The sequence below is a fragment of the Poecile atricapillus genome, chromosome 22, assembly GCF_030490865.1.
Source record: "Poecile atricapillus isolate bPoeAtr1 chromosome 22, bPoeAtr1.hap1, whole genome shotgun sequence".
In the NCBI taxonomy this organism is placed as follows: Eukaryota; Metazoa; Chordata; class Aves; order Passeriformes; family Paridae; genus Poecile; species Poecile atricapillus.
In genome coordinates, this window is record NC_081270.1 from 1,959,337 (window position 1) to 2,075,527 (window position 116,191).

A 116,191-nucleotide genomic window follows, 5' to 3' on the forward strand; every position below is an offset into this window, starting at 1 on the left:
AATTCACTGAAGATTTTTTCAATTTTGAAATCACAGATGGAAGAGAATCCTACAAACCAAAGGGGCTCCCCAACAACGCTTTGACTCCTCAACCCAAAACCCCACCACAACCCAGGAAGGGAAAAATCCCCAAATTTACCAAATTAAAAACTCAACAGAAGAATTTACTGAAGATTTTCCAAATTTAGAACCACAGATGGGAGAAGAACTCTACAAACCAAAGCAATAAAGTGCAGGGGCTCCCCAACAACGCTTCGACTCCTCAACCCAAAATCCCACATCAACCCAACAAGGGCAAAACCCCCAAATTTCCTGAATTAAAAACTCAGTGGAAAACTTTACTGAAGATTTTCCAAATTTAGAACCACAGATGGAGGAGAACTCTACAAACCAAAGGGGCTCCCCAAAAATGCTTTGACCTCTCAGTGAGAAGTAAAACCTGCTTAACCCAAATTCCCACCACAACCCAAAAAGGACAAAACCCCCAAATTTCCTGAATTAAAAACTCAATGGAATAAGAATTTACGGAAGATTTTCCAAATTTAGAACCACAGATGGAGGAAAACTCTACAAACCCAAGTGGGTCACAACAACGCTTTGACTCCTCAACCCAAATCCCACCTCAACCCAGGAAGGGAAAAACCCAAAAATTTCCTAAATGTGAAACTCAATGGAATAAGAATTTAGGGAAGATTTTCCAAATTTAGAGCCACAGATGGAAGAGAACCCTACAAACCAAAGGGGCTCCCCAGCAACACTTTGACTCCTCAACCCAAAACCCCACCACAACCCAAGAAGGGCAAAACCCCCAAATTTCCTGAATTAAAAACTCAATGGAATAAGAATTTACTGCAGATTTTTCAATTTTAAAACCACAGATGGCGAAGAACTCTATAAACCAAAGCAATAAAATACAGGGGCTCCCCAACAGTGCTTCAAGTCCTCAACCCAAATCCCCAGCTCAACCTGGGAAGGGCTAAGCTCCCAAATTTCCTGAATTGAAAACTCAGTGGAAAACTTTACTGAAAATATTTCAAATTTAGAACCACAGATGGAGGAGAATTCTACAAAACAAAGGGGCTCCCCAAAAATGCTTTGACCTCTCAGTGAGAAGTAAAACCTGCTTAACCCAAATCCCCACCTCAACCCAGGAAGGGAAAAAACCCAAATTTTCCGAATTCAAAACTCAATGGAATAAGAATTTATGGAAGATTTTTCAATTTTGAAATCACAGATGGAAGAGAACCCTACAAACCAAAGTGGGTCACAACTATGCTTCATCTCCTCAACCCAAATCCCACCTCAACCCAGGAAGGGCAAAATCCCCAAATTTACCAAATTAAAAACTCAATGGAATAAGAATTTACTGCAGATTTTTCAATTTTGAAACCACAGATGGAGAAGAACTCTACAAACCAAAGCAACAAAATGCAGTGGCTCCCCAACAGCGCTTCGACTCCTCAACCCAAATCCCCAGCTCAACCCGGCAAGGCCGAAAGCCCCAAACGTTGCCCCCGCCGAGTCCCGCCGAGCCCAGACCCCCCTGGAATTTGGTCCTGGGGACGCCCTCACTCCTGGGCTATGCTCCTCAGCACGTACTTGACTGTGTAGGCGAAGGCGGCGAAGCCCACGATGACAAACAAGTTCGCCAGGGCTCCCCCCAAGAGTCCGTGGTTCCTGTGGGGCTGCTGCAGCGCCGCGCCGCGCCCGGGGCCCGCCGGCTGCCCGGCCAGCAGCGCGTGCCCGTGGTGGCCCAGGTGCGCGTCCCCGTCCGGCACCACGTCCGGCAGCGGCAGCGAGGGAGGCCGGGAGCTCAGCTCCTCCTGGGCTTTCTGCTTCTGCTTCATCTCCTGCAGAGGGGACGAGAAAACTCGCTGCCAAGGTGGTTTGGGGTGGTTTGGGGGTTTTTGGGTGGAGTTCCTGTATTGGAAAGTGGAGTTTGGGGTTCTTGGGTTGAGTTCCTGTATTGGAAAGCGGAGTTTGGGGTTCTTGGGTTGAGTTCCTGTATTAGAAAGTGGAGTTTGGGGTTTTTGGGTGCAGTTCCTGTATTGGAAAGTGGAGTTTGGGGTTCTTGGGTTGAGTTCCTGTATTGGAAAGTGGAGTTTGGGGTTTTGGGTTGAGTTCCTGTATTAGAAAGTGGAGTTTGGGGTTTTTGGGTGCAGTTCCTGTACGGGAAAGCAGAGTCTGGGGATTTGGGGTTGAGTTCCTACACAGGAAAGTGGAGTTTGGGTGTTTCAGGGGTTTTTGGTTGACTTCCTGTGTGGGAAAATGGATTTTGGGGTGATTTGGGGTTTTTTTGGTTGAGTTCCTGCATGGGAAAGTGAAAACTGAATGGGAAAGTGAATTTGTGGTGATTTGGGGGCTTTTTGTTTGAGTTCCTCCATAGGAAAGTGGAGTTTGCGGTGATTTGGGGGCTTTTTTTTTGGTTGAGTTCCTGCAGAAGGGAGGAGAAAATTTGATGGGAAAATGGAGTTTGTGGTAATCTGTTTTTTTGTTTGTTTGTTTGATTTCCTGCATGGGAAAGTGAATTTGTGATGATTTGGGGCTTTTGTTTGCAGAGCCAAAGAGAAAACAGAATGGAAGAGAAAACGGGGTGATTTGGGTGCTTTTCCTGCATGGGGGAACAGAAAATTCAATGGAATTTGTGGTGATTTGGGGCCTTTAATTTGATTTCCTGGAAAAGGGGAGGAGAAAATTCAGTGGGAAGGTGAATTTGTGGTGATTTGGGTTTTTTTGTTTGATTTCCTACTGAAGGAAAGAGAAAATTCAGTGGAAAAATAGAAGTTGGGACAATCTGGGGGCTTTTATTTCCTGAAAAGGGGAAGAGGATGGAACGGTGAGAAGGGAAAATGGGTCCTAAATCAGAATTCCTTCAGGAACAGGAATTAAAGCTGAAATCCCACACAGCTTATGGAGAAGGAAAAAACTGGAAAAAGTCTTTTTTTCCCCACTCTCCTGCAGTCTCTATTCTGTGTGAAAGAATTAAAACCTTTGAAAAGGTTTCCAAAATGAACAATCACCTCCAGACTGGGAAAATCCTGACCAGGAGAGGCTGAAGAAGCCCATAAAAGGGGATTTTTGGTAGGAATAATAAACAATGAATATTTCCTTACCTCCACCACTTCAGGGAAGAGCTCACAGAAGACTTTATCTTTTAAATTAAATGCTAAGCTCTGTGCAGCCAGCTGCCTTTTCTGGGGAGAAAAAACACATTTCTCAGCAATTTCAGGAAAATTCAATTCATCTCTTCCAATTCCACACCTGATTTCCCACCAGAACAGTGCAAACCTCGCACCAAGGGGTTTTAACACATCAAACATCAAATCTGTGAGCATTAGTCACTAAAATTGAGGTTTATAGGCAAAAATTCTGTTCATGTTTGATCCTGTGGGATCAAGGACAAGGAAAAAGGGCTGGAAAAAGGATCCAAATCCCAACCAGGCTTTATCCCTGAGATCTCCCAGATTCTCAAAGCTTCCCAAGTGCTTTGTAACACCTCAATCATCAAACTTGTGAGTATTTTTCACTAAAACTGAGATTTATAGGCAAAAATTCTGTTAGTTTCTGATTCTGTGGGATCAGGGTTCTGGGGTAAAGGCTGGGAACCCCAACCAGGCTTTATCCCTGAGATCTCCCAAATTCCCAAAGCTTCCCGAATTCCCAAAGCTTCCCAAGTGGTTTGCAGCTCTTAAAATCGAGCGGTTTTCACTAAAATTGATGTTTATAGACACAAACTGTTAATTTTTGATCCTGTGGGATCAAGGACAAGGAAAAATGGACGGAAAAAGAATCCAAACCCCAACCAGGCTTTATCCCTGAGATCTCACAGATTCCCAACACTTCCCAAATTCCCAAAGCTTCCCAAATCGTCTGTAACACTTCACACATCAAATCTGTGAGAATTATTCACTGAAATTGAGACAAATTGTTAATTTTTGATCCTGTGGGATCAAGATCAAAGAAAAATGGCTGGGAAAAGGATCCAAACCCCAACCAGGCTTTATCCCTGAGCTCTCCCAGATTCCCAAAGCTTCCCAAATACTCTGTAACACCTCACACATCAAATTTGTGAGTGTTATTGACTAAAAGGGATGGGTTTAGATGGAATTTCTGGAAAGTTTTGATCCTGTGGGATCATGTACAAGGAAGGATTCAAATCCCAACCAGGCTTTATCCCCAAGTTTTCCTATATTCCCAACACTTCCCAAATTCCCAAAGCTTCCCAAATGGTAACACCTCACACATTGCATTTGTGAGTGTTATTTACTACAGCTGATATTTGTTGATCCTGTGGGATCAAGGACAAGGAAAAAGGGCTGGAAAAAGGATCCAAATCCCAACCAGGCTTTATCCCTGAGATCTCCCAAATTCCCAAAGCTTCCCAAGTGCTTTGTAACACCTCAAACATCAAATTTGTGAGTATTTTTCATTAAAATTGAGGTTTATAGACACAAACTGTTAATTTTTGATCCTGTGAGATCAAGATCAAGGAAAAATGGCTGGAAATAGGATCCAAATCCCAACCAGGCTTCATCCCTGAGCTCTCCCAGATTCCCAAGGGAACGGCCGTGGCTCTGGAACTCACGGTGAACTCGGAGGTCTCGATGCTGCCCAGGGTGGGCCCCTTCTCCACCATGAAGCTGAGCAGCCCTGTCAGGATGGTGGACACCGACCAGGCCGGGTTCCAGGTGTCCGGGTGGAAATCCGTGATGGACAGACACAACCTTCCAAAAAAACACAGCCCAGGAACAGGGATTTGGGATGGGACAGAGCTGCAGCGGGAACGGCTGGAATGTTGGGAAGGAGTCCTCACCTGGTGTTGCACTTGAACCTTCCATTGGGGGTGATCATATAAATACTGGGAGGTTTGAAAGGGAATTCTCGAGGGAATATTAATTTTCCGTGGTAATATCCACCTGCAGCACAGAGAGAGCAGCTGGGCTGGGCAGCAGGTCCTGAGTGCCCCAAAAGGGCTGAAACTAATTCTACTGCATAAATAATTCCCACTCCAGATCCCCTGCTTTATTCCTTCTCCTCAACTTCCCAAAAGGGCTGAAACCAATTCTACTGCATAAATAATTCCCACCCCAGATCCCCTCCTTTATTCCTTCTCCTCAACTTCCCAAAAGGGCTGAAACCAATTCTACTGCATAAACAATTCTCACCCCAGACCCCCTGCTTTATTCCTTCTCCTCAACTTCCCAAAAGGGCTGAAACCAATTCTACTGCATAAATAATTCCCACCCCAGATCCCCTCCTTTATTCCTTCTCCTCAACTTCTCAAAAATGGGTGAAACCAATTCTACTGCATAAATAATTCCCACCCCAGATCCCCTGCTTTATTCCTTATCCTCAACTTCTCAAAAATGGGTGAAACCAATTCTACTGCATAAATAATTCCCACCCCAGATCCCCTCCTTTATTCCTTCTCCTCAAATTCTCAAAAAAGGGTGAAATAAATTGTATTGCATAAATAATTCCCATCCCAATTCCAATCCTCATCCCAAATTCTCCTGCTTTATTACTTCTCAACTTCCCCCAAGAAATGGGTGAAATCAATTCTATTTCATAAATAATTCCCACCCCAATTTCCACCCCAATTCCAATTCCCATCCCAAATTTCAATTCCCACCCCAATTCCTCTTTTTTCCTTCTCCCAACTTCCCAAAAAAAGTGAAATAAATTGTATTGCATAAATAATTTCCATCCCAATTCCAATCCCCAATTCCAATCCCCACCTCAATTCCTCTGCTTTATTCCTTCTCCTCAACATCCCCAAAATGGGTGAAATCAATTCTATTGCATAAATAATTCCCATCCCAATTCCAATCCCCAATTCCCCTGCTTTATTCCTTCTCCTAAACTTCCCCATAATAATGGGTGAAATAAATTCTATTTCATAAATAATTCCCACCCCAACTCCTCTGCTTTATTTCTTCTAAACTACAAAAAAATGGGTTAAACAAATTCTATTTAATAAATAATTCCTATCCCAGATCTCCATCCCAATTCCCCTGCTTTATTCCTTCTCCTAAACTACCCCAAAAAGGGGTGAAGTAAATTTTAATCTCAGCTCACTGAGGACATTTCTGTTGTAAAAACGTGAATTTTTGAAATTATTTGTCAGAAATTGGAGAACGTTTGCTGTAAACCATTCTGAAATTTACTATGATTTGCCTTCAGTTTAATCTGAATTTTAATTGATTAAAGCCCTTGATAAAAACGATTGACAGCAGCATCCCTATTTCTTCATCTCTCTCCCAGTTTTTGGAGGGTTTAGTGGGAGGTTTCAGTGGGATTATTTTGGCATTTCCCAGCCCCTGGAATTCCTGAATTTCCACGCAAACCCCACAGGCAGGGATTTACCTTCATAGGGGGTCAGCTCTGGCCCTCGCACCACGTAGTGCCTGGAAAAAGGGGAACGGAACACTGGGAAACCACAAATATCTCAAAAATCAGCACCAGCCTCAGCCTCAGCTCCCTCCCCCTGCCTGGAGCCAGGAGAGACCGGACAGCCTGGGAAAGTGTGCCCTGTCCAGGGGGAAACAACCCAGCCCCATTCCCGGGGGGAAACACAACCCAGCCCCATTCCTGGGAGGAAACACAACCCAGCCCCATTCCTGGGGGGAAACACAACCCAGCCCCATTCCTGGGAGGAAACACAACCCAGCCCCATTCCTGGGGGGAAACACAACCCAGCCCCATTCCTGGGGGGAAACACAACCCAGCCCCATTCCCGGGGGGAAACACAACCCAGCCCCATTCCCGGGGGGAAACACAACCCAGCCCCATTCCCAGCCCCAGTTCTCACCCCAATACCAATTCCCACCCTGATTCCCATCCCCATTCCCAACCCAAATTCCATCCAGATTCCCATCCCAATCCTCATCTCCAACACCCATCCACATTCCCTCCTCAACTCCCATCCCAATTCTCCATCCCCAATTTCCCAACTCCAACCCTGATTCCCATCCCAATTCCAATTCCCATCCCCACTCCAGTCCTGAATTCCCATCCCAATTTCCTATCCCAAACTCCCCATTTCCAACTCTCCCCATCCCCAATCCCAGTTCCCCATACCCCCTCCAATCCCCATCCCCAATCCCAGTTCTCCATCCCCAGTCCCCATCCCAGTTCCCATCCCAGTTCCCCAATCCCCATCCCAGTTCCCCAATCCCCATTCCCCATCCCCAATCCCCGTTCCCCATCCCCAATCCCCGTTCCCCATCCCCAGTTCCCCAATCCCCAGTTCCCCAATCCCAATTCCCCAGTTCCCAGCCTCTCCCTCCGCACCATTCCAGGATGTTGGAGGGGAGGGGCTCTGCACAGATGTAAGGCACGGGATCCTTTTTGATCCTCAGGTAATCCTGCTTCAGCCTCTGCGTCGCCGTTGTCGGGGCTCTCTTATTGCTGGCGTTGCTCATCTAATTAACAGCAATTCGTTAATTAGTTAATGCAAACAATCAGCCACACCAAACCTTTCTCCAGGGTCACTATTCTTATATTATAATCATATTAAATTTATAAATACAATACTACACATAACATATATATAATATAACTAATAATAATAACCCTAGAGATAATAAAATATATCTTTTATATCCCTAAAACTAATAATATATACAATATCTGTTATATATTATATATCCCTATATATATTTAATATAATATTGTAATATCATACATAAATTATAAATATACAGTAATGTATATAATACATAAAAAGTCATGCAAATTATATATAAATATATAGTACAAAACGTTACTCATTATAAAATCCACTTTATAGGTTGTATTTGAGACGATAATGATTTGGGTTTTTAAGCAGCAGGAATCATGGAAAATCTTCATAATATAATCTAATTAACAACAATTAATTAATGCAATTAATCAACCACAGAGCTCCATAGACACTTTCTCCAGGTTTCTATAAAATCCACTTTAGGGGTTGTATTTGAGACTGAAATTCAATGATTTGGGTTTTTAAGGAGAAGGAAATCATCATAATAAAAACCCAAGGAACGTCTGAGCTGGGGGATGTTCGGGATCCCTTCCACCTTGGGATATTTTATTCCATTCCTTTCTATCCTAAAGCTTTTCTTGAGTGAATAAATATAGATTTAGTCTGTTTTAAATTCAATTCATCTGCTGTTTTTCTTGTTTTTACACTCCCAGTGCTCCGAAATAAAGAAGAAACAGGAACCTGACTTGGGAGCGAAATATTTGGAATTTCAGGTTATTCTCTTTGAAATACTCTTTTGAAAGATCTATTTTGAAAGATCTGTTCTTTTGGAATAAAACCTCATCCAAAAGGAGCCAGATCACGGAGGAAGGAGGAAATTCCCTGCTGAAATTCCAGGACGAAGGAAGAACTCACCTACACAACACACAGCAATTAACAGCTGCCAATTAATTACCTTTCCCTCCATGGGTTTAGGGAATTCTTTGATTTTACACAAGGAAATTCGAGCAGAAGTAAATAAAAATATAAAGCAATGTCTCTGATACAATACTAAAATAATAAGAAAATACTTAAAATATAATAAATAAAATAAAATTTAAAAATGAAAATAAAATTAAATAAATAAAATTCTATTAAATTCCTGTAGCTCTCTCTATTCCTCTATTGCAAATAGGTAAAACTTACTTTAAAATTAATTAAGTTTAACAATTTAATAAACAGTTAATTCAAAAGAAACAATTTAACCCGTGAGTAGCACTTATATGTGGTCAAATATTCAACCTCAGAATAAATTTGTTCAACTTGAATTTTGCCAGGATTGCTCTAAATTATTGATTTTAACCCACAACATTTTAATTTTGAAGTCAGTCTTGAAATCATAACATTAAGGTGGTTTTTTTTCTCTTTAAAAAAATACCAGCTTTGACTTTAAAATAAAAAGTTTTTATTTTAACTCAATTCTTTGTTCTGGTGTCTATTCCACAGCCAGCCTCACCACGGGCAGCACAAAAACCGGCAATATTTGAAATATTGGGATTTTTACACACCTGAAAGAAAGAAAATAAAGGAATACAAGCGAAAATCCCGAATTCCCACCTGGATAAGAACACGAGGGAGAAGTGAGGGAGAACAGGAGGACAGAGAGGGAGGGGATGGAGAGAGTGAAAGGGAGAGGGAAAAGGAAAAAATAAGGAAAAAAGGGGGGGATGGGGGAAAAGGGGGGTAAAAAGAGGGGGAAGGGGAGAAAAAGGAGGGAAAAAAGGGAGAATAACAGGGGGAAAAGGAGAGGAAGAGGAGAGAATGGGAAAAAGGAGGGAAAAGAGGAGAAAAAAGGAGGGAAAAAAGGGGGGAAATGGGGAATAGGGGAGAGGGGAAAAAAGGGAGAATAACGCATAAAAAAGGCGGGGGGAGAGGGAAAGGGGGGAAAAGGGGGGAAAAGAGAGGAAAAGGAGGGGGAAAAGGAGGAAGGGGGAAAAAGGGGAAATGGAGAAAAGGGGCAAAAGGGGTAGGGGAAGGGAAGGACTGAAAGGGAGAGGAGGAAAAGAGGAAACGGAGAGGAGGAAGGGAAAAGTGGAAAGAGGAAGGGAGAGGTTGAAAGAGAGAGGAGAAGAGGAGAAAAAAGGGGAAAAGTGGGAAGAAAAGGGGGGAAACGGGACAGACAAGCCGGGAAGGTCTGAAAGGCAAAGGGAAAGAGGGAAAAGGAAGAGAGGGAATGAAAAGGAGGGGGGGGAAGAGGAACCAGAGAGGGAGGGAAGAAGGGAAAGGGGAAGGCAGGCGCTGAAAGAGAAAGGGAAAGGTGGGAAAGAGAGGGGAGGAAGGAGAGGGAGAACAGCAGAGACGGGAAGACACGAAGGCAGCCGCTCTGAAGGAGCTCACCTCTCCGCAGCCGCCAGGCCCCGGGCGGCCCCTCCTGGCCGCGGCCGCGGGAGGGAGGCAGGCGGGGAGCGGCGGCCGGGCCGCGATGGCGGCGGAGCGGGCGGGGCGGGCGGCGGCGGCCGCGGCTCCCTCACGGCTCCCTCACGGCTCCTGCCAAGATGGCGGCGCGGGGCGGCGCTTCCGGGAAGGAGCGGCGGCGCTTCCGGGGTCCGCGAGGCTTCCGCTTCCGGGGCCGCTCCCGCCGCGGCGGGAGCGCTGAGGGGAGCCCGGACCGGGGGGAGCGCCGAGGGGAGCCTGGGTCGGGCCGGCGGGAGCGCCGAGGGGAGCCCGGGCCGGGGGGAGCGCCGAGGGGAGCCTGGGCCGGGCCGGCGGGAGCGCCGAGGGGAGCCCGGGCCGGGCCGGCGGGAACGCTGAGGGGAGGCATTGCCGGGCCGGCGGGAACGCTGAGGGGAGCCCGGGCCGGGCCGGGCCGGCGGGAACGCTGAGGGGAGGCATTGCCGGGCCGGCGGGAACGCTGAGGGGAGGCATTGCCGGGCCGGCGGGAACGCTGAGGGGAGGCATTGCCGGGCCGGCGGGAACACTGAGGGGAGCCCGGGCCGCGCTGGCGGCGCGCGCCTTTCGCGACAGAAGGCGATAAAAATCCGGGATGGCGGCACATCCCGAGCGGGAAGGGAGCGCAGGATGGTCCGGTCCTGGCCAGGATACGCCAACCGTGAGAAATAGGGGTCGCTATTTAAAAAGACTTGAACAACGTTTAATAAGGGCTAAAAGGGACAATATCCAGCGCTGGGGTGCTTGGCAGTTTGGCAAAAGCACGCCGTTAGCTTAAAATTATATTTTAAATATATTTTTACAATACAGGGTAATTTTTAATAATTTTTAATATTCTTATTAATTTAAGTAGTTATTATTTTTGTATATTTTCTACAGTAGTATATTTCTTTGTACAGTAAAAAGGTACATTTTTACACTTAGGGTTAAATGCATATTTATGAGAGTTATACATACTCTCATACTCTCATATCCTTGTGAGCAGACATGTTCTAGGAACGTTTTTGCCTGGTTTTAACCTTTGACTTGTCTGCATGCCATCCTGTAAATTAAATCAATTTATTTATTTCTTTTCTAGGCTCTATTCTGTTGTTCTGACATTCCTGATAACCGGAGAGTCAGTAAAAAATTTTTCTCTTGGTATCCTGATTCTTGTCACTGTTATCACAGATGAAACATAGCTGTTTCACACTCATTATCTCATTAATGAGTTAATTAAATAGCCCACTAATTATCTGAGTTAGTTGCACAAATAAAAGCATTTTAACATTACATAATTTTAATAGTATGCTAAGAATGTTATAGATTATGGATTAGATAAAAGATTATTCTGTTTAGTACACCACTTTACACGGTGCATACATAAACTGACAGATTATACTATACCAAAAAGCACTTAAAAGGAATTACAGATTTCACCACATCAACATCTCTGTGGTCAATAATAACTCACAAAAGCCAATGCGTAAATTTCAAAGCCGATACAATATTATAATTTCTAACACCAGCAATCCCAGCCTGGGCACAGGAGCCGTGTCCCAACATTCCGGAGCTTTGGCTGGGACAGATCCCGAGGGGGAAGGGACCCACAAACACCAGCAGAGTCCAGCTCAGCGCTGGATTTCTCAGAGATCATGGTGTTGTCTTGTTTTCCTTTCCTGGGTGGTTTTCTGCTGTAAATGTGAATATTTTCTTCAGGTTCCCATAGAACAGAAGATGGAAGGAGGCTGTGGATGGAGTGACAGGAGATGGCATGAAGATTTAGGTGGATATTGGGAAGAAATCCTTCCCTGCGAGGATGGTGAGGCCCTGGTGCAGATTTCCAAAACAATAACCCGAGAGAGATCCCTGAGCAAAAGAGCACAGAGGTTTCGAGTGATTGCATCCTGCCTTCCTGAATTCCCTGCCAGTTCCAGGTGCATGGGGGATGCATCTTCCACGTCTGAACTGGCAATGGCATTTCCCATCTAAAATAATCCCATTTCCTTGAATTTTTGTTAGGAATTTTTCAGGAAATGCTTCTGAGTCAGTGCTGTTTTAATCTTTGCCCAAAATGCAATTTACAAGTGTTTTCTTTCCCTTATTTTTGGCTTTTTGTCCTCCCAAGGGGAGGAAAACTGGGGAAAAATGCCAGGCATAATGGAGAAAACCAGGGAATCTGCCCAGATCTTCCCAGAAAATCATTCTTCATGGAATCAGTTGGAATTCCACATCGAGTTTTTGTGGCAAAACATTCTGAATTGTTTAAAACAGAACAATAATTAGAATATAAGAAGAGTAATGAGACAAGTTCATATTCCCATCATTCCTGCTGGGATTTCCTTCCTTTCCTCCTGGATGAGTGGCAGAGCACTCAAATTAATGGGTTAAATTCAGCAATTAACAAGCATTGTGGAATCCCTGATAATTTTGCTGGAGTCTGAGCGTTTTTCCTTGGGATTCCTCTCCTGGGTGAGGTCAGGTGTGACCATGTTGATGATGGACAGGGAGGGAGGAAATTCCAGACTCAGGAATTGGAAAACTCCATCCTCTTCCTGATTTATCCCAAAGATCCAGCTCCCATCCTGCTTTTCCCAAAAATAATTGGGATAATTGGAGACAGCAGTGGGTGACATCACCTGCTGGCAAAGCCACCTGCTGGGACATTCCAGCACTTTCCCTGCTCTCACCACCCTCTCCAGTGGGATTTGATTTTTCAAACCCCACTCCCTGGGAATAAATCATTAATTTATTGCTCTGCAGGACTGTTGATCGTCATTAATTTATTTCCCCTTCCAAAGCCATCCCAATGCTCGGGGTTCCTTTATTCCCAAACTTCCTTTAAAGCCAAGGAACCTCTGCCTGGATCTTCCCAGAAAATCATTTTTTGTGGAATCAGTTGGGATTCTGTAGTGAGTTTTTTGTGGCAAAATGTTCTGAATTGTTTAAAACGGAATAGTAGTAATAATAATAATAGACTATAAGAAGAATTTAGAAGATCCATGCTGAGCTGATAAAGAGGAAGACCGGGAAAAAAAATGCTGGGATAATGGTGAAGACCAGGAAAAAATGCCAAGGTAATGAGGAAAATCAGGAGAAAGTGCCAGGGATCATGAGGAAGATCAGGAAAAAATGCCAGAGATAAGGGAGAAAATCAGGAAAAAAATGCCAGGGATGATGAAGAAAGCCTGGAAAAAATGTCAGGGATAGTGGAGAAAACCCATGGATAATGGAGGAAAAAACACCAGGGATAATGAGGAAAACCAGGAAAAAATACCAGGGGTAATGAAGAGAATCAGGAAAATGGAGGACAATGGAGAAACCCAGGATATTTTTACTGTTCAATATTCATACAGAAAGCACTGGGGGTTTGAGTGAGTCCTTGTGTGAGGAGTGAATCCACCTCTCCAAAAAACTCAGAATTTCAGGAAAAACAGCAGGAAAAGGCTTCAGACCTTCCCTTCCTGGAGGCAAATCAAATGGATCACACGGGAAATTCAAGTTACAAGTTTTGCTGATCTCCAGATCTGTGACAGAGCAGCCCGGGAGTGAAAATAATCTCCAGATCTGATGTGCTGGAGTGAGAGGAAAGTCCTCAGCATTGAGCAACGGGCATGCAAGGAGCTCCTGGAAAAGCTGGAAGCCAGAATATTTGGGATTTGATACCCCTTAAAAGGCTCAGAATAATCCAGCAGCAGGCAGGGCCTCTCCAATTTCCAGCTGAGATCGAGGAATATTCCATAAAAACCCCCAATTTTTAACGAGGGTGGAATGACTCCAAGCTGTGCTGCTGCAATTACGGAGTGCTGACGAAGCCATCCCAGGGCAGGTGACCTCAGCGGTGCTCTGGACAAACACCAATTAACAATTTAATTAACAATCAACCCCGTGTCATCGGGGCTGCCTCGCAGGTGAAGCAAAAAGATTTGTCCAGGGTTAGAAGAGAAAAGTTTCAAGAGTTTGCAGCTTCCCAGGTGGGTTTTTAGGGAAGTGGAGTTGGGAATTTTGGGATTTATCGCCGTCAGTTTTGTGCTTCTGGTGGGTGGGGAAATTAAATTTTTTCTTCTGAGTTTGTTGTTTGTTTTGTCTGGGAGATTTTGGGTCTTTTTTTTTTTCCTTTAAATGTGCTGGGAAACGGTCCAGATCCTCTTGGCCAACAGGATGGGAATGGGGACAAATATTGGGAAGGATTTGTAGAGTTCTGCCTTTGAGTGAGAAAACACAGAATCGCCCACTGCTTTGGCTCAAAGGCACCTTAAAGCCCATCCAGCTCCAACCCCAGCACCTTCCCGTATCCCAGGCCGCTCCACCCTGGCCTTGGACACTTCCAGGGATGAGATTTTTTGGGAATTCTCTGCCAGGGCCTTCCAGGCAAGAATTCCATCCCGATATCCCATCTCTGAAGCCATTGCCTTTGTCCTGGCACTCCCAATTCCTGATGAAGCATCCCTGAGGTCACAAACCCTTCCCGATCCATCTCTTTTGGGCTTTGTTTGGGGATTTCTGCTGGCGCTGATCGGACAGGTCCGACCAGGAATATTTGTGCTGTTCCTGTGCCCTCCTCACTCTGGGTTACTCATGGAGGAAATGGGGCCTGGAAGTCACGTGGCAGCATTTTTACTCTTTGACTGATGAGTAAAGATTGTTTTGGGGCACAGAAAAAAAAATTTAAAAGCAGGGGTTTAACAGCAAAATTTAAGGGTTACAGGTTAAATCCGGTGCTTAATGTATGGAAATAATATTAATAAACACCCCAGAGCAAACAGAGCCTGAGCACAGGGCGGGATTTGGGCTCTCCCAAATCATTCCTGCAGGTTTGAATGAATCCAGAATATTTCACCTCAGCCATTGCATTGGCCTGGTGTTTTGGGATTGCCTTCAGCAGCATTTAAAGGCTTCCAAACGATCTCTTTTTTCCAAGCCCCAATGCTTCCCCTGTATCCAGACTATTCCCTGCATCCAGAGGAAGATTCCTGAGTTCTTTAAAGCTTGCACAGGTCTTCGTTTGCAGTTCCCAACTCCTCCACGGACAGAGCTGCTGTGGGAGGAGGTGGGGAAACCCTCCAGATGGAAAACATGGAATTGCAGCTGGATTTATCCCAACAAAAAGCCCCCGTCGGGTTGGGAGAGGAACGCCAGCTGACACAGGCATTACGTAATCACCAGTTTTAATTAGGATTTGCTAATGACTGTTTTGCCCTTGCGCAGTCGGTTCCCGGTTTCTTCATCCCCTCCTTCCCTCAGTGCCACACTGGAGCACCTCTTCCTCTTGTTGACATCTGCTCCAGTTCCCAGCTGAAGTTCCTGGATCGATTAACCCCTGGGAATTGCTGCCAAGCCTTGGGAAACAGTTCTGGGGACCGTTCCAGGAGCCGGGAGTGCTTCCCCCCTCTTTTTCCAGGAGTTGGAGCCGCTGCTTGGGGAATTTTTTCTTCATCCAGGATAGAGCGATGGTGCCTGGCATTCCAGGACCTTGCATGTCCGCGGAGCAAGAAGGTTTTGGTGTTCTCCAACCCCTGCCAGCCCTGATTGCCTCGGAATTCTGACAGATCCCGCTAGATCTGATCGGAGGTTGGAGCTGGATTAGGATAAAAACCCATCCAGCAGCCAGGATCTCACCCTGTGAATATTTGGGATTTGAGGGGGTGAAAGATCTGGAGTGGGGACACGGTGCTGACGAAGAGCCGTGAGTAAAGAAACAAGAAGAGGAAGAGAATAAAAAAAACCCAAAAAACCAGGAATTGTTATTCCAGAGGGATGCCAGGAGCAGCTGCAGCCACCTTCCTCAGCCAGGTGAGTGAGTGGAAAGGAATGCTTGCTCATCCTGGGAACCAGCAGGATTTTGGTGCTGAGGCTGGATTTTAACCTTCTGCAGCCAGGGCAGGGCTGACGTGGAGCCTGTTCATTCCAGAGGGGTAATTAAGGAATACTTCCATGGCTGGTGATTAGCAGATTATTCATGTGCTCATTGCCGGGCTCAGGAGGATTTGCTAGGGAGCTTCATTTTGGAAAACTGGGGATAAAAGTGTGCCACGGAACCCGGCACGGGTTAAGAGGTGTTCACCTCCACCTGGAGCAGGTTTGGCAGCATTGGGACATCGGGGCCACCCCAGTTCTGCAGGCACAGATCCCTGGGAGGAATTCCAGAGAAATCCCCCAGGCAGGGCTCAAAGTATCACGCTAAAAGCAATTCAGGGATTCCCAGAGGGAATTTTGGTGTGCAGAGCTCCACTGACATTCCAGGAGAGGAGGAAAACATCCAGAAAATGCAGGAATTCAGCAGCACTTTTAGGCAGGATCACAGGGAGGCCCTGAAGAAACATCTGGAAGCTCTCCAGGGCAGGCACTGAACAACTGAATTCTGAACAATTCCTGAACAAACTGGATTTCTGCTTCCCGAGGTTTGGGAGAGCAAGGACTGGGAAAAGCAGAGGAGGCAGAGAGGGAACACTGGGAGGTTCCTGGAGTTGCCCACAGGAGTTTGGAGTGGGAGTTTGGATGGACTGGCTGAGCCAGTGGCCATGAAGAAAGCAGGGAGAGGGAGAACTCATTCTCCCTGAATCAGAACTCATTCCCGAGAGGAAAACCGGGCTGATGTGTGAGGAGAGAAAATGTGGGAAGAGGGTTTGGCAGAGGCATTCCAGGGGAAGAAACTCCATTTTAGGAAGGGGCGATGTGAGTAAAGCCAGCTCTGCTAAACTCGAGATTAAGGCGGCTGTAAAGCCTCCCCAGGGCAGGATTTCTCCTCCTCCACATCCCCGCCTCTGCTGGAGCAAGGGCATGCCCAGGGCTGGCTTTCTGCATTCCCAATCCAAAGGAAAAAGTGGGAATATCTGGAAAACACAGCAATGGAAAGTCAGGAAACAGCAAAGGATAATTTGAGACAAACGCAGTCAAGGGAGAAAGTTCATCCCAAGGAGAGCTGGTCACTGGACAGCAAATTCCAGCAGAGCCTCAGTGTGGGGAGGCCCAGGGAAAGCTGGAATTGGAATTTTTCTGGAGTCCCTTAAGGAAAATCTGCAGGAATGAGAGGCTGGAATGAACTCAGGTGGGATTTTCACACCCCTGTCCTGCCAGACCCTCCTCTATTGTTCTTCTGGGAATTTTCAATTGGGCAAAGTATTTTAATCTTTGAGTTCTAGAGGATGAGCTGAGCCTCTCCTTTCACTCAAACCTCTCCAAAACATTTTTCAGGTGTAAGGAAATATTCAAGAACAAAAAAAAACACTGTTTGACAGAAGATTTCTGTGATTTCATGAGTCCATCCCACCAGGAATGTGAATTCACTGAGTCACTTTTAGGTGAGGAAACTAAAATCTCCTTTAGTGTCTGCAGGAGAATCCATGGGACTCTCCTGCTACTCTGGCTGGCTCATATTGGCATCTTGTTATAATTTGGCATTTATTTCTGTTTCAGTAGTTTATCAGCTAGCTGAGAACCATTTTATCATCCATAAATAAATATTCTAATATAATAATAATCAAGGGCAGAGTTTGCACAGTTCATATGTGAAAATTTCCAAGCAAAATGGCAAAATTCCTTCATTTTCTTTATCTCTGCTGCCTTCATCAATTAAATAGGATGTGATTCCATGAAAATCAACAAATTAAAAAGACCCAGTGGGAAAAGGAACCTTCTGGACATGTCTGGAGTTTCTGCTCCTCAGGACACACAAAACATTTTCTCCTTCTCTCCCTTACAAGCCCTAATCAACATTTCTTACTCAGAATTTCTAATTACAGCCCTGCAACCCCACAGGACTTTCTCAGGGCTCTTATCTCCACAATCTCTGCGTTTTGAAAAGAGAAAAACACCACATTTTTAAGCAGTGAAGGAGTTTCCCTCCCCACCTTCTCTCCCAGTTCAGGATCCATAAAAATGAGCCAACCAAACTGGGATCTTTCTTGAGTGATGCTGATCCAGTTTTTTCCCTCTTTCCCAGTAGGGAAAAAAGAAATCCTGGAGGAAACTGCAGGGATTTTTTTTCTGAGGTGCTGCCATTGTGAGGCAACAGGAGCTGAATCGTTCCTGCTCCTTGTGCAATAATTCCATTGTCAGGGATTGATTGTTGCATTTTCCATTGCACAATGCGGGATGGAGAGAGAAGGAAGGGTGGGGGACAGAGAGACACGAACAGAATGAGTTTCACAGTGCTGGGAGGTTTTTAATGAGATTTTAGCTAATTAACTCTTCACATGGCTCTGCTGCAGCTCTTTGTTCAATTGGGTTTCTTTTTGAATTAAAAATTAAAATGATTAAAATTGTAAAAATTTTTGAATTAAAATTTTTAATTAAAAGTTTCTAAAATAATAGTTTGTTTTGTTTTTTTTATTTAGACCAGGTTCCAGGTATGTTTTGTGAAACTTTCTTTTAATATTAAGGAGGTGTAAAACAGCATCCTAGGATTTGAATCTTTTAATCTTTCAAATAATGATTTAAAAATTTAAGAGGAACATTCTACATGTTTTGGGGTTTCTAGAACAAAATTCAGCATGAATCAAGTAAGTAGGATTGAAATCAGTCGAAATCAGGGAAGTTTATTTCTCTTCACCTTGTCCTTTCTCCCCTCTTTCTGAATCAAATTTCACAAGAAATTCCCATTGTTTCTTTGCAAATGCTGATATTTCACAGCTTCCAGTGGGAGAGAAAATCCAATTTGGAAAGGCAGGCTCTGATTTGGGGCTCTAAACTTCATCTGGAACCCAAATATTCCTATTTTCACACAAAACAACTTCCTGCAGAGCTGTTTTCCACGTGGGAAAGGATCAAAAATAATAATGGAAAGTCTCCAAGGTGCCTTGAATCCATTTCTCCATCACTTCTGCCACTCTTTAACTGAACCACTTCCCCAAAACCGGATTTAAACAGGGTTGATTTGGTTCTGTTTTCATCTCAGCACCTGAATCCTGGATGGGGATTGGGATGAGATGGGATGGGATTGGGATGGGATGGGATGGGATGAGCGCTAATCTTGGAGAATGAGGAGGAAATCCCCACTGATCCGTTGAGATTCCACCAAGGAATGCAATTCCTCAAGCACACTTTGATGGCTTCGCTTCCCTGGGATCCTGCCAGGCTCTGGAAAACAAGGAATGAAGGCAGAAAGATCCTCCCTAGATGGGAAAATCCAGAGTGGGAAGAACATCCTGGAGTCCATGGTTATTTCCCTAGAAACTATGACTTCGATCATGAGGGAAGAAAATCAAGGTGAACATGCCAGCAGCACTTAAACCCAGCTCAAGCTCCACATTAACCCGTTTGGCCAGTTTATTCACTTCCTATTATTCCCTGGATCATGCTTTGAATAATTTCCATGAGCTCTCCCTCAAGTCCTGCCCATTTTGATGTCATCAATTCCCTCCATAAAGGCTGGACAGCTCCCAAGAGCTCTGCACTCCCAAATCCCACAGCTTTGGGCCAGGACTTGACTTCTGCTCAGGATTAAGCTCAGGGCTGGGTTTAGTGGCTTTTCTACACGCTCAGAGATCGGAGTTTCTGCCAAGGTACGGTGGGGGAGGGGCTTTAATTTGGTTGGAATCTGATTTCTTAATGTTTTATTTTGTATTTATAGCTGGAAATGTTGGGTTGTGCTGTTTCCCAGATTGTTTCTGAATTATTTTCCTTTATTAATTTTTTTTCATTCTATTAATTTGAATAATGCAGATATAAAGGAGATGAATTCACCATAAACTTAAAATCCCACTCAGAACACCTGAAAACTGAATTGTCTCTGAAAACCAGACCTTATCTGGGGGTTTTTGAGTCAAAATTAGAGATTAAACTGTGTTTGATTCATTCTTTTTGCATTCACTTTGTGTAATTATTCCTTTTTTTTCCACATTTCCTCATGAGCCAGGAGTAGATTATTTTAGCATTGACTTTGGGTAATTATTCCTTTTATTTCCACATTTTCTCATGGATAAAGACTCAGAGCTTTAATTTCATTATCACAAAACCTCTCCCAACAATTGTTTAGTTGCTTCTGCTCTCCTCAATTTCAAACTCTATCCCTGTATCCCCAATTTTTTTGTTATTTGGAGCTAAGGTTGTTCCAAAGTTTGGACTCACTAAACTCCTTTTAATGACATAATGAGAAGGGTGATTCACATGCTGCTGTCATGTTGGAAATTCTCACCTTACTCCGTGTCATGTTCTGGACGTGGAAATGTGCCAACATCACTCCAGTGTCCCAAACTGCCATCAGAGCCAGTTGTCCATGCTCAGAAAGGCTGGAATTATCCCTGGAATAGCTTTAATTACCGGGAGATAAAAAAATCTGGATTTTATTTTTATTTATACCGCTCTTTTGAGTGATTTTTGATTTCTGTGCTGCCTTTTCACTGATGTAAAAAGATTTAAATTCATATTAATGTGGCAATCACTGTTAATAACATTAATTAATGTTCTGGTGGTCTTCAGAGACACCTGAGAGCAGTTTTATTTTATTTCCAGTGGTTTCTACAGTTTTAGAATTCAATTTCTATAATTCAATTCTTTATTCACACTCTAATTTGGCTCATCCCCTCTTGAGGTGTATTTCTCCATTTCCATCCCAAAATTCCTGTCTGAACCTCCTCTATTTCATCTTGGAGAAGAGTTCCAAGAGAAATTTCATCCTGTTTATTCTGCAGAGTGAGATCCTACAGCAAAATTTAAAACCAGGTTCTAATTCAACCGCTTCCAAGTTGAACTTTTCCTAATTCTTTGCCATAAGGATGAAGCTGTAGGGGTGGTTTTGAGCCACTCCTGTTCTAGGCCCGTAGAACAAGAATAAATAATAAATAATAATAACATTGAAAGCAGAATATCCCACTAGAAATCTTCCCCTAATCATGGATTCCAAATCTGTGTGGATCCACAATGGCTTGACACTTCAGGAATAAACCCTGCTCCTTGGAGTTCTTGGAAAGAAGAAAATTCCTGACTTTTTCTGGTCTCAAACTTCCCAGAATTAGTCCCAAATCCACACTGGCAGAGAAATCCTGTGGAAGTGTGGGAAAACAACTCCCAATTCCTCAGCAGCAGCAGCATTTGAGTTGTTTGCTCCTTCCTGGATCCAGATTCCAGGGATCTTCCTGGATTCAGGTTCTCTGCACTTTCCTGGCAGGTTTTCCTAATTACAAACTGATCCGGGACCTCCTTGGAAAAGCCTGTTTGGAAAAGACTCTTTGGAAAGAGCCCATTTGGAAAAGCCCGTTTGGAAAAGCCTGTTTGGAAAAGCTTGTTTGAAAAAGCCTGTTTGGAAAAGGCCTCTTTGGAAAGAGCCCATTTGGAAAAGCTTGTTTGGAAAAGGCCTCTTTGGAAAAGGTTTCTTTGGAAGAAGCCTGTTTGAAAAAGCCCATTTGGAAGAAGGCTCTTTGGAAGAAGCCTTTTTGGAAAAAGCCTCTTTGGAAAAGGCATTTTTGGAAAAGGCCCATTTGGGAAATGCCTGTTTGGAAAAGGCTCATTTGGGAAAAGCCTCTTTGGAAGATGCCACTTGGGAAAAAGCCTCTGGAAAAGATATTTTTGGAAAAGGCTTCTTTGGGGAAAAAAACTACTTGAAGAAGTCCTATTTGAGAAAGGCCCATTTGGAAAAGATGTCTTTGGAAAAGCCTGTTTGGAAAAGGGAAAAGCCTGTTTGGAAAAGGCCTGTTTGGGAAAGGTCTCTTTGGAAAGGCCACTTGGAAAAGCCCTTCCCTCAGATTAACTAGCTTTTCCCATTTGTTCCCATGGCCAGGGGGACACTTAGAGGATGGAGCCGCCACGAGGAGAAGCGCGGCAGGAAGGGCTGATTGAGTTCTACGGCTCCTTCAGGGAGATGTTCGAGTTCTTCTGCAAGAACACCACGATCCACGGCACCATCCGCCTGGTGTGCTCCAGCAGCAACCGCATGAAGACGGCGTTCTGGACGCTGCTGCTGCTGGCCAGCTTCGGGATGCTCTACTGGCAGTTCGGCCTCATGTTCCGCCAGTTCTGGGCCTACCCCGTGGTGCTCACCATGTCCATGCACTCCGAGCCCAAAATGTTCCCGGCCGTCACCGTCTGCAACCTGCATCCCTACAGGTGAGCTGGACCACCTGCGGCACACCTGGATGGAGCCAGGGAGTTGGGAACGGTCAGGGATGGATCTCAAAGGGTTGGGAATGGTCAGGGATGGATCTCAGAGGGTTGGGAATTGTCAGGGATGGATCTCAGAGGGTTGGGAATGGTCAGGGATGGATCTCAGAGGGTTGGGAATGGTCAGGGATGGATCCCCAAGGGTTGGGAACGGTCAGGGATGGATCTCAGAGGGTTGGGAATGGTCAGGGATGGATCTCAGAGGGTTGGGAATGGTCAGGGATGGATCTCAGAGGGTTGGGAATGGTCAGGGATGGATCTCAAAGGGTTGGGAATGGTCAGGGATGGATCTCAAAGGGTTGGGAATGGTCAGGAATGGATCTCAGAGGGTTGGGAATGGTCAGGGATGGATCTCAAAGGGTTGGGAAGGGTCAGGGATGCATCCCAAGAGTTTGGGAAGGGTTGGGGATTCATCCCCCAGGAAGGACAAGGGGCTTCAGCCATCCCCAGCTTCTTTCCAGCACACCTGGGTGATCCTAGAGGTTTGAGAAGGGTCAGGGATGCATCCCATAGGATATTAATTATTTCTATTAATATTAATTAACTGTAATAATAATATATATATATAATATATATATAACTAGAATGCTTAAATAATAACAAATATTCATTAATTATAAAGATTAAGTCTAATAAAAAGAAATTTTAAATATGTTAATTAAATAATTAAGTTAATTAAATTCTTTATTATGGATTCTAATGTTGTTATTATAAAATTATTTTTTATAAATATAAATTAAATATAAAAATAATTTATTAGATCAAATTCATATTTGATTAATTAATTAAATTAATAGTATTAATTTAAGAATAATAATAAGCATAATTTCTGCTTATATAATTATATAATTAATATAGTTATTTTAATAATAATTAAGTAGCAGACTTTCTCAAAATTAATTATTATTTGTTAATTATTATAATAATAAATTAATATTATTCAAGTGAGGCGTGCTGAGCTGCAGAATTTTGGGATATTCTCCCACAGCCACCAAGGAATAACCTTTCCACAGCTCCTGTGAAGGCACAAGGTGCTTAGAAATGTGGATTCCATTGAATTAATTAATTTAATTAGTGGATTTTATTTATGGAATTTCATTTCACGAATCCATGTGAATTCTGTGCCTGGCAGGTTTGAGCTGGTCAGCGAGCACCTGGAGCAGCTGGACCAGATGGCAGCAGAATCCATCACCTTTTTGTACGGCATCAACGCCTCGGCCTGGCTATTCCGTGTCAACGCCAGCAAAATCCATGGGAACAACAGGAAAATCCACGGGAACAACGAGAAAACCCGCAACAAAGATGGAAAAATCCATGAGAACGACAGGAAAATCCATGAGAACGACAGGAAAATCCGCATCAAAGACAGGAAAATCCGCGTCAATGCTAGGAAAATCCGCAGGAGCGACAGGAAAATCCAGGAGAGCGACAGAAAAATCCAGGAGAGCGACAGGAAAATCCAGGACAGTGACAGGAAAATCCAGGAGAGTGACAGGAAAATCCATGCCCAGACCTTGGCCAAGCTCAACAGCTCCGGCTTCAAACTCAGCCACAACTTCTCCCTGCTGAGGGTGTCTGACCTCAGGGCAGGCAGGAAACATTCCAGCGTGGGATTCCGGCTGGTGAGTGGGATTTCACTGGGATTCGGGCAGGGACAGGAGCTCTGGGTGTTCCCCCAGGTAACCTGGATGGCCATGGGGATTCACCCCAAAAAACTTGGGGTTAAGGATTCACCCCAGAATTCCTGGGAGAGCTCAAGGTGGTGTCCAGTTCCAACCAAGAGTTCATCAGGTCGGGAATTTTCTTCTTTCCAAGAACTCCAAGGAGCAGGGTTTATTCCTGAAGTGTCAAGCCATTGTGGATCCACACAGATTTGGAATCCATGATTAGGGGAAGATTTCTAGTGGGATATTCTGCTTTCAATGTTATTATTATTTATTATTTATTCTTGTTCTACGGGCCTAGAACAGGAGTGGCTCAAAACCACCCCTACAGCTTCATCCTTATGGCAAAGAATTAGGAAAAGTTCAACTTGGAAGCGGTTGAATTAGAACCTGGTTTTCATTTTTGCTGTAGGATCTCACTCTGCAGAATAAACAGGATGAAATTTCTCTTGGAACTCTTCTCCAAGATGAAATAGAGGAGGTTCAGACAGGAATTTTGGGATGGAAATGGAGAAATACACCTCAAGAGGGGATGAGCCAAATTAGAGTGTGAATAAAGAATTGAATTCTAAAAACTGAGTTATAAAATTGTGGTCCTGAGGGAAATTTATGAGCAGGACAAAAATCTGAGTCTGTGCTGAGGAAGCAGCTCTGTCCCACATCCCAAATTCGAGCTGGTATTCCCAGCTGGGGCTCAGTTTTCTCCTGGAAGTGTGTCTGGAAACTCCAGCTGAGGCTGCTCAGGGCCTTCCAAGGTATATTAAAAAAAACCAAAAAACCAACAAAAAAGAGTGAAAAAAGAGATTTGCTGATTCCAGAGCTGGGAAATGAGAGATTGGGGGATGGTTCAGGGCAGTTCCTCCATCCCTGCCTCATTCCATCCATCCCTGTCCTAGGGATTGGTGTGGCCGGAAAGAGCAGCACTTTTGGGATGATTATTGAACCCCTGCTCTTTCCTGGAGTCCTTCAGCAATTTTGGGGTGATTATTTTCATCCTGCCCTTTCCTGGAGTCTCTCACCAGCATTTTTGGGGTGGTTTTTGATCCTTGCCCTGTCCCAGAGTCCTTCAGCAATTTTGGGGTGATTTTTGTCCCTCATCCCTGTTCTGGACCAGCCAAACCTTCTCCAGAACCCTGAGTATGAACAGAGAACAGAGAAATTCTCTCTGGGCTCTGCTCCTGGAGAAAATCCCCACCTTTGTCATCCCAAGCTCCTGTTCCCTCCTCCTGCTGAGGATGAAGCAGCTCCAAGCAGAAAATCCCAGAAATACTCAAAAAATTTCCCCTCTGAGGGAAAACAACAGTTCCCCTCATTCCCGTATCCACTTTTTTCCTGCCATCCTGAGTTTTTCCCCTCTCTTCCAGTGCAATTCCACAGGTGGGAATTGTTTCTACAAGACCTTTTCCTCGGGCATGGATGCCATCCTGGAGTGGTACAGGTTCCACTACATGAACATCATGTCCCAGCTGCCTGCCATCATCAACATTTCCCAGCACGAGGAGCCCATCGAGGACGTGGTTTACTCCTGCCAGTACAACGGGGAGCCCTGCAGGCCCAGGTGGGTGGAAATTGGGATTGCCAGGAAATTCACAGCTCATTCCTATTTTCCCAAACTCATCCAGCATTGAATGTCAACCTCAAAATCAAAACTCAGTCAAATCTCTCTTGATTTCCCAGTGAAACTCCATCAAATCTCTCTTCATTTTCCAGTGATTACATTCACTTCCAGTTTTTGGGAGCTGCCACACTTTCAACAGCTCATTCCCATTTTTCCAAACACATCCAGCTTTGAATGAAGGCTTTGTCAACCTCAAAATCAAAACTCTGTCTAATCTCTCTTGATATTTCCAGTAAAGCCATCAAATCTCTCTTGATTTTCTTGATTACGTTCACTTCCAGTTTCTGGGAGCTGCTATACTTCCAACAGCTCATTCCCATTTTCCCAAACTCCTCCCACTTTAAATTACACTTTGACCCGCTCATTCCCATTTTCCCAAACTCATCCAGCATTGAATTCAAGTGTTGTCAACTTCAAAATCAAAACTCCATCAAATCTCTCTTGATTTTCTGGATTTTGTTCACTTCCAGCACCCAGTTTTGGGAGCTGCCACACTTCCAACAGCTCATTCCCATTTTCCCAAGCACAGCCAGCTTTGAGTTAAAGTTTTGCCAAACTCAAAATCAAAATTCCATCAAATCTCTCTTGATTTCCCAGTGATTACGATCACTTCCACCACCCAGTTTTTGGGAGCTGCTACACTTTGAACAGCAAGGGGACAGATCCCTTCTGGACAGCCACCAAACCAGGAATTCCTTATGGTGAGTGAGCTGCCAAAATGGGGGAAAAGAGTTAAAACTAAGGTAATTAATTAAATTTGTCTTCAGTGCAGGATTTAGTGACAAATTTAGGCCTCTCTTTTGCTCTGGTGGCACAAATTGTTGGCTTGTGTGCCAGCCATGCCAGCCACAGCTGGGCCTCAAAAAGCAGAATATTCTTTTTTTGTTTTGAGCAGAAAATTCATATAGTCTTTAATGCAGAATATTTGGCTTTCTTGGATTTTTTTATAGGGTTATTATTATTATTTATTATTTACTATTCTTTATGGGACTGTTGAGGGTTTGGAATAGCTGCCTTTGTCACCAGGGGTCTAGGGAAAAAAAATGGATTTTCTAGGATCCAAAATGAGGGATCCCAGAATCCAAATCTGGGTTTATTGGATTTTATTTATAGAGTTATTATATTATTATGATATTATTATATTTTATTATTGTTATATTATATTTATCATGGGACTGTTGAGGGTTTGGAGCAGCTGCCGTTGTCACCAGGGCTCCAAGGAATACAAACGGCTCTTGAGGGATCCAAAATGAGGGATCCCAGAATCCAAACCTGGGATCCAAGCCCAAAGCTGAGGGATTTGCCCAATGCTGAGAATTCCAGAAGTTCTCCTTGCAGCCAAATCCCCTCTGTGTGCTCGGCAGGGCTGTCCCTCATCCTGCGGGCCGAGCAGAAGGAGCACATCCCACTGCTCTCCACAGCCGCCGGCGTCAAGGTGATGATCCACAGCCACAACCAGACCCCGTTCCTGGAGCACGAGGGCTTCCACATCCGCCCGGGCATCGCCACCACCATCGGCATCCAGCAGGTGGGAATGGCCCCTCTGGGACACAGAGCCTGCCTGGGGCCAGCTCCAGTCATCCCAAACATGGCCTGGAATGGCCCCTCTGGGACACAGAGCCTGCCTGGGTGACTCCAGTCATCCCAAACATGGCCTGGAATGGCCCCTCTGGGACACAGAGCCTGCCTGGGTGACTCCAGTCATCCCAAACATGGCCTGGAATGGACCCTCTGGGACACAGATCCTGCCTGGGGCCAGCTCCAGTCATCCCAAATGTGGTCTTTTGGAGTCCAGCAGGTCTGGGCACCACCCCAAGGCCTGGGATGTCCCCTCTGCAGGCTCAGGGTTCTCTCCTTCCTCTCTTCTTCCTGTCCTTGTGCTCAAGTCCAACTCCAATCATCCCAAACGTGGCCTGGGAATGTCACCCCCGGTGGCTCAGGGACCCCCAGCAGGCTCAGGGTCCTCTCCTTCCTCTCCTCGCTGGGCTCAGGTCCAACTAAAATGATCCCAGATGTTCTTTCAGCTCTCAAAACATTGGAGATTCCCACTGATTCCCACTTTGGAGGCTTTTGCTCCTCTTAGATCCCACCCCAGCTCTTCCCAAGGAGATGAACTGGGATGAGAACAAACATCCAGGAGGGATTTATGTCCTCTCCTCACTGGGCTCAGGTCCAAATCAAATCATCCCAAATGTGGCAATCCAGATATATAAATACATATATGTGTAATATATAGCACATAAAATATTATACGTGTGTATATATGTATAGGTATATAATCAAAATATTATATATAATATTATGTATTATATAATATATAATAATTTATAGATATAAATATGTTTATATGTTATAAATATAACTATAAAATATATACTATTATGTTTATTTTTAATATTTAAATATAATAATAGATAATTCTATAAAATAGATAAAATATTATATATAACATAGATAAATATAGAAAATACAGAAATTAGATAAAATAGAAAATACTAATGTATATAATATATTGCATGTTAAGCATATATACAACATTAATTTATATTGTTTCCCTGATATTTATTGCCAAGGTCCAGCCCTGCAGTGAGGCCCAGAGGGTGATGGCTGGCTCTAATTAACGCTGCTAATCACTGAGGGCTCTAATTAACCCTGCTAATCACTCGGGGCTCCAATTAACCCTGCCAATTAATCACTCGTGGCTCCTTTCTGTGCCCACAGGACGAGGTGAATCGCCTGGGTGGCAATTACGGCAAGTGCACCACCAACGGCGCCGGCGTGGCCGTGGAGCTGCTCTACAACAGCTCCTACACCCTGCAGGTACTGCTGAGCCCAGCTTAGCCAAACCCAGCTAAGCTAAACCTGCCTCAGCCAGGACTCCTACACCCTGCTGGTACTGCTGAGCCCAGCTTAGCCAAACCCAGCTAAGCTAAACCTGCCTCAGCCAGGACTCCTACACCCTGCTGGTACTGCTGAGCCCGGCTTAGCCAAACCCATCTTAGCCAAACCCACCTGAACCAGGACTCCTACACGCTGCAGGTACGGCTGAGCCAGGCTTAGCCAAACCCAGCATAGCTAAGCCTGGCTCAGCCAGGCTGCATCAGGAGCCAGCAGCTTGTTCCTTCCTCTCCTGGACGTTTCAGGCCCGAGGAGCTCCTCGGCGGGAACTGGGGACTGGGAGGAGCCGTGGCAGCCGCAGGCCCCGGGGAGCTCCGGGCGCTTCGGCCCCTGATCCTGGCAGGAATTGCTCCTGGCTCTGCCTGTGGGCTGATCCCCGAGGTGTCACTGAGCAGCATCCACCAAGCATTCCTGAAACACCCTTCCCAATGGGAACATTCCAATGGGAACATTCCAATGGAAACATCCCCATAACAACCATTCTAATGGGAACATTCCCATAACAACCATTCCAATGGAAACATTCCCATAACAACCATTCCAATGGAAACATTCCCATAGCAACCATTCCAATGGAAACATTCCAATGGAAACATTCCCATAACAACCATTCCAATGGAAACATTCCAATACAACAATTCCAACAGAAGCATTCCAGTAACAACCACTCTAATGGAAATATTCCAAAGGAAGCATTCCAATAACAAAAATTCCTGTGGAAACATTCCAACAGCAAAAATTCCAATAACAAGAATTCCAATAAGAAATATTCCAGTAGAAACATTCTAATAGGAAAAATTGCAACAGAAACAATCCAGTGCCAACCATCCCAGTAAGAAACATTCCAGTCGAAATATTCCATTATTTTGCCTTTTTCCTCTCCAAGCTGCATTCCCACAGAACCGGAATTTGTTTTGGTTTATCCTGATGCGTTTGTTTCCCGTTTTCCCGCCAGGCCTGCCTGCACTCCTGCTTCCAGCGCTGGATGCTCCGCGAGTGCGGCTGCGGCTATTCCCGGTACCCGCTGCCCGCCGGGAGAGCGCGGCACTGCGACTACGGCGCGCACCCGGCCTGGGGTAAGGGCTGCTCCAGCATCCCGCGAGTCCCGAGGCTGGGAAATCCAGGAATTCCTGAGGCCCGGGAATCTCAGCAGTTCTGGAGTCTTGGAAAATCCCCACAATTCCTGAGGCCCAGGAAAATCCTGGGAAATTCCTGAATCCCAGGAACAGGGGGCACATTCCTGTATTTCTGGAAAATCCTGGGAAATTCCTGAACCCCTGAAAAATCCCTTGTCCTGAATCCCTAGAAAATCCCTGAAAAAGGAACACATTCCTGAATCCCTCCCTGGATTCCTTGGATCACTCCCATGCTCTGCTGAGGCTCTTCCCTCTCGTGGATCCATGGAATTCCAGAATATCCTGTGTTTAAGGGATTGTGGATCCATGGAATTCCAGAATATCCTGAGTTTAAGGGATCGTGGATCCATGGAATTCCAGAATATCCTGAGTTTAAGGGATCGTGGATCCAGCTCCTGGCCCTTCCCAGGCATCCCAAAAATCCCACCCTGTCCCTCAGAGCGTTTTCCAAACATTCCTTGAATCCCTGAATTCCAGCTGCATCCCAGGCACTTTTTTGTGGATATCAAGTTGAGCTGGAAAATCCTTTTTAAGGAACTGGGGTCTGACTCCTTCATCTCCTCAACACCTGGAAGAAATTTATGGCTGAAATTCATAAATCTGGGATGGAATTCCCAGAGAATTTGTGGCCGCCCCATCCTTGGAAGGGTCGCGGGCACTCTGGGATCATGGGAATGTGGATCGGGATAAATGGGAATATCCCCACCCGTGGATGGGGTGGGAATTGATCTTTAAGATCCCTTCCAGCTCCAAATCCTGGGATTTGAGGATTGAATTCCGGTCCTTTTCCTGGAACTCGGCGGGTCGCGCTCGGGCCGTGCCTCTGGAATTCTTGTGAAGGCAGAGGGAATTCCTCAGCCCGTTCCCCTTTCCCAGGGCACTGCTTCTACCAACTGTACCGCCGGCTCCGGAGCCACCGCCTGGATTGCTTCCAGCAGTGCCCCAAGCCCTGCAGGTCAGTCCAACTGTGCCAGAACAGCCGGGAATGCAGGGAATTCCGTGGGAAATCCATGGATCTGATGGAATTGGGGGGTTCTTGCACCCCAGTGTGACCAAGCTGGGAGCTTTCGATTCAAATGGAATTGAAATTGAATTTCTGTAAAGGGAACTAAAAAGGAAATGAAAATTCAACCACAATCATTTCTATTTCTGTTTAAATGAAATTCAAATTCAAACTTTTTTTCCATTTCTTTAAATTAAAATTCAACCAGAATTTATTTCTAGTTCTGTTTACATGAAATTAAAATCCAAAAAATTTTTTTTTCTAAAATTAAATAATAAATTGAAATTATTAAATAATTAATTAAATAAATTAAAATTCAATCAAAAATTATTTCTATTTCTGTTAAATTACAAATCAAACAAAAATTATTCCTATTTGTTTAAATGCAATTAAAATCCAACCAATTTTTTTTCTAAAATTAAATTATAAATTAAAACTATTAAATAATAAATTTAATAAATTAAAATTCAACCAAACCTTTTTTCCGTTTCTTTAAATTAAAATTCAACCAAAATTTATTTCTACTGCTGTTTAAATAAAATTAAAATCCAACCAAATTTTTTAAATTAAATAATAAATTAAAATTATTAAATAATAAATTTAATATATTAACATTCAACCAAGAATTATTCCTAGTTCTATTTAAGTTAAATTAAAATTCAACCAAACCTTTTTTCTATTTGTTTAAATTAAAATTCAATCAAAATTTATTTCTATTTCTGTTTAAATGAAATTAAAATCCAACCAAAATTTTTTTTCTAAAATTAAATAATAAATTGAAACTATTAAATAATAAATTTAATAAAAATTAAACCAAAAATTATTTCTATTTCTATTTAAGTTAAATTAAAATTTGACCAAAAATTATTCCTATTTCTATTAAATTAGAATTCAATCAAAAATTATTCCTGTTTCTGTTTAAATGAAATTAAAATCCAACCAAATTTTTTCCTAAAATTAAATAATAAATTGAAATTATTAAATAATAAATCTAATAAATTAAAATTCAACCAAAAATTATTCCTATTTCTGTTTAAACTAAATTAAAATTCAATTTAAACTAAAAAGATGGGAGCAGTAAATAAAATATAATACAATAAATAAAAATTAAATTAAATTAAATTAATTAAATTAGAACTTTATCTGTGAAAGCAGAAATTGTTTCAATCACCCTGGAATATTTGATTAGGGCCCAGCCCAAATTGTTTGTGTTACTTTTCCACCTGAATTCTTTCAGTTTCACCTTTTTTTTGTACTGCAGGATGGGTTCAAAATGAAAATTTTAAAGCAAAACCAATAAATGTTCTCATTTTGGATGCATTCCAAAGTTCCCAGGATTTTGAAACCTGGGAATTCTGATTTTCCTCCTGACCTGAGCAGTTTCCAGGCCACCTCGGGGCTGATTTTGTGAGCTGAATCAGGAAGCTTTTCCCAGGGTTCTGAAGAGCTGCCCTGGGAATTTTCAGGATTTCTGGGACGTTCTCCGTGGGAAGCTCCTCATGCTCAGAATTCCTGTTTTTTCTCTCCTCAGGGAATCCCTGTACAAGGTCTCAGCTGGCACAGCCAAGTGGCCCTCGGCAAAATCCCAGGTACCGCACAAAACCCCGGAATCCACCCCAAAGCAAAGCTGGGAATGCTCCTGGGCTGAGCTCCAAGGATACAATCCCAGGATCTTTGGGAAAGCCTTGGAAAGGATCGAGTTTTCCTTAAAAAGCCTCTTTGTTCTCTTAAACCTCATCTCTTTCACTCTGCCATGGCTCGGGACAATTCCCAGCGCCCAGGTTGCTCCCGGAGCTTCAATCCTGTTCCAGTTCCCTGTTCCCACCCAAAATTCCTTAAAAATTCCCTCAGCGCCTCAATTCCCAGCTCCAAACTGGAACTCAATCCCATCCCAGTTCCTTCAATCCCATTCCAATTCCTTCAATCCCATCCCAGTTCCTTCAATCCCATCCCAGTTCCTTCAATCCCATTCCAATTCCTTCAATCCCATCCCAGTTCCTTCAATCCCATCCCAGTTCCTTCAATCCCATCCCAGTTCCTTCAATCCCATCCCAGTTCCTTCAATCCCATTCCAATTCCTTCAATCCCATTCCAATTCCTTCAATCCCATTCAATTTCCTTCAATCCCATTCCAATTCCTTCAATCCCATTCCAGTTCTTTCAATCCCATTCCAGTTCCTTCAATCCCATTTCAGCTCCTTCAATCCCGTTCCAGTTCCCTGTTCCCACCCACAATTCCCTATAAATCCCCTCAGTGCCTCAATTCCCAGCTCCAAACTGGAATTCAATCCTGTTCCAATATTCCGAACATTCCAATAAGGAATATTCCAATAAGGAATATTACAATAGAAACATTCCAACAATGAATATTCCAAACACAGGACTGGGTTCTGCAGGCTCTGAGGCACCAGAACGGATACAACTCCAGCAGCAGCAGGTAAATCCAGGGCTCAATCCCGATCCAGCAGGATGTGGGGTTGGGAAGGGGAAAATATGCAGGATAATCAAAAAAAACCCCATAAACTCCCAATAAACCCCCCCAGAAATTCCCAATAAACCTCCCAAAAACTCCCAATAAAACCCCCAGGAATCCTCAATAAACCCCCAATAAACTCCCAATAAACCCCTAATAAATTCCAAAAAAAACCCCGATTTTTCCTCACTGTAAAATTTGGAGTTTTTTCCAAGCTCTGATTGAAAAACCTCCAGGAAAAACTTGGTGGCAGTGGAGAAAACTCTTTTTTCCCAGAGATCAGCACCAGAACCCTGCCAGGGAATGTCCCCAGTGCCAGCTGGGAATGCCCCATTCCCCCTGGGAATGCCCCATTCCTGCTGGGAATGTCCTGTTCCAGCTGGGAATGCCCCATTCCAGCCAGGAATGCCCCGTTCCCCCTGGGAATGCCCCATTCCCACTGGGAATGCCCCGTTCCCCCTGGGAATGCCCCATTCCAGCCAGGAATGCCCATTCCAGCTGGGAATGCCCCGTTCCCACTGGGAATGCCCCGTTCCCCCTGGGAATGCCCCGTTCCAGCTGGGAATGCCCATTCCAGCTGGGAATGCCCCATTCCCACTGGGAAAGCCCCATTCCAACCTGGGAATGCCCCGTTCCAGCCAGGAATGCCCCGTTCCAGCTGGGAATGCCCCGTTCCCACTGGGAATGCCCCGTTCCCCCTGGGAATGCCCCGTTCCAGCTGGGAATGCCCATTCCAGCTGGGAATGCCCCATTCCCACTGGGAAAGCCCCATTCCAACCTGGGAATGCCCCGTTCCAGCCAGGAATGCCCTGTTCCAGCTGGGAATGCCCCGTTCCAGCAGGAATGCCCCATTCCCCCTGGGAATGCCCCATTCCAGCCAGGAATGCCCCATTCCAGCAGGAATGCCCCATTCCCCCTGGGAATGCCCCATTCCAGCCAGGAATGCCCATTCCAGCTGGGAATGCCCCGTTCCCCTTGGGAATGCCCCGTTCCAGCTGGGAATGCCCCGTTCCCCCTGGGAATGCCCCATTCCAGTCAGGAATGCCCGTTCCCACTGGGAATGCCCCGTTCCCACTGGGAATGCCCCATTCTGGCCGGGAATGCCCCGTTCCCCCTGGGAATGCCCCATTCCGGCCAGGAATGCCCATTCCAGCAGGAATGCCCCGTTCCCACTGGGAATGCCCCGTTCCCACTGGGAATGCCCCATTCCGGCCAGGAATGCCCATTCCAGCTGGGAATGCCCCGTTCGCACTGGGAATGCCCCGTTCCCCCTGGGAATGCCCCGTTCCAGCCAGGAATGCCCCGTTCCAGCTGGGAATGCCCCGTTCGCACTGGGAATGCCCCGTTCCCCCTGGGAATGCCCCATTCCAGCCAGGAATGCCCCATTCCAGCAGGAATGCCCCGTTCCCACTGGGAATGCCCCATTCCGGCCAGGAATGCCCATTCCAGCAGGAATTCCTGCTGTTCCACAGGAAGGAGCTCGCCAAGGTCTCCATCTTCTACCGGCAGCTGCGCTCCCAGGCCCTGCACGAGGCCCCGCTGCTCTCGGTATGTCCCAACCTTTCCCATCAACTTCCAACGGAATTCCTGAATTTTAGGAGGGATTCACGCCTGGAAATTAATCATTTGCCCTTATTTTTATATATCTAGAAATATCTATTTATCAATATGATAATATTAGTTATTAATTAATATATTGTATTTTAATTCTTAATGTATGTGATATAAAATATATATTTATGAATACAACAGTATTAATTTAAAATTACTTATTAGGTTTTTTATGTTTATATTACATATAAGCATCTATATTTATTTCTATTATAATATTAATTATTATTATAATTTCAGTTTTATTTGGTGATATATAAATATAGATTTATGAATACGATAGTATTCATTAAAATATTAATTATTTTTTCTATGTTTATTTTCTATGACATATAAATATATATCTTCATATGATAATATTAATGATAAATTTTCATTTTTAATTATTAATTATTTTCATTTTTATTTTGTGATATAAAAATCTGTGTTTATTAGTATGATACTATTAATTATTAATTTATTAGGCTGGCTGCAGGGAGGGATTTTTCTGGAAAAACTCTTGGGAATTTCACCTTTTCCCCAACCCCATGGATTCTCTCTGGGTGACAACGGCAGAATTCCCATTCCCAGAGCTCTGCTGTCCTAATCACCACAGCCCTGGAATTTTTCCTCTTGGAATTCCACTCCCAGCTCTGTCCCTGCCTCCATTCCAGGCTGCAGGGCTGGCTGCAGGGAGGGATTTTTCTGGAAAAACCCTTGGGAATTTCACCTTTTCCCCAACCCTACAGGGTTGATGAGAGCAGAATTCCCATTCCCAGAGCTCTGCCGATAAAAGCATGGAATTTTTTCCAGGAAAACCTGCTGCTGTCCAGCATGGGGAGCCAGTGGAGCCTGTGGTTCGGCTCCTCGGTGCTGTCGGTGCTCGAGGTGCTGGAGCTGCTCGCCGATGCTCTGGTCCTGGCCCTGCTCTGCTGTTTCCGCCGGCTCCGCGCCACGGGGCGGCCACCGGCCCCGGAGAGCTCCGGGGAGCGGCAGGAGGAGCCCCGGGAGGGGCAGCAGGGAGCCCAAGGATCGGGAATGGGGCTCCCACGGCACCCGGAGCTGGAGCTGGAGGGGTTCGGGAGCAGCCGGGAGCTGGGACGAGAGTGAGGAACTGAGACCTGGAATTCTCCTGAGGCTGGGGAAGGTGCCAGGGACATCCTGGATCCACAGCTGAGCATGGAAATGCCTGGAATTCTCCTGATGCTCCTGGAAAAATCACAGGGATGTCCTGGATCCGCTATGGGAGGTCCCTGAGCATGGAAATGCCTGGAATTCCCTTCATGCTGCTGGAGAGGTGCCAGGGACATTGTGGATCCACAGCTGAGCAAGGAAGTGCTGGAAATTCTCCTGATCCTGCTGGAAATGTGCCAGGGACACCCTGGATCCTCTCCTGAGGGTGGCAGTGCTTGGAATTCTCCTGATGCTGCTGGAAAAGTCAGGGATGTCCTGGATCCACAGTTGGGAGCTCTGGCAATGCCTGGAATTCTCTTGATCCTGCTGGAAAAGTCACAGGGATGTCCTGGATCCTCTCCGGGAGCTCCCTGAGCATGGAAATGCCTGGAATTCCCTTAATTCTGTAGGAAAGGTGCCAGGGATGTCCTGGATCCACAGCTGAGCTCCCCCAGCCCCTGGAGGTTCCCACTGCACATCCCTGGGTCCTGCATCCCAAGATTTTGCATCCTGAGGTTTTGCATCCCGAGGTTTTGGATCCCAAGGTTTTGGATCCTGAGGTTTTGGCTCCCAGGGAATGCCTGGGCAGGGGGAGCTGCGCTCTGGGAGTCCTGGAATTCCCAGCTGTAATTCCCAAGCCCTGGTGAGGAGCTCACTCCAAGGCCGGGCCAGGCCCAGCCAGGTTTCACTGAGGGAGGGAATTCCAGGAGAAGCCAAGGATTGTGTGGGATGGGGAACGGGCTTGGAATGGGATGGGTTATCCCTTCCAACCCCAAACCATTCCCTGCCCCTGGGATTCACATCCAGGGTTGTCCTGATCCCGCCTGGAATTCCCAAACACCTCCTGGGCTCTGATCCTGGAATTCCCAAACACCTCCTGGGCTCTGGGTCTGATCCCACCTGGAATTCCAAACACCTCCTGGGCTCTGATCCTGGAATTCCCAAACATCTCCTGCCCTCTGATCCCAGAATTCCCAAACATCTCCTGCCCTTTGATCCCAGAATTCCCAAGCACCTCCTGCCCTCTCCCTTTCCTGCAGCTTTTCCAGGCTGCTGAGATGCTTTTGGATTTCTCCAGGAAATTCCCACAGTCTGACTCTTCCAGAGGGAAATAAAGAGTTAAAGCCCGGGTTGGGAATTGTTCTGGGAGCCAGGAAAAGCAGTGGATTCCCACCAAACAGAGAAAATGCTCCTGCTTGTTGTTAATTAATAATGTTAATGGAGATAATTGTTAATGTTTGTTATTAATTTATAATGTTAATGGAAATAATGTTAATATTTGTTATTAATTGATAATGTTAATGGAGATAATTGTTAATGTTTGTTATTAATTTATAATGTTAATGGAATAACGTTAATATTTGACAGTAATTTATGTAAACAGAGATAATTATTAATATTTGTTGGTAATTAATAATTTTAATGGAGATAATGTTTGTTAATATTTGTTGGTAATTGATAATATTACCAGAGATAATTGTTAATATTTGTTAATTTATGTTAACAGAGATCTTGTTAATATTTGTTTTTAATTTATAATGTTAACGGAGATAATGTTAATATTTGTTATTTTATAATGTTAATATTTGTTATTTTGAAATGTTAACAAAGATAATGTTATTATTTGTTGTTAATTGATAATGTTAACAGAGGTAATATTTGTTCTTTTATAATTTTAATTGAGATAATGTTACTATTTGTTATTAATTGATAATATTAATGGAGATAATATTTTCTAATTTATAATTTTAATGGAGAAGGTGTTACTAATTTTTATTAATTGATAATTTTCATGGAGATGGTTACTATTTGTTATTAATTGATAATATTAATGGAGATGTTACTATTTTTTATTAATTGATGATGTTACCAGAGATTATGTTACTATTTGTTATTAATTTGTAATATTAACAGGTATAATGTTACTATTTGTCATTAATTGATAATATTAACAGAGATAATGTTATTATTTGTTATTAATTGATGAAGTTACCAGATATAATGTTACTATTTGTTATTAATTGATGGTGTTACCAGGATATTGTTATTATTTGTTATTAATTGATAATATTAATGTTATTATTTGTTATTAATTGATGATGTTACCAGGGATGATGTTATTATTTGTTATTAATTGATGATGTTACCAGGGATAATGTTAGTATTTGTTATTAATTGATAATATTAATGGAGATAATGTTATTATTTGTTATTAATTGATGATGTTACCAGGGATAATGTTATTATTTGTTATTAATTGATAATATTAATGGAGTTAATGTTATTATTTGTTATTAATTGATGATGTCACTAGGGATAATGTTATTATTTGTTATTAATTGATGATGTTATCAGGGATAATGTTATTATTTGTTATTAATTGATGATGTTACCAGGGATAATGTCAATATTGGCAGTGATTTTTCTGTACAGAGAACAAGCCCAGCTTTGTTCTGGCGGGGCCGCTGTGGCTGCTGGAGCCTCACAGGGGGTGGGAAAGCCCCAGTTTGGGGATTTTATCATTTTTTAAACAATAAAATGCTCTGGGCCCAGCTTGGGCTGGGCTTGGTTCTGCCTCCCACTCATCCCTGGGGCTCGTTTTGCCTCCGTTTTATTTCTGAACGCCAGGAACGCCGGGAAAGCAGAACAGACAAAGGCAAACCCGGAGTTTGGAGTCAGAACTTGGCTCGATTCGCTTCATCCTCAGTGCATAAAAAGTCAGGGAATTTCCTCCCCAGAGGAGCAAGTGAAGGAATTTCACTCCAGTTTGGGGCTGGGGGATCCAATGCTCCAGGAAAGCCCAAAGGGGGCGATTCCTGCACCAGGGAGGGTCTGGCACAGGAGGGACAGAAATGGGAACAGGGATGGGAATGGGACAGGGATGGGAATGGGAACAGGGAATGGGAACAGGGAATGGGAATGGGGACAGGGAATGGGGACAGGGATGGGAATGGGAACAGGGATGGGAACAGGGAATGGGAACAGGGATGGGAATGGAAATAGGGACAGGGATGGGAATTAGGGACAGGGATGGGAATTGGGACCAGGGACAGGAATTTGGGACAGGGACAGAAATTGGGGATGGGAACTGGGGACAGGGATGGGAACGGGAACAGGGATGGGAACAGGAACAGGGATGGGAATTGGGAATGGGAAATGGGGACATGGATTGGAGACAGGGACAGGAATGGAAACAGGGACGGGAATTGGGGACAAAGACGGGAACGGGAACAGGAATAGGGGACAGGAATTGGGGACAGGGATGGGAACTGGGAACAGGGACAGGAATTTGGGACAGGGACAGAAATTGGGATGTGAACTGGGGACAGGGATGGGAACTGGGGACAGTTCAGGGCTGGGACAGTCTAAGTTCAGTGGGATGAAATGGTTTTGGAGGTGGTGGAAACATAAAATCCCAACCAGAGGTCGCTCAGAACTCTCTGCACTGAGGTTGGGCCCAAATTCTGAGTTTAGGAGGCTCCTTTTTATTCCAGAACCTTTGGCTTGGTCCTTTCCAACCTCAACAATTCCTCCTGGTGCCTGGCACAGCTCAGCTTCTCACCCCTGGCTTGGGTAAAGGCACCAAATCTTCCAATCCCAGAGGTTCTTCCCTTAAAATGCTCCAAGAAATTTCCTATCTCAGAGGCAACGACACTGAAATGACCTGAACCAACCCTGGGTTTCACCCCAAATTCTGTTTTAGGATCACCCCTGAGTGTCTGGGATGGCCCCAAATGGAGATTTCCACCTTCCAGCAAAAATCCAACCCCCAAAAGTTACAAAATCCCCCAGGAATGAGCGCCAGGGCAGGGGATCGTCCCAGGCTCAGGTCAAATCAGATTTTTCAGAGCTGCTTGGAGCAGGAACAAAACAAAATTTCTGCCCCAGGGGAAGGCAGAGAGTTCAGGAGAGAATCTCCTGAGCAGGGATGGTTTGTGCTGCAATTCTGGGGGTAATTAAGCACCCTCGTGCCATTAATGATGGCCCTGATTTCACATTTCTGGGGGAATTTTTTTCCTGAAACTCATTTTTTCCTGGTGATGAACCCACAGAAAGGAACCCCATCATCACCATCACCAGAGAGTCACAGAAACCCCAGCACAAAAACAGAACAAAACAAAAAAAGCAAATTTTTCTGGGCCATTCAGTGCCCCACAGCTCAGCCTGGAGAAGGAAAACAGGTTAAAAAATGCCATTAAAATAAGGTTAAAAATAAAGAAATGTAATGTTTGTAATGTAAAATAAATAAAATGTTAAAATAATGTTAGAAAACGCTGTTTTTTGTCCATCCAGGCAGCGAGGGAAGGATCCCTCCAGCAATAAACCAAGCTGAGGAAGAGGAGGGAAGGAGTTTCTCCAGATCTTTATTAACAGTGCTTCAAGAGACCAGAGAAGGGAGAGGGAGGAGGGAAAAAAGGCAGAGAACAGAGCAAGAGCTTTGAGATCGTACAAAGGTCATTACAGAGAGAATTTCTGGGTTTCCAGAGGTGCCCACGGGCTGTGGGGAGAGGGGCTGAAAATCCTGGAGCAAAGGAAGGAAGGGGTGAGAGTTTATTTACAGCGAGGGCAGAGCCCCCGAGCTCTGGCCTGGCCACAGAAGGCTCTGGGCTGGCCCCAAACCCTCTGAGCTGACCAAAAATCCTCCAAAATGGTCAAAAACCATCTGAGCTGGCCCCAAACCCTCTGGGCTGGTCAAAAATCCTCCAAAATGGTCAAAAACCCTCTGGGCTGGTCAAAAAACCTCTGAGCTGGTCAAGAACCCTCTAAGTGGGTCAAAAAATCCTCTGAGCTGGTCAAAAACCCTCTGAAATGGTCAAAAATCCTCTGAATGGGTCAAAAACCCTCTGAGCTGACCAAAAGCTGGCCAAAAAGGATCTCTGAGCTGACCAAAGGACCTCTCCCTGTCCCTGCAGTGACCCCTGTCCCATCCCCATCCCTGTCCCATCCCTGTCCATATCCCTGTCCCATCCCTGTCCCATCCCCGTCCATATCCCTGTCCCATCCCCATCCCATCCCCATCCCTGTCCATATCCCTGTCCTGTCCTTGCTCCTGCCCTGTCCCCATCCCATCCCATCCCTGCTGTGGGCACACGAGGTCGTGGCAGCCCAGTCCATCCCATCCCATCCCATCCCATCCCATCCCATCCCATCCCATCCCATCCCATCCCATCCCATCCCATCCCATCCCATCCCATCCCATCGATCCCATCCCATCGATCCCATCCCATCCCATCCCATCCCATCCCATCCCATCCCATCCCATCATCCCATCCCATCCCATCAATCCCATCCCATCCCAGGTGTCCGCGGTCGCTGTCCCGGTGCCGCTCCGGGGCCCAGGAGCTTTCCCGGCTGCTCCGTCCCTCAGCAAAGGCCGCGCCCGGCGCCCCCTCCCTGAGGCCCAGCCCTGGCGCATTCCCGCCGGGAATTCCAGCCACAGCCCCAGCTGCCCGGCAGGAGCCAGGAGGGAGGTGGGAATGTTCCTGTGGAAACATCCCTTATCCATCCCGGCCTCTCCAAATGTAAAAATTCCCTTTTTTCCTGCGGGCCATGGCTCAGCCCTTCCCCGACCCCGCTGGGGCTGGCACGGCCCTGCAGGGCCGCGAGCGCTCCTTGAGGAGCTCCCGGGCCTTTCCTGCACAAATCGCAGTGTTTGTGCTGCTCTGAGATGTTCCTGATCCCTTGATCCCAAAATCCTCCCTCCAGCTCTCTCTCTGAAGCCACAGCATCGTTCGTTTGATGATCTCAGAGGCCGTTCCCAATGAATAATTCCATCTGGGCCGCAGCTCAGCTTGTCACACCTGGGGTTTGGTTAAAGGCATCAAATCTTCCAATCCCACCGAGGTTTTTTTCCTTTAAAATACTCCAAGAAATGTCCCAGCTTAGAGGCAGCAGCGCTGAAATGAGCTGGAATGATCCTGGATTTCACAGAAAATCCAAGCTGAGCTCATCCCACCTGGAATCAGGGACAGAGCCCGGAGAGCCAAAGCCAGAGATCCAAACCCAGACTCGATCCAAGCCCAGGCACTTGGGTCAATAAAAAGTGAGGGCTTGGACAGAAATACTCCCCCAGATCCCAAAAAATTCCAAGGATGGAGGATCCTGGTGGCTGAGGAGGCTTTGGGCACTTTGCTTTGCAGACAAAGGCAAACTCCTCCTGTTAAATGTGGTTAAATCCAGAGAGAACACTCTCACACCCTCAGAAAAATAACAGGGAGAATGGAAAAATGGAAAACCAGCAGACTGGGGCAGTAAATATTCCAACCAGGATGGTACAACACAAATCCAGCTGCGTTTGAGGCAGGAAAAACAACAAAATGTTCCTTTTTTCATCTTCCTCAGAGCCTGGCAATGCATTTCCTTTGGCAAAATTAAATTTTCTGTGCACCTTCCGCGCTGAAATTCAGAGCACGCACCCCTCCACAAACCCCCCAAGGAGAAATGAAAAGCAAAGAAACACAGCAAATATGGAGAAGTGCATCCTTAACGTGTTTTTCCTGGAGAAATTTTGGTTTTAGGGACTGCAGGACGTTGGGTTATATCTCAAATCCGAGGCGTTTCATGCCTCGGGAGCTGCGTGACGGAAACAGAAAGGGGAAGGGGAGAAGAAAGGAAAATGAGGAAAAGAGGGGGCAGGGAAAAAAAGGCAGGTTTGGAAAAATATTCCCTAAAAACGCTACCAAAAAAATCCTGACATTAAATACAGACCAACTGTATTGAATAAAAATTGCACTAGTCCTCTGGGCACATCAATAATAAGAATAAATTAAATACTTAACAATTCCACGGCTTAAAAAAGACAGCACAAAACCCATAACAAAAGAACATAAAACCCCCCAATACTGTCAGGTAGGAAAAGTGCACCAAGTCGCTTTTATACATCGACTCTAAAGAAAAGTACCAATACATGTTAAATAATCCATTGTCTCGCAAGACGCCGCTTTTTGCATCGATATTTACATTTTTTCTTTCCACTTCATGTACTTCAGCAGTGAGTCTGAGCTTCCAGGTGTGCAAAGCAGACAGGATTTCTGGCCAGAATTCCCAGACAAAGTGAAATAAAACGACCCAAAAGCGGAAGCTGCGCTTCTTGGCTCATGGAAAGGATCACTCGGGTTTTTAACTCCTTCCTAAAAAGCTGGGAAAACCAGAGGGGGTTTGAAAACCAGTTTGAAGTCGCTGTACAGGTGAAAAAACCAACAATGACCGTGCTGAAATCCGTGAGCAGAGCAGGACCGTGGCAGGGGTGAAAGCTCCCCTTGGCTCTCCAGAGCTCTGCAGGAGCCTGGAAACATTTCCAGCGTGGGAAGGGCACGACTCGAGGGGATCAGCACCAAAAAACGCCCGAAGCGATGGAGAGCGGCACAAATCCCGGTGGGATTGAAGAGGGAATTCCCTACAGGGACCAGAGCCGCATTTTGGCTCCTGGAGCTCTCCAGGGGCTGGGCTGGGCGTTCCAGAGGGCTCTGGGGATGTCCTGCTGAAGGCAGACTTGGATTTAGGGCCGCATTTGGGAGCAGGATCAGCTTCCAGCCCCATCCCAGCTGTGCCAGGGCTGCAGGACTTGGATTTAGGGCTGGATTTAGGAGCAGGATCAGCACCATAACTTCCAACCCCATCCCAGCTGTGCCAGGGCTGCAGAACATTGCTCAGCCCTAATTTTGAAACTTTCAAACCCTTTAAACTTTCAAACCTTGGCTTTTTACATTTTTAAACCCTGACTTTTTTAAACTTTGAAACTCTGGCTTTGAAACTTTTAAACCTGGCTTTTTGAAACTTTGAAACCTGGCTTTTTGAAACTTTGAAACCTGGCTTTTTGAAACTTTGAAAGCAATGGCAGCAGCACCAGCAGGATCCAGAGGCTGGAATGGAAGGAGAAGGTGGCAGCGACAGCCAAGGGATGGCACGGCCCTGCTCAGGAGAGGGGGGAATGGAAATTGGAGGTGATTTGGGACAGAAAGAAGAGAAATCCCAAAGCTGAGGAGCCAGAGATGAGCTCCAGGAGCTGCTGGAGCTGCCCAGGGAGCAGCAGGGCTGTGCCACCGCCCACGGGGCCAGGAGGTGCTGGATCCTGGGAATGTTCTGTGGGAAGTGAAGGAGAGGCCAGAGCAGCTGTGCCACAGCTGGAATCAGCTGGGGGCACCCCAAATCAGAGCTACAACCTCTGCTCCCAGAGCTGGGAATTCCGGGGTTTCTCCATCCCGCTCCCTCACCAATGGGATTGCAGTGAGGATGGGATTTCGTGCCCCACGCCAGGGCCGCTCCCGAGGGCACCGGAGCTGGGCAGGGATGAGCACAGGAGCTGCTCATCCTCCACTTCCCACTCCCAGACTCTAAGGGAGTGTTGTCTGCCCCAGATCCACAGAGATTTCCAGCCCAGGCACTGGACAGGCAAAAAGGAGGAATCTTCATTCCCCAGGATCAGGAGGTTGTTGATCCATGGAAGAACAGGAGGCCCTGGGGGCAGATTTTGCCCTGAAGAGTCGCCAGGACCGTTTCAGACTGGGACTGAGAGGTCAGCCCTTGGAACTGCTCATCCCAAAGCTCCAGTGGGAACTGGGATCACACAGCCAGAAAACGCAGGAAAACCTGGGACAGCACTTCCTAAGGAAGCAGGAATTGCCTCGAGCCAGGAGAGAGCCTGGTGTGGGAGGACAGCAAGGGCTGCTGGGTGAGTCCTGAGGGTCAGGAGCTGCTCCCTCAGAACCTGAGGACACAATTCCAGCCCCAGGAGCAAATCCTGCTGAGGCTTCTGAGCAGGGCAGCGGCCTGGCAGTGAAAACATCAAGAATTCCAGAGAGGATGGGATGGAAATCAGAGGATTGCGGATCTGCCGCTGGTGGGCAGGAGGGTGGGGAACTCTGCCTGGGATTCGTGGTTTCCTTGGAGGCCCTGGAGATCCCAGGATGATCCCTAAGGCACTGTGGCCTGACCCTGGAGCCCAGGCAGGGATGTCACCCCCAAATCCTCACTGGGGACATTGGGAAAAGGCTCCAGCCAGGATTCCAGAGGCGCCTGTGCTCACTGAGCCCTCCCAAGACGGGATGAGACACAAGCCAGCACCAAAGGGCTCTGAGAAGAACCACGTTCCCTCACTGCAGCCCCACGGGAAAAAGGAGAGAAACAGCAGAATCCTGCTGGGAACAGGAACTGGAGAGCTCCAAAGCCACTGAGCTGCTCCAGCATGCGGGGGGAGAGCACAGAGGGGATGCATGCGAGTGGAATTCTCTTCCACAGAAACCTGAAGGGAGCAGGGAAGCAAGTGGAGTCCAATTCCCCACCCCGGGTGTCTTTAAAAGAAGATTGGATGTGGCAGTGCCGTGGTTTAGTTGAAGTTTTAGGGCTGGGTTGGACTCTATGATCTTAAAGGTCTTGTCCAACCTGGGATTCTGGGATTCCATGGTTCTGGAATTCTGGGATTCCATGATTCTGGGATTCTGTGAAATTGCACCGAGCAGCTTGAGCTGGTTCCCTTCCCTGCCCCGAGCCCATCGCCAGCGACAAGCTTCTACCAGCTGCAGGGATCAGTGCTGCTGCTTCCAGGAATCCTGCAGGGTGGGAATCCTCCCAGGAAGCAGGGCAGCTATGGCTTTGAGCAGCCAAGCACCCAGGGCAGCAAACGAGGGCAGCGTGGCTGGGTTAGTCCTGAGAGCAGCACAGGGTGAGGAGCCGGAGCTCCCGATCTCAATCCCGCTCCGCTGGGCCTCCGGAGCATCCCTGCCCCAAAAACCAGCCTGGGCCTCCCAGGGGCAGAGCAGGCTCCATGCCACACTCCCTGCCAGAACTCCCAGCCAGCTGTCGAGGGACAGCTTTGCCTGCTCCTGGTGTTGGTGGCTCCCTCCTGGCCACAGGAGGGTTTTTCCTTCTCTTTTTAAATTTTTTTCCTTTTTTTTTTTTTGTTTAAACCGATCTCCCACACTCCCCACACACATCCTATGGTCCGTGGTTATGCCCTGGGAGGCTCCTACTCAACAACAAGAAAAAATCAACCATCCAGTAGTCAAGCATGAGAACTCAAAGCTGACAGGGAAAAGCCCTCGGCCTTCCTGCGGGCAGCTCAACCCGAGGGCCGCAGGCGTCCAAACCAGACCAATCTGCAAGGAAAACACCAAATATCCAAGGACGGGGCTCTCCAGGGATCCAGCCCGGCTCGGGGGCGGCCGAGGGGACGCGGGTTTGTCCCTAGCACTCGTCGATGTTGAGGCTGATGAACTCCTGGATGCACTTCCTGTACTGCAGCTCCGTGGGGCTGCTGCTGGGGTACTGGCCGGCCTGGCCGAAGGGCCCCTCCGCTTCCCGCATCTCCTCGTTCATCCGCGCCAGCCGCAGCCTGCAGCCCATGGACACACGGCGGGGAGCCTTTGGTTATTCCTTCCCCCGCTGCTGCCACTTCCCGCTGTCTCCCGGGCCCCAGGCAGTGCTTCCCAGTGTTTCCCAGTTCCCAGGCAATATTTCCCAGTGTTTCCCAGTCCCCAGGCAGTATTTCCCAGTGTTTCCCAATGTTTCCCAGTCCCCAGGCAGTATTTCGCGGTGTTTCCCAGTATTTCCCAACATTTCCCGGTATTTCCAGGCACCATTTCCCAGCACTATTTCCCGGGTGCACTCACAGGGTGACGATGTCGGCGTTGGCGGCGCTGACCGCGATGCTCAGCGGGTCCTGCCCGTCGGCGTCAGGCGTGTGCTGCGTGGCGCCGCGCTTCAGGAACAGACACACCTGCCTGGGGACAGCCGCGCCTCAGCCACACGGTGCCAGGGGCACGGAATGCCAGCCCCAAGGGACAGAATTCCAGGCCCAGAGGCACAGAATTCCAGACACACAGAATTCCTCTGGTTTGGGTTGAAGGGATCCCAAAACCCATCCCATTATCCCAGGTTGCTCCAACCTGCCCTTGGGCACTTCCAGGGATGGAACAACCACAGATTCTCTGGGAATTCCAACCCAGCCCCTCCCCAGCCATGAATTCTCTGGGAATTCCATCCCAGCCCTTCCCCAGCCACACAGGGAAAGATTTTCCCCCAATATCCCGCCTTACTCTGCCCTGTGCCAGCTCTGAGCTGCTGCCACACCCCAAAATTCACATTTTACAAATCAATTCCCCCCAGTCCCACCTCCCCCAGACTTTTTGTGTGACTCCAGCTGCGGATTCCATTCCAGGTGGGAATGTGCCAGCCTGGCACTCACCCGGTGTGCCCCAGGTAGGTGGCGTGGTGCAGGGGCGCCCGGCCCCGAGAGTCCCTTTGGTTAACGTCGGCCCCGTTCTGCAGCAGGAACTCACAGGCGATCAAGGAGCCCTGGCAAAGGGGGAAAAAGGGAATTTCCACATCCATTCAGCCAGATTGGACAACTGGGAATTTCCACATCCACTCAGCCAGACTGGAAAATTCCCAAAAAGGAATTTCCACATCAATGCCAGATTGGACAATCCCAAAAAGGGAATTTCCATATCAATTCAGCCAAACCAGACAATTCCGTACACCAAAAAGGGAATTTCCACATCAACTCAGCCAGACTAGACAATTCCAAAAAAAGGAATTTCCACATCAGTGTCAGACTGGACAATTCCAAAAAGGGAATTTCCACGTCAGTTCAGCCAGACTGGACGATTCCCGCTCTCCAAAGGCTCCCATCCCCAGCGCGGTTTCCCCAGCACGCACCCCGCTCACGGCCTGGATCAGAGGCGTTTTGCTCTCGTCCTCGTCATTGACCCAGTTGATCTCGGCGCCGTGGGCCAGTGCCTCGGCCATCAGGGGCAGGTTCCGCGCCCGGGCCGCCCGGTACATCACCAGCCCGGGCTGCAGCTCCCGCACATCCTCCAAATCCGACGCCTCCTGCTCGATCTCGGCTTCCCCGCTGGATTCCTCCGACACCTCACACTCTGCCAGGTGGGGAAAGGTGGGAGACATCAGGCCAAAGCTTCTCACCCCGTTTTTGGTGGTCCCGATGGCATCCTGGTCACCCACCCTGCCTAAGCTGGGCCTGCCGGGATCTGGGGGGTTCTGGCTTTGTTTAGGGGAAATTCAGTGAGAAAACAGAATCTCACACTGGTTTGGGCTGGAAGGGATCCCAAAGCTCATCTTATTCCATGGACAGGGAAATTCCACCATCCCAGGTTGCTCCAACCTGCCCTTGGGCACTTCCAGGGATGGGGCAGCCACAGCTTCTGTGGGAAATCCATCCCAGGGCCTCCCACCCTCCCAGGGAAGAATTCCCCCCCAAAATCCCAAATTCATCCCTAAAATTCCAAATTCCTTCCCAAAATCCCAAATTCCTTCCCAAAATCCCAAATTCCTTCCCAAAATCCCATCAATCCCTGCCCTCTGGTAGGACTCAGGTTGTTGATCTGACAGAAAAGTTCGAATTTACAAAACAATTCCTCAAAAGCCCTCAGGCCCGACTCTGGCTGGATCTCCTCCTCCTGTGCCACCCACCTTCCTCCTGTGCCACTCACGTTTCCCTGTGCCACTCACCTTCCTGTGTGCCACTTTCCCATGTGCCACCTTCCTGTGTGCCACCCACCCACCTTCTGTGCCACCTTCCCCGGTGCCACCCACCTTCCTCGGTCACGCTGTCCACCACGGAGCCGAACACCAGCACGTCACTGCTGCCATCGGTGCTCCCTCCCAGGCCGCTGTCACTGCTCAGACCTGCAGGGCCAACAGGGCACAAACCAAGGGCACTTTAACACCCCGGCCCCACAGCGCCAGGCACAGCCCCAGTGCCAGCCCCGGGGGGACAGGGCTGTGCAGGACATCACACGCACACAGCTGGCACGGGGACAGGGGGGATGGCACAGGGACAGGGGGGATGGCACAGGGACAGGGTGACAGCACAGGGACAGGGTGACAGCACAGGGACAGGGGGGATGGCACCCCGCTCAGCCCCTGACGGTGGCTGTGTCCCCGCTCTGCCCTTCATGCAGCACTGCCACGGCACTTGGGGCTGTTGGGGACAATCCTGCGGGATTGTGACGGGATTGTGACGAGACTGGAGCGGAGCAGCAGCAGAGACAGCGTGGCACAAGCTCAGGTGGTGTCACCACTCTGCTTTCAGCGCTGGTCACACTCTGGGATCACTGGCTTGTCACTGGGCACGTTTTTATTGTGATGCCTTAAGTTTCAGCTCTCGTGTTTTCCAGACCCTGCACTGCACTGGGATAACTCTGGACTTCATAGAAAGTGAGATCTCCTCACAGTTTAGATAATTAACTAAAAGGATTGTTAAAACAATCCCTTCCAGCCCCAGAACCAAGGACACCTGACAGCTTCCGGCCCAAAAAGTGTAAACAGCAGCAAATTGATGGAGCAAACTGGGAGGATGAGACTTCATCCCCTGAAGCTGTGATTGGGCAATTAACCCCAATGTGGACATGGACCAAAACTTATAAAAGGGTGAAACCTCGTGACTTGGAGTCCATATTGTGTCCATTTTGGGTCCATCTTGGGTGCAGCCTCAGCTGGGCTCTTGCACTGCCCAAGGTGATCCTTTGAAGGCTTTTTAATAAATCCCCACTTTATTCCTTTAACTCTGCCCAGCCTCTGTTCCAGTGGCCTCTCAAGGCATCAACTGACAGGGCTGGGCCAGATCTCATCCGAAAGCATCGGCCACTGGCTCATCCACCTTCCCAACAGCTCTTCCCTTTTCCACAGAGCTTCCCTGCTTGGCCAAGGAATGTTAAAAGCTGGCTGATTCCATCCAAGAAATCCATGGATCCTGGAATCCCAGACTGGTTTGGGTTGGAAGCGATCTTAAAGCTCATCCTGCTCCTAACCTGTGGCCAGGGACACCTTCCACTGCCCCAGGGTGCTCCAAAGTCTGGCCTGGGACACTTGCAGGGATGGACGTGACGAGATGAAGCCGCTTGTCCATGGTAAGGAAACTTCCTCAGCCTCCACCCAAAACAGTCAGGAAAATGGGAGAAAGGAAGGAAGAAGCAATGCAGGAATCGCTCCTGCAGGAAGAGGTGTGGCACATCCCCTGAAGGTGGCACATCCCCTGCGTCCTGAGGGATGCCTGGCCAGCCTTGGGAATTCTCTCTGCTTTCACCTTCTTGCTGCTTTGTCTCAGTCTGTCCCCCAGAACTCCAGAGCTTCAATCCCCATGCCCCTAATCCCAAACCATTGAGATTGGGAAGGAAAACAAGCCTGGAAAATGTTCCTGCACCAGCTGAGTGCTCCGTGCAAAGAGAAACACCAGGAAAGGCTGCAGGAACCACAGAGCCTGGAAAAGCCTGGCAGAACCAGAGCCTGAACCTCAGAGGGTGCTGAACTCCCCAGAGCAAAATCCCAGCTAAAGATCAGGCTCCTGAAATCCTGGATCACGTGGAATTCTCCAGCACTGCTGGAGGAGGGAATGAAGCCACGACAGGAAAGGTTTCAGAGCACGAGGGGATTTTTTTAGAGCTGCTGCAGATTTTTATAGAAAGCAAACCCACGGCCTGGCAAGGAGGGAAAACGTGATTCCAGCCAGGCCTCATGCCTCTGCTCCACGTTCCCAGCAAAACAAGAAGGGAGGATCTGGCACGTGGATATGGATCCATCACATTCCCAGCCCCGTTCTCGCTGCATCAGGGATAAAATTGCTATTTTCTCCTCCAGGAGCAAGATGAGGCTCTGAGGAATTCGTTGTTTTCTTCTCCAGAAGCAAGATTCCCTCTGAGCAACCTGAGGGACTCTGAAGTCCTGAACTTCCCATTCTTCTTGTGGAATAAAAGTATGAAAAAAGCACAAAAAAAGCACGAAATTCCTCGAAACTGGACCAGCCTCTGATGCCCTGATTTAGACAAGCCCTAAAGCACCTTCTTCCTTAATTCCAAGAGATAACATGGACTTGGAGGAAAACCTGGGAGTTTCTGCTGTGCTGAACTCAGGGCTGTAAATATTTATTCTGAATTCTGACAAGGACAAGCAACCGAGCCAGGAAATTTAATACTTCCTCAGCTAAGGATGATAATGGACTACAAAAACTCTGGGATGTAGAACGCTAAATAAATAAAGTAAATAAATTTCCTGTCTGAGATCCCACCTGTCCAGGATTAGATCCTCTGAGGAACTGATTCCATAAAGGAAATTTTGGAAATGTTTTGCCTGTGGAAAACCTGCCACAGCCAAAGGAGTTGGCAATTTAAGGAATCCCTGACCAGAAATCCATCACTGCCTGGGAATTTTGGGGTGGAACAAGTGAAACTTGGGTGTCTCTTTTGCTGCTGGCTGCCAGAGCGTCACCTTACCTCCGTCCAGGAGGGACCCAGCGGGACCCATCCCACTCCAAGGGCCACCTGCCAGCGGCTGCTGCAGAGAGATGTGGCTGGCACCTAGAGGAAGGTGGACGGGAATGTGAGGGGAGTTCATTGGCACAAACAAAAAAAAAAGAAAAAGAGAAAAAAAAAAATTTGTCTGCAGCGAGGCTTGGCTAAAAAAATACTAAATAATAATAATAATAATAAAAAATAAAAAAAAATAATTAAAAGCCAAAATGAGAAACATAATTAAAAAAAAAAAAAAGCCAATGGAATGCAAAATCTGGGAGTAAAAGATGCTGGGGGAAAAAAAAAATCCGTCAGAAACGGCAGTGTGGCATTAAAATTGGTGCAATAAAAAAGCAATAATGGGGCTGGAGTTTGTGCAACCAGCTCCTGATCCCTGTGCTGGAATGGTCACCCTCTCCTGGGATAGCTGGCCTGGGCACGAGCTGGGAGGGCTGGGAGGGCAGGGAGGAGCTGCTGGGCACTTACTGCGAGGGCCGGAGCCAGCCCCGGTGTCGAAGTAGGAGAAGAGAGAGTCCAGCTCGTCCGGGCAGAAGAGCGAGTCCCGGCGGAACTTCCTCTCCAGGGTGGCGGCTGCTTCACACGGGAAATTCAGAGTTAGTGACGAGCAAAGGAGACGATTCCCCGGCTGGGTTTGCTCTCCCAGCGCCACGCTGGGGTCACACAGCCCAGAATAGCACAGACTCCTCTCCAAAGAGCAGCCAGAACCTTCCTAGAGCCCAAAATAGCACAAACTCCTCACCGAAGAGCAGCCAGAACCTTCCTAGAGCCCAAAATAGCACAAACTCCTCACCGAAGAGCAGCCAGAACCTTCCTAAGAACCCAAAATAGCACAAACTCCTCTCCAAAGAGCAGCCAGAACCTTCCTAAGAACCCAAAATAGCACAAACTCCTCACCGAAGAGCAGCCAGAACCTTCCTAAGAACCCAAAATAGCACAAACTCCTCACCAAAGAGCAGCCAGAACCTTCCTAAGAACCCAAAATAGCACAAACTCCTCTCCAAAGAGCAGCCAGAACCTTCCTAAGAACCCAAAATAGCACAAACTCCTCTCCAAAGAGCAGCCAGAACCTTCCTAAGAACCCAAAATAGCACAAACTCCTCTCCAAAGAGCAGCCAGAACCTTCCTAAGAACCCAAAATAGCACAAACTCCTCACCAAAGAGCAGCCAGAACCTTCCTAAGAACCCAAAATAGCACAAACTCCTCACCAAAGAGCAGCCAGAACCTTCCTAAGAACCCAAAATAGCACAAACTCCTCTCCAAAGAGCAGCCAGAACCTTCCTAAGAACCCAAAATAGCACAAACTCCTCACCAAAGCCATCCTAGAGCTCTGGGAGCAGTCAGAACCTTTCCAAAGAAACCAAGATTGAAGAAACTGATGACCAAAGTCATCCCCGAGCAGCTGGCACAGCCACAACCCTTCTAGAGTAACTAAAATATCAGAAGTGCCTGACCAAAGCCGTCCCAGAGCAGCCAGAACCTTCCTAAGAACCCAAAATATCAGAAATGTCTGACCAAAGCCATCCCAGAGCAGCCAGAACCTTCCTAAGAACCCAAAATACACAAATTCCTGACCAAAGCCATCCCAGAGCAGCCAGAACCCTCCTAAGAACCCAGAATAACACAATTTTTTGACCAGAGTCATGCCAGAGCAGCCAGAACCCTTCCTAAGCACAGCTTCTCTCGCAGAGGTAGAACAAAAAGGATTTAAAATCTGTTTCAAAGCAGGAATCTGAAGACAAAAAGTGCACAAAGCGAGCTTGGAGATGGCAGGGTCACCCTGGTGATCCCCTCGAGCCACAGGAACCTCCTTGAACTGCAAAACATCAGGAAATGGCTTGAAAAACCACGATTTGTGCAATTTCGCTCAGAGCTGAGGCAGGTCCCGGAAGGGAACGGGGATCCCAGCGATCTGGGGATATTTATTTATAAATATTTATTTTATTAATAACCATTATTGTTGGCTTTTGCTGTTTTCTGTTGCCTTTTGCAAATTATTATTTTTAATCACAACGATTTTGATATAGTACAGGTTATAACCACTTTTAGCTGCTTTAATAGAATATAATTTATCACCTAACCCTGTGCAGCTTGTATATATTAGTGTGATAAATGCATATTATATAATAATATATATTAAGTGAGATAAATACATTATATATAATATAGTTAATAAGCTTATTTTTAATCACTATAATTTATAATTTTTATAAATAATTATAAATTATGTATTCTAAGTAATAGTATAAATTAATTATTTACTATTTCCTACCAGTTATTTAATTGATCATTTAATTGAATTAAGATATTATTAATTACCTATAAATTTATAAATATAATTTTATAATTTATAAATAAATTTAAAATCTAAATTATAAATATTATAAATAATACTATAAATATGTGCAGTTTATTTATACATTTATAAATATATAAATATATATAGAAATAGTTTATATATAGAAATATTTTGGCTTTGGCAAAATATTAAAATTAAATATTAATAATAAATAGTAAATATTAAGATGGAGACTGTGCGTAATGTTAACTTTTACAGAAGTAGCTAATGCTTTTATTTGTGAAAATTGCTGACAATGGTGAGAATAATTCAGATAATTTTGTAAAATAGCTGATGATTTAATGCACGTGTGGAGTATCTTATCTGTATTGAAAAGCAGCAGGAAAATAAACAGGGAAAGAAGGAATGCAAGGAGGAATTTACCACTGACCCTATCAAAAACCACCTTGTGAAGATATAAAATACCTAAATTCCACCTGCAGTGTGTCACGTGCTTTAGGAACTCAGGACAAGGGTAGAACCAAGCAGAATTCCCAGAACATGGAACTCAAAGGCAAATTTGAATATATAAAATCCTCATGAATATACATTTAACCAAATGCAATGAAAAATTATGCAAGAAAATTGTTTAAAGCTAAATGGCATGCCTCTGGCAGCTTAGCAAGTACCCAGCACTGTCCCTTTTATCTCTTATTAAAAATTATTAAATTAAATGTTATTTAAAATGCATTAAGTTATTATTATAATTTACCATTAACATTATATTTATACAATATGTAACTTAATATTTATTATTAAATTAAAACTTATTATTTTATATAAAATATTATTATTTATTATTTATATATAATAATATAATTTCACATTATATATAATTTTATATATAATTTAATTCAATTTACTATTAATAATTTATATTTATTATATTATATATATTTTATATCTAATATATAATGATATAAATATAAATAACATACATTATTATAAATATTATATATTATTAGTTTATATAGATATTATCTATATCTATATAATACATATATAATATATATAACATCAATATATAATATTATATTATATATTAATATTATAATATAATATGAAATATAATATATAATATTTATACATAAATATTATATATTATATATTGTATATATAATATATATTGCAATATAAACATTATACATAATTATATATAAATATTATATGTAATTATAAATATAAATATATATTATTTATTATATTTATTATTAAATACATTATTAAGTATGTAAATGTAAATAATATATATTATATATTGTACAATAATATTAATATATTACTAATATATTATCTATTATAATTTATTTATTATTTATTACAATAGATTCTATAGAAATAATAGATATTAAATATATACTATTTATAATAAATATAATACAATGGAATAAATAGAAATAAATAGAATAAAATAGAATAAAAAAATATATCATCTAAAAATATAATAAATGAATGAATGAATAAAAGATATACAGAGATTGGTAGATAGATAGGTAGATAGATAGGTAGGTAGATAGGTAGGTAGATAGGTAGGTAGATAGGTAGGTAGGTAGATAGGTAGGTAGGTAGATAGATAGATAGGTAGATAGATAGATAGATAGATAGATAGGTAGATAGATAGATAGGCAGGTAGATAGATAGGCAGGTAGATAGATAGGCAGGTAGATAGGTAGGCAGGTAGATAGGTAGGCAGGTAGATAGGTAGGCAGGTAGATAGGTAGGCAGGTAGATAGGTAGGCAGGTAGATAGGTAGGCAGGTAGATAGGTAGGCAGGTAGATAGATAGGCAGGTAGATAGGTAGGCAGGTAGGCAGGTAGGCAGGTAGGTAGGTAGGTAGGTAGGTAGGTAGGTAGGTAGGTAGGTAGGTAGGTAGGTAGGTAGATAGATAGATAGATAGATAGATAGATAGATAGATAGATAGATAGATAGATAGATAGATAGATAGATAGATAGATAGATAGATAGATAGATAGATAGATAGATAGATAGATAGATAGATAGATAGATAGATAGATAGATAGATAGATAGATAGATAGATAGATAGATAGATAGATAGATAGATAGATAGATAGAATTAAGGACTATTGAATGCTCCCAAGCGGGAGCCCTGTTTCGGCAGGGCCAGCGGGAGGTGCCCACCTGAGGCCAGCATGGCGGGGGACGCGTTGCCCGGTTCCTGGCGGTATTTCCGGCGTGCCGTGGGTGCTCTGGAGCTGCTGTTGTGCCTCTGGCACTTCTTGACGCACCAGCGCCGCGGTTTGCGCTCGCTCTCCGCCAGCACCTCCCCGCCCGGCAGCTTCCTCAGGAACTTCTTCTCCACGTACTTCACCTTGATCCAGGCCTCCTTGTCTTGCCTGAGGGAGCGGCACCACAGGAATGGCAATTTAGAGAATCTGGCCAAAGCCACCACGAGGGGATGGAGCTCTGGGGCTTTTTGTCCACCCAAGGCCTCAAATCCCCAATTTCTGAAACTTCCAAACGAGGCATTTCAGCCCTCTGAGGGAACTGGGCTCACCCAAGGCAGCCACGAGGGGATGGAGCTGCTGCTCTGGGACATTTTGTCCACCTGAGGCCCAAAATTCCCATTTCTCCAACTTAAAATTGTCTTTTTTTTGGTTGTTGCAAAGCTTGACCAAAAGGTGCAGGGGTTGAGTGGAACGAGATGTTCAGCCCCAGGTACCACCACAAGCTTTAGATATTTGGGATACCCCCCAAATCGGGGGCAAATCCTGCAATTCCTGGTTCCCAGGCACATTCCAACATCCCACCGACCTCCATGAGCGCCCAGCTCAGTGAGTGGGATGGGATGGGGGTACCTGAGGCGTTTGGAGCCCTCTGAACCTGCTTTTCCATGGATTTTGGGGCACAGCTCACCTGGAGCTCCCTGCTGTTGGTTTCTTCAGCCCCAGCTCCTCACACTGTGCCTCGTAAATCTGGTTCATGGTGCTGTTGCCCAGCTCACACATCAGCTGAAAGTGAAATTCAGGGAGGGGGTTAACGCCTCAGTGAGGAATTCCAGGGAATCCCTGGATTCCCACCATTTCTGCCTGGCTGGTAAAATCCAGCACTCACTTTGAGCAGCTCCGGCTCCCAGGAATCCAGCGTGAGGGATCGGACCTTGGAGCAGTGAACACCCAGGCTCCTGCTCAGCCAAGAGGAAGAAAATCTAAAAATTATTACAATTCCACAAACCCAGAATTTCCCTAACGAGGTTAGTCCAGTTCTTAATTATCTCTGTGCAGATGGAGCTAAGCCAGGGGTGCTGTGCATAGAAACCACACACAGACAATTCCTGCTGGATCTCCCGGCACAAACTGCATCAGCTGCAATTCCAGCTCCACCACTTTCCCTGGGACCCCATCCCTGGCCATTTTCCCTGGGATCCTGCTCTCCATCCCTGGCCATTTTCCCTGGGATCCTGCACTCCATTCCTGCCTCTTTTCCCTGGGATCCTGCACTCCATTCCTGCTTCTTTTCCCTGGGATCCTGCACTCCATTCCTGCCTCTTTTCCCTGGGATCCTGCACTCCATTCCTGCCTCTTTTCCATGGGATCCTGCACTCCATTCCTGCCTCTTTTCCCTGGGATCCTGCACGCCATTCCTGGCCATTTTTCCTGGGATCCTGCACTCCATCCCTGGCCATTTTTCCTAGGAATCTTTTAGTCCCTCCCTGGCCATTCTGCCCAGACCCCTGCACTCCATCCCTGTCTGTTTTCTGGGGATTTTCCCCTGGAATCCCGCAGCCCAGCAGCACCTGTGGATCCCAGAGCACTCGATGCACAGCAGGATGCCCAGGTTGATGCTGGCCCAGCGAGGGTCTGGCTGCCCACAGTCGCAGCACTGGTCGTTCCCAGGGACGCTCTGCACTCTCTGCAGGATTGTTTCCCCCTTCCCACCACGCTCCCGGGAATCCGTGGCCGAGTCGATGCTGCTGGTGGAGGGGGAGGCTGTTCTGTCCAGCCTCTGCAGGGAAAAGCAAGAAATCAGGATATGAACACCTCGAACACACCTGGAAGAGACTGAACTGGGCTTAGTTCGATGCCTTGGAGTGGCTCTGAAGAGGGGGATGGTAAAGCCTTGGGATTTCAGCTTTTCTATTTTCCATGGATTTGTAACCCTGCAGCTCTTCAGTGCAGAACTCTACACTCCACATACAGTGTGAGCTACTGCATTCCCATTTTGGGCAGACACAACAATTCCTCTCCGGGCCTGGGAATCAAGGACACCTCACTGCCCCAGGCCTGAGAGATGGAAATAAAAGTGAGTTGGGGGCAGCAAACCTGGGGTAAATTCCTTCATTACCTGAAGCTGGAATTGGAGGATTAACCCCTGGTATGTAAATAAATAAACAAACTTATAATTGCCTAAAAACTTGTGACCATTGTTCATCTTGGGTGTGGCTTTCTGACTGGCCAAGGCCATAAATAAATCCCCACTTTTATTCTCTTAACCTTGCCCAGCCTCTGTTCCAGGCAGCCACTCCAAGGCATCAAGCTGACGAAGGGAACAGGGAATTGTGGCTTTTGCATGGGTTCTCCTTCACCTCGATGTAGTAGCTGTCGGGGCTCTCCCGGTAGGCAGAGGCGATGCTGGCTTGCACAGCCTGGATCCAGGCCTGGCGCAGCTTCTCAGAGTCAGCCTGCAGCATGCAGCTCCTGGAGAGCAGGGAGGGGAGCCAAAAACCACAGGGGATATTTGGGGTCAGGCTGTTCCTCTTCATCCTCAGCACAGGCATTGTAAAAATTAACCCTGCAAACTTGGGGTGTTCCCTCTCCAAAGCTTCCAGGTAAAAATTAACCCACAAAGTTGGGGTGTTCCCCCTTCAACCCCTTCAGGCAAAAAAATCACCCCATAAGGTTGGGGTGTTCCCTCCCCAAACTTCCAGGTAAAAATTAACCCTACAAGGTTGGACAGTCAAAGGTGTTCCCACTCAAAACTTTCCAGCCAAAATCCACCCCATGAGGTTGGGGTGTTCCATCTCCAAACTTTCCAGGCAAAAATAAACCCCACAAGGTTGGACAGACAGAGGTGCTCCCAATCCAAACCCTCCAGGCATGTCTGGAAACTGTTTTTAAAAGCTGGGCATGATAGAATTGGGTGTTATCTATCAAGTATAAATTATCAACAGAAATAATGAATGTTATATAAATAATATAATAGATATAATTATACAATCAGATCCAGCTTCTGGGGAAGTCTGAGGAACTTCCCAGGGATTCTGGCATCTCCCAGCCAAAATTTAGCAGGCCAGGGCAGCCTCTGCTCAAATCTCAGCCCAGCCCAGTGAGCCCTGGGGAGCCCCAAACTCACTTGGTGGGGGAGACGACCTCGAAGCAAAACCTCCTCTCGATGTCCTCGCAGGGTTTGACCGTACAGAGCCTCAGGTCCTCCACCACCACGGTCAGGACATCCTGGGGGGACACAGCAGGGCTTGGGGGGGCTTGGAGGGGCTGGGGCACAACTGAGAAACTCCTGCCCAGACCCTCCAAACTCCCTCCTACCCAAAACCTCCAAACTCCTGCCCAAATCCCCCAAATTCCTGCCCAAACCCCTCCAACTCCTTCCCAAGCCCCCCAAACCCTCTCAACCTCCTGCCCAAACCCCCCAAATACCCCAAACTCCTTCCCAAACTCTCCAAACTCCTGCCCAAGCTCCCAAATCCCTTCCCAAACCCCCCAAACTCCTGCCCAAGCTCTCAAATCCCTTCCCAAACCTCCCAAACTCCTGCCCAAGCTCTCAAATCCCTTCCCAAACTCTCAAAACTCCTGCCCAAGCTCCCAGACTCCTGCCCAGCCCCTCTTGGCCCAAGCTGAGTGTGCAGAGAGCAGAGCCAGCCCCTCCCCAGGTAACTCCAGGGCCACAGGAAGGGATTTTATGGGAATAAAATCACCCAAGATCACGTCAGGTTTGCTGGGCACCTCCCCAGCCACCTGCACTGAGCAGGAAGATCGAATCCAAATGAAATAATTACTTAATAAGCAATTCTTTAATAAAGAATTCTTTAATAAATATTTGCTGCCCTTTTCCAGCCCTGGAGCACGCTTGTGGCCTTGCCGTCCCTCTGACCTAAATCCCCACTCCCTGCAGGACCCCCCAGCCAAGCAGTTGGTTAATGAAGCAGTTGGTTAATTAATTAATTAACCACTTGGTTAATCCCCTGCTGTTACCTGGGGCAGCCCCACTGACCTTTAGCTTCTTCTGGTAGACCAGCTGGCTGTTCTGGATGGAAAACCACCTCCTGAGGGGGGACAGACACACAGACATCAAGGCTTTCCCATTAAAAATTACAATTTTAATGAGGTTTTGGAATAGATGAAATAAATAAATTAATTAAATGCACCAATGAACTGTTTGTGCACAAAAACTGCCTGTTTTTTGCATGGGAAAAAAAAAATAATGCTTGGAATTAGATATTTCTGAAGGGGTTGGATAAGAATTCCTTCTCTTTGAAGCTTCCCCTGGTGGTGAGGAGGCAGGGGAAGGGAATTCCAGGGAAATTTGGTGTCATTCCTTGTCCCTCAGGCTCCCTGGCAGGGAAAGAGGGAGCAGCTCCAAGGCTCTGTTGGAGCCTCCATTAAAAATCATTTAATTTATTTAACAACCTGATCATCTTCAGGGAAAGCAGAGAGAAACATTCCCAGCAGGAAGAAAACACTGGAATACCTGAGCACAGAGTCATTCATGGATTACACTCTCTGCTGGCAAAAAACAATGAAAAATCGTCAGGGAAAAGGAGATAAAACGGAATTCTCTGCCTTTTGTCATGGCTGAAACATCAAACAGATAAAAGAATTTGACAGATGTGGGGTAAAAATGGGAAAATCCAGGTGACTGGAGGGTGTTCCATCCGTGTGGGATGAGCTGGATGAGCTGAGGAGGTTCAGAGAGGCTGCGCTCAGCTCCACTCCAAGTCAGGATATTCTGGGATTTGGGGAGGATTTTGCTGCTCCAGGGAGAGGGAGAAGCTGAGCACAGCGAGGAGGTGATGAGTGGGCTCCAGGAGCTGGGAAAAGCTGGGAATAGCTGGCTGTGGGTGGGAATGAAGACAGGGACAGAGCTGTGGCAGGCTGCTGCCCGCTGGGACTGGGCTGGGGAAGGATTTCAGGAAGAAAATTGGGATTTGAGGGCAGGGAACAAACTTGGAGCTGCTGAGGCTGAAGAGGATGGTGTTCCCTCCAGGATAAGCACCCTTTGGAGGGATCCATGAATTCCCAGGGAGTTTCTAGGGGAGAGGAATAACTGCAGGCAAATCCTGTCCCAAGAGCCAAGATCTTGGATTAACCTGGCACATTTTGGGATGGCACTTGCTCCACATGTGGTGTGATGGAAGCAGCTATGGATCAAGGCTGGATCAAGGGAAACACCGAGCAGGAAATCCTGAAATGTTCATAAAAACTCAGCCCAGACACCTCCCCACAGCTCTGAACCCCAGCAGAGCCTTGGAGCTGCTCCCTCCCTCCCTGCCAGGGAGACCGAGGGACAAGGACTGATGTTAAATTTCCCTGGAATCTCCTTAACGTCGGAAAGATTCGAAGAGAAGGAATTCTTATCCAACCCTTTCAAAAATCTCTAATTCCAAGCCCTTTTTTCCATGCAAACAAAGGCAGTTTCTGTGCATAAAACTAGTTTGTTGAAGCTTTTAATTAATTTATTTAATTCATGTATCTATTCCAAAGCCTAAGCACAGCCCAGCCGTGCTGGATGCCCTGTGTGGATCCCATGGCCAATTAAAAGATCCCCAATTCTTGTCTCATTCCCTGTTGTGTGAGAGGAGGGAACGTGGCTGAAACCAGCATCGATCCCAGGCATCAGAAACTCCCCAGAAGAGTCGGAATCTTTCTGCACAACCACTCCTGACCCTCTCAGGAGACACCAAACACAAAAATATCGAGCAGGGGTGGAAGGTGAAGCTCTGCTCCCACTTTTCCACATCTCTGGCAACTCCAGAGGAGCTCCCAGATGGAATTTTTCTCCATTCCTAAAGGCAGGCTCAGGGCACAGAAAGCCATTTCTGGCAGCACGGTTGGTATTTCCACTCTCACATCTCCCCATCCCAAAATGGACAGGTTGGATCCTCCTGGAACATTCCCTGTGTTGGGATATTTCCCTAAATTGTTAGAAATGCACTTTAATTCCTCAAAATTGCTATAAAAGCACTTTAATTCCTGTAAATTGCTATAAATGCACTGGGCCCTCTCTTTCTTGGGAGGATCCTGGTCATTATTCCATTGTGAAAAACACTAAAAATGCAAAAATTCTCAAACCAACCTCATTTTAATGATTTGAATGATTCATCTTTTAGCTCAAAATCCTTCCAGTGATGCTAAGATCTCACTAGAAGGGAAGTGTGCAGAGTCTCAGCCCAAAGATCAGGTGGAATCTGAATTCTTTCTCACCTGTTCCATGTTTTGAAGGCGTTGCTGGCTCTCTTGAAGAGGTAACCTTCCATCACCACCCCGTTGGGGGCATCCACGTTGAACTCCACCTTGGAGTCATCGTAGGAGAAGTCCTGGAAAAAGGAAAGAGACTCAGACTCTGACAGGATTTCTGGGATCAGGGTGGAAATGGTTTAATAAAACATCAAAAAGAGACAAATCTGCCAAAACCCCCAAGTTCGGAGCCGTCAGTCCCTGAGGTGCAGTAATGGATTATTCCCATCCCAGCAAATTTATTTATCCCTGTTTTTGTAACAAAGTGCTGGACATGCTGCATTTCCCTCCCCTGGCAGCTTACGAGGAGAAAATCAGAAGGGTTTATCCTCATGAGCACTGAAAATTCCCAATATTTGGGTCAGGCTGAGGTGGGAAATGAAGCAGGGGGTGCTTGTCACGGAGTGAGGTGACAGCACTGCAGGGAGCCAGGATGGACCCAGCCCCAGCCTTGGCCCAGGAGGAAAAGGGGAGAATTCCAGAGCCCCAGTGATGCTTTTTGGGGCTACCTAAAAACAGAGGCCAGACAAAATTAAGAGAATAAAAAGCAGTTCTATTTATTGAAGGGCCTTCAGGTGCATTTAGGGCAGACAAAACCACCCAAAATGGACCACGGCTCATGGGTTTTTATCCTTTTTTAAATTGGGTCCATTTGCAGATTGGGGGTTAATCCTCCAATTCCAGCTTCAGGTAATGAAGGAATTTACCCCAGGTTTGCTGCCCCAAACTCACTTTTGTTTCCATCTCTCAGGCCTGGGGCAGTGAGGTGTCCTCGATTCCCAGGCCCGGAGAGGAATTGTTGTGTCTGCCCAAAATGGGAATGCAGCAGCTCACACTGTGTGTGGAGTGTAGAGTTCTGCACTGAAGAGCTGCAGGGTTACAAATCCATGGAAAATGGAAAAGCTGAAATCCCAAGGCTTTGCCATTCCCAAGCTGTCCTTGGATGCCACCTCCCTGTGGCACCAGTCAGAGGCGATTTGTCACCCCAGCCAGAGCTCATGGATGCTGACATTTCTGGCAGCTGGGGAGCAGGACACGGAGCAGAGGGTAGAGCAGCTGCTCTCCAGCTCGGCATCCTCACCCCTGAGCCATTTTCTGCCTCGTTCCCAAGAGAAATTAGGTCAGGAAAGCGAAACCGCTCCTGTGCCCCGCGGCACGCCACGGCTGCTTGCCGATGCTGCTTCCCTTTCCAGCACAAATATTCCAAAGGTTCCAAGACCCTCTAAATGCCATTCCCGGCTCAGCAGCAGCCCCTGGAGATGCTCTGTTGCCTGGCAACGAGCACTCAGCTCTCATGAAGATGAGTTATTTCCACAAATGTGCCTGGGAGGTGTCAGGATAAGAATAACACGGATCCAGGAGGAGCAGATCCAACGGGACAGGATGGAGGAACTCTTGGAAAAGCAGCAGGATGCTCAGTCCAGCCCTGGAAAGTGCTGCAAGGCACCCAGTCCAGGGGTTTCTGCTCAGTTTTTCCCTCTCAGATCTTTCACATCCACAGTGCAAAGCCCCAGCAGGGATTTTCCCGACGGCTCGTGGATGTTGGATTTTCATGGGGCTGCTCCGAACTGACAATTCCAGGAGTTTGATGAGGATCTGCACTGATTTGTGTCTGCATGGGCTCGTGGTGAAAAACACAAACATCCCAAAAAGCTCAGTAAAAGCTGCAAAGTGCCCATTTTTATGGGAATTTTTTAAAGGGAATTTTTTAGAGGGAATTTTTTAGAGGGAATTTTTTAGAGGGAATTTTTTAGAGGGAATTTTTTAGAGGGAATTTTTTAGGGGGAATTTTTTAGGGGGAATTTTTTAAAGGGCTGTGCCTCACTTTGAGGAAGAGTTAAAATCAGAGGGAAGGTGTAAATACAATCCGCTGCCTCCTCCTGAATCCATCATTTCCTGGGTGGAAATGAGGATAAATGCTGAGGAGTGCAGGAGGAACAGATGGGCCCCACCAGTAAATCCAGTAAAAACCAGTGCAACCAAGCCAGGTGTGAGTTTAACCTGGATGAGCCAGGATTTGGGACACCTGCACCCCTGGGATTGGAGCTGGGAAGGGGAATCCCACATCTCCTGGCCTTTGGAGAGCTCTGAGCCACACTTTGGGAACATTCCACCCCAAAACCCACCCTCAAGGTGGCTCAGGGAAGGAGCCCTGGGCCAAATTCTGCTCCTTTTCCTGCTGCTCAAAACCTCCCTTCCAATCCCCAAAAATTCCTGAGTGCAGAGCAGTGCCCAGAGCTGGGAGGTGGATTTGGAAATCAGCTACAAATTGTTATAAATGGCAACATAGGTGGCTTCTGCAAGTTATTCTTGATTAAAAAGGTTTTGATATGGTATCATTTGTAATCTCTTTTAACTGCTTTTTGATACAGTATAATTTGTTAGTTTTTATATGTACTGTGCATAAAAACAGTAAATATATAAATATATAATCTAATTATAACCTATTAGATAATATTATAATATCATATATCATATATCATATAATATACATTATCTAATATAGTTAATATAATACAATATTATATTATATTGTTAATATATAAAAACAATACTATAAATAGTAATGTGATAAACACATGACCAGCACTAAATATTGTCCCTTTCATCCCTTACTAAACTTTTTAAAATTGCAAAGAATGACTCCAGTTTCACCCAAAATGAAGGGAGAAGGACCAGTCTGCCCAGCAGCCTCAGGGCCACTTTGTTCCATCCCACTGCTGGGAGCGCCTGAAATCTTTGCCACAAAGCCCTGGGGAGTGTTGAGACACGAATGAAGGGAAAGGGGAGAGAAAAATCTGAATTTATCCCCGTGATCAGGTGAATTTTCCTGTTCTCAGCCAGGCCAAGGCCTAAAGGGGGATGGACAGAGATGTCTGAAAGGGAAAAACATGAACTGGGCAAATTCCAGTTTAAAATGTGAGATTCCTACACCAGCTCCTGTCCCAGCCCAGCCAGGGAATTTTCTCCCCACAGCCACTGCAAATCTCTGGAAAAAATAATTATCAGAACGTTTCTTGAGAGCTGATGCCATGGTTTGGACTCTGGCTGAAGAGATCCCAAATGTCTGAGCATGAACCCCCTCAAGTGCCAAACCTGCTTTTACTGGGTCCCTGGATCTGTTCCATCCACTGAAAAACCTGGATCCTCTTAATTCTTGGGAATAATGGAAAGGTCCTTCTAATAGAGCAATATTTATCTCTAAAATACAGCAATATTTGAATGCAGGATTTTAAAAAAGAAACCTTTTCCTGAACTCTCCCCACTCACTGCTGCTTTTAATGTGTCCCTGGACCTGTTTTATCCACTGAAAATTTGGATCCTGTTAATTCTTGGGAATAATGGAAAGGTCCTTGCTGGCAGAGCAGCAGCTCTGACTCCCAAGGGATGCAGTGGAAAACCTTCTCTTCTCCCTCTTTCTCCTTTCCCTTTCCCTAAAATACAGCAAGATTTTAATGCAGGATTTTAACATTTTCCTGCTGGATTTTTAGCATTTTCCTGCAGGATTTTACTAACCAACCTTTTCCTGAACCCTCCCCACACTCCTTGGACTGATTTATTCACTCTGCATTTATCATCTCCTTCTCTACAAATTCCTGACACAGAAAAGATTTCCCAGGATTGGGATGTGAAACAGCAAGAGCAGAGCCAGGCAGGATCGCTCTGCTCCAAGGAATGGGACACATTCCCAGACGAGACATCAATCTGTGCTTCCCAGGAAATCCCTGGGACCGTGTCCCTGGGGCTGTCAGCCTGAATTCCCAGCCTGGGAACTGAGATCCCTCGGGAATGACCCCACCGAGCAGCAAGGAAGGGACACATTCCCAGGACACATCCAGAGGGATGGGGGGAATAAAAAGGACATTCATGGGGATGATTTCCAAGCTGCAAATGGGAATTAAAAAGCCAGCATGGGCACAGATGGGCTCGGGAATGAATTAAAAGGAAAAGAGATTAAAAAAAAAAAAGGGGGGGAGAAAATCCAATTTGAAGGTGGCCTCGTGGCTCATCCAGGAAATTCCCTGTCCAGTTCCAGACCCAGAAGAGTTCCTCCAATTGCCCCTCTGGACGGAGATTTTTGCATTTTGTGCAAAAATCTTCCTTGTGCAAAGGAAATTATTAAATCCAAACCCCCTCCAGCTCCAGCGAGCAGATTTCATGTGGAGAGTGAAGCTGGAGTCAGCTCAGAATCTTTGGAGGAGGGAATTTTCTATGGAAGGAGCTTTCCATACCCACTGGAGCAGGGTGGTCTCACTTCAAGGCTCATTCCTACCCCCAAAATCACAAGCCCTGGCTGCAAGCAGATCAAACCTCTCTCTAGAACACCAACACTTCCTTCAAAACCTTTCCAGTAAATACAATCTCTGCGGCAAGAGTGATTCTTCCTGAAATTCCCTGAAAATCCACGTCCTTATTCCCTCAGTTATCCATTCCAGCCTGGAATAATGCTGAATAAAACGGAATTTTCTCTGCAACAACTTGATTTTTACAGATTGAACCCCCCCCCCCCCAAACCTCAGCAAGCACAGGCAGGGAATCATTTCAGTTCAGCTGAGTTTAGATATTAAAATAAAAATATTTCCTACCACCAAACCACTGCATTTTATTTTATTATTTTATCATTTTGTTTTCCATCAGCAGCAAAACAGAGAATGCTTTCCCTCTTGGAAGACAAAGAATTTATCCTAAAGAATCCTCTTGGAGTGATCGATAATGCTCAGTATTGAACAATGACATAATTTCCACTCTCACTGCATTATTTACACGACCAGGCATGGAAAAACTCCTGGAGGAGAACTGGGAATTGTGCCCAGTTTGGGCTGTTTGATTCCCAACAAAATAATCCCAAAGGAATATTCCCATTCCCTAAAGGTGCACACACACCCCTCACACACGCACAAACACAATGTTCCCGTGTTCTCTGCTGGTGTGTAAATTCCCAGCTTTTCTGGCTCTGTAAATCCATGGACAATCCCAGCCCCTCCGAGGCAGCCGGAATTTGGGGATTTGGAGGCCAAATCCCACTCACAAACCCTTTTGTCTCCCTGTTTTCCTGGTGCCAGAGGCTCTCCCTGCTCCAGAGCTTTCCCAAGCCCAGGGATAAACCCAGCAGCAAAGCTGAGCTTGGCTTTGGGGTCACACCAAAGTCCCACAGCCACAATCCCCCTTCCCAACCCCTAAACTTCCAGGATTTTCCTTACCAGGAGATATTCCAGCCTGCCAAAAATCTTCATTTTCGGGAAGGAGCGAGGGAAGGAGGCTCTGGTGCCTTTCCTGGAGAGCAGGAGCAGCTCTGCGTCCTCTCCCTCCTCCTAGAGCAGCATCCCCGTGGGCTGGCAGCGAAGGAGGGATTTGCTTTTCGCAGCTCTTTTTTCCCTTCCCTCCTCCCCCCCTTCCCTTTTGGGAAGCTCCGGCTCTGGCACAGAGCAAAGGACGCCTGGTGGCCCTTGGGGACCACCTGCTCCCCCCTTCCCGAGCCTCCTATTGAGAGGCAATCAGCTCGGAGCTGGCTTAATTATCATAATTACCATACAGCTGGCGGGGAGGGCAGGGAGAGGCCGGGAGCAGAGCAGGATGCGCTCCCAGGGAGCCAACAGAGCCCGGCTTGTGCGCCCTGCCCGGCCCCTGGAGCACAGCCAGCCTTGGGGCAGCACTTCCAGCCCTGGACTGGAGCACAGCCAGCCTTGGGGCAGCACTTCCAGCCCTGGACTGGAGCACAGCCAGCCTTGGGGCAGCACTTCCAGCCCGGCCCCTGGAGCACAGCCAGCCTTGGGGCAGCACTTCCAGCCCTGGACTGGGGCACAGCCAGCCTTGGGGCAGCACTTCCAGCCCTGGACTGCGGCACAGCCAGCCTTGGGGCAGCACTTCCAGCCCTGGACTGGAGCACAGCCAGCCTTGGGGCAGCACTTCCAGCCCTGGACTGCAGCACAGCCAGCCTTGGGGCAGCACTTCCAGCCCAGCCCCTGGAGCACAGCCAGCCTTGGGGCAGCGTTTCCAGCCCTGGACTGGAGCACAGGCAGCCTTGGGGCAGCGCTTCCAGCCCTGGACTGTTCCCCACAGCTGGACTCGCTGGGGCTCAGAGCTCTCCATTCCCGAGCTGCTCCGGACTGGGAATGGGAACCAGGCTGGGAAGGAGATTTTTGATAGCCCCATGTCACTAAAATCATGGAATTAAAGGTGGCAAAGCTCTCCAGGATCATTAATTCCAACCATTAACCCTGCACTGCTGTGGGCACTGATTCCAGCAGGAATCAGTGGGCAACAACTCCAGCCCCAGGAATCAGTGGGCACCGATTCCAGCAATTCCAGCCCCAGGAATGGGTGCTGGAAAGGCTGGATGGGCCCTGGATTGTTCCCCACAGCTGGGCTTACTGAGGCTCAGACCTCTCCACTCCATTCCCGAGCTGCTCCAGACTGGGAATGGGAACCAGGCTGGGAAGGAGATTCTGGAGAGCCCCGTGTCCCTAAATCCTGGAATTAAAGGTGGCAAAGCTCTCCATTAATTCCAGCACTGCTGTGCTCACACCAAACCACGCCCCAAGTCCCCCATTCACATATTTTTTAGATGCTCCAGGGATGGGGACTCCACCTGTTCCAACACCTGAGCACCCTCTGAGTGCAGAATTTTTCCCAAATTCCCAATCTAAAATCTGCCACCCTCCCCTGAGTTTCAGTGCAGCAGAAGGTTCCAGGAAAAACAGGACCTGTGAGCAAGGCCTGCTTCAAACATTCCCATTTCCCTCCTCTTTTCCCACAGGGAAAAATTCCCAGCTCTGTGTTTTCCACATTGAAAGAAAACAGATTTTGTGATGATTTTTTCTTTCCCACCAGATTTCTTTTAATTGAAACAACAATGACAGAAAATGCTGCAGATCACTTCCTTCTGAACTTGGCTCTCAGAGAGCCAAGGACAATCCCATTCCCTGCCTTCAAAATCACAGTTCCCCACCCCAAAACCACTTCAAATACATTATTTAACCCAAATTTCCTCCCTTAGCAGGCTGCTTGGGGAAACACTAATGAGAAAATAAAGATATTTGTGCCGTCACGCTAATTAAGCACAACAATATCCAAGTTTTTCCAGGGTTTTGTGGGCTCAGCTTGAAGATTCCTATTTAAATCAAGGCAGGTAATTTAAACAGAAAAATCAGTGGCCTTGATTTAAACAGAAATCTTTTTTAAGGATTTGATTTAAATAGAAATCTTATTTAAAGAGGGTCCTGGTGCATCACAAAGGGAGAAGCAGCAGCACAGAGGCACTGAAAATGGTTCCAGGCAGGAAAATTGCAATCTGAAATTGCAGTGAGGATGCTCAGGGCCCTTCCAGGCTCTGGGCTTTTGTATCCTGATCGATCCTGAGCCTAATTGCTCCTTGTCCCTCTTGGAAGCTTCATTCCCTCCTGGCCAGGGAGGGGCTGAAGTGGAAAATCCAGGCTGAAGAGATTTTTCCAAGTCCCTTTGGATGAAGTCATGGCTCCCAGGGCAGCTGAGGGGTCACAAATGGATTCACCCCTCCCTCATGACTTCATCCATGCCCAGGGAATGTCACTCCTCGCAGTTCAAATTTCCATTTTGTGGCTTGTGCCATTTCGGAGGGAGAGCATTAGAGGCCCCTTAGATCCCGTCTGAGCGCAGATATTGATGCCTGGGATATTGATTTTTGGGTATGGAATATTGAGTGCCTGCCAGAGGTGATTCATCCACCAAAGCCCAGCTCCTCAAACCTCCAGGCACCAAAAAATCAGCCAAGGCTTGCTGTCCCCTCAGTGCTGAACCACAAGTGACCATCACAGCCAGAATTAAAAATCTGATTTTAACACTTTCCCTGAGAGTGAAACCAAACCCACTTCAAGCTGGGCTTTAAAATGCCAACTTCACTGAAGTTTCTTTGTGTTGCTGTCAGTAAATACCCAGAGCAGGAAATCCTGAGGGATAAAAATGCCAGGGGAAGGAAATCCAGGTGGGTACTCACCTGCAGGAGGGTCTGCAGGGCCAGGGCAGCAAGGCAGGGACAAGAGGAAGAAAAGAAAAATAAATTAGTTTGATGTTTCTGCAACCTTCAGCTTGGGAATCCTCAGCAAGGGTGGAAAATCTGAGATGCCTCAGTTTGAAAAATTTGATTTAAATCAAGGCTGCAGAGGGAATTAAATGTGTCCACAGAGAGGCTGAAAAGCAGCTCAGGACAGTTCCAGGCAGGAAAATTGAAATCCTGAATTGCAGTGAGGATGTTCAGCTCAGAGCTGCCAGAGAGGGAAGAGATTTGCCCTTTGCCCAAAACCAGCTCTGCTCTGTGCTGCTTTTCATCAATCTCATCTCTGTCTTCCAGAGGAATTTCCAGGGGTCAAATCCTCAGCAGCAAAGGGGGAGGCAAAAGGGGAAGGAAAATCCAGAAGAGAGCACAATCCACCCAGGTGCCCAAGCCTGAGGGGTCCTGGTGTGTCCCCATGCCTCCCACAGCCAGAAAAATCAGGAAAATCCTCAATTGGAGGCACCCAGAGCTCACCCTCTGCTGGATCAGGGCGTGCTTGTGCTCCATCTCCCTCTTCTCCACGGCAGAGTCGATCACCAGCTGGTCCAGCTGAGGGAAAATGGGTGGAAAAGTCAGGATGGAGATTGAGGAGACTGGTCTGGGATGGCAGCAGACATCCCAATATCCCAAAGCCCCAAAAAGGGGGGAAAAGGAGGGGAAAGGGGAAAAAAAGGAAGAAAAAATGAGTCAAAAAGGAGGGGAAATGAGGCAAAAAAAAAGACAGAAAAAGAGGTGAAAAGGCGGAGGAAAGGAGGGAAAACAAGGTAAAAAGGAGCCAAAATGAAGCAAAAAGGGAAAAAGGAAGGGAAAAGGAGGGAAAAAGGAGGAGAAAAGAGGCAAAAAGGAGGGGAAAAGAGGCAGAAAGGAGGCAAGAAAGAGATAAAAAAGGAGGGGAAAAGGAGGGGAAAAGGAGGAAAATAGGAGGTAAAAAGGAGGAAAAAAAGAAGGTAAGGAAAGGGCAAAAAAAGATGTGAAAAGGAGGCAAAAAGAGGCAAAAAGGAGGCAAAAGGCCACATTTGATGTGATGCAGCAGCCCAGGATGAAGCTGCAGGCATTCCCTGGTGGCCAGAGGAGCAGCTGCCAGGGAAAGGGGGAGTCCCCTGTCCTCCTGGGGTGCACAAAGCCCCATCCCGCACCTCCTGGGGTGCACAGAGCCCCATCCCTCACCTCCTGGGGTGCACAGAGCCCCATCCCTCACCTCCTGGGGTGTACAGAGCCCCATCCCTCACCTCCTGGGGTGCACAGAGCCCCATCCCTCACCTCCTGGGGTGCACAGAGCCCCATCCCTCACCTCCTGGAGTGCACAAAGCCCCATCCCTCACCTCCTGGAGTGCACAAAGCCCCATCCCTCACCTCCTGGAGTGCACAAAGCCCCATCCCTCACCTCCTGGGGTGCACAGAGCCCCATCCCTCACCTCCTGGAGTGCACAAAGCCTGTTCCTCACCTCCTGGGGTGCACAGAGCCCCATCCCTCACCTCCTGGGGTGCACAGAGCCCCATCCCTCACCTCCTGGGGTGCACAGAGCCCCATCCCTCACCTCCTGGGGTGCACAGAGCCCTGTTCCTCACCTCCTGGGGTGCACAAAGCCCCATCCCTCACCTCCTGGGGTGCACAGAGCCCTGTCCCTCACCTCCTGGGGTGCACAGAGCCCCATCCCTCACCTCCTGGGGTGCACAGAGCCCTGTCCCTCACTTCCTGGGGTGCACAGAGCCCTGTCCCTCACCTCCTGGGGTGCACAGAGCCCTGTCCCTCACCTCCTGGGGTGCACAGAGCCCTGTCCCTCACTTCCTGGGGTGCACAGAGCCCTGTCCCTCACCTCCTGGGGTGCACAGAGCCCCATCCCTCACCTCCTGGGGTACACAGAGCCCCATCCCTCACCTCTGTGGCCAGTTTCTTCATGTAGGGGTCGAGCTCGTGCAGGAGGCTGTAGCCCTGCTGGAAGAAGGTGAACTGGGCGTGCATGAAGGACAACATCTGGGGAGAGAAACAACAACTGCATCAGGGCCAGAGGGAAAAGCCCTCAGCCCTTTCTCCCCACCAGAAACAAATGGGTTTAACCCTTTCTTTTTTACTTTCCCAAAGCAATTTATCCCTCTTCTCCTTCCTTCTGCTTTGCTGTGGGCACAAAGAGTGAAAAACCCTCATCCCTTTTTCCCCACCAGAAAAAAATGGGTTTAACCCTTTCTCTTTTACTTTCCCAAACTCATCCCCTTCTCCTTCCTCCCGCTTTGCCGTGGGCACAAAGAAGGCAAAGCAGCATCCTGCATCCTGATAATCCCCCCCAAAAAAGCTGGATTTGCTCCCTGAGGAGCACCCAGGGCTCCTCTCCTGCAGCCACTCAGGGCTCTTACCGCGTCCAGGATCTCAAATTTCTTCTTGGCCTGCAGCACGTTGATCTGTGGGGGGAAATGGAGACACCACTCTGAGCACCAGCAGCAAATCCAGCCCACGAACCTCCCAAATCCACTGGGAAACCCCCAGAAATCCAGCACAAATTAGTCCTGAACTATTCCAGTAGGGAATTGCCTGTGAGGTTGGTTTTGGAGATAAAAGCTGGAATAAATGCACAACAGGTGGATTTTCTCACCTGGACTGGTTAAAATCATTGCTGGAGAAATGTTTCTTTATTTCCCTTACTGAGATCAAATCATCTCAAATATCAAATAATATTTCATACCATAATTTAATCTAATAATCTAATAACATATTGTTTTATATAATAATCTATATATAATATAAATTGTTATAATAATTTAATAAAATATTATTCCTATATAATAAATTATATATTATATAATTTAATATAAAGATTCAATAGCATGTTATTTCATATAATAATTAATATTTAAATTTTTATAAATATATAAATATTTAATATTTTAATTAATAAAGAAGAACAATTTAATCACATGCTATTGATATAATTTTATAGAATGGAATTTAATCTAAAACTGTAATAACATATTATTTGATATTTAAACATTTAAATAACATTATATGTAATAACATATTTTATATTTAGAAATAATATAATATATATTTATATATTTACATAGTTATATTTATATATTTAATGTAATACATATTAATATATATTAATATATACATAATATATATTAAATATTATATATGATATATTAATATATATCAATAATGTATCTATAATATATTTAATATATTTTAATATAATGTATGAAAATAATATATATATTATGTAATATTATATTATATGTTATTATATAATATATAATATTATATATATAATATATATCATACAATATAATTATATAATATAATTATATAATATAGAATTATTATACATTTAATATAATTATATATAATTATATATAATATATTATAATTTATGTATATGATATGATATAATATAATATAATATAATATTATATAGTATATATTATATTATATTATATTATATTATATTATATTATATTATATTATATTATATTATATTATATTATATTATAATTTAATATAATAATTTAATAACATAATATATTATTTTACATAATAGTTTATTATTAAATGCAAAGTATTCATGTTTCCCTTGTCTGCAGGCTGATCCCTGGCTGGGATCCGAACATTCCGTGCCTCTGTGTTTTTTAGGGACAGAAGGCATCCCCGTTCTCCCACCTGCAGCACATAGTCCAGGGCCAGGTGGCGGAAGCATTTCCTGGTGATGGTCAGCGTGCCCGTGGCCTCCTCCACCTCGTGGGGCTTGTGCCGCGGCGCCTGCGCGTTCTTCACCAGCGAGATCTCCATGTCCTCCCGCACCTTGTCAAACTGCTTCTTGGTCTCCTTGAACTTCCTCACGTCACTGGGCACCACAAACGGGGAGAAAGGGACACAAATCTGCGTTAGGAAGGTGGGAAACAAGAGTGGAGAGGGGCCAGTGGGGCTGTGGCCAGGCCAAGATCCTGCTCCAGGTGCCAGCGGGATCCCAGCGTGTCCATTCCAGCTTCAGTCAAGTCTTTCTTTACAGAGTTAGTAGGGAAAGGCACTATTATTATTATTATTAGTAGTAGTAGTAGTAGTAGTATTACTATTATTATTACTACTATTACTATTACTCTTATTACTACTCTTATTACTACTCTTATTACTACTCTTATTACTGCTCTTAATATTATTTTATTTTTTGTTTTATTTTAATTATTTTTGGTTTAATTTTATTATTTTTACACACTGCCCTCAAAGCCCCTGTGTCTTCTTGGTCTCCTTGAACTTCCTCATGTCCCTGGGCACAAGAAATGGGGAGAAATGGGGAGAAATGGGGAGAAATCAGGGTTAGGAAGGTGAGACAAAAGAGTGGAGGTGGGCCAGTGGGGCTGTGACCAGGCCAAGAGGGGGATCCCAGCACAGCCCAGCGTGTCCAGCAGGAAAAACTCCAGCTTAAATCAAGTCTTTCCTTAGAGAGTTCGTAGGGAAAGATATTTTTGATTTTTGTTTGGTTTTATTATTTTTGGTTTTGTTTTATTACTATTATTATTGGGATCTGAACTTTGGGATGTCTCTGGCCTGGAGGATCAGCCCTGCAGGGATCTGAACTTTGGGATGTGTCCTGCAGGATCAGCCCTGCAGATGCATTTTGGGATGGGTTTACCCTGCAAGATCAGCCCTGCAGATGCATTTTGGGATTTGTCCTGCAGGATCAGCCCTGCAGATGCATTTTGGGATGAGTTTACCTTGCAGGATCAGCCCTGCAGATGCATTTTGGGATGGGTTTACCCTGCAGGATCAGCCCTGCAGATGCATTTTGGGATGTGTCCTGCAGGATCAGCCCTGCAGGGAGGTTCTGGTTCTGCTCCCAGCACACCCAGAACACGTGGAATGGGAAGCTCAGGACACTGAAAATCAAAGGGAAAAGACAAACACCAAACACTCACTCTTTGACAAAATTGTGCAGCTGCTGCCGGACCGACCTCTGGGCCTGGTCAAACAGGATCTGGAAGAGAGAAGAGGGGACAAAATATCAATAATTTAAAAAAAAAGGGAAAATATCAATTATTTTTCAGCATGGAAATGCTGAGGAGTCAGAACATTCATGAGCACTCTTGAAGACCTTCAGAGTGAGGGACTCAGCTCCTGGGCTCCGTGGTGTTCATTACTCAGTGCCTGACACAATAAATACCAACTTTTCCCCACAGCTGCAGCATTCCCAGGTGCAGAATTCCTGCTGAACTCCTCATCCAGGAGCAGTTCCATTCACATTCCTGCTGAGAGGGGTCAATACTGAATTCCCAGTTTCCCCAGATTTGCAGGGTCAATCCCATCTGGAATTCCCGGTTTGGCGGTATCAATCCCATCCTGAATTCCCGGTTTGGCGATGTCAATCCCATCTGGAAGTCCCAGTTTGCCGGTGTCAATACCATCTGGAATTCCCGATTTTGCATGGTCAGTCTTATTCTGAATTCCCAGTTTGCCGGTGTCAATCCCATCTGGAATTCCTGGTTTGGCAACATCAATCCCATCTGGAATTCCCGCTTTGGCGATGTCAATCCCATCTGGAATTCCCGGTATTGCAGGTTCAGTCTCATCCCGAATTCCCACTTTGGCGGTGTCAATCCCATCTGGAATTCCCGGTTTGGCGGTGTCAATCCCATCCCGAATTCCCACTTTGGCAATGTCAATCCCATCCCGAATTCCTGGTTTGGCAATGTCAATCCCATCCCGAATTCCTGGTTTGGCAGTGTCAATCCCATCCTGAATTCCAGGTTTGGCGATGTCAATCCCATCTGGAATTCGGTTTTGCAGTCTCATCCTGAATTCCTGGTTTGCTGGTGTCAATCCCATCCTGAATTCCCGGTTTTGCCGGAGGAGGGCACTGGAGCCCCGATGCTGCATCCAGGGAAGGAAGAGCCCAAACCATGCTGGGAACTCCTGAGGACTCCAGAGCACGGAACAGGGGCTGGGGTCTTACAAATCCCTGAAATTTCTCTCTTTTGCAAACTAAATTGTTCCAAGCTCCTTCCTTTACATATATTTATATCTGTATATATATCTATATTTTTTTGTCTATAATTATAATTGAGATGTATTTATATTAAATATATACATATATTACATTATAAATAAATATAATAATACCCAAAACATATATAATAAATATAAATCATATCTATAACTATTATATATAATATAAATAATACATATAAATAAGTATATGTATTTATATGAAATATATACATGTGTTAAATTTAAATATAAATATAAACCATTAATATTAAGATATTACCTAGTTAATTAAAATATTAATTAAAGTATAATATTATTTTATAAAATATAAAATCTTAAGTAGATTATTAAATTTAATATTTATATTTACTTCTATTTCTATTTACTTATATTTTCATTTCTATTTCTATTTATTTATATTTGTATTTATTGCCTGGCGTCTGCCTGGAATCAGGAGCTCCACCTGCAGAGGTCAGCACTGCCTCAGCAGGAAATTCCTTCCCTTGCTGAACCCAGCATCCCGGGATGCTCCCATGTTTTCCCTGGATCAGCTCGGTGGGAACTGATCCATCCCCAGGGGCTCCGGGGCAGCGCCATTCCCAATTCCTTGCTCCAGTCACACTGGAAAAATCCCTTCCTGGGCCTCCTCCTGCATCCTCCTCGCCCACCCGAGGGATGGAATTCCCTCTGAAACCATTCCCAAGGCAGCCAGGGGCCCTGAGATCCCGGCCCCTTCCAGAGGGCAGCTCAGGAAATCTTGGATCTCCCCTTGCCGAGCACTCGGGAGTTCTCTGGGAATGTGGGGCTGTCTTGGTTCTGGATCCACACCCAGCTGCTGGATCCCTCCGGGAGGCAGGAATGCCAAAGCTGCTGGGAGAAGTCCCAGAGGGAGAGAGGAAATGTGGCTGAAATGAGGCAGAAAAGGCCGGGGCAGCAACTCCAGCTTCTCTCAGGTGGCTTTGATGTTTGTTCCTCTCTGTGCACTAAAAGGAGGGGAAAAAAGTGGGAATTCTCCAGAGCTTTTTGCATTCCAGCGGCTTTGAGCTTGGATTTTGCTGAGTCTGGAGCAGGCCCTGTGCTCTGGCAATAAAATCATAGACCAACTGATTTTTTTGGGTTTTTTTGTGACGGGGGAATATTTTCCCTTTCTTTTTAACTGGTTTCAGTTGTACAAACTGTCCTGGAAACATTCCTGGAGTGAAGCTCTTACATCCATTCCATTAGCTGTGATCCTTGGAGGAGCCAAGACACACTCACACCCTCAGAGACAGCAGAAGGCACCAAAAAGAACTCACTGAACCCCTGGGAAGGGCTGGGGATGCAGCTGAAGTCATTCCAAAGCCATTTCCTGGACAGGGATTCACTCTGCTGTGCTCTCCCAAAGCTGAGGGAGGCAGGATTCGGGAATTCTTCCCCTGGGAATGTGCTGGTGGCAGGGAAATGGTGCCCTGGAGAAGCCCAGGGAGTGAGGGGGGACAGGGGAAGGTCCCACATCAGCTGGGAATTCCCAGCTCTGGGAAGGATCCTCCTCCCGAGGGGAAAAATTCCCATTTCAGAGGAAGCTACACTCGCAGAACTCTGCATCCAGAGGTTCCAGGCTGGAAGCTGGGACGGGATCCCTGGGATGAAGGGGGAGCTTCTCAGGGCTTCAGGTGCTGCTCAGCAGGAAGAATTCATGGAAGAAAATCAGGATTTTCTCTGCTTTGCCACAAAAAACAACCTTCCCTCTGCCGCTGCCACGATTTCTTCACTCCATTTCTCCTCCTCCCAAAGCCCCACAGGCCTGGCAGAGCAGCACACACAGAACCTTTCCCCGACGCTTTTTTTCCCTGGGAAAAGCCTTTCCAGGTGCCTGGTGAAGCAGGGGCAGGGGCTGGCAGCAGCTCCAGCTGTGGAGGGTGGCTGCTCTCGGAGCCCAGAGCGCTCTGGCAGAGCTCCTGCAGCGCCAGGCTCCTGCTGCAGCCCAGGGCAGCCAGACCCCAGTGCTCCTCTGAGCCCGGCACCTGCCTCTTGCTGGGAGCTTTGCCTTGTGGAAAGGGCAGATTTGAACTCCCGGGGCTCTGGCGTGTGGGAATTTGCCTGCTTTGATCTCGGGGCAGGATTAACGAGTCCTGGCTGTTCAACTCCTCCAGCATAGAGCATCCCCCGGGCAGCGCTGCACTCCCAGTCTGACCCTCCGCTCCCTCACCCCTGGCCCCATGCCATGGATCTGGAAGCCAGGCTCCAGAATCTGTCCCAAATCTGCCCCAACATGGTTTGTGAACAGCCAAAATCCTCCTCGGGGCCCTGGGTGTCCTGCCTCTGCTGCCCAAAGGGAAGAAGAAAAAAATTCTGGAGTGCAGCACTTGGGTGAATTGTCCTCTTGATGATTTTCTCACCCTTCCAGGACCCTTCTTTGTGGCAAACACAGGGGACATCAGCAATGCCACCAGCACCCAGGAGAAAGCTCCTTACCATGTGGTAATTGATCATTTCCTGCAGGCTGTCCCCAAATTTATCCAGGCACTCCTGCAAAAACAATAAAAAAGTAAAATAAAAAGGTGAAGAGAAGTGGCAAGGAAGAGAAGCAGCCGCCCCTCATTGCCAGGGCTGAGGGAGAGGCTCAGGAAGGCTCTGAGCAGTCAGTGCTGCTTGCCAGGGAGGTTTCTGAGCCATCTGAGCCTTTCCTTGCCAGTCCAGAGCTGAGCTCCACGTGTGCCTGCGTGGGCACCTCCCAAATCCCTGCTGCTCACTGACCTAGATTGCAACAGCCTCGGCAGCACCGGCCCTTCCTCAGAGTCTGCATCTGCCTGCAAGTCACGGATCTCACTGTGAGCTTCCAGCCTGGTGTCAGCCACTGCATCCCCCACACAGATCTCATTCTGAGGGGATCTCACTGTGAGCTTCCAGCCTGGTGTCAGCCACTGCATCCCCCACACAGATCTCATTCTGAGGGGATCTCACTGTGAGCTTCCAGCCTGGTGTCAGCCACTGCATCCCCCACACTCAGATCTCATTCTGAGGGGATCTCACTGTGAGCTTCCAGCCTGGTGTCAGCCACTGCATCCCCCACACTCAGATTTCATTCTGAGGGGATCTCACTGTGAGCTTCCAGCCTGGTGTCAGCCACTGCATCCCCCACACTCAGATCTCATTCTCAGGGGATCTCACTGAGTTTCCAGCCTGGTGTCAGCCACTGCATCCCCCACACTCAGAATCCTGTTCTGAGTGGCTACTTAAGCAGCATGAGGGGCTTGGATTTGTGATCCATTCCAAGCAGCAGGGATCTGAGCAAGGATCTGAGCAGGGATCTGAGCAGGGATCTGAGCAGGGATCTGAGCAAGGATCTGAGCAGGGATCTGAGCAGGGATCTGAGCAGGGATCTGAGCTGGGATCAGCAGGGATCTGAGCTGGGATCAGAGCTGGGATCTGAGCAGGGATCAGAGCCAGGATCAGCAGGGATCTGAGCAGGGATCTGAGCTGGGATCAGAGCCAGGATCAGCAGGGATCTGAGCAGCCCCCAGCCCTCCCCGAGCCCCCAGCCCAGCCCAAGCTCACCGAGATCATCTCATCCTTCTTGCACTGCTGCGACAGGTCCCGCACGCCGCTGACAAAGTGCTTGGTGGTGGTGATGTAAACCTTGCCAGCCTCGATCATGCCACTGCAGAGCTTCACCAGCTGCACCAACAGGGACAGGGACATGGGGACAGGGACATGGGGACAGGGACATGGGGACAGGGACATGGGGACAGGGACACAGGGACAGGGGGACAGGGACATGGGGACAGGATCAGCACTGGACAGGGATGCCAATCGCAGCCCAGGGATGCAAATCGCAGCCCAGGGATGCAAATCCCAGCCCAGGGATGCCAATCTGGCCCCAGGGCAGGACAGGGATGCCAACCCCATCCCAGGGATTCCAACCCCACCCCGGGGCAGGCCAGGGATGCCAATCCCAGCCCCAGGGAACTGGCTGCTGTGACATTCCCTCGTCACTCAGGGACAGCAGTCCCAGGCTCTCCCCTGAGGGCAGGTGAATCCAGAATCCTGTTTTTTCCAGGGGGTTTCTCCTGCTTGCTCCATCGTGGAGGGAACCTGATCACACAGATGGGCCAAGGAGGAGCCAGGATTGGCTCCTTGGAGCTCAGAGAAAGTAGAAAAACTGCCTAAAATCTCTTTGGGATCATCAATCAGAGCCCAGCTGACTGCTCTGGTGTGTACTGGTGTGTACTGGTGTGGACTGGTGGGGACTGGTGGGGGCTGCTCCTGCTTTTGAGTGACAGGAAGCCAGAATTCTGCTTTTCTATCCCATTTTCCTTTCCCCTTGGGCTGTGAGCAGTCAGTGCCAGGCTGTGCTCCCTCCCAGCTGAAACCATCAGCGCTGCACAGAAATGAAATATTCCCCACACTCCTGCAGCTCCAGGAATCTTTCCTGGGAATTCCACCTCTGGCACTCAGGGCAGCCTTTCTGCTGGACCTGGGAAGGGCCTTTCTATAGGGATGTCACCTGGGAAATAACCTGGAAAAATGAGGTGGATTCCCCCTCTGGAATTTGCTGCATCTCCCAGACAGCCTTTATTAATTCTGGATAATTTAACAGCTGCAGGGAACATTCCCAGACTTCCAGAGCAAATTGGGAGTGAAGCTTTGGCTTGGAATTCCTGACCATTGGCCTCTCTCCTTTCAGACAACTTAAACATAAAACAACTTAAAGATAAGCCCATAAAACAAAGGATATTTGCAACAGCGAGGGCTGCCCACTGGGAAAATACTTTTGGCGTTAGTTTGTTTTGTTTTGTTTTACCTCACCCTTGTCCTGGGCTCCTGAATGAAGTGGAAAACTCGCTGCTGATAATGAAAAGTTATATTTTACATCCTCAAAACCCAGCAGCTTTTTAGGGATATTCATTTTCCTAATGAAAAATGTCTTTTTTTCCTGCAAACCAGCCTCACCTACAGGCTGGGAACGAGGAGTTTTTCACTTTGGTTGGATGCCAAAGCCCCAGGTGCTGGTTTGGGGTTTGTTCTGATCCTGCAGCCCCAAAGCTTTGGGGTCTGTTTTGGGGTTTGGGGTTTGTTCTGATCCTGCAGCCCCAAAGCTTTGGGGTCTGTTTTGGGGTTTGGGATTTGTTCTGTTCCTGCAGCCCCGAGGCTTTGGGGTCTGTTTTGGGGTCTGCTCTGTCTGCACTGCAGAACGAGGTCTGTAAAAAGGAGAGAGGAGAGGAGCAGAGGAGATCTGCGTGCATAAATAAAAATATCTGGGGTCACACGTGGCCCATCTGCACTTCCAGCCCTTGCTCACACCCTCCCCTGCCCCTACAATTCCAAGATCCCCTCCAAACCCTGGGAAGAAAAGCAAACAGCTGCAGTTCCTGTCACATCTGGAGCCCAGACTGCACTCGGGGTTTGGATGGAGTCTCTGGAAAGGAATTCCAGCCTCTCCTGCAACGTGGCAGCTTCCAGAGCACCTCTGCAAACAAAGCCCCGTGGCCAAGGCTGTGTCCCCAGCAGCTCAGGACCCCAGTCCCAAACCCCAACCCCAAGGGAGCAGTGGAAATGGGATAAAATGTGGGAAATCTTTGGCTGAATCATTGCCACTGTTTTCCCTCCAGCTGAACAGGTGATAAAAGATAATAATTCATAAATCCAATGTTCAGGGCACAGGAAAAGGCAGAGTAAAGTCAGGCTTTGGCAGGCCAGTCCTGGCAGCTCTTTGGGAACAACATTCCCACTTGGAAAAGGTGGGGATCTCCCACAGGAGAGGAGCTGGGCCATCCCAGGCTGATCTATTAGGAATGGGAATGATTGAGTCTGGTCCAAAGCTACCCTCAGAGGAATGAATCGGAATTGAATTGGGACAAATTCCCAGTGGTTCTCCAGCTGCAAATTCCAGCTGGGGCTGCCAGTGACTCCTGCACTTGCAGCTCCAGGATTGCTCCTGGCACTCCAAATCCCCTCCCTGCAGGGCACTGGGCCACAATTGGAGCAGTTTTCACCCCCTGCTCTCTAAATTTAGAGAGCTCAAATCCCTCTGCAGCCCCCCCAGTGCCACCAGTGCAGACAAAGCACTCCCAGCAGCTTATGGGGAAATGGCTTTTGTAGGACACAGCCTTGCCCAGGGCTTGTGGCTCCCACCCAGCTCCCTTCTCCCTCAGACTCGGGATTTCATCCCCGCCTGCCTGGGGGGAATCTCACAGATAAAAAGCCAGCAGCTCTTCTGACTCCTCTTATTCATCTCTTTCTATTTTTATTTAGTAAAAAAACAACCTCTCAGACAGGAGGAGTGGGGGTGGAAAAGCCAATTTCCATCACAAGCTTAGACCTGGACTAAAAACTGGGTCTTAAGAATCAGCAGCCTAATGCAAAATGGCCAAAGTGGTCCCTGAGAGGGCCTTTCCAGGGTCCCACTGCAGGGCCTGGCTGAACACTGGGCACATCCAGCATGGGACATGGCCCTTGGGTCCCTGGGAGGACACCAAACACCTCCCAGCCCACCCAGTGTCACCAAGGGCAGTGGAGAGGGGACAGCCAGCACTGGGAGAAGTCCCTGAGGCAGTGGGACCCCCCCTGGGACCCTAGAGGGGGAGAAGGTCAATATTCACCAGCAGAGTCTGCCTGGGGCTCCTGTCCCAGCTGAGAGCAGCCCTACCAAGCCCCAGGCCTGCAGACAAGCCTAAACATCAGTTTAGCAGCTGGAAATGGGCTCAGAGTTTTAGGGAACACTTGGAGGGACCCAATTCCTGAGCAGGGGCTCCCCCAGTCCCCCTCAGGCCACAAACTGCCCTCACCTTGTCAAGCTTGGCCTCGATCTCCACCACATCTGTTTCCACCTCATCGATGGTTGCCCTACAACAGAACAGCAAGGAGGAGTCATTAATTAGCAGCAAGGAAGGGTTAATTGATGGCTCGTGATGACTGGGGAAGAGGCCAGGGAGGGGTGAGCAAGGATCAGAGGGGCTGAGGGCTGTAGGGACAGGAGGAGGGACTCGTTATTCCCACTTGGATGTTTCCTGCTGCTCCAAAACTTCGCGGCTGAATGGCTCAGGAATGAATTCCAGGACTGGGGAAAGAGATGGAGATGATTCCACCATGGAGAAATTCAGGTGGGCTGGGAAGACACCCACAGCAAATTCATTTAGCGGCTTCGTTCTGTTAATTAACAGCACACAGGGATAACCATTGCTCCATGCATTCCAATCAGACACAAATTCCTTGCTCCAGCACCACCAAACCCCATTTCCAGGCTGTAGCTGCGCTTGAATTGCTGAATTATCACCTTTAAACCTCAGGAACCACCACTCAAACAGAAACAGAGCAGCCCTTTGGCCTCTGAACACTAAAAGGCTCCTCCACACACGTGGGGCTTTGCTTGGATAGGGAGAAATCCACTCCAGGATTCTGGGATTTGCTTCCTTTCCACGTCACCGGGCAGATGTGACAGCGAGGGGCTGCCAGAGCCCAGCTGCAAAGGTCAGCAGGCCTCCCTCTCCAAGGGAAACATCAGCATGACATCAGCCACCTGCAGGAGGCATTCCCAGAGTCAGGAATGTGGCTCTGGAAGGATTTTTGGGAAGCCAGAGTCCAGCAGAGAGCCGTGCAAAGCTGAGAGCGCTCCCAGCAGAGCGCTCGGCTGCTGATTGCTTTAACCACACACCTGGGAATGTGGTCAGGCCTCCCACCACCCCCTGGCACCAAGGATTTGAAATCCAAATTTTATTCAGGGAGCTTCTTAGGCCTGTGGGATCAGGATTTAAAAGGTTGGTTCCTGTTATATTCCACCCAAGGTTTGAAAAAACCCAGCCCTGAGCTTGTGCCAGCTGCAGGGACAGGATTTGGAGGGACAGGAGCTGGTCCTGCTCTCAGGAAAAGGACACCCCCAATCCAAGGGGAACAGCAGAATTCCTGCACAAACCATCTGGATCTGTGCTAACTCTGAGGCTCTGGGTGTCTTCATCCCAGGAATATTCTCCAGTGAAAAACTGCTGGGTTGTCCATTCTTATTCCTCCAGCATCCTCCAGAATCCCAGCAGAATCCTAAACTCCCTCCAACTCCCTGGAAAATGAAATCCAGGCTGGAGCCCAATGCCCAGGGCTCTGGCTACCATCAATCTGCCACCACCAGCCCTTGAAAAACACAGCCAAAAAACAAAAATTAAAAAAAAAAACAAGGAGCTTTTCCATGGAATAACGTGGAGCTCCTGCTCTGCTGCCTCCCACGTGGCTGCCCCAGACAAACAGCAGCGTGGCTGTGCCCGGGGCAAAGCTTTTGGAAAGAAAAGGAATCATTAAAAAGGCTCTTTTCAGGCTTTTTCCCCTCTCTCAGCTATTTTTGTTCCCCGGGTTTGGGACTCGTGTGCCTTCATGCGTCGCTCTCCCGCTGCCAGATTCAATTTTTCCACTCGGTTTCCTCGTGCTGCTGATAGCTGGACACAAAAAGCAGCTTGGAAAGAGGGAAGAGCTGGTTTTTCCGGGAATGCTTTTCTTTCCAGGGAAGCAGGAGCAGCCATTGTGGAATCTGCAATCTGAAAGTCAGGCTGGCAGCAGATTTCCTGCCAGGAGATGGAGAGAGCATCTATAATTTACTCCCCATTTTTATCCCAGCCCATGGATAAATCTGGACTCTGTGGAGGAGGGAGACGTTTCTGGGGCTGGGATCTGCTGAGGGGGGAACACCAGGGGCTGTGGCTAAGAGGGCAAGAAATTTGAGCTTTTTATTTGGGGTATGGGCTTGATGGAAAAGGTTTGAATCCAAAGGCAGAGATGCCAGAGATTTACTTGGCTGGAATGGAGTCCTAGGAAGCAGAGGGGAACATTTATCCATCCTTTTCAGGTATTTTTATATCCCAAGGAAATTCCTGGGGAGAGGAACTCTGAGCCTGAGGTGAGGCTGGGGCAGCACAGCCACGCTTCCATTTGGAATAAGCTGGAAGTGAAAAGCAAAGGGATTCCAATATTCAATCCCAACTCCTCCCACACAGCCGCTCCTGCTGCTCAGGGATTTTTCTTTCTGCATCTCCTGATTAACACCTGATTTCCCATCCTTCACCACATCCAAGTCCATCCCTGGGTTTTGGGGTTTAAATTATCCTTTTCCTGCTTGCTGATGCAATTCCAGAGGCCACTGATCCTGTTTTCCTGGAGGAAAAAGGAATTTTTTGGTATTTCCTTGAGGAATACCAATTCCAGTGCCACTGCTCACAAGCTGAAGGCTCTGCCAGCTCCATTGCCAAATTTACATCCTCCCACTGCTCCCCCGGCGTGTCAGGGATGAAAGGCAGAGCCTTGTGAGTTACACAAGCAGCCTGAGGACCTGGAATGACTCCTCAGGGATGAGGAAATGCCACCTCAGCACTGCCGAGCTGCTCCATCCCCGGAGGAATCTGGGAATGGGAATCCACATCTGCTTCCCACCCATTCCCATTCCCATCCCATCCCACAGCGTTTGTGCCCCCTGAGCAAATCCCAGGAGTACTCCAGGATGCTCAGCACAGCCTCTCCCAGCTGCAGGAATCCAGCTCGGCCAAGAATGGGATCTTTTTACTGCAACAGAAATGGAATCAAGTGATGGGCTGATGGCTGGGCAGCCCGGAGCAGCTGGAGCCACAGCCTGGCTCCGTGCCCTGCGCGTTTCCTGATGTTCTGCTCTTCCTGCTGAAGCTCTGCCAGGCCTTTTTCCGGCAGGAGGGGAGGGAAAACAATCCCTGGCCTCATCCAAAGCCCTTCCCACTGAAGAGATGAGGCTCTCTCCTCTGCCAGGGAGAAAGCAGCAGCGATTCCCCGCAGCCCAGAGGGCTCTGTTTTGTGCATTCTGCTTTGTGTTTTAGAGAAACCGCTCAGAAACAGCAAAAATCCATCAAATGTGGCCAAAATCTCACTGGAAACATTTTTCTATTCCACGGGGATGAGAAAATTGAGCTCTAAGAATGGAATTTGCCTCCTCTGACTTGCTCCCAGCTCCAGCCAGGATCCCAATCAGCTGCATCCCAAAGGGATCCAGGGGAAGGATCCCTGGAAAACTGCTGCAGAGATCGAGCTGGTGGCAGCACAGGCTGAGGCTGGGGCTGTGTGGGAGGCCAGAATTGAATTTTCTAGGCTGTGCTTGGAGAGGAGAATGGACAAAACCAAAGGGAAAATGTTCCCCCGAGCGAGGAGCTGGGATAGGACAGCCACAAATTCTCTTTTTAGTTGGATTTTCACCACCTCTGGCTCCTGTAACAGCTTTAAAAAAGCTGGGTGGTGGCTGGAGCAATGATTAGATCTAACAGAGCTGGGACCCCTAAATTGATCCCATTTAGATCCCTAAATTGATCAAATCCCTTCCCACGGAGACTGTGAGCATTCCATGAGGAATCCACCTCTGGCAGGAGCCAGGGATTCTCAAGTGAGCACAGCCATGGATTCCATGGATAAATTCAGCATGAAATAATCTCCTTTTACCACAGCTGAGGCATGAAGTGATCAGCAGACATTCCCAGAGAGGCCTGGCTGCATTTTCCTGCTTTTCCTCCAGGCTGGAATAGCGGCCGTGCTTTGCTTGGCATTTCTTTGTTCCTTGACACCAACACAGGCAGAAACCCAACCCCAAAATGGGGATTAAAAAGCAATAAACGTGACCTGAAATTGCTCAGTTACCTCTGGCAACCACCAGGAGATGGGAAACAAAAGCATAAAAACTGTAATTCCCACTATTAAGTGTTCTAAAAGCGGCCACTCATCCTCCCAGCTGGCAAAGCTACCTTAATTAACCACGGCCTTCATTTTCCTTGGGAAGTGCAGTTGGTTTTCCTCCCTTTTCTGTCAGGGAAATTCAGGCACAATAACAGATAGACTGAGGGGTTTTATGGTCAGGAAAATAAAGAGGTTTTCTGCAGGGTGAAATGTGTGTGGGGAGGGCTTGTTTGGTCTCTCAAATGAGTGTTTAGACAGAAAATTGGACAGAAAATTATATAGAAAATTAGGCAAAAAGTTATACATAAAACCTCTCTCAGTCACCATCTAAAAAGCATCTCCAAGATCCTTCCTTGCCGAAGTTCCCCCCAGAGCAGCTCCAGCTCCTCGCAGCTCAGAGTGAGCTCATCCCAGTGGGATCCCAGCCAGCTCCCAGGGCAGTCAATGGGAAGAAATCCCTGCTGCAGGAGCAGGAATGCTTCCGGAGAGCTTCCCTCCCTCTTCCTGCACCACTGCCAGCTCCAGCTGATTTGTGGCTCTCCCATGTGGGAGCCAATTCCCACCCTAAAATCTCCTGTGTTCCCATAAAAGCCTCTCCCAGCTGGAAAGGAGGGAACCTGGAGCTCCCCGGAGCTGTTCCAGTTGTTCCCAGCTGTTCCCAGCATCCAAATCTCTCCCCCTTTGGATGGATCATGAATCAGGAGTGCCACAGTCAAAGCAGAGCTTTGGCACCTTGTGCTGCCAACACCTGAGTGAGGAATTCCTAAAAACCCCTTCCAGCAGGAATTCAGAGGGAATAAACCCCACTGGGTGAGCAGAGCTCTGGCACCTACTGAGGAATTCCTAAAAACTCCTTCCAGCAGGAATTCAGAGGAAACAAACCCCACTGGGGGAGCAGCAGCAGGAATGACTGAGATCCAGGGAAACTGCAAATCCCTGCCTTGCAGTGACAGCTCCCCCCCCAGAAACATCTTGCACAGCCAGGGAAAGGCTGAGTGAGCCTGATGAGGTTGGAAGGGAGCTTCTGGAATGCTCAGATCCCAGAAAATGTTCTTTATCCCGCCCTGGAGCAGCTGGAGCTCTGCTGAACCCAAATCAGGCTGCTACAAGATGTGGCACTGCAAGGATGCTCCAGATCTGCCTTGGTTAATTCCATGGGCCAGAGAGATTTCCATGGGATTTCCAGAGGTCAGGATAGGAGACAGGAATTCCTGAATCCTGTTCCTGGTGGCCACAGCATGCACAGGACCTCTACCACCATAAAGACTGAGAATAATTAATTCTTCCCCCTCTCACTGGAGGGTCTCATAAACAGCAGTAGCGAAATGCTCTGAAGTGGGTATGCAATTATTAGTATTAGTATTAGTATCAGTATTAGTATCAGTATTAGTATCAGTATTAATTCTGGCTGATTTCTATTTGAAACCAACGTCTGCCTCAGTGAGATGAGCTCTGCCTGAAATAAAAAGGGGGCTTTGGCACAAAACCAAAGCATTTCTCATCCAACTCCTCCCAGAACCATCAACAGCCTGACAGGGGCTCTGACAGCTGCCAACTGCCCCAACTTTCTCCAGAAATTCAAATAAAAGCGCTCCTTTAAGGAAAAGTGGATTAATTTGGGGGATTTTAAGCTCCACCTCCATATCTGTCTTCTGCCAGACACTGTTTTCAGAGGTAAAACGAGGTGAAAGCCACTCCTGGGATTTTTAGGTCGCTCTTTAGGTTTTTAGATAGTTTTGAATCGTTTATGAACCTCCCTAAACATCAATCGGAGAGCTCCTGAGCCCTCTGGTATCCACAATTCCCTTTCCTTCCTTTCTCTCCTTCTCTCCTTTTCCTTCCTCCCTCCCTCCCCAAGGATCAGTGCCCTTTGCATCCTCACGACCATGGCAGTGTCACCATGGCAACAGCTCCATGGTGACGGTATCCATAGCAACCCCATCCTGCCGTGGCCATGGTGAATTCCACGGATTTTTCCTCCTGGGAATGGCCCTGGAGTGCTCAGGGGATGAGTGCAGCCACAGGTGTGAGAGGATGAGGAGTGGGAATTCCGGATGACGTTGGAGGTGGGAGTTTGAGGAGAAAAGAAACGGAATTGACATTAAACAGCAGCTCAGCCTTCCCAGCTCACCTGGAAAATGAGGATTTGGGAGGGGAACAGAGGGAAATGCTGGATCAGAACTCCCTCCATGAATCCCAGCTGCTCCTGAATCCGCATCTCCCTGAAAACCTGGCTGGAGCCGGGTGTGTTTCACACACAGCTCACAGCTCAGGGAGGGGAATTCAAGCACAAAAATGGGGCTCAGCTTGAACATCAAAGACAAAAGGGCCCCTGAGCCCTGGGCCCAATTTTAAACTCGATTCCTGCTGGAAGAGTCAGCCCAGAACCAGGAAAAAGGGTTTTTCCTGCTTCTCCCAAGCACCCACACACGGGCCAGGCACAGCCCTGTCCCCTGCCCCTCTAAAAGCCACCAGCCACCACTTCCAAGGAATTCTAATTCCAATTTCCAATGAAACCAGGCTCCCCCATCACATTCCCAGCAATCCCAATCCTTAGCCCTTGCTCTTCATCGTCTTCAGAATCTGTGTCTTTGAGTTTCAACAGCAAGACCAGGAAAAACTGGATTAAAACTCATTCTGGGGGAAGAGCAGTGGCTTCAGTAGTGCTGAAACCCCATTTCAGAGCAGCCAATCTGAATTAAGGAATATCCTGAGTTGGAAAGGAGCCACAAGGACCAAGTTCTCCAAGTGTAAGTGATAAAGAACACGGAGAACAGAAATTAGAAATATTTGGTCCCCGCCGAAGCTCCTGATGGAGCTTAAAGAGCAAGGAGCAAAACAGAGAAAAGGATGTCCTAGTGGGCACGTGCCTCACTTCTCTGGCTGTGAATCAATGGGAAAATCCACAATTAGCACCAGGAGGGTGAAATCCTGCTTTTCCCATCCTTGGAAGATGAGATCCTGGGCTGGAAATCAGGGATTCCCGAGCTTGCTGCTCCCTTTGCTCCCTCTGGGTTCCTGGGAAAGCAGCCCTTGTCCCCATGTCTTTTATCCCCTTTTATCCCTGTCCCCAAGGCAAAAGCACCATGCGGTTCTTTGGGATGGATATCACTGCCCAGCCCGGGATAAAGGCTGGGAATGCCAGATTCCAAGGGTGGGGCTGTGTCCTCACCTCTCCCAGGCTGTGCCCCTGCCCCGGTGCCGCCCCGCCGGGGCTGCGGATGAGAGGCAGCGCTCCGGGAATTGCCAGGGATTTATTCCCGAGGCTCCGGTGCTGACACGGCCCCGCGCGGAGCTCCGGACTAACCCTGACCTACATTGGGAGCAGCCCCGCTGGAAACGGCCGCGAGTGATGCTCGAGTCAGCAGCGAGCGCACAGCTGGCCCTTCCCTGCCGCCTCTCCGGCTTTCTCTTCTTTTGCCTCTTTTCTCTTATTTTTCCTCTTTTCCTCCTGCCTCTTTCCTCTTATTTTTCTCCTTCCCCTTGCCTCTCAGTTTTTCTCTTATTTTTCCTCTTCTCTCTTATTTTTCCTCTTTTCTCTTATTTTTCCTCTTTTCCTGCTGCCTCTCCATTTTTCTTTTATTCTCCTCTTATTTTTTTCCCTTTTCCTGCTGCCAGTTTTTCTCTTCTTTTTTCTCTTTTCTCTTCTTTTATCTCTTTTCCTGCTGCCTCTCACTTTTTCTCTTCTTTTTTCTCTCCCCCACAAAAATTAGCCTGGGTTTGGAGCCAGAAGGGCAGGACAGCTGCAGAATCAGGGGAGCGTGCCTGTGGGTGGCTGAAGAATTGCAGAATTGACTGGGAAATGTGTGAACGTTAAACCCAGGCCTTAAATCACACCCTCCAAGTGACAAATTAAACCCTGCAGTTGAACCCTGCAGGCCTGGTCACAGATCTCCATCAAATTAAAGGACATCAGTAGGGATTAAATAGGATTTTAATTCAAAACCAAATCAGTTTCATGCAAAATAGGGCAGCCCTGCACCTTGCTGGTAACGGTGTGGTAAACTCAGGGCTTGTGACTCGCTGGAAACCCACAGAAAAGTTGTTTTGGGATTAAAGAAAGTTTCACCACTGGGTGAAAACCTTCTGAGAAACCCGACTGGAAAGAGCTGGAGTGAGGATTGTGTTTAGTCTGGGATGTTGTTGCTGGGGAGAAGGCTTTGTTTTATTCCTAAATATTCGCCCTGCCCCACACGGAGCACACAGAGCTTGGCAGGGCGAATATTTAGGAATAAATATCCAGAGCCTGCGTGCCTGGAACCTCCAGCTGGAATGCAGAGGGATCTCAGGGAACCACGGGAGCAGGGAACAGTCAAAGGACAAAAGCAGGGGATGCTGCAAGGCAGGAAGGGGCTGAGAAAATGATGCAGGGCAGGTTAGCAAAGAAGTGGGAGGAAATAAGGGAAAAGTGCTTTTGCTGCCTCTCCAGGGCAGAGTTTTGCCTCATCTGTGAAGCTGCTGATTGATTCCGGCTGGGATTGCAGCCCTCAGCTCCAGCTCTGCATCCTGGCAGCCAGAAAGACCCATGGCTTTGCTTCCTGTGCCACAGAATCCCAGAACCCCCAGGTTGGAAGAGACGTCCAAGATCATCGAGTCCAACCCATCCCAAATGCCTCATCTAAACCATGTCACCCAGTGCCACATCCCGGCTTTGTTAAACACGTCCAGGGATGGTGACTCCACCACCTCCCCGGGCAGACCATCCCAGCACTTTAGAAATCTCTCCAGAAAACACTTTTTCCTAAACCAACCTAAATCTCCCTTCCACTTTGTGCTCCAGAATCCCAGGCACCACCAGCCAGCCTGGGCTGGCTCTGCTCCCTCCTCATCCCCTCCCCATCCCCTGGAGAGCCAAACGGGAGAGAGCAGGGGGGCTGTGGTGAGGAATGGTGAGAAGGTGCCATTGAGAGAGGCAGAGCAGTGGCAGGTGTCCCCGGGGGCCAGGGCAGCGCTGGATGTCCCCTGGCTCTGGGCACAAACGCTCCCACATGCTCACACTCCGCTCTTGTTCCCAGGAACTCTGGGACAGGGAATCCTCTCTGTCCTGGGGCTCATCCTGCTCTGATTGCTGCTTGTCCTCAGCCTCTGCTGGCCGGCCTGGAGCGCGTGGCGTGCCCATGGGGCAGGGCCAGGCCGGCGTGGGGACAATGCCCTCCCTTGTGGCAGCCACCACAGGAGCTGCATTGTGAGCCCCACACTGGGGCTGTGTTCCCTTGGCTGCAGCCCCACCATTCTCCTGCTCCGTGAGATTTCCTGATCCTCTGCCAAGGCTGGGCCTCCTCATGCTGGGCTCAGCCTGCCCATTTCCCATCTCCTATCTCCCATCTCCCATTGTCCCTTGCCCATTTCCCATCTCCCTTTATCCCATTGTCTGTTATCCATTTCCCATCTCCCATTATCCCACTGTCCATTTCCCATCTCCCATTATCCCATTGTCCATTTCCCATCTCCCATTTCCCATCTCCCATTTCCCATTGTCCATTATCCATTGCCCATCTCCCATTTCTCATCTCCCATTATCCCATTTCCCACTGTCCATTTCCCATCTCCCATCTCCCATTGTCCCTCGTCCATTATCCCATCTCCCATTATCCCATTGCCCATTTTCCAGTGCTGGCACCCAGGGGTGACATTCCCAGCTCTTCCCACCCCATTCTACTCCCCAAATTCCTCCCTTCTGAACCCCACAAAGGGCCTGGATTGCCTGAAGAATGTGCTCCCCACCATTCTCCTGCTCTGTGAGATTCCCTGACCTTGACCAAAAAGATTTTCCCTGACCTTTCCCCCCATTCTGAGCTGGCAACACCCTGAGCAAGGAAAATCCTTCCCATGGCAGCTCGGTGGAGGATGGAGGAGCAGGATGGGGATTAATGTTGTTCTGGATTCATGGATAAGGGAACAATTACTGTGGCTGGGAGTCAGGGATGTTTGAGCACCCTGAAGCACTAAAAACCAGCTCCTATCACATCCTGAATCCTCACAGGAATCTGGGAATTAGGGGGGGAGCTGTGCCTTAGGCATAAAATCCCTGAGGCTCAGAAAGTGTTCCCTGAAATCAAACTCTGGAGGCTAAAAAACCCCAAAACTGTTATTATTCTATTAAATAAATATTATTGCACCCCAACCTGTGTTTGCCCCAGAACCTGATAGGGATGGGAAGATATCGAGGGGGAGAGTCACAAAAAAGTCTTGGAAAGGGATTTTCAGAGCAGGAACTTGGTGGGTGCAGAGGGATTCAAGCCCAAAAATACAAAATAACTTTGGGTTTTGGCTTATCTAAGCCTGTTCTACACCTAAAACCACCAAATAACCTTGGTCTTTGGCTTTTCTAAGCCTGTCCTACACCTAAAAATACCAAGTAACTTTGAGTTTTGGCTTATCTAAGCCTGTCCTACACACCTAAAAACAATAAGGAACTTTGGCCCATCTAAACCTGTCCTACACACCTAAAAACATCAAATAACTTTGGCTCATCTAAGATGGTCCTACACCTAAAAACACCAAATAATTTCGGGTTTTGGCTCATCTAAGCTGGTTCTACACCTAAAAACACTGAATAATTTCAGGTTTTGGCTCATCTAAGCCTATCCTCACACCAAGGTGTTTAAAGAGTTTGTAAAGTTTAGGATGACTCAAATTAACAATACCAATTACTCAATCCCAGTTCCTCTCTCTCCTTTCTGAGAACACACACATTTCTTTCTGCTCGCTCTGCCCTTCCAGCGGCACATTCTGAGCAGGACAATGTCTGGAGAGGTTTCCTCCTGCTGCCAGAAGAAACAAAATCTTGGATGAGGGAGAAGAGGGGGCTGGCTTTGGCCTGGGCTCTGCAAACGCCTTTTCTCCCCTCTTCCCACTCCCTTCTTCTCCTCTGATTCACAAGGAAACTGCAAAGCAGACTCAGGGCTGGATTGGATTTGGGCTTGTCAATGTTCTGGGGGTTTTGGGTTTTTTCCCAGACATTCATTTCCACCCCCACCAGCCTTCCCTCTCCTCCCTTCATCCAAAAAAACTCTGCAAACTTCCAGGAGTGTAAAAACAACCCAAATCTCATGTTTAATTACCTTGTATTTCATTACCAGCACTGGGAGTGATAAAGGCAGAATTAAATGTTCTTGTTTGGTTCAATGCTGCTTAATTTGATTTATTTTAAGCTTTACAAACCCTTTAAACACCTTGGTGTGAGGACAGGCTTAGAAAAGCCAAAGATCAAGGTTATTTGGTGTTTTTAGGTGTAGGACAGGCTTAGATAAGCCAAAACCCAAAGTTACTCAGTGTTTTTAGGTGTGCAGGACAGGCTTAATAAGCCAAAGTTACTCAGTGTTTTTAAGTGTGCAAGACAGGCTTAGATAAGCCAAAACCCAAAGTTATTTTATATTTTTGGGCTTGAATCCCACTGCACCCCCCCAAGTTCCTGCTCTGAAAATCCCTTTCCAAGACTTTTTTGTGACTCTCCCCCTCTATATCTTCCCATCCCTATCAGGTTCTGGGGCAAAATCCAGCAGAACCAATTAAATATTCCCCCTTTCCTTGCTTTTTGAACGTATTTTATAGACTCCAGCCTATTTGCTTGATAATGGGATTGAAAGGGATTTTTTTCAAATTTCACAAACCACCCATGTCTTTCCATAGGCATTGAAGTGCTTTTAAAATTCCCCCACCGGCTCTAAAATGAGATTAATTCCCCATCTAACAAAGAATTGAGGGAAAAACTCTGTTAATGCTCATTTACAAGCTCTGGGTGATACAAGGATGGATTAATCTGAGTGGAAAGGCTGAAAAAATCTCCTGAAAACATTGGGAAGGAGTGACAGGGTTGATCCAAGGCTTCCTTTCCTTGGGAAACAGGTCCTGCTCAGGGCTGAGTGGGAGGATCACATATCAAAGGTTTGGTAAAGGGAAAAAAAATGTATTTTCTGGAGAAAAAGAAGTATTTTTTGGTGAAAAAAAGAGTGATTTATGGATTTTTGGATTTTAATAAGGATTTAATAAGGATTTTTGGGGGGAAAAAAAGGTGCTTTATGGAAAGAAAAAGAGTAATTTTTTTGGGGAAAAAGGAGTTTTATAAATAAATATAAGGTTTTTTTGAGAATAACAAAAGTGTTTTATGGAGAAAAAATATGTTTTATGGAGAAGAAAATATTTTCTGGAGGAATAAAAGGTGGTTTATGGAGAAAAAAAAGGTATCTTCTGGAAAAAAAAGTATTTTCTGAAAGAATATTTTGGTATTGGGAAGTCCTGATTTATCAGACTGAAATATTTCGTGAGGCATGGTTGGGATGAGCGATATTCCATTGGGAAGGGAAAGATGGAGCACTAAGTTGTAAAGAGAAAATGTCACCCAAGGAAAAAACATAAGGTCAACAGCCAAAGCAAGGAAAGAATTGATCCAGCTGATCCCTCATCCATAAAAATCAGAACATGACACAAGGTTTGGGTTGAAAGGGACTTTAAAGCTCATCCAGGGATGTCTTCCACTATCCCAGGGAGCTCCAAGCCCTGTCCAACCTGGCCTGGGACACTCCTAGGGATGGGAATTCCATGGAATCCACCCTTCATGCTGCCTGACAGACAAATACAACCCAAAAGCTGAAAACTGCTCATCAAAACCAAGCTGGAAACGATTGGAAAAGGACTGGGAGTTGGGAGGAAATCCAGATGTTCCCAAGCCTGCAGCTGCTCCAGAGCGGATCCAACAACAAATGTTCACACCCAGGGTGGAGAAACGGCTCTGCAGGGCTGAGGAGACGCCATTCCCTGCCCACCTCCCACATTCCCTGCCTGGATTTTCAGTGGGAATGCAAAAGAGCAGGAAAACTGCAGAGCAATGCACAGCCAGCATGGGAGGGAACATCTCCAGCCGCTGCAGTGGAGCCTCAGCTGCGTTTGATTTAATTAGCAGAAGCCTCGTTAGCCTCGGGATGCATCAGCTCTGGCAGGAGTGCTTTGAAAGGGCCTTTTCTCCAACATCTTCTGGGCTGATAATCCCATTGCAAAGATTAACAAAGGCAATGTTTCACCACGTGCCTCTGATGCCACACCAATTTTTTGCCTTTTCTTTTATACACCTTTTGTGTATTCTCAATGCCCTTAACGTGTATGCTTGTAACTCCTTAAATCTGATCATTTAGCACAGTCCTGGTATTCTGTTAAACCAGAAAACCAAAAACCAACCAAAACAACCAAAAAACAATGAAAACCAAACATCCTAAAGGCCTTGCAGTTTGAGTTTAGAGGCTGCAAAGCCCTGCACTGCCTTGGAAAACCAAAGTCCCCTCCAAAATGCATCCTATAAACTAAAATTAAGCCCAGCTCTGTTTGTTTTGTATTAATAGATGTTTGGTGAGGAGGGAAAAAGTAACTTATGGAAATGTTAATGCTAATATTTTATTCTAATTTTTCTTCTTATTTTAATTCTGTTAATAAAGTTTTTTTCATACCTTTTAAATGTTAAACCTATTTTACCCTCCTCCTAATTCATATCTCACAACAAAAAATAAGTAAATAATTTTAATCAGTACACTAGCAATTTTAGCCAATACAAAACCCGCTACATTATTTAGTACATTAGCCAAAAAACTCAAATAAACAAACCTAAACCACTACACCATCCAAGAAAGAACACTTCAAGATAAGGAAATACCTCATTCAAGCCTCTCACTGAGGTATCTTTATTAAATATGCTAATTTGCAAAATCTAGAAAATGGTATATGCGATCTAATCATGTATATCCATTTCAACATACTCCACCTTAACAAAGTATTGCACCATAAAAATCCTCATTAAATACCAAGATAATAACCCTTTATCCCTTAACCGTGTCTAACTCTTAATTTTAAGACCAAGGAAAAGGCATCACCTCATTCAAAGGAAGGGAGGGAGGGGAACAAACCCCACATCTGCCACAAAGTGCTGCCAAAATACTCCCACAGGCTGGATCTCCTCCTCCAGAGCCACTTTTGTGGCAATCCAGCAGGGAATCCACAGGAATCTCACATTCCAAGCCGAGGATGCCGCTCAGGCACGGTCACCTGCCCTGGTTTTGGGCTGTACCCGCAGGGGAGAGGTGGCGGGAGAAGAGCTTTTGGCTCTGAGAGGAGGCAGCTTGTGCTTGGAGTCCCTGATCCATGGAATATCCCTTTATTTCCCAGTGTTCTGCACAGCCAACATCCTCTCCCTCCACTGAAAAGTTGGGAATGCAGAGCCCTGAATGACGGGAAAAATGTCCTGGGAAGAGATGGAACAAGGAAAGGATTTGGTGCCTGGGTTTGATTTGAGGCTGAGTCAAGGCCAAGCCACGGCCCTGGATTCTCCATCCCTGAGATCACACAGGCCTGGACTGGAAAACAACCCACAAAAACTCCTCAGATCTGGTGGCTCTGACACACCAAGAAGCCCAAAAAGCACAAAATTCAGCCTTTCCCCCACCCAGAACCAAAGGGGATTTGAGTTGTTTTGGGATTAATGCTCCAACAGGGTTTTTCCTCTATCCCAAGCACAGGAATGAGCCAACATCACCACAAAATCCCCACGTTCTCCTGAGGAAAATGCAGAACAACACCCAGTTTTGGTTCTATTGCCACATTTCTGAGGTTCTCTGTCAAGGCCCGAGCTCAATTTCAGCCCTAGGCCAAGGCTGAAATTAGGCCAAGCCTTAACACGGCCTTTGCTCATGGTGTGAAGGCTTCCTGCTCATCCAGATGATCCAAAATCAGGAAAAAGGAATAGATGGAGGTTTTTTGGTGTAATAACACCCAAACCTCTGCTCCAGAGAAACAGAAATCATTCCCGAGGTGCTTTGGGCCTGGTCTGGCGCTCAGGGTGTTCCCAGCTCTCCCTCAAGGCCTGATCCCACAGCTCTGATCCTTCCCAAAGTTTTTCAATCAGCCTGGAAATATCCCCAAACCATCCCAGAGCTGTTTGTGCTGATCCTCGTTTCCCTTTTCTGCCCAGAAGTGACAAAGCAGGCGGCAGCTCCCGCCTCGCATTCCGCAGAGCCCACAGGAAACCATAAATCACTGGGAAAACACAATCCAGGGAGAACGCGCAAAAATCCAACCGCCAGCATGGGCTGAGGGAGCAGGGGAGCAGCAAAAGCAGCAAACCATCAGAAAGCAGGCGCTACAGCACACTTCCACTTTGGGAGGGGTCCTGCTCCAAAAAAATAGAGGAAAATTGAGGGGGCAACAGAAATTTCCCCCTTTTTCCAAGGAATATTTATAGGCACAAATATCTCTTTTTCATCTCTTGCCACCACCCCACTACCTCTTCTTACTATTAAATTAAATAATAATTGGAAAATAATAATAATAACAATAACAATAACAACAATAATAATAATAGTAATAATTGTATCTTTTTTAACCCTTTAGGCAGGAGAGGGTTAAACCTCCCCTGCCCATGTCACCTGGCAGAGGTCATTAATACTAATACTCATACTCATACTCATACTCATACTAATACTACTACTAATAAAAAAAATTATCTTGTTAAATCCTTTTTGGAGGAGAGGGTTAAGCCCTCCAAGTGGCACCTGACAGAGGTCTCAGGTGGCTTCAGGGACACGGAATGACCCTGCCAAAGGCCAGGCTCCAGCAGGATGGGGCTGTGGGGTGGGAGGAAAAGCTGAGATCAGTTTGTGTTGGGAGGGGAGTGGGAGAGTCGGGGAGGATCTGCCTTGGTTGGGCTCCTGGAGCCTGGGGCTGCTCCATTGACCCGTTTGGGTCCCCAGCTGCCCTGGCAGGGTCAGTGCCACCTGCCTGACCATGGCAGCACAGTGCCACGGCATCCAAAGGATTCCTGGCATTCCTGGGAGCCTGGCTGCCCCACAAAGGAGAGGTTGGTTCAGTGTAGAGTCTCTGCATCCTCAGTGGGATCATCCCCAAAAACCTCCTGGAAAATCTGGGATAGACCTGCTCCATCAGCCCCCAGGACGAGGCTTTAGGCAGCAAGGATCTGCTTTGTTTAGAGGTGACTGGTCAAAACAGCTGAGCTTTGCTCTGGCCCAGATAATTCTATTTATAGCAAGAGTTATGCTAATTCCACACAGATCTAATCCACTGGCACTGCTGCAGGAATAATATTTTCTGCTACCTGTCCTTTCAACCACCCTGAGCAGCCAGAAAACATTAAATTCTCCAATCACCAGCACTGTGTTCTGCATCTGATTCCCTTTCCAGACATCTCCATTCCCTGCTGATTTCCTCCCTCTGGAAATTGCTGGTTCACTGCAAAATTTACACTGTGCTTTGGAATAAGTGGGAGAAACCCAGGTAAAAACAGCTTGTAAAGGTAATTTTAAAGCCACTCATATTTAAGTCACTAAAAAAAAAAGCAAAATTGAATTATCACCTTACCAGAGGCTCATTGTAGGTTTTGTAAAGAATAATTCATTTACTGCCCCTCTTGTGAGCTAAGGAGTATGGAGGGGATTTAACTCATCATTAAAATGTCCCTGTCCTTGGGATAAAGGTTTTTTTCCCTCCCACCAATTGCTTAATGGAGGAATGGTAATAAAGAGCTGTTTTTAGTGGTTGGGGTCTCCTGGTTTTGCTCCAGGATAATGGAATAAGCTGGATTTCTAATCTTGACTAAAATCTCTCCACAGATGGCTGCGGGCACCATGCAGATGTGTGAGGCTGTGATCATGGGAGCAGGAGAGAGTTCCCTGCAGGAAAAATCCAGGTGGAACAGCAGAAACTCAGATGGTGTGACACCAAAATCATCTCTCTTCATTGTTTTATTGTCTTCTGGTTTGTTTGTTTGTTTTTTTTTAAGGCCTGCTGAAAAATCTCTTCTTCATTTCAATGATTGCTCAAAACTTAAATTTTTCATTGAGTCCACCAGCTCCAGCTCCTTTCCCACAGAGCTCCAAGTACCACCAGACCCAAATCCTTTCTCTCTAATGCCCAAATCTGGTTTTCACTTCACAGACATTTCCTGGTGTTTGGAGTTTTGTTTTTCCCATTTTTCACAGAGGTTTAAGCAGGGACACAACCCCTAAATTAACTTTTCTCTGAGGTGGAGATTTGTGTGCCCAAACTCAGCTCTGGCTTTGGCAGCAGCGCCCAGAACATTTCTGCACAGCTCCACAAAGCTCCAGTCTCTGTCTGGAACATGTTAAATGTCAGTTTACAGCTCCTACCCTTCCCTGAGACACTGGAGGTGGATGTTTAGACAAGGCTTTGAAGCAAGATGAGTAAGATTTCGGAGTTTGGTTGCTTGGTGTGTTCAGTTGACTTTTTTGCATTAATATTTAGCAAAAACCTGGCAGTTTTCAGGTGACATGATATGGGGGTTTTTATGCACACAAAATTCCCAGTGTTTCTTCTCATTTCTCTTCCGATTTTAACAACTTGGAATTGGAATTTAATCAAGTATATGAGTTTACTGAGTGTTTTTCTCCGTGACAGCCAGCCCAAGTTCCTGCAGCATCGAGGAGCTACTTGGGGAAGGTCACTAGGATTAGATGACCTCCAGAGGTCTCTTCCAACCTCAATTACTCCAGGATTTAATGGCTTAAAGATGAAATCCTTCCTTAGCCCTCCTAATGCATTCCTTATGTCATGGATCTGATGATAACAGTTTTTTGCCCAGATTCTCTTTGGCAACTCCCAGCCAAACCTTCCAGGAGCGTCTGGATTTCTCCAGGCCCAGCTCTGGGTGTAAAACAGAGGGGAAAAGCTGCACTGAAGGCATTTTAATTTCCACCACCCCTCACTGCAGCCCAGAGGGCAAATCCTGACAGAAGCCGCAGCAAATTATTTCCTAATTGTGCCCTAGGGCTTGAGCACCTTCCCAAATCTTGGGAGAACAGGGAAGCAGAGCAACAATGCCAGAGTTCTGCTGAATTTCCATGGCTGGTCTGTCAGGGGGTGTGAAAAGGGGAATCCCAGTTAAAAAAGAAGGATTTGGAGAGGGCAGGTGGGTCTGGCTCCCTCCTCCCCAGAGCTCTGTGGTGGATTCAGAACAGCAGAATGAAGATTTCCGAGCAAACTGTGGTAAAACCAGCAAGAAACAGAAAGCCCTGTGGGGTTCTCTGCCCTGACTGACAGAAATCCCACAGTGGACTTTCACACTGCTCCATCCTAAGGGCAGAGGGGTTCTCCTCTTGCCAGAGTCATCAGTTAATTAAACATTTCTTGATTAATTAACACTGTTCTTGTGCCTTTCAGCTCACTGAGAGTCATTTCTCAGCTCAAACCTGAGCTGGGCACCTCCACATGATGGATTCTGCCCATGGATCATTTCCCAAGGGTGTTTAGTGCTGCTGGGTGGGCAGAGAACTGACAGAGATCACCTGCTCAGCACCACCCAGCAGCTCCCACCTCGAGCTCACAGCAGGAATTTATCCCTGGTTCCAGGCCCAGCTGGATCCCCACCTTCCTCTCTGCTCTGAATATTCTTTTTGGGTGTTTTTTTGCAGGAGAACAGCACAGCTGCAGGGTTGATTCAGCAGCAGGTGATTTTAGCAGGAGATTTTAGCACCACATCTCCAACATGCTGTGAGGAAAATCACACAGAGTGAGAGATGCTGGCCTGGACAACAGGGAAACTGCACAGCCAGCACTGAACACAGGAATATTCTTTTCCTGAGCTGAAGAAAGACTCATTATGTGCCACGAGACCCTTTAGATGACATTTGTTTGCTTTCTTTGACAAGCAAAATGGATTCATAAAAAAAAAAAAAATAAATAAAATTGCCTCAAACAGTTCTGTCTTCTCCCCAAGTGACCTTGGTGGCATCCGTTTACCCACAGGGCTGGAGGAGCTCCAGCAGCTTTTGTTGAGACTTCCCCCAGTCCACAGAGGAGCTCAGGCCCCCTCCCCCAGCAGGGACCTCTTTCAGCATTAAATGCTCTTTATTTATTTTATTTTTTTTTCCTGTTTTTCCCCTCCCTCCCTCCCCTGGGCCTTGGCTGGAGTTGGAGCTCCCCAACCTCTGGGCTCGCTTTGTTTGGGGCTGAAAAGGCTTTTCCTGTGTCGTGTCCTGCCAGAAGCAGCCAAGCTCCTGCCGTCCCAGGCTCCTGCTGAGGGACCCAGCAGGGCAGGCCCCTGCCCCTTCCCCAGCAGAGCTGGGTGGCACTTGGGTGACAAGTGACAACCTGGCACCCTCCCAGAGGCGCCAAATGGATTTTGCTGTGCCCCAGTGCCATGAAATTGGGATTTTTTTTTCCAGTGCCACAACCCTTTCCTAAAGGGATGGGACTTTACGGGGCTGCTGGGGGAATGTGAATAAAAGTCCCAGAACTCCTCATCCCTTACTTTTATTTATTCCTCTCAGGGATTTGGTACAGTCCATTCTTCAAGCCCTGACACCTCTCCTGAGGGAATGTGGCTGTGGAATTAATCTCCAGAGGAAAAATAAGTGCCTCAACAATGCAGCTTTGGGAAAGGACACTGTGGAGCACAGCTGAGGGGATTTTCAGCAGCCTCACGTGCTTTGTGAGCTCTCTGTGAGCGGCCATGTGCTGGACTGTCACATCCCTCCGAGGGCCTGAATCACCTCTGCAGGATGAGCATCCCCGTCCTGCCGCATTCCTGCGTTCCCAAGCTCACAGAAAAACCCAAATTGTTGAGGGAAGAGGGAATCATCAGGCAGGAAACAGGGATCAGGGCTTGGAGTGAAATTAAAGCGTCCTGAGTGTGCTGAGTGAAGGCAGAACAGAGCTGTGGGAGCTCTGAGGAGAGGAAAAGAACTGCAGCACCAAGTCCAGGGGCAGAGCAACAGGAGGCAGCCCTGCAGGATCCACAGATTTCCATCCTCCACGTGGAGGATCCAGCTAAAAACCTCCACTCCTTGATTTCCTGGCATCCCACACATTTCTCCACCCCCACAGCTCAGGTGAAAGCTCAGGGAGCTGAGGGAACGAGCGGAGATGAAAGCCCACGAGCCTGGAGCTGACATCTTCCCATCCCATCCCCACACAAATCCCAGCCTGGAGTTTTCCAGGGTCTCAGCCCTGTTTACTGATCTGGCATCATCCCACATTTTCGTGCTTTATCTCCCGATTCAGATGAGTCAGTAGCACATCAAGAGCTTGCCTCGTTCCAAACACCCCGGCTCAATCTGTCTCGGATTCCACTCTGGGAATAAAGGCAGGATGTCCCTCCACAGAAATGTCACTTTGCTGCCTCCCCGTCCCCCAAACACCGGTGGGCAGATCCCTGCAGCTCCGGGAGTGCCAGCAGGAAATCTGGGAATGGGGAAAGTGTGGGGAGGGTGGGGAAATGTGGGAAAAGGGAAAGGAGAAAGAAAAGGAGGGGAAGGGAGAGGGGAAGGGAGAGGGGAAGGGAGAGGGGAAGGGAGAGGGGAAGGGAGAGGGGAAGGGAGAGGGGAAGGGAGAGGGGAAGGGAGAGGGGAAGGGAGAGGGGAAGGGAGAGGGGAAGGGAGAGGGGAAGGGAGAGGGGAAGGGAGAGGGGAAGGGAGAGGGGAAGGGAGAGGGGAAGGGAGAGGGGAAGGGAGAGGGGAAGGGAGAGGGGAAGGGAGAGGGGAAGGGAGAGGGGAAGGGAGAGGGGAAGGGAGAGGGGAAGGGAGAGGGGAAGGGAGAGGGGAAGGGAGAGGGGAAGGGAGAGGGGAAGGGAGAGGGGAAGGGAGAGGGGAAGGGAGAGGGGAAGGGAGAGGGGAAGGGAGAGGGGAAGGGAGAGGGGAAGGGAGAGGGGAAGGGAGAGGGAGAAGGGAAGGGAAGGGAAGGGAAGGGAAGGGAAGGGAAGGGAAGGGAAGGGAAGGGAAGGGAAGGGAAGGGAAGGGAAGGGAAGGGAAGGGAAGGGAAGGGAAGGGAAGGGAAGGGAAGGGAAGGGAAGGGAAAGGGGCCTCCTGCTCAGACTGTGCCAGCATAGTGGTGGCTGTTTCCGACATCCCGGGACGAGGTCATGGCGCAGGGACAAACCCTCACTTCCTGCCAAAAGCTGGGTTTATTGGAGAACAAAGCAGGGAGACTGCACAGAGGCTGAGCTGTGGGAACCAGCACTGTGTCCCTGAGCTGGAACGGAGCCCTAAGCGACAGGGCCTACAGGGCTGCTCTTGAGGACATTTCTGCATCCCCAACCCTGCCGAGCTGGCAGCACCCTGGGGATGCTGCACTAAGGCCTGGCACAAGCCCTGGGTGCTGAGAAAGGCCCTCTCCCTGTGTGTGCGGGGCATTTTATTCCCATCAAATACCCTCTGACCTTATCCCAATGATTCCAAGCCCTGGAAGCACATCTGTGTTTATACACGTCCCCACACGCCGGTGCTGTGAGTAGCAGCATTTCCCAAAGAGAATGGGAATGATTAAGCCCTGCTGGAGCGTGCTGGAGCAGCCTGGGGATGCAGGGAAGGATTATCTCACTCTCTGATATGATATAATCTGTTTAGATGGTGCCACTCGATGCTTATTTAAGGACTGAGTGAGCTCTTGGCTCTGGGACGTGCCACCCATGAGCTGTGACATCAGCTCTGTAATCCCCGGGAATGAGGGCCCTTCCCTGGGAATGATCCCGCTGGGATGTTTGGGATGTGCACACGTGGGGCTTATCCCACTGTGGGGCCACAGAATCCCAGGGTGGGAAAGCCCTGAAGGCCACCCAGCTGTGACTCAGCCCCACCTTGTCACCAACCTTCCTTGGATACCTCCAAACCTCCCTGGGCAGTTCCAATACCTGACCACCCCTTTCCATGGAGAAATTCCTCCTGATGTTCACCTGGACCCTGCCCTGGTGCAGCCGAGGCCGTTTCCTCCCACCCCGTCTGTATTCCCTGACAACTGTCATTGTCAGCTGGGAATTGAGGAGAACAAGGTCCCCCCGATCCCCCTGTTCTCCAGGCAGGATCAGTGATGCTGAACTCCATCAGGGCAGCAGAACGCTCTCCTCCCCTCAAGGAGAGGCCAAGTCAACTTTTCCTGCAGAGGAAGTGAAGCAAGACAAGAAGCTGAGGTGTGGGAGGCTCTGTGAACGTCCCACACTGCGTTTGTTTGGTTAACCTCAGATCCCGTGGGTTCAGAACACACCTACAGCCTCTCCAGGCTTTTTTGCTTTTTTTATTCCCTGGTCTTTCCTTCCTGTAAATCAAAGTCTCTGAGCTGAATTCTGTCCTTTATAGAAACAGCAGCCAGAGGAGACAGCAACATGCAGAAATCAACAGAAATGAAGCGACTTGTGGATGTGCTGCTTCAACACAAACCCTCTTCAAAAAGCCAAAACAAGCACCGACCCAGAGAAAAGCCTGGAATCCTCTCCCAAGAGCTCATGCAGGGACAATTCTCTTGCTTCATTGGCTGCTTTGGGGAGCAGTGAGGAGTAATCAGCTCCTGCAGCAACACGTGGGGCTCACTCAGGGCTGCCCTGACCCCTCTGGGCTTTTGTGTCCCTGGGTTTGGCAGGACAGACCCTGCACCCACCACAGGCTGGGCACAGCCAGGAGCTCAGCATTCTGAGGAGGAGCACAGGATTCCTAAATCCTTCCAGAGCCTCCAGCACACCTCCTAATCTGTTTTATTGCACTACAGACCCTTTTCCCTCCCTCCTAGCAGCTCCAGCAGCAGCAGCAGCAGAACACGACCCTCTTTTCCCTCGCTGGTGTCCATGCTGGGGACAGTGACTGCTGCCAAGGGCAGCCCTGGCTGGGCTGGGAACCAGGCGGGCTGCAGCTGGGCATGGATGCAGTGGAGCTGCAGGAAATCAGCCCCCACCCTCCTGGCAGGAATTATTGTTCATTATCCCAGCACTGCTGCCTTGTCCTGGGGGTCCTGCAGAGAGGGAGGCTGGCACACACAGCCTGGAGCTCGTGCTGGGCTGGGAGCTGGACTCCATGGTCCTCGTGGTTCCTTTCCAACTTAGTCTGTCATTCACCTCCAATTCACCTCTAATTCACCTCCAATTAACTCCCAATTCACCTCTAATTCACCTCAAATTAACTCCCAATTCACCTCCAATTCACCTCTAATTCACCTCAAATTAACTCCCAATTCACCTCCAATGCCCCTCTAATTCACTTCCAATTCATCCCAAATTAATCCCCAATTCACCCCCAATTCACCTCTAATTCACCTCCAATTAATCCCCAATTCACCTCTAATTCACTTCTAATTTACCCCCACAGCCTGGGATTAAGGAATACAATTCCCATTGCCCCAACACTCTCCAGACAGGGAATTCTGCCCCTCAAATTCTTGCCCATTCCAAGATTTTAACCCTGCAGCACCCCAAAGAAGGGAAAGCAGCGATCACAAAGCTGCTGGAAGGTTAAAAATCTCATTTTTCCATGCTGGCCATGTTTCTTCCTTCCCTTCTCCCTCCAAGCCTGCAATTGCTGTCAAAAAGGGAACAAACTCAGCTCCTGGTTCCCCTTCCTCTCCCCACAGTAACACTGAGCAGTCTGTTTTTTTATCACTTCCTCTCCTCCACCCTCATTTTTGGAGCAAAACTTTACCTTAGATAGGAACCACCTCAGCTCTGGGCAGAGCCAACAAATCCCTGTGTGGAACAAACACTTGGGGAGCTGCACTCAGCAAATGCCTGGAATCACAACCCAGTCCTGAGAGAGAGGAGAGCTGCAAGCAAACAAGCAAGAAAACCCTCAAGGCCTAGAGAAACATTTCGTCCTGTCCTCAAAATTCAACCAGACTTGGACTGCAGGTCCTTTTCAAGGGCTCTTTTCTTTATCCCAGACAGCCAAGCTCACCCCGGCAGCAGCAGCCTGGCTTGATTTTAAGCAAAGCCAGAAAAGCTCCTGGTTCTGTGGCCTTCCTGCTGCTGAAAAAAAAAAAAAATCATCCTGTGGCTGAAATTTCATAGTTATGAAACCAGGCTTTAAAGGGACCAGTGCTGTTCCAGAACAGCCTGGGACTTCAAAGTTTGGGTTTCATTCCTTCCTCCAGAACAGCACTTCAGGACCTTTCCAGCCCAGTTTCAGGTTGGTTTTGGGTTCAGGAATTGTGATTTTGTAATTTGATTTTGAAAAGGAGGGTGGCAAGTGCTGTGTGGGAGCTTGACAAACGTGGGGACAGCCAGGGACAGCTGCAGCCAGCCCAAAATCCCTCCTGCAGCTCTGGTTACAGCTTCCAGCCTTCCTCCCCTCAAATCATCCATGGCACAAACCCTTTCCAGCGTTCAGCTGTTCACTGCTAAGCCCTTCCACCAAACTGGGAGCCTTCAGCCTCACTCCCTCTGCTCTGATGTGTCCCACAAAGCAGGAATCACTGGGAAAAGGGGCCCACAGGATCCCCCAGCGTGCGTTTAACGAACTCTGGAGCTGTAATGGAATTTGCAGAGCCCTGATCCCTACATTAGCAGTGCTTTATTCCTTATCCAGCGATTACAGGGCACGCCTGCACCGCCCTCCTGATGGCACAGAACTCTTCAAAAAGCCCCAGATTAACGGGGGCTGTGTCACTGAGAATGCTCAGGGACGCCTGGCACAGCAGAAAAATCAGAAAAGTCCTCCAGGCACAGCCCAGCAGAAGGATTCTCCACTGGATGATGCTGCTGAGGCCAAAAACCCCATCCTGCCTCCAGGAATCTGGGATGAAGGTGAGCAGATGGCTCCTGTCACACAGCCTGGGATGTCCCTGGTGTGTGCTGCTTTCCCAGCCCACTGCTGGAATTCCAGACTCTCCAAATGCAAAAGAAACACCAGGAATGAATGATGGATCCATCAGTGCTGAGGGCAGCACATCCTGGAGGTGCTTTGTCATCCCAGACATGAATTATTCCACAGGTTCAGACACACGGGGGGACTCATCCTCTGCCTGAGCTGGGGAAATGGAACAAAGGAGCTGCTGGAATGAATAAAAGGGAATTTCATCAGCCACTGATGCCTCTGGATTCTCCAGGCTCCACTCTCACCAGCTTCACATAAAGATATTTAGGATCCTCATAAAGAGATATTTTGGATGGACAGGAGAACCCAGGAGAGGAAACAAATTCTCATTCCGTGGGGAAAGCTTCCCTCAGAGATATTTGGGGCCTTCCCACAGAGATATCTGGGGTCTGGAAAGACAGGATGGGCAGCTCTAACTGGGACAGCATCTCCTGGCTGGTACCATGGGAAGAAGCAACTCCAGGGTGACATTTCTGCTTTGACTTCTCCCTTTCTCAGCCTCTTTGGCTTCAGAAACACAGTGATGGAGAGGTAATAGAGAGATGGGAAATAAAGAGATGAGAAATAAAGACAGATATTAGGATGGTTCCAGGTCATTTCAAGCTGCTTTTATGATAATTTCTCCTCTCTGGTGCTGCTGGAGCAGGAGTTGGGCTCATTAGGGTTGATTCAGGCTCTGTGTGGGTGTCCTGTCACCAACACTGGGGACCCTGCTTCCAGAAGAAGCCTTGTGCAACAAAAACCAAGTTCAAATCAATGCCAAAATCCATTTGTTGCATCGATTTAGCTCAACAGATGAACACCCTTCCTCTGGCCGATCTGTAATTTAAATTTGCTTTTAAGTAGCAAGTTAATAAATTGGGCTGCCCTCAAACTGCCTGGTGATGGTGTTCAGGGTCAGCTGGACACGTCACACTGAATCTTCTTCTGTGGAAGCCTTTGCTGACACATTCACCCAGCACTCAAACTGGTTCTGCTGCCTTTAAACTCCTCTAATTCCATCTCTTATCACACTCAGCCACATCAGTTTGACTCAGGGTTTTAATTCTTCCTGCTCTGTTTGAAACACCCCAGTCAGAGCTAGAAAATACCTCCCAAATGTACTCGTTTTTCCACTTCCCTTTCCTCTGGCAAGCGTCTTTTTTCATTCCCTGCCTCTTTCCTGGAGCTGGAATTATATCCCTGCCCTTTTCCCTGCCTAAGGAGAGCAACAGCAAGGAGCAGACAGTGCCAGACAAATGTCCCTGGGTCACTGCCTGATGAAAGCTCTGCTCCAGGAAATCCTGGGAATGTCTGAACCACAGCCAGGAGCCTGCCAGGGGTGGGGGAAGTTGAGCTGGCACCCCTCAGATCCAGGTGGGACCTCAATCCCAACCCCTCTGACTCTCTGAATTTGCCATCTCTTCAGAACAACGAGAAGTTTTATTCATTTTTTTCAGCTTGTGAATACTTTGCTTGCGAAATAAACAAATTTTGCCCATTTTTCTCCAAGATTTTCTCCCAAACCAAAAATAGTCTGCTGCTAAAATCTGCATTTTAAAAGACTCATCCTTTCAGGAAGTTTCCTCCCAAATTTTGTCTCAAACCAGGACACCTGTTCAGCAGCACCCTGGGGCTTGGATGGCCATGCAGGGATATTTTAACCATCCCAAGGGCTCCTCAGAAGATTCCAGCAGCTCTGGCTCATCCACGCCCAGGGAAGCCTGACCTCACAGCAGGGCTGATTAATCGGTGTCATTAATGACAACAATTATATCAGCAGGGTTAGTTATGGAAACAAAGGCTCCCATCCTTTGGGGAGTTCCCCCAGAGCAATCTGGGGAGTTTTTTTGGAGCTGCAGCCAGGCCCAGCCTCTGTCACTTGTTCCTGCTCTTCCCTTATTCCCCCAGGAATATTCCTGGAGTGCATTTCCAGCCTGGGTGAGTGACGATGTCACAGAGCCACGGAATGGGTTGGGGGACCTCAAAAATCCTCCAGGGCCACCTCCCACTATTCCAGCTTGCACTGAGCCCCATCAATCCAGCTTTGGACACTTCCAGGCTCTTCCATCCCTGCGAATTTCCAAGGCTGAACACAGCCACAGCTTCTTTGGGCTTCATTTTTTTAAAGAATCAATCAAGGAATCACAAAATGCTTTGGGTGGGAAGGGACCTTTAAAAACCAACTGATTCCAATCCCAAAATGATCAAATTTATTCATCTAAGCTGTTCCTTAAAGGGTCAGGACAGCAATGAGTCTTTTCCTGCAGCACTCCAGACCAGCAGCTTCCCTGACAGAGCGGGACAAGCCAAAAAGGTGTTCCTAGATTTCCCAAACTCCTCGTGGGAGATAAAAGCCACGTTATCTATTGGGGCTGCACTCAGATGTGCAAGAACAGGTCCTTCCAGGTCATTAAATTGTTTACTGGAATTGCAGACACGCCTCTACAAGATGCCTGGCAGAAATCAGCTTTATCTGCCAAGGTGGAGGTGAGACACATTTAAATAATGGAATTTGAAAGATAAAAAAAGACAATTTTTCTTGTAGGAACTGGGATTTATAAAGTGGGGAGCACTGAGGGTGTTCTGGTGTTCTGAGGATGGATTTGAGATAGAGTTGGAGGTGATTGTTAATTATTAGGACGTTTAATCCAGTGTTTGTTCATCCTGGGTAATTTCTTTTTTGGAGATTTCTTTCCTGCCTGTGTGTGGCAAACAGAAGACAAATTGACTGTTTCAAAAGCACTCCATGGACAAGAATAAACCAGTTGGAAAACATGGCACAAGCCTTCTCTGGGAAGTGCAGAGGGTCCTGTGGATGCAGCAGGAAAAGGAGGGTGATTCCTACACTGGGATGAGAAATCTGGATTAAATTTTTGCCTTTTCCACAAAGTTTCCTATGGCAAAGGACTTAAAATTTTGCTGAGTCTCTGCTGAGAACGTGGAGCTTTCTCTCACCTCATTTTCATCTCTATTTTTGTACATGTTGGTATATTTTATTTCTTTAGAGTTGTAATATTTTAGGGCCATGCTGTGTTCTGTGGGAGAAGTCCTGTCCCTTACACACATCCAGATTCTCTTGCATTCCCAACAAATAATTACAACAAAAGAACTAATTAAAGACCTGGAAGGAAGAAAAATACAGGAAGAAGCTAAACCCTGCATCCTTTGAGAAAGCCTGAAAAATTCAACTTGGTTCTTCTTTTTTTCCTTCTAATGTCAGGATTTCTCAATATTTGAGGTGCAAAGTCTGAATAATTCAGGTGGGTTCTTTTTTTTTCCTTCTAATGTCAGGATTTCTCAATGTTCGAGGTGTTCACAGTTTAAATATTCCCCTGCTGCACATATTCTGTCCCTCCTGAAATATCCAAGCTTGTTTCTCCAGCCTAATCTCTTGTTCTCCCTCTAACAGTCAGACTGTGTCTGGCCATGGGGGAAATAGTTCATAATTCCAGGCTTAAATAAGTGGCTTTTGATAAAGGTCCAAGAGAGTGCTCTGAGCGGTTTTGTTTTTATGGACGGAGCAGACAGAGCAGAATGATGTTGCCTGCATGCTAAGAAACTTGGCCCCGAGCCCACACACACACACACCACGGGCAAAATAAATAAATAAACACATCAATCAATGCTGACGTCACCAGGAAAAGGGTCACTGCCATGTGGGACGAGACATCTGGACAGTGAAGTCACAGCTCTGGCCCGGTGCCACCGAGCTGTTCACATGCTCTGCAGCACAATGGGACGGAATGACAGGCAAAAAAAAAATATAAAGGTGGGGGGGAAAGGTGGATAAATCCTAATTGATGCTAAGTGAGCAGAGGATTAAAGCAGGGGTTTCCTACCTAACTTTTCCCTGATGGAAAAGTGCCATGATTGCAGCAGCAGCCTGGGCAAGACAAAGCTGTCGTCTCACCTGACACTGCCCATCACCTGTCAGCACCGGGAACAGCAGGATCTCCCTGCAGAATTCCAATTAAACCGCGTGCAGGAGGACTCTTCCCACATCTCCACCCGCAGCAGTAAAGGAGGGGCACTCGCCCAGGTGCTTGTGTTACCTACAGCTCTCCACAACCACACACAACCACAAAATGACAATCTGGCAGCCCAGCCTCAGCCACAGACCACTGCAGCCCTTCTGGATGGAGCCTGCACCCCAAGAAATCCTTTTAAAATGCTCTTCCAAAAAAATGCAAGCTGGCTTTTGGTTTGTTTTTTTTAAATAAACAAAAAGATTCTGAGAAGGAACAAGACGAAATATCTGCAGGAAGCAGAGACCCCCCCTGCCAACTCCTTCCCCTGCACACACACAGCCCAAGCTGCTCCTGCAGGCTTTTGTCTGTGTTTCGCTCTCGCAGACACAGCGCTGAGGCGCCGGGGATCGCTCCCCGTGCAAGCTCCGCTCTTCCCTCAGTAGCAGCAGCACATCCGAGCCCATCCGGACCCGCAGCCAGGATGCTCCTGGCACAATGGAGCATCAGCGCCCGGAGCGTGGCGGCTCCTTCCCCTCCACCCCGGGCATTTCTGCAGCGGCCTGATGGGGATGCAGGCACAGCCAAGCCGGAGCCTTTGTTGTCACAGCCCAGATTCCTTCAAGACCGCTAAAAAAATCCACCCTCCAAGAGATGGGAATGTGAGCGCATGGAAAATGAGTGTATTCCTCAGCCGCGGCTCTGCGGGCGGTTCCGATCAGCGCAGAGCCCCGCGGGGTGATGCCCGCTCGCCCTGCTCCCAACGGGATCCGGCGCTGGCGAGCCCTACAAATCCCCAGTTTTTCATCTGCCGAGCGTCCGAACGCAGCAGGGGAGGGTGGGATGCGGGAGGGATGGGGAGCAGGGAGGGATGCGGCGTTCAGGAGGGTGGAAGCACGGCAGGGATGCGGGATACGGCAGGGATGGGGGCCACGGAAGGGAGGGAGGCGAGGAACGGGAAGGAGGGATGCGGGACGGATGCGGGCACGGCAAGGCAACGCCTGCGGCCGAAGGCATCCCCGGCTGCCGGCTGAGAGCGCTGGGCCCCGGCTCCGGCCCGTCCCCGGGCCCGGGGATGCGGGGCCGGTCCCTCTGCCCGGGCGCGGCCCCGCGGAGCGCGGCCCGGCGGGGCCCTGCCTTCCCTCCCGTCCCCCCCGCACCGCCCCGAGCCATTCCCGGAGCGGCCCCGCCGCCCCTGCGCTTACCGGAACCGGGGCGAGTCCTTGATGCACTCCTCGAACTCCACCGTCATCCTGCCGGCTCGGCCGCGCTGCGCTCAGCGGAGGAAGCGCATCGCCCGCCGGCTCCGAGACTCGCGGGCAGCGCCCGCCCCCCGCCCGCCCGCGGCACCGGCCCGCCTCCCCGGCACCGGCACGGAACCGGGACAGCCCCGGCACCGGCCCGCCTCCCCGGCACCGGCACGGAACCGGGACAGCCCCGGCACCGGCACAGAACGGGGTACAGCCCCGGCACCGGCCCTGCCTCCCCGGCACCGGCACGGAACCGGGACAGCCCCGGCACCGGCACAGAACCGGGTACAGCCCCGGCACCGGCACAGAACTGGGTACAGCCCCGGTACCGGCCCGCCTCCCCTGCTCCGGCACAGAACCGGGTACAGCCCTGCCACGGCACGGTTACAGAACCGGGAATAGCACCGGGTACGGCACGGCACCGGCCCGCCTCCCGCGGCACCGGCACGGCACCGGCACAGAACGGAGCCGCCTCCCGCAGTACCGGGTACAGCCCCCGGTACAGCCCTGACACGGCTCCGATCCGCCTCCCGCAGCACCCACACGGCACCGGTAACTGCACAGCCCCGCCTCCTGCAGAACCACGTACAGAACTGAACCGCCTCCGGCACAGAGGACACCGCACGGACACAGCTCGGACACAGCACGGACACAGCACGGACACAGCTCGGACACAGCACGGACACAGCACGGACACAGCTCGGACACAGCACGGACACAGCCAGGACACAGCCAGGACACAGCTCGGACACCGCACGGACACAGCTCGGACACAGCACGGACACAGCTCGGACACCGCTCGGACACAGCCAGGACACAGCCAGGACACAGCACGGACACAGCTCGGACACAGCACAGACACAGCCAGGACACAGCTCGGACACCGCACGGACACAGCTCGGACACAGCACGGACACAGCACGGACACAGCCAGGACACAGCCAGGACACAGCTCGGACACAGCTCGGACACAGCACGGACACAGCACGGACACCGCACGGACACAGCTCGGACACAGCACGGACACAGCCAGGACACAGCCAGGACACAGCTCGGACACAGCTCGGACACAGCACGGACACCGCTCGGACACAGCTCGGACACAGCACGGACACCGCACGGACACCGCACGGACACAGCACGGACACAGCCAGGACACAGCTCGGACACAGCACAGACACAGCTCGGACACAGCTCGGACACAGCTCGGACACAGCACAGACACAGCACGGACACAGCTCGGACACAGCTCGGACACAGCACAGACACAGCTCGGACACAGCTCGGACACAGCACGGACACAGCCAGGACACAGCTCGGACACAGCCAGGACACAGCTCGGACACAGCTTGGACACAGCACGGACACAGCTCGGACACAGCACGGACACCGCACGGACACAGCCAGGACACAGCATGGACACAGCACGGATACAGCTCGGACACAGCACGGACACCGCACGGACACAGCTCGGACACAGCTCGGACACAGCACGGACACCGCACGGACACAGCCAGGACACAGCACAGACACAGCTCGGACACAGCACGGACACAGCTCGGACACAGCACAGACACAGCACGGACACAGCCGGGACACAGCACAGACACAGCCAGGACACAGAACGGACACAGCACAGACACAGCACGGACACAGCACGGACACAGCACGGACACAGCACGGACACAGCACGGACACAGCTCGGACACAGCACGGACACAGCACGGACACAGCTCGGACACAGCTCGGACACAGCCAGGACACAGCCAGGACACAGCCAGGACACAGCACGGACACCGCACAGACACAGCACGGACACAGCACGGACACAGCTCGGACACAGTTCGGACACAGCTCGGACACAGCTCGGACACAGCACGGACACAGCCAGGACACAGCACAGACACAGCACGGACACAGCCGGGACACAGCACAGACACAGCCAGGACACAGCTCGGACACAGCACGGACACAGCACAGACACAGCACGGACACAGCACAGACACAGCACGGACACAGCACAGACACAGCACGGACACAGCCAGGACACAGCACGGACACAGCACAGACACAGCACGGACACAGCACAGACACAGCACGGACACAGCACAGACACAGCACAGACACAGCACAGACACAGCCAGGACACAGCACAGACACAGAAGGGACACAGCACAGACACAGCACAGACACAGCACAGACACAGCACGGACACAGCACGGACACAGCACAGTCATGGGCCTGACCTCCCTCCTGGACACCGGACAAGGCACAGACACAGCACTGACCCCCTCCCGCGCACCGGACACAGCACTGACCCCTCGGCCACCCTCGGCTGCACTGGGGGGGGTGACATGGGGCGTGTCCCCTCCCCTCAGACCTGTGGGTTCTGTCAGGCTGGGAAGCAGCTCAGAGATCTCAGAATTACAGAATCCTCAGCACTGGAGAGAGCTTGGAGATCAGCTCAGCACCCACAAAGCGCAGCACCCAGAGCCTTGGCTGGGCACCCCCAGGGATGGGCACCCCAGCATCTCCCTGGCAGCCGTTCCAAAGCCTGAGCACCCCAGTTTTTCCAATATCTGATCAGAATCTCCTCAACTTCCTCTCATCCTCTCCCTGCGGGCACGGCAGGACAGCAGGCCCCACCTGAGCACCCGCTTCTGCCAGGGAGTTGTGAAGTGCTGAGGTCCCCCTGAGCCTCCTCTTCTCACACCTGACCAAACCCAGCTCCCTCAGCTGTTCCTCCAAAGCCACTTTTAGCCCTTTGAGAGCCTTCTTGGCCTTCCCTGGACATGCTCCAGCCCCTCAATGTCCTTTTTAAAGTGAAACCATCAACTCCAACCTGTGAGGCAGCTCCACCTCATCACCCAGACCTGGCACTGAGGGCCACATCCAGTCTTTTCCTAAAAACCTGCAGGGATGGGGACTCCACCAGCTCCCTGGGCAGCCCATTCCAATATCCAATCTCCTTTCTAGGAAGAAAATTTTGCCTGTTCCTTGTATTTGGGTGAGGATGGGTGCTCAGAAGACACTCGAGACAGGTGTGACACCAGCTCAGGTGGATTGTGACAGCCTCAGGGGCAGCTGCTCATGTCAGAAGAATTTTTTACCATGAGTGTGTTAATGTCAAAGATTGCCCAGAGATGTTTGGCTGGAAATATTCCTATCCTTGGAAACATTCAAGGTCAGGATGAGCAAACTGGCCTGGTGGAAGATGACCCCGCTTGTGGCAGAGGGTTGGAATAGCTGAATTTAAACTTTCCAATCCAAACCATTCTGTGATTTCCAGGCAGGATTTCCAGGCAGGGTTGTCACCAGGCTGTGTGTGCACTGCAGGAAGAACAATCCCAACCCAACAGTGCAATTCCATAACCAGCAGCAGCAGGATTGGCATCAATCCTGTCCCTCCTTAATCTAGTTTTTAATTTTCCATAGCCAGTGGATTTTCTGCTGGCAGCAGCCACGGGATAAATCTGCAGGAATCAGCCAGGGAAGGAGCACATCTGGGTTTGTGGGTCCGACTGAACTGAACTCCATTGCCACAGGACAGGCAACAAAATATGGTGTGGCTAAATGAGGTTAATTAGTCCCGATCTTCCACCCACCGAACACCACAGACACAACAGCAGCAACCACATCGTTCACTGATGGTTTTAGATGAACTTTCTATGAACTGAGAGAAAGGCCTCAAGTGGAAATCCCATGTTTTAAGAAAATTCTACATATAAATTAAATTTGTGAGTGGAACAACAGGCCCAGGGGTGTCTGAATCCATGACAAATGTCACAAGGAGGCCTCACTCAGCCATGGACAGGAGCAGTGATGAAATGAGGTGAAATGAGATGTTTAATGCCATTTTTGTACACAAATTACAGCAAAATTTCACCTCTAGACCAGGCTCTTGTACCCACACCTTGATTTGTCAGCCACAGCCAAGAGTGAGAGCAAAAATCTGAGTTATTTAACACAATTATCAGATGCTGGAGTGTTCTGAGGTGTTCAGGGAAGGAATCAGCCCTGGCCCAGGAGAAGGGGTGAGGTGACCTCTTGTGGCCTCTGTTTTGTGTGAGGTCAAACCAACCCGAGGCTCCTTTTCTATGGTGGTTCCAGTGATGCCTTTTGAGGCTACCTAAAAACAGAGGCCAGACAAGATTAAGAGAATAAAAAGCAGTTCTATTTATTGAAGGGCCTTCAGGTGCATTTAGGGC

General features: G+C 47.8%; 4 protein-coding genes across 6 annotated transcripts; 1 reads left to right on the forward strand and 3 right to left on the reverse strand.

Moving 5' to 3' along the window:
- Positions 1 to 1,347: 1,347 nt before the first annotated feature.
- Positions 1,348 to 10,019, reverse strand: UBE2J2 (ubiquitin conjugating enzyme E2 J2). The gene is made up of 7 exons (XM_058855140.1): positions 9,842 to 10,019; positions 7,294 to 7,424; positions 6,367 to 6,407; positions 4,814 to 4,916; positions 4,586 to 4,724; positions 3,114 to 3,194; positions 1,348 to 1,850 (listed from the first exon to the last, which is right to left on the reverse strand). Exons 2-7 carry the CDS (start codon positions 7,422 to 7,424, stop codon positions 1,569 to 1,571), a joined length of 777 nt encoding a protein of 258 aa, XP_058711123.1. The 5' UTR covers positions 9,842 to 10,019; the 3' UTR covers positions 1,348 to 1,568.
- LOC131587510 (basic proline-rich protein-like) lies at positions 9,838 to 10,881 on the reverse strand. The gene is made up of 2 exons (XM_058855446.1): positions 10,858 to 10,881; positions 9,838 to 10,533 (listed from the first exon to the last, which is right to left on the reverse strand). The coding sequence occupies exons 1-2, from the start codon at positions 10,879 to 10,881 to the stop codon at positions 9,838 to 9,840; spliced, it is 720 nt and encodes a 239-aa protein (XP_058711429.1).
- Positions 10,321 to 36,441, forward strand: SCNN1D (sodium channel epithelial 1 subunit delta). 3 transcript variants are annotated; one of them, XM_058855318.1, is made up of 13 exons: positions 10,321 to 15,664; positions 21,588 to 21,913; positions 23,100 to 23,589; positions 24,996 to 25,189; positions 25,847 to 25,950; positions 26,614 to 26,777; positions 27,971 to 28,069; positions 29,103 to 29,223; positions 30,160 to 30,238; positions 31,818 to 31,875; positions 32,668 to 32,723; positions 34,232 to 34,307; positions 35,163 to 36,441. In XM_058855318.1, exons 2-13 carry the CDS (start codon positions 21,603 to 21,605, stop codon positions 35,457 to 35,459), a joined length of 2,049 nt encoding a protein of 682 aa, XP_058711301.1. In that variant the 5' UTR covers positions 10,321 to 15,664; positions 21,588 to 21,602; the 3' UTR covers positions 35,460 to 36,441. The 3 variants fall into 3 exon arrangements, with proteins under 3 accessions (XP_058711301.1, XP_058711299.1, XP_058711300.1); XM_058855316.1 differs by lacking the exons at positions 32,668 to 32,723; positions 34,232 to 34,307; positions 35,163 to 36,441 and having other exon boundaries at positions 10,321 to 17,172; positions 31,818 to 32,653; XM_058855317.1 differs by lacking the exons at positions 10,321 to 15,664; positions 32,668 to 32,723; positions 34,232 to 34,307; positions 35,163 to 36,441 and having other exon boundaries at positions 21,276 to 21,913; positions 31,818 to 32,653.
- A 4,382-nt stretch (positions 36,442 to 40,823) lies between these two features.
- Positions 40,824 to 112,081, reverse strand: ACAP3 (ArfGAP with coiled-coil, ankyrin repeat and PH domains 3). The gene is made up of 26 exons (XM_058855232.1): positions 111,939 to 112,081; positions 82,325 to 82,382; positions 79,095 to 79,214; positions 78,012 to 78,065; positions 74,489 to 74,547; positions 73,236 to 73,419; positions 71,936 to 71,980; positions 71,463 to 71,558; positions 70,058 to 70,132; positions 69,527 to 69,538; positions 61,522 to 61,634; positions 59,312 to 59,363; positions 58,436 to 58,536; positions 57,669 to 57,780; positions 56,880 to 57,088; positions 56,198 to 56,267; positions 56,000 to 56,094; positions 55,265 to 55,479; positions 51,254 to 51,358; positions 50,750 to 50,833; positions 48,075 to 48,167; positions 47,178 to 47,398; positions 46,705 to 46,814; positions 46,130 to 46,240; positions 43,331 to 45,852; positions 40,824 to 43,284 (listed from the first exon to the last, which is right to left on the reverse strand). Exons 1-25 carry the CDS (start codon positions 111,983 to 111,985, stop codon positions 45,705 to 45,707), a joined length of 2,589 nt encoding a protein of 862 aa, XP_058711215.1. The 5' UTR covers positions 111,986 to 112,081; the 3' UTR covers positions 40,824 to 43,284; positions 43,331 to 45,704.
- Positions 112,082 to 116,191: the final 4,110 nt, after the last annotated feature.

Coding starts and splice junctions, on each gene's coding strand:
- SCNN1D (XM_058855316.1), top strand. CDS start 21,603: ATGGAGCCGCCACGAGGAGAAGCGCGGCAGGAAGGGCTGATTGAGTTC. Junction 25,951..26,613: donor CAAACCAGGAATTCCTTATG/GTGAGTGAGCTG, acceptor TGTGCTCGGCAG/GGCTGTCCCTCATCCTGCGG. Junction 29,224..30,159: donor CGGCGCGCACCCGGCCTGGG/GTAAGGGCTGCT, acceptor CCCCTTTCCCAG/GGCACTGCTTCTACCAACTG.
- UBE2J2 (XM_058855140.1), bottom strand. CDS start 7,424: ATGAGCAACGCCAGCAATAAGAGAGCCCCGACAACGGCGACGCAGAGG. Junction 6,408..7,293: donor CCCTCCAACATCCTGGAATG/GTGCGGAGGGAG, acceptor CCCTTTTTCCAG/GCACTACGTGGTGCGAGGGC. Junction 3,195..4,585: donor TCGAGACCTCCGAGTTCACC/GTGAGTTCCAGA, acceptor TTTTCTCCCCAG/AAAAGGCAGCTGGCTGCACA.
- LOC131587510 (XM_058855446.1), bottom strand. CDS start 10,881: ATGTCTGCTCACAAGGATATGAGA. Junction 10,534..10,857: donor CTGCTCACAAGGATATGAGA/GTATGAGAGTAT, acceptor TATCCTGGCCAG/GACCGGACCATCCTGCGCTC.
- ACAP3 (XM_058855232.1), bottom strand. CDS start 111,985: ATGACGGTGGAGTTCGAGGAGTGCATCAAGGACTCGCCCCGGTTCCG. Junction 57,781..58,435: donor GAGGTCGTCTCCCCCACCAA/GTGAGTTTGGGG, acceptor CCTGCTCTCCAG/GAGCTGCATGCTGCAGGCTG. Junction 51,359..55,264: donor CCCCGCCATGCTGGCCTCAG/GTGGGCACCTCC, acceptor CGTGTGAAGCAG/CCGCCACCCTGGAGAGGAAG.